General features: G+C 46.4%; 2 protein-coding genes across 2 annotated transcripts; both read right to left on the bottom strand.

Annotated features, from left to right (window-relative positions):
• Window positions 1–38,357: 38,357 nt before the first annotated feature.
• LOC144806608 (uncharacterized) lies at window positions 38,358–43,545 on the bottom strand. Its single transcript, XM_078672937.1, has 2 exons — window positions 43,534–43,545; window positions 38,358–43,027 (listed from the first exon to the last, which is right to left on the bottom strand). Exons 1-2 carry the CDS (start codon window positions 43,543–43,545, stop codon window positions 42,137–42,139), a joined length of 903 nt encoding a protein of 300 aa, XP_078529063.1. The 3' UTR covers window positions 38,358–42,136.
• LOC144806599 (uncharacterized) lies at window positions 38,358–125,480 on the bottom strand. Its single transcript, XM_078672930.1, has 2 exons — window positions 125,415–125,480; window positions 38,358–45,605 (listed from the first exon to the last, which is right to left on the bottom strand). Exon 2 carries the CDS (start codon window positions 44,888–44,890, stop codon window positions 43,547–43,549), a length of 1,344 nt encoding a protein of 447 aa, XP_078529056.1. The 5' UTR covers window positions 44,891–45,605; window positions 125,415–125,480; the 3' UTR covers window positions 38,358–43,546.
• Window positions 125,481–144,179: the final 18,699 nt, after the last annotated feature.

The raw sequence follows: 144,179 nt of genomic DNA, 5'->3' as shown, positions 1-144,179 counted from the left end.
CAAACTATCCCAATGCATTTCGGCATTTAAATCATGCCTTCTTCTGGGGACATGTTCTGTTAACAAAGAGAAAATGTAATTGTACTCTAAGTATTGAATGGGTAAAAAGGCTGGTCAAATATACTGGACGACGTAGTGAAGCAATCGTGCAGTTTAAGGTTAATATGACAGTGAAGTCAGTGAAATTGAAGGGCCCTGCACACATTTGTTTTCAGAAGTTGCTGTCACGGAGAGCTACTACAGAGATACTGAGCACATGAGCTGCGCTGAATTAAGTTCGCTAGAAGAAACCAAGAGAACCTGTTAACTAAATAGATGAATTCAGTCTAAAAATAAAGTTACATTGGCACAACTAAGCTGAATAGCTTAGACAATTGTGACAAATGAGGCCTCTGTCTTTACAACAATGGAATAAGACACCTGCAATGTATTCGCATGTCTTGCAAAAAAAAAAGAAGCTTTGCCACACACGCTAGTTACATGATGAAAGAGAGCGTACGACGGGAACGTCGTACCACACATAAATCAAGGACAATTTGCAATTAAATAATTTTTTACTTTTTAAAGAGCGCTACAAATTGAAGATATTTTCCTTTCTTATTCTTATCAACGAAGCCACTCCAGTAAGCAAAAACATAGCCGGGACTGCATAGAAGAGGGTTTCGCTGTGAATAAGCAGCACAACCTTTTACTATTTAGTACAAACAACTCAGGTCACACACTGGCACTGAAAGTATTAGAAACGGCAGCACTGGCAGCGCGCTAGCGCTATTAATAAAATGTAAAGTACACTTCAAAGAAAACTGATACCTCTCAAGGAGCAGCAATTGTACGGGCCGGACCTCACCACAATGACTACCTCCGACAATCAACTCTCTCCCGCTGCTTTGCACCACATCGTGGTTTGCATTTCTCTGCTGCTTTCTTGTCCACCTCCCCCTTCAGGGGCTCACTCACAAAACAAGGAAAGAAGCAGGTTGTAGTCACAATAAAGTCATGAGACAGAACCATCAGGTGTGACCCACACATGGGTCTCTCACTTAGTGGATTGGGTCTGAGGACAGAGGGGGTATTTCACCCACACATGGGTCTCTCACTTAGTGGATTGGGTCTGAGGACAGAGGGGGTATTTCACCCACACATGGGTCTCTCACTTAGTGGATGGGGTCTGAGGACGGAGGGGGTATTTCACCCACACAGGGGTCATTCACTCAGTGGATGGGGTCTGAGGACAGAGGGGGTATTTCACCCAAACATGGGTCTCTCACTTAGTGGATGGGGTCTGAGGACGGAGGGGGTATTTCACCCACACAGGGGTCTCTCACTCAGTGGATGGGGTCTGAGGACGGAGGGGGTATTTCACCCACACAGGGGTCTCTCACTCAGTGGATGGGGTCTGATGGAGAGGGTATTTCACCCACACAGGGGTCTCTCACTCAGTGGAGGGGGTCTGAGGACATTGGGGGTATTTCACCCACAGAGGGGTCTCTCACTCAGTGGAAGGGTCTGAGGATGGAGGGGGTATTTCACCCACGCAGGGGTCTATCACTCAGTGGATGGGGTCTGTTGGAGGGGGTATTTCACCCACACAGAGGTCTCTCACTCAGTGGACGGGGTCTGAGGATGGAGGGGATATTTCACCCACACAGGGGTCTCTCACTCAGTGGATGGGGTCTGGTGGAGGGGGTATTTCACCCACAATGGGGTCTCTCTCTCAGTGGATGGGGTCTGATGGAGGGGGTATTTCACCCACACAGGGGTCTCTCACGCAGTGCATGGGGTCTGAGGATGGAGGAGGTATTTCACCCGCACAGGAGTCTCTCACTCAGTGGATGGGGTCTGGTGGAGGGGGTATTTCACCCACAATGGGGTCTCTCTCTCAGTGGATGGGGTCTGATGGACGGAGGGGGTATTTCACCCACACAGGGGTGTCTCACTCAGTGGATGGAGTCTGAGGACGGAGGGGGTATTTCACCCACACAGGGGTTTCTCACTCAGTGGATGGGTCTGATGGAGAGGGTATTTCACCCACACAGGGGTCTCTCACTCAGTGGATGGGGTCTGAGGACAGAGGGGGTATTTCACCCACACAGGGGTCTCTCACTCAGTGGATGGGGTCTGATGGAGAGGGTATTTCACCCACAGAGGGGTTTCTCACTCAGTGGATGGGGTCTGAGGACAGAGGGGGTATTTCACCCACAGAGGGGTCTCTCACTCAGTGGATGGGGTCTGAGGATGGAGGGGGTATTTCACCCACACAGGGGTTTCTCACTCAGTGGATGGGTTCTGAGGACAGAGGGGGTATTTCACCCACACAGGGGTCTCTCACTCAGTGGATGGGGTCTGATGGAGAGGGTATTTCACCCACACAGGGGTCTCTCACTCAGTGGATGGGATCTGAGGATGGAGGGGGTATTTCACCCACACAGGGGTCTCTCACTCAGTGGATGGGGTCTGATGGAGGGGGTATTTCACCCACACAGGGGTCTCTCACTCAGTGGAGGGGGTCTGAGGACGGAGGGGGTATTTCACCCACACATGGGTCTCTCACTCAGTGGATGGGGTCTGAGGACGGAGGAGGTGTTTCACCCAGACAGGGGTCTCTCACTCAGTGGATGGGGTCTGAAGACGGAGGGGGTATTTCACCCACAGCTGTCTCTCACTCAGTGGATGGGGTCTGAGGACTGAGGGGGTATTTCACCCACACAGGGGTCTCTCACTCAGTGGAAGGGGTCTGAGGATGGAGGGGGTATTTCACCCACACAGGGGTCTCTCACTCAGTGGAGGGGGTCTGAGGACGGAGGGGGTATTTCACACACACAGGGGTCTCTCACTCAGTGGATGGGGTCTGATGGGGGGTGTTTCACCCACACAGGGGTCTCCCACTCAGTGGATGGGGTCTGATGGAGGGGGTATTTCCCACAGGGGTCTCTCACTCAGTGGATGGGGTCTGATGGAGGGGGTATTTCACCCACAGGGGTCTCTCACTCAGTGGATGGGGTGTGATGGAGGAGGTATTTCACCCACAGGGGTCTCTCGCTCAGTGGATGGGGTGTGATGGAGGGGGTATTTCACCCACAGGGGTCTCTCACTCAGTGGATGGGGTCTGATGGACGGGGTATTTTACCCACACAGGGGCCTCTCACTCAGTGCTTGGGGTCTGAGGACGGAGGGGGAATTTCACACACACAGGGGTCTCTCCCTCAATGGATGGGGTCTGATGGAGGGGGTATTTTACCCACACAGGGATCTCTCACTCAGTGCATGGGGTCTTAGGACGGAGGGGGTATGTCACCCACACAGGGGTCTCTCACTCAGTGCATGGGGTCTGAGGACAGAGGGGATATTTCACCCACACAGCGGTCTCTCACTCAGTGGAGGGAGGTCTGAGGACGGAGGGAGTATTTCACCCACACAGGGGTCTCTCACTCAGTGGAGGGGGTCTGATGGAGGGGGTATTTCACTCACACAGGGGTCTCTCACTCAGTGGAGGGGGTGTGAGGACGGAGGGAGTATTTCACCCACACAGGGGTCTCTCACTCAGTGCATGGGGTCTGAGGATGGAGGGGGTGTTTCACCCACACAGGGGTCTCTCACTCAGTGGAGGGGGTGTGAGGACGGAGGGAGTATTTCACCCACACAGGGGTCTCTCACTCAGTGCATGGGGTCTGAGGACAGAGGGTTTGTTTTCACCCACACAGGGGTCTCTCACTCAGTGGATCGGGTCTGAGGACGGAGAGGGCATTTCACCCACACAGGGGTCTCTCACTCAGTGCATGGGGTCTGAGGACGGAGGGTGTGTTTCACCCACACAGGGGCCTCTCACTCAGTGGATGGGGTCTGAGGACGGAGAGGGAATTTCACCCACACAGCGGTCTCTCACTCAGTGAATGGGGTCTGAGGACGGAGTGGGTATTTCACCCACACAGGGGTCTCTCACTCAGTGCATGGGGTATGAGGACAGAGGGGGTATTTCACCCACACAGGGGTCTCTCACTCAGTGCATGGGGTCTGAGGACAGAGGGTGTGTTTCACCCACACAGGGGTCTCTCACTCAGTGGATCGGGTCTGAGGACGGAGAGGGTATTTCACCCACACAGGGGTCTCTCACTCAGTGCATGGGGTCTGAGGACGGAGGGTGTGTTTCACCCACACAGGGGCCTCTCACTCAGTGGATGGGGTCTGAGGATGGAGGGGGTGTTTCACCCACACAGGGGTCTCTCACTCAGTGGATGGGGTCTGAGGATGGAGGGAGTATTTCACCCACACAGGGGTCTCTCACTCAGTGGATCGGGTCTGAGGACGGAGAGGGTATTTCACCCACACAGGGGTCTCTCACTCAGTGGTTGGGGTCTGAGGATGGAGGGAGTATTTCACCCACACAGGGGTCTCTCACTCAGTAGATGGGGTCTGAGGACCGAGGGTGTTAGACCTGGCACCTTGGCGTGAGTCTCCCTTCCACTTTTTGCTGATGTGCCTCAGAGGTTTTGCTGGTATTCGATGCTCAGGGCACTGCGCCACGGCCAATCCGTGCCGCAGTGCAAGTGCTCCCAATGTAAAGTGTATCCGTAATTGATTTCCACGATTGGCTTATTCGGTTTACTGTCAGTCCCCAGTAACGTGCACGAGGAGTGCCGGGGCTTGTAGATACAAATGCCGCTATTGGGCTTGCAGCGCTGGTTGCTCCACCCACAGAAGCGGCCTTGTAACATGTGTCTCGGGTCCGCCATTGCAGACACTGCGTACAGTCTGGTACTGTCACGCTGACTGTGCAAGTGCCCACACTTGCCAGTCCCTAAACCTTCCCTAACCTTCATATCAGTCACCCCTATGGTAGGCCTACGGACAGGGTGCATTGTAAGCGTAAGGTAGGACAAGCCTAGTGTGTGGCATGTCCTAGTAGTGAATTACCGCCCTTTTCGTTCTTCACTATTGGAGGGCTGCCTGTTCTCTTAGGCCAAGATGGGCTGCCGAAATTATTACACGCTATAGTCCCGGCAGGCTCAGGGAACACGGAGGCACGGCGAGTTTAGTATGCTTGAACTCAGAATAATAAAATACTTCCTTTAGTAAGGTTTATTTTAATATCCTGTGTTTGCAAATGCTACTTTTAGAAAGTTAGCATTTGCTCGCCTAACTATTTCAGCCCGCCTCTGCCAGGATGTGTATCTGCTGTCTGGGATTGTGTGAGTGACAGGGCTGGGAGATTCCCGGGGACAGTCGGGGTTACCAGGTGGTGAATGGGGTGCTTACACCAGGATGGGTGGGCGGAGTAGTCCTTGACTCTGAATAGGGTTGTGCTCCACCACCACAATGCTGGCTCCACCTCCTACGGAGCATCTGATGTCTCTGCCCTGCACCCTGAAAGAAGACGGCAGCTTCCTGTAAACAGAGTACTCCAAAACCGGGTTGAACTAGGCTCAGGCCCCCTGGCCTACAAAGACAAAAGAAATGCAGTATAAATATAGGAGCTCCGCTCCTTACAAAACAGATCCAGTTTTGACCACAATGAACCTCTGCCTGACTAGAAGGACCAAGAGAAGCTGAAGGACGGAAACCAGTCTGCATCCTGAAAGACTGGCCTGCAGTGGTCCCTTGCTGAGAACGGAGAGGAAAAGACCAGAGAGGACTTTGTAGACTTGTGCCTGAAACGATCTCCAAGGGATTGATCGAGAGCTTGCCCCCTGACCGGAACCCCAGGACCATTGGGTTCCATTCTGCCTGTGCCCGTCTGCTGTTGGGCCTTAAGTTCTTATTCCCTCGCTGGAGTTGTGACTCGGGTGCCTTCGCCCCTCCTAAGGTCGTGACAGCTCGGAGCCTGGTCGCCCCGCCGCAGAGAGCCCCGCTCATCCCTGAGTCGCTCTTCGCTTCAGTGCTGGGCCGCCCGCTCTACTGTCACCTCGCCTGCTACGGAGCACGTTGTGCGCCTCTCATCTTCTCCCGCCCGAATCTGCACGGAGCGCATCTGATAGCCTCGGACGGTCCGTATGTCGTAACGTACCCGACTGTCTCGCTTTGCCCTCCTGTATACCAAGGCTCGTGCCGCACCTCAAGAAAGGCCTCCCCGCACAGAGGTACTGGAAGCCTGGTGCTGCATCCGTCTGCCCGAGAACGCGACGCCCCTCACAGATCCACAGGTACGACTTGGCATGCTAAGAAGTAGTACGCCCCGCAGGCCTGAACGGCGCCTCGCCCCGTGAGCTGCATCAGACCCCGGATCGCCACAACCCTCCACAGTCCTGCTCATCCGCCTCGCACCTCAAGGGGGCTCCGAGCCGGAGAGATCCTCTGGAGAACCGTCGGGCTTGTCCCGGGCCCGCCCTCACAAGTACCTGCGCCTGAAACGCCTCGGACATCCACGAGCAAGGTACACTTGAACTCTGTCTCGAGTTCATATCGGATCCAGGGTCCGCAACGTTCTGTTTTCCCTGTCATCGTACCTTGCTGAACAACGAGCATTTAAAGAACAATTGCCTATTTAAATCTGGTTGCCCTCAAATCGCTAAACGTTATATGGTCTTGTGATAACTCTGCATCTGAAGTATTTTTTATATACAGTCTACGTATTTTTGATACAACTTAAACAACTGGTGTCCATTTGTGGTGGGTCAGTGGGTTTACTGTATGTGATCATAAATGCTTAACTAACTATCGCCCTGAAGATTAGCCTTGTCTGCTCGCGCCACGCAACCTAGAGGGTGAGCAGGGGTTATTCGAAGGAGTAGTTCCCTTGCCCACACTAGAGTAGGAGGCCTCTGCTTGTCGCAAGTGCATACCTGTGCCAACCAGAGACCTCCGATTCTAACAGAGGGGGTATTTCATCCACACAGGGGTCTCTCATTAAGTTTATGGGGTCTGAGGATTGATGGGGTGTTTCACCCACACAGGGGTCTCTCACTCAGTGGAGGGGGTCTGAGGGCAGAGGGAGTATTTCACCCACACAGGGGTCTCTCACTCAGTGGATGGGGTCTGAAGACAGAGGGGGTATTTCACCCATACAGGGGCCTCTCACTCAGTGGATGGGGTCTAAGGACGGAGGGGGTATTTCACCCACCCAGACAATCTTGGCTCCTTTATCTCACTCTTAATTCCACCTCGTGGCTGTTTAATCCACCCCCAGACACTCTCAGCTCCTTTATCTCACTCTTGATTCCACCTCGTGGCTCTTCAATCCACCGCCAGCCACTCTCGGCTCCTTTATCTCACTCTTGATTCCACCTCATGGCTCTTTAATCCACCACCAGCCACTCTCGGCTCCTTTATCTCACTCTTGATTCCACCTCACGGCTCTTTAATCCACGCCCAGACACTCTCGGCTCCTTTATCTCACTCTTGATCCCACCTCATGGCTCTTTAATCCACGCCCAGACACTCTTGGCTCCTTTATCTCACTCCTGTAGGTCCCTACTTTCGGCTTTTGTCACTTTTTTCATCTTTCTCTTCCTCTTTCTTCCCGCTCATGTGTTTTTCACTCCCTTGTTATGGGTAAAAGTCTGATGAGGTAAATTAAGTGCCGGCCCTCAAAAACGAGAGTGCAGATGGGCCCCTCCTGCGACCACCGGCTCAAATTAAGCTTTAATCAACAACTTACCCCTTCTTTGATAAATTAAAGAATTTAGGACCATCGGGCCGGGTGGGGAAAAAAAAAAACAGACAGGAAGGAGAAGAATGAAAAGAAAGAAAACACAAAAAAGAGAATGCTAGAGGAAGAGAATACGCGTGAGTCACTCCATGACCACATCTCCTCGACCCGCCACTGTGGACTTCTGATACTGCGAATGTCTGCGTCTTAGCTGTTGCTTCTTGCTCAAACGCTATGGTGGTCTCATGATCCTACGGGTGGTCTGGCTCATGGTGGTCTCATGATCCTACGGGTGGTCTGGCTCATGGTGGTCTCATGATCCTACGGGTGGTCTGGCTCATGGTGGTCTCATGATCCTACGGGTGGTCTGGCTCATGGTGGTCTCATGATCCTACGGGTGGTCAGGCTCTTTCTTTCTTCCAAACATCTTGTGTTAGTGTAAATGTGGCCAAAGAATGGGATCTCTTCTTTTTCTAGTTCATGCTTGACTGGATTCAGTCGATCCAACGCCGTCCTGCTGCAGGTCTCTCCTCCTCCGTCGGTAAGTCAAGAGACTCTGGGCCTCATTTATGCAGGACTGTGTCACTCTCCTCATCCGTCTACGCCCCACTTAATAGAGCATTAGAGAAAGGAACAAATCGGGGCACCTGCCCATATTCTTGATCAGGAATGCTGTCGCTGACTCAGCGGTCATATGGAAGCGAGAGTGGCACTCTCTTTACGTGGCTTCAGTGCACCCAGTGCTTCCTTACTTACACATTAACTGAGGAGCAGGTGGCAAGCAAGACGATCAGTGGCCTTTCCACCACGGTTCCAGACTGTTCTTCCTCTGAAAATTCTTGATCATTACATAATCGCTGGGCTGTATGCAGTGCCCGGGCCCATCTGGTACTGGTCGCAATGTGACATGCAGCTGTTGGTGAAGAGAACGGAGATCTTTCGACAACTCATATAAATAATCTAGAAGCAAGTGATACTCTATCTCAGAAAATAATGCTTGGGTCTTGGAATGCCCCAGATATTAGCAGGGCGCTCGAAAAGCACTTCATAGGGCGACAATCCTACTCGGGAATGTGTAGTTGCTCTAGTAGATAACAGGGCTAGGGGAAGCGCATCTGCCCATTGCAATCTTGTACTTTCTTGAATCTTTGCCAGTTTCAGTTTGAGAGTACCATTGTACTTTTCAACCAGGCTTGCTGTCTGGGGGTGGTTCGCTGCATGAAACATCTGTGTAATCTGTAAACCCTTGCACTCCAACGGAAGTCACTTTAATGCTAAAGTGATTGAATATCACTTTAGCATTAAAGTGACTTCCGTTATCACTCCAGATCACGCGGGGCAATCCGTAGCGCGGGAAGTATTCCTTTAAAAGGGCCTTCGCCACAGCTGTATTCTCTTTAGTAAGGTAGGCCTCGATCCATTTACTGATTGAGCAGACCACCACTAATACGTACTTCAAATTATTGACTCGTTCCATTTCAATATAATCCATTTGAAGGTCCTCAAATGGGAAGGAAGGTGGGGCAAAGTTACCAGTGGGCGTAGGAATGCCTTTTCATGAATTGTGCTTCAAACAAATAATACAAGTCTTCACTAGGTGCTGAGCTACCTTGCTAATATTATCATTTTGCCATATAGGGTCTAACAATTTACATATTCCGTTACTGCTAATATGTGCTGGACCATGGGCCATTGTAACTACAGGAAGCGCATAGGAAGTAACCATCGCTGCTTTCCTGACAGATCAATGCAACGCTCATTTTCGTCCAATCGGCCTGTCCCCTCCTCCCATACTGCCAATTTGTCTACAGTAGCCCCACCTTGAATTTCTCTGACATTGTCCAGTGTATCCTCAAACATGACATTATCCGGAATCAACCTAGCGGGACCAACTACAATCACCGGAGTCATTTTGATCTTGCTGCATCCTTGGCAACTTGGTCCACAAACGCATTGCCCCTCCCCACATCATCTGTAATGGGTTTGTAAGCACTACACTTTATTATTGCTAACTTATCAGGGAGCGCCAAACCGGACAGCAATCTTTGTATCAATGGGGTATTCTGTATCCACTGTCTATGCGATGTTAGGAAACCTCTCTCCGCCCAGAGGCGCCCAAAGTTACGGGCCACCCCAAAGGCGTACTGGCTGTCTGTATAAACATTAACAGCCAGTTCCTCACTCAGCTCACAAGCCCTTAAAAGCGCAACTAATTCTGCAGCTTGGGCCGATTGGTGTGGGATGCAGGATGTCTCAACTACGGAATGCAGTGTCGCGATTGCATAGGCTGCAGTAGTGGTACCATCTGGCAGCTTGAAGCACGAGCCATCAACATACAGTTCCCCTTGGGGTACAGATAAGGGAACGTCAGTCAGGTCTACCCATCCCTTTGTTTCCTCCTCAGTCTGAAACAAACAATCATGGACGTCATTGTCCTTTTCTTCCAACAGGAGAGGTAGTAACGTGGCTGGGTTCAAAGTAGTAATATGCTGTGTAAACAAAGTCAATTCATATCCACTAAGACGTGCACTAGTAAGGTGCTGCCTCTTTGTCTTATTCAAAAGTGTATCCACAGCATGAGGTACCATTACTGTGAGATCAGTATCAATAACGAGCCCTACCGATTGTCTGATAGAAACTGCAGCAGCCGCGGTAGCTCTCAGGCAGCTCAGGAGTGCTCTGGCAACATTATCCAACATGGCTGACAAATAAGTACAGTGTCTCTGCTTACCACCGAAACCCTGTGTTAACACAGAAAGAGTGCAACCATCCGTCTCACGGACATAGAGCACAAAGGGCTTTTGATAATCAGGGGTGCCAAGCACAGGAGCAGAGCAAAGCTCAGCTTTTATTATGTTCAAAAGCATGCTGACATTCAGGTGTTCAAGGCAGGGGTTCATGCACATCCTTGGTGGTCAGGTAAAGAAGGGGTTCGTTAGTAAGGAATAATTTGGGATTCAATGGCGATAATATGATGTTATCCCTATAAACGTGCATACCTTACGTTGCGTCCTAGGAACAGCCATACTGTGAATAGCAGCAATACGTTCAGTTGTTAGTCTGTGACCCTCTGTCAACAGTAGGTAACCTAAGTAGGTGACCTCCTGTCGACAATACTGAAATTTTGAAAGGGACACCTTGTGTCCGTGGCATGCCAAATAGTGCAATAATTTAACCGTGGCCTCTTTGCAGCCCTCCTCAGTGTCTGATGCTATGAGGAGGTCATCAACATACTGGAACAAAACATTACTAGAAGCAAATTCCAGTGTATACAATTGGGCTTTTAAAGCATGACTATAAATACTAGGGCTTTCTGTATAGCCCTGTGGAGCACGACATAATCTAAAACTTTGACCAGCTATAGCAAAGCTGAAAAGCGACCTGCTGTCTGGATGTATTTGGATGCTGAAAAAAGCATTCTTTAATTCGATAACAGAAAATGATTTTGCCAAGTGGGGAATCATTGTCAATATTGCAGTTGGAACCACAGGATACTGAGGGATCACAATGTTATTAACCTCTCTCAGGTCAATCACAAAGCGGGACGTATCTGATTGGACACCAGAAGAGTCCGAAGGGGCCTTTTTAAGAATGGGAAGAATATGGCTAATGCATACATTAGACACTGTCTCTTCCACTACTCCAGTCTTAATCAAATCCTGTATAATTTGCAATAGGGCCTTTTCTCCTGATTGGGAAATCTTATACTGGGGAATACGGGGCAGTTTTACATTATCCTTCATATTGATAGACACTGGTGGGATCTGGAGCAGCCCCACATCTGTGTCTCCTGTGGCCCACAGCGTATGTGGGACACCGTCAAATTCTATTAAGAGGGGCGCACCTTGTGAAAGACATTGTTTTGTAGGGGCCATCTAGGCCCAACTGTCATAAAGATGCCGCCTGGAGAGCAAGACATTGCTGCGTGCAACCTTTTTAACAGATCCAGTCCCATTACATTTTCACCACCATTCATTGTCAATAAAAATGGTGAGTCAAGAGTAAAAGGACCGACAGTCACAGCAAGCAGTTTCGAAATGGGGCTGACAACTGGCACACCTGAAAACCAAACTTAAACATTATTTTGCCCAGACAGAGACCAGTGTACGGGAAACAGATCTATTCATAGCCCCCGTATCAATCAAACATTTCTCCATGGTGCCCTGCAAATCAGCCGTGATATAAGGTCCGCACTGATCGACAGGCACCGGAACTGGTCCCTTGCCCTGTCGTTGGCTGTCCTAGTTGTGAGACAGCCCCGTCACCTCATCCATGTCGTAGTCCTCATTATAGTACTGTCTGCTCTGAGGGGCATCAAAATAATTCCCACTCTGTCTATATCCTGAAGCATTCTCTGACTGCATCTGTTACCGGCCTCCACCTCCTCCTCCTCCTCTTCCTCGAAACCCACGGCCTCCCGGTGCTGCGTTGTTCTGCCACAATTCCAGGCACTCATTCCGCCAATGCCCATCTTTTTTACAGTACGCACACTGGTTGTACCCAACGGGTGAGCCGGAACCACCACCTCTACCAGCCCTGTGACTGTTTGAGTGAGGTGGTCTCTGGACTAGCCCCTAACCCCTACCTCGCAATCTGCTGCAGCAACACCCTTGTCTTCAAATCCTTTGTCTTTTTCTCCACTTTCTCCTTATCCTCATTGTCTCTATGGAGCATATTATCAAGACATTAAATATACTATCAAATCCATAAACACCCCCTCAAACCTAGTAAAGTAATCTGATATGTTCTCATCCTTTTTCTGATGACATGCAGTCAACTTTTTCCATTCCACCTTCCTCAGCGGGATAAGGGAGTGCATGTACGTTATGATCCTGCCGGCAATGCCATCAACTCTGTTTTTGACTTGTCACCGGGCTTGCACTTCTTGTCCCACACCTTTATTTCGTCCCATGTCCCCCCCAGGTCCAGCGCATGATCCTGCGTATGTACCTGTCGCCAGGTATCGACCAGTACCAACAGTCTAAAAAATAACTCTGTCAGCTAACGTCATTATTGTGGAGGAGGCTAGGATCAGGCAACCGGCTCTTTAAAGATAGGACCTCATTCCTCTTCGAAGGAGTATATATCCATTGTTATTGAAATCAAGCGTCCACCCACTGTCTAATTACTGTGTTCTTGGAATCACTCAGCTCGGGTACTTCGGGATGATATGGGATGAACTTCCCTCATAGGGTGCAGCGTCCCTACTGTTGGAACCTCTGGAGGCAGCCGCTCTCGATAACTTACTAATATCCTCACATTACTAAAAACTTCACCTGGGGCCATAGCAGTAGCATACACCCTGTCCCGTATGTCATAAATAGCTTGTGGTGCGACACCCCTGTAACATTGTTCTCAAAATGCTATCAATATGGTCGGCATGTGCTTAAGAGCAAGTTGCTGCAAAAATGGCTCATAATCTTTCATCACGCTCCACATGTCTTCCACAGTATAAATCACATTCCGACCCCGCAGGGCCACTTGATTCGCCACCATCGTCTTTACATCAGTACCGACAGCAGAACGCAACAACACCTTCTCTATACGATGGCGTGCTGCTGTCCAATCCCCCTCAAACAATCCACGCACAGGCGTATCCACATTCGGCAATGTATGGGGTGTCACATTCAAAGAAGAAAGAGCAGATGCAAAGACAGGTACCATGGCATGAGGGGATAGCACTATGGGGTTGAAAGGGATAGTAGTGGCTGAGGCAGCATCATCAGACAAGATAGTAGGCAAAACAAGAGAACCGACCACTCCCGCCCTTCCCCCGTGATAAGGCTGATGCAACAGAGCTAGGTAGAGGGGAGACAGAGGGGTCAGACCCAGAGGCTGCGGACGAAGATGTCTGGACTATTGGATATATCTGTTCAGGGGCATAAGGGCTGGCGGACAAGAATCCAATACTTCTTCAAGAAAATCGTCCTTTTCTTCCATAGTAACATAACATTTTTCGGTCTGCAATCGAAACTTCCTGTCGGCACATTCTATTCCTTACTTTATCTTCCCTCTCTCATATGCCACTACTTTCTGCGTAATTGTTTGTGACTGTCACTTCCTTTCCTCCTTTTCTGCTCTCATACGCTTTTGTTTTGCTTCCTTCTGCCACACTCTTACCAAATCAAACATTGACTGCCTGCTTTTCTTAGCGAACAATCAAATCCAGGGTTCGCCTTCTCAGGATCCCAGCTGGTGACCACTAGCCACGGATCTGCCCGATCTGAAGGGCAGGGCAGCTGCGAGAACCAAGCTCGCTCTTCAGATGTGGGGCCACAATCCGCCCAACCGACCAGACACCACCCTAGCCCCTGCCACCAGCTGATGGGTGAGGGGGCCACAAATTTGTGGGGTCCTGTTCGGCCACCAACTGAAGGACAGGGCCACTAAGGGCTACGCGGGTTATATACACAACCACCTACTATGCCTTCCCAAAGGAAGAGTCGGTCAGACAGTGGAGAATACAAAAATACTTTATTAACATATCTCTGCAGAGTGAGCCCAGTCTGACCCACACCCTGTGGTGTTCGCCAAGGGACTGACCCCTAAAGGTCAGTAATGCACAATTATCCCTCCAAGAAACCCCCAACCACGCCCACAATAGAAAACTAACAGCTCAGGCTGAACAGGGAACAATGCGGGCACAGTAGGATGAGCTAACACCTCGCCAGATGGGCACACTATCAGGGGTTCAAGGCCATGGTGCTGGGTCTCAGCATCTCCTTAACGTGGGAGCAGACACCTCCCTACAGATAAACATTACACACAGAATGGCTTATTCATTAGTACATCAGAAAGCGGCCTTGGAAAGGCAGGCAGAAAATAATAACGAAATGCAGTATTCTGCTGAGGCAAGCAACGTGAACATTTTGCGGCCTACTTCGGGCCTAGTTAAAGCAACCTAATAGGAACTGCAAATGCAAATGAAGTCACAAGTATACATAGGGGCCTACTCATTACTCAGATAGCTAAGTGGGTTGTACAACATGAAATGCGAATTGTATCTATTTAGCCACGCAATGCTAACCTAACATACTTATGACATCATGTGACAGGAAGCATTACGCAAATAGGGATTTTGAGACTAAAAGGACCAGTAGCCTGTTCCCTAAACACCCTGGGTTGCACCCTGGACTTCAATATCGTGTCACAACACGCACATTCAGCACATTAACGCACCAACCTCTCTACATGTACATCCATGGCAGCCCACCAATATGCTTCCCTGATCCTTTGTCTTGGCAATGCCCATGTGCGAGGTGTGAGCACTCTTTACTATCTTATCCCTTACTTCAAGGGGTGCAACTAACTTACTACCACGCATGAGGAGACCATTCTCTACCGTCAGATCTTCCCTAACTCGCCAAAAGCCTTCGAGGACCTCTTCACAGTCCTTCTTCTCACACCAGCCTCCTGTGACCATGGTTAGGACTTTCCGCAAGTCTAAATTGATCATGTGATGTTCCCTCCACTCTCTCTCGGAAATCAACCCTTCAATAATCACACACACATTAATTTCTTCCTCCAGTTCTTCACCTCTAAACCAGTCAACATCATCTGTCGTTTCACACTCCACACCCCCGAGCCTTGACAGACAGTCTGCCAGAACTGTAGCGCCACAAACCACTTCCGTATCCCACGGGAGACAAAGTCAATGCCTTTCTTGGAGAAGACCTCCCTAAGAGGTTTGTAGTCAGTAAGAATTCTGAATCTTTTCCCCCACAAAACCTTTCTCAGCGTGGCACCGTCCAGAAAACTCCCAGCACTTCTATTTCCACAACAGAACAGTTGTATTCAGCCTCCCTCAAGGGCCTTGAGACGAAAAGAATCATTTTATCCTCCATATCAACCTTCTGTAAAAGAACTGCTCCTAACTCCTTTGAGCTGGCATCAATCATGAGATAAGATACCTTTGTGGGGTCAAAACTTCCTAGACAAGGTGTTTCAATCAGATGTTTCTTAATGCACTCAAACGCTTCCTCACAGCCCTTGGACCAAACAAAGGAGCTTCCCTTCTGAAGGAGAGACCTCAAACAAGAGGTTTTCCCTGCAAAGTTCAGAACAAATTTGTGATAAAATTCAGCCATGCCCAGAAACTTTACAAACTCTTCTTTGTTTAAAGGGGTGCGCAAATTACAAAGGGTGTTTTCCAATGAGTCTTTGGGTTTGATGCCTGCAGCCGACACAAAATGCCCTAGGTACTTTAATTCTTTGACATCAAATTTGCACTGGTCAGACCTAAGGGTGAGATCAGCATCACGTAACTTCTTCAATACTGACCTCAGCCTCCCATCATGCTCCTCAAGATCCACACCAAAGATGAGCACATCATCTTGGTACATTTTGACACCCTGAAGGCCTCCAAGAATGCCCTCCATCGCCCTCTGAAAAACTGAAGCTGCAGAAATTAGTCCGAAAGGCATTCTTAGAAATCTAAAGGTACCAAAGGGTGTTACACAAGAGGTACGGTCCTGGGAAGAGGAGTGAATGTTCTGACTGTTCTGAAGAGGAATGAAGACATCCACGACACCTTTGACGCTGTCAGCACCCCGGCAACAGCCCACACCCCCGCTCCCATGACCACCACCCGTATCAACCGCCTGCGCGCCTAGACAACATCAACGACAACGACACCATCAAGATCATGAACACAGTCCACTCCGGATCCCCGGAAGACCCCTGGCCACACCACATCTACAACAAAGCCAGCAGCACCATCGCACCCCACCTCCGGAAAACCATCAATATCTCCTTCAAGACAGCGACCTTCCCGGAGAGCTGGAGGCACGCAGAGATCAACGCCTTACTAAAGAAACCGAAGGCGGACCCCAAGGACCTCATGAACTTCCAGCCCATCTCCCTGCTCCCGTTCCCAGAGAAGGTCATAGAAAAGGCTGTCAACATACAACTGACCAGCTTCCTTGGAGAGAACAACATCCTGGACCCATCCCAGTCAGGGTTCTGCAGCAACCACAGCACTGAAACTGCCCTGATCGCCGCCACTGACGACATCAGGAACATGCTCGACAACGGAGAAACCGCGGCCCTCATCCTCATGGACCTGTCAGCCGCCTTCGACACAGTCTGCCACCGCACACTAAGAGCACACCTCCGCAATACTGGAATCCAAGAGAAGGCCCTGGACTGGACCGCCTCCTTCCTCTCCGGGACAACCCAGAGCGTCAGCCTCCCCCCTTCCACTCCGAAGTCACCGAGATCATCTGCGGCGAACCCCAAGGCTCATCTCTCAGCCCAACATTGATCAACGTCTACATGGCACCACTCGTCCACGTCGCCTAAACATCATCTCCTACGCCGACGACACCCAGCTGATCCTCTCGCTCTGTGGAAAATTAAATTTTGCCATGTTCTGTGTCCCTACGTGTTCCCCATCTTATGTTATATGTGCATGATTAATATGCATATGTATTCCCTATGATCGATTAAAGACGCAATTACAGCTGTGTCCATCTCTAGTATGCCAGTTCCTAGTTTTCGTGAATACAACGAGCATCAGGCCTATGTAAAGTTATGTTGCCACGTTTCACAGTGTGCACGTTATTTCATTGTAAAAATCCCCGTTTCTAGGCCTCAAAAGGGCCCGGACTCAGATTCAGCTCCTGTCTCCTGAACCCTCTCCGAGGAGCGATACAGCCCCCACCTGTATCCCTGACCCTTCACTTACTTCCTGCCTCACAGTGCCCGGCTCGGCCTGGCTCTGCCTGTCAGTCTGCCAAGAGTATGTTATGATTCTAGTTATCAGTCCAGCTCTCCTTCTCTGCATTCCTAAGCTACTGAATCGCATCAATAGTTTCAGTCATCGTCTAGCCTTTACGTCTCCATGTAAGAGAAATACTGTATTAATGGTCATTTAATATTCCTCAACACACACTACATGTAGAATTATGCATGCACCAGTCTTAGTGTCTGTTAGCCTTTGCCCTGATAACTTTTGGATTCTATCAACATGTTCTCTAAACATCAGATACTAGATAGTGTTTAGGTACATGTCGCTCTGACTCTCCAGACTTTTGTCTCTCCTTCTAGCTCAGAAGTCATAGCCCCCAGCTTCTCCTAGTAACACGTCATTGCCAGCTTGCGCGCACCACTAGGTTAGAGGTCCCGGCTCCTTAGGTAGCCCCCTCCATGTTTCCGCCCCATTTATGACATATTCCGTTACGTTTACATCACATGTCTATGTATACGCCCTGTTCACGCCTCTTGTTACACCTACTTTCTGCCTTATCTTTCGCGACTGCTACAGGCCCTGCCCACTGCTACGCCTATTGTATTGAACATCATGTATTTTGTTTAAGTATATATACTTGTGCACTGTTATTAAAAGTTACCATTCCTTTGTCCCTGCCCCAGGCAGCGCTGCCATCCTATTCCCGTGCAGGTTGTCCTGTTCCTGTCCTTTATGCTGTATTAAACCTGCAAACTCCAGCTACCTCGAATCTTGACTCTTATTTATTGAGCTATCCGTTATTGTATATCTAGTCAAAAATAGAGGTATTATTTATTTATTACCACATAATGGCGCCCGAATAGGGACTTGCCCTTTCCCCACGCGCCGGAGAAGCCACGCAAGCCCACTGATCCTCTGCAGCCGTGACGGAACCATACCGTGCACGTGCAGATATTTCTGCTTCAAGTATCCCTCAGGCCCACGGAGGAGACGGAGGTTGCGGTCCAGCATCCAGACGAGGCGGTGGAGGAACGCGGCGAGTCCCGACCAGAGCCCAAGCCGAGAGTCCAAGGTCCGAGGTATCCAGAGGCCCACCCGTAACAGAAGTCCGAAGTTCGTCCGTCCGTCGTCGTAGCAGTCCAGTCCAGTCCGAGGCCTTCCGTTCTTGCTGCCCGGTTAGTACCGTTGCTGGGGTAGTATCTAGACAGGGTCAATTGCATTGTCTCTGGTCCGTGGGTTTGGGTACACAGATCCAACACGAAGTGTCCACTTAGGTGGATGCGGGTCCTGACGTGTCTCTTTATGAGACCTGTAAGTTTTGTACTGTTTTAGCAGTGCATCTAGTTTCTGTTCTAGCCTGTTTTGTTCTCGAGAAATTCATGTATTCTGTTTTCAGTATTCCAGGTAGTATTTTGTCCGAACTGTTATCCTAAATGTCATTCATGTATTTCAATGTCGTGGTATGAAAGTGGTGTTTCTTCAGTAATTATCGTGTTCATTGTGTATTGTATTGTGTCTAGACTCCAGCCCAGTCATGCCATTGTTTTCCAAGTTACGTCAGTTAACAACTAGAAAAGGTCTGTTAGAAGAAGCAGTTCCTGTCCCGCCTAGGGACAGTCCAGGTCATTTTATGTATCAAAAGCATGGCATAAGTGCCATATTATATCTAGACTTATGGGTCGAGTACACTAAGGAATTAGAAGAGAAATATAGATGGCCTGTATCAGGCACATGGGATGCCGAGTGCATCATGCGAGTAGAAGAAGTATTATGGAAAAAGAAAGCCAGACAGTCACAGAAAGATGCCATCGAGTTATGGCGCAAAGAATCTCATAAAAGAACCGAAAAAGAAATCAGAAAGTCAGAATTAAGTAGAGAATCCTCAGAAAGAGCCCAAGAAAGGGAATTAATCGAAATAGGTGAACGAGTTAAAACCGAACAGTCAGACAGACAGAGGAATGCCCTTATTAAGGGTATGTACCCTCTTCTTGCCGAGGGCTTGCCAAAAGCAACCCCGGAGGCATCCAGTAATTTTCCGCCACCCTTAGTTCCGACCAAGCTACGTCACAAACCGACCGCAGCTGATATTTTTCTCTCGTCCTATTTGGACGACACAGTCCCAGAATATGCAAATCCTGTTCCGCCAGCTCCTGTAAATAATGTAAATCCTGCTCCTCCAGTCACCTGTTACAGCATCTGTTACGGTACCCCCGGTCCAGCCTACATTACAAGTACCCGCTACACTGGTCACTCTGCCAGCACGAAGAGTATCAGTCGACGATTCCAGTTTAGGGGCTGCGGGAGGAGGTCCTCCGGGTACCCCGCCGCCACACAAACGTGTAACGTCAGTCGAGTTACATGAACGTGCGTTACAGCGCACGCCCAAACATCAGTCTGTTGCAGATATCAGACGAGCTCTTACCGAATGCCGTTATGATCCGGTCCCAGGTGATGATAGTATGGTTATATATTCATTACGTGTAAGACGGGTGACCGAGTATTTGGACACCCTACTAAATATGAAAGAAGATCTAGACAGAATATATCGTTTCATCCGTACAGGGGATGATCCAGAAAGTATTGGTGAAGTCATGTCTCTCAGGAAAGCTGAGATCCAGTTCATGTTATTAAAGTTTCTGATCAATTGTTTAATACGGGAACAAGATTCCCCGACTAAAGATCCGACCGAAATGAAAGTCCTGACAAGGTGGAGTGATAATATAGCCGAGGGTAAGCACAAGACACTCAATAGTATAGAGAGTATGTACAAGAAAATACGTAAAGAAATAATAAGGTTACACGAACAACGCAAAGAAGCTCTAGGAAGCGAGAAAGAAAATGACTCTTCTACTGAAGAGGTGGAAGACGAGAATACCGCCAGAATAGCGTATGTAGGTAAATCTAGATTTCCAGACCGACATTTACGCCTAGAACACAAGAAAACTGTTCCTCTTCCAGCACCAGAACAAGGTTCTCTAGAGCAAGTATTTCAAGCTACCGATCACATTCTGAAATCACGAATCGGTTATAGTGAACTTAGTACCATGCATGAACAAGAACTAGCCCGATCAGCAGTCCGATGGATTACTGATTCTACCACTTTTCCAGACGAAATAGTGGCACAAATGTTTCTGAAACTGCCCCCAGCCGAGCAGCGACTGGTGGGTATGTATATGATCCAGCACCTCATTACGCTGTATGAGGGTCAACATTCTGATCCAGGTCCGTTACATGATATCCTGAACGAGTTACTCCAGTATAAATGGAGAGGTCTAGGTACCGACTTAATTAGTATCATTCTAGAACAGCGCCACAAATATAGAACGTTTCTGAACCCGCATTTTGTTGACGTCTCACCCCCAGAAAGTAAACCCTTTTACATAGACAGACAGCATCCGTTACGAGAAGTACACCCAGTTAGGACAGCGGGTGGTGAAATGCAACGAGTATTTGTTTACACCCCGATTACAAAGATGGAACTCTTAGAGATGAAAAAGTTAATTCCCTGTCACGACAAAGATCCAGCAGGGTTCCACCGTGAATTAAAAGACATGCTCCGTATGGGAGAATACACGTATCCTGATATTATTAAAATGTTAAAAGTCCTGTTGCCTGCGGGCATATACGAAAAACTCAAGGAAAAGGATTGGGAGGTGGGAGAGAAAAAGATCGATTGGACAGCTCTAGAAGCTGAAGATAAGATACGAGTACCAGGTACCGGTCTTGGAGACAAATGTAAAGAACTACCAGAATTATTGATACAAGTTTTGCCTAGATTATTAGCCACTAAAAAGGAAGACTGGGATGCAATCTCAGCCTGTAAACAGAAACAAGACGAAGACACTAGTGATTTTTATTCTAGATTTGAGAAATGTTTTATAATAAACAGTGGTTTAAAGACGAGTAGCGAGTCATACCCTCATCTTTTTGTTACTAAATTAGTCGAGAATTCAAGTCCACAAGTTAAGAATCGAGTTTTGAAGGTCGAAAGTACATGGCAAGCTAGTACCCCGTCACAGATGTTACAGATGCTCCAGTATCACCAGAATAGAATCAGAGAAGAGCAAGAACACGAGAGAAGACGTATGAAAGACACGAAAATGAAAGTACTAGTTGCACAATCTGTTCCACAAGACAGTCAGAAGAGGGGTCCGAATCAAGCCAGTCATCCTGCAGCTCCCGTTAAAGGGACCTGCAATTATTGTAAACAGCCAGGTCATTTTATAAACGAGTGTGCAGTTCTGAAACACAACATAGCCACTGGTAAGACTAAAGAAAGACCACGTCCGCCTAGACAAGAACAAGTTTCACAGACTTCTCAGTCACCACAGAATACACCACAGACAGTTACAGCACCGCAGCCTATAGCTGCAACACAGCATGTTACACAGCAGATGTACCAGTATGCACAGTCCGAGTATCCAGAGTATCAAGCGTATTCATGAAACAGCCTAGAGAGGGAGGTAGGCTTGCCTCTCATCGAGATTCCTGTAGATCAAGAGGGTCCCTATGTTCACAGTCAAGTATTAGGGAAAGACAGAAAGTTTTTGATTGATACAGGGGCAAGTAGGACGACTATTAGTCATGACGAGGTTCCAGGGGCTCCGCTCTCAGGCTCTAGAAATGTTTCCCTTGGATTTTCAGGAAAGCCAATAGTTAACGAGATTTCCAAACCAGTTACTCTAGAAGTAGGTCCATTGTCCCGAACTACTGATCTATTACTTACTAAGTCATGTCCAGAAAATTTGTTAGGCATTAAGACATTGAAAGAATTAGGTGCAGTTATTTGTTGTTCCCCAGAGGGAATACGTTTGTTTTTACGTGACTTCAAGGGTCACTATGTTTTACGAGATTTTGATCCAAGATTGTCTAATGTTCCGCAGCATCTATGGGCGCAAGGTCCAACTGATGTTGGTTTTATGCAAATCACACCCCATCGTGTGACTCTCAAGCAAGGTGTAGTGTTACCACGAATCAGACAGTACAGATTGCCACCTGAGGCTGTAGCAGCCTTATCCAAAATTATTGACGAGCTCATTGCTCAAGGAGTAGTTGCAGAAACTGACTCCAATGTATGTAATTCTCCTATCATTCCAGTCATGAAACGTACTGATCCAAATGCACCCCCAGTATATCGATTAGTGATTGACCTTCGAGAACTCAATAAATGTATCATTCCCCAGTACCCAGTTGTTCCAGATATCTCATCCCTATTGACAGCTATTGACCCTGAGGCAATATTCTTTACCGTAATCGACCTCAAGAATGCATTTTTCAGTGTTCCGATTCATCCAGACAGCCAGTACCTTTTCGGTTTTTGTTTAAATGGAAGGAGCTATAAATTCACACGAGCTCCTCAAGGTTTCACAGAAAGTCCTAGTATTTACAGTCAAGCACTTAAGAGACAACTAGACAATATTCACATGCCAACTGACACTGCCCTGCTCCAATATGTCGATGATCTACTGATCACAGCCCGTTCTGAACGTGCTTGCGAGCGAGCATCACTTACAGTTCTGTACTTCCTAGCCGAGATGGGGCACAAGGTGTCCCCTTCAAAGCTTCAATTCTGTGTCCAGCAAGTGATCTACTTAGGCCACTTACTGTCCAAGTGGGGTAGGCAGTTGACACCCGACCGTATCCAGTTAATAGCGAGTCTTCCTCAGCCCAAGACCCAGAAGGAGGTACGTGCTTTTATCGGCCTTACTTCTTATTGCCGACAATGGATTCCTCAGTATGCATTTCTAGCCAAACCACTGATACAGTTAACGACACAGGAGGCAGCCGTATCGACTGTCCTCCCTTGGACCCAGGAACATACACTTAGTTTTAATGAGTTGAAGAAAGCTTTATGCCAAGCACCTGTTTTAGCAACACCGAACTACAGTAAGCCTTTTACACTTTTTGTCACAGAACGTGATGGTACTGCATTATCTGTTCTCACCCAAGATCAAGCAGGACAATACAAGCCCTGTGCTTATTTTTCGAGCACATTAGATCCAGTAGCCCAGGCTCTGCCTGCGTGCCTCAAGTCAGTTGCAGCCACAACACTAGCTATCAGACAAAGTGATTCCATAGTGTTAGGACATTCCCTGACAGTACAAGTTCCACACTCCGTGGAAGTTCTTTTAAACCGAACACAGACTCAGCACTTGACTATTGCACGTTTGACAGGTTATGAACTGACACTGTTCCAGCCACACATAGAAATCAGACGCTGCAACGTTCTAAATCCTGCTACACTGTTACCGTCAGTTACTTCAAATCCTGCCACACATGACTGTGTGGAAGTAGTTAACACCATGACAAAGCCAAGACAAGACCTGACAGATATTCCATTACCAGATCCCGACCTGACACTTTATGTGGATGGTTCATGTATGAGAACAAGTACAGGAGAACTAGTAGCCGCGTATGCAGTGACTACTGAGACTGAAGTTATAGAGACACACCGTATTGACACCCTGTCTGCTCAAGCAGCAGAGCTAGTCGCTCTGACACAAGCCTGCATACATGCCAAGAACCTGAAAGTTAATATTTACACAGATTCACGCTACGCATTCGGAGTCGTACACGACTTTGGAGTGCTCTGGCAGGAGAGAGGTTTCATGACTTCTCATGGAACCAAGATTCAGCATGGGTTCCTTATTCAAGCTCTGTTAGACGCAATACATTTACCGACATCTATCGCTATCATGAAGTGCAAAGCACATACGAAAGTCACTGACATTATTTCTCAAGGTAATGATCTAGCAGATCGAACAGCCAAGCTTACAGCACAGACACCAGACATACCAGTTAACAAGACACCGACATCCACTCTAGAACAGACTACTTGTATGACAGTCAAGGACCCTACTCAAGATGTCATAGATATCCAGTTACATGCTACTCCCGAAGAAATTAAGAAATGGTCCGAACAAGGAGGGGTCCAGACAGATCAGGGATGGTTGACGAAGGGAAAGGCCACATGGTTTCTCCCCGACTCTATGGTTCAAGTCATTATCAATACCGCACATAGTCCTGCACATTTAGGAGAAAAACCCATGATAGACAGTATCCAGAACATTTGGTCCAACAAGCATTTACGAGCTGCAGCCAAGCAGAAAGTCCGTACCTGTATGATATGTTGTCAGTTCAATCCAGGTAAAAGTGTTCCGGTGGAACAAGGTGGATTCCAGCCTCCTGACCACCCTTTTGAAGTCCTCCAGATGGATTATATTCAGATGGAGCGATGTCGAGGTTTCAAGTATGTCCTTGTAGTTGTATGCGCTTTGTCCAGGTGGACAGAAGCATATCCAGTCCCAGATTATACAGCCGCGACCACTGCCAAGCAGTTGGTTCGTGAATTTTTCCCCCGTTATGGACTCCCTAGGGTCGTGTACTCAGATAACGGCCAGCCATTCTCATCCGAACTTATGAAGCACGTTTCCCTTTTACTAGGGTACCAGTGGAAGTTTCATTGTGTACGCCATCCTGAAGCAGCAGGTCTCGTAGAGAGACATAATCAAACCTTGAAAATCCGTATTGCCAAAGTCTGTCAAGAAAAAGGTGTAGACTGGTTAGTTGCCCTGCCAGTCGCTCTATTTTATATGCGCATGGTCGCACATTCCAGATCAGGTCTGTCCCCTTATGAGGTCGTATTCGGCCGCCCCCCGAATATGTGGGGTACACCCAGACCCCGAAGTATTACCGATGTTTCCAGTAATATGCTGACAGATTACCTAGCTTCCTTGATGTCTGCCCTACACTCTTGTCGTTCACAGGTCGCCACCGCATTTCCAGACAATACCGAGGTGAAACCGCATGAAATCGTTCCAGGAAGTCTAGTGCTTGTCCGGAATTTCGATCGTTCAAGTCCGCTGGAGCCTCGCTGGAAGGAACCGAAGTTAGTCCTTTTGACCACCCGCACTGCCGTCAAGTTGGAAGGCCGGAAGGGGTGGGTGCACCTGTCGCATGTCAAGAAATTTCACGGACTCCGACTAAAAACTGTTTCCAAGAACATTTCCAAGGATTGTCAAGATTTTAAAGACTGCCAAGATACTATTATCAAGGACTGTCCCGCTATTGACTCTGATTCAAAGGATTCCCTGTTAGAGAAAACTCCACAGCAGGAGTATAAAAGTAAGCTCCGGTCTAGTAAAATAAGTCAGCCAGTTTAATTGTCTAAGTCCCCCTGGGTGAAACGGTTAGACAGGTATCTGACATGTATGAGATAGACCCCCATAGTGAGAGAGTTAGTCAAAACTCTATCCGATGTATCGTTTTTCTAAGTTTTATATTGTTTTTGAGTTTAATGATTACCTGTACAAGTTATGCATTTCATTTATGTTTTCCAATTTCTCATGTAAATAAGTATTCTAATGCTACAGTAGAGCACACGTTTAGTGATCTGCCTCCTCATGAACTATCTTATCGTCTTGCTATGCGCAACAATACATTTATCCGTATGTTACATTATTCACACCAGACCAGCAATGCCACTAATTGTTGGGTGTGTGGTCGACTCCCCCCTTTCCAGACACCGAAGGGAGTTCTGCCACTGTTTCCTTATCCGTTTTCAAATAATGGTTCATGTGGAGCCTGGTCCATGTTAACGTCATCTTCAAATGATATGTCCCTTCTGAACAGTACATGTTTTCCAGACAAGCAAGGTCTTCCCCACAGAACAGGGTTAGATCTAGAAAATGAAGTTTATAATTTGGGTAATTATTCTTCGAATTTCATGGTTCTGAATGTTCAGTCTGATCCTACTCCAGACTTACCTGCTATTTCAGTACTACCAGTCAAAGGCGAATTATGTGTCCGAAATAATGGTTCCGCACATGTAGGACATAGTGATTGTACTACTATTGTCAAGTATAGTGACAGTGGGAAATCTATTTTCAAAGCTTCACGTCATTCTTATTTTGTTTGTGGTCAGACCGCATATGTTCGTCTGCCCCTCGATTGGGATGGAACATGTTACATTGCCTTCCTACTGCCACCAGTTTTCCTAGCCCCATCCGATTATCATAGAAACACACATCTAGTACACATTAGACATAGAAGGGAGATTGAGTCCCCGATTGTCGATCAAACTGAAACTGCTCTAGAACAGTATACAGATTTCAATAAAGGATTCTTCTTTTTTATAGGACCTATCCAGAATAGTAAGTTAATCCGTAGGTTAACAAGAACCCTTGAAGCAGTAGTGAATGAGACTGCCTCTGCCCTAGGTAACTTAACCGAAGAGCAATCTGCTATGAGATTTGTCGTGCTCCAAAATCGTCTCGTTCTTGACGTCATACTGGCCGATAGAGGAGGAGCATGTAGAGTCATCGGATCTAGTTGCTGCATTTTCATTCCTAATAACGCGCCGTCTGTTTATTCAGCTATAACCAGACTTCATAAAATCGCCCATCAGTTACACCAGAATCCAGGCACCTGGACATGGTCCGGTTGGTTTTGGAGTATAATTTCTGCCTGGGGATGGAAAGTATTGTCATTTCTAGGTATTGCAGTAGCGATCATATTCAGTTGCTGCCTCTGTTTACAATGTGGCCCTGCGATTTGCGGCATTTGTGCTACATCCTGTATTCCAAGTCCTAGTCCTAAGTCCCGTTCCAAGACAATTCGAGACGAGCAAATGATACTGTATGAAATGATAGATGGTATCATGAATATTGATGTTTCCTGATGGAAACGTAGTGACAAGGAGGGAATGTGGAAAATTAAATTTTGCCATGTTCTGTGTCCCTACGTGTTCCCCATCTTATGTTATATGTGCATGATTAATATGCATATGTATTCCCTATGATCGATTAAAGACGCAATTACAGCTGTGTCCATCTCTAGTATGCCAGTTCCTAGTTTTCGTGAATACAACGAGCATCAGGCCTATGTAAAGTTATGTTGCCGCGTTTCACAGTGTGCACGTTATTTCATTGTAAAAATCCCCGTTTCTAGGCCTCAAAAGGGCCCGGACTCAGATTCAGCTCCTGTCTCCTGAACCCTCTCCGAGGAGCGATACAGCCCCCACCTGTATCCCTGACCCTTCACTTACTTCCTGCCTCACAGTGCCCGGCTCGGCCTGGCTCTGCCTGTCAGTCTGCCAAGAGTATGTTATGATTCTAGTTATCAGTCCAGCTCTCCTTCTCTGCATTCCTAAGCTACTGAATCGCATCAATAGTTTCAGTCATCGTCTAGCCTTTACGTCTCCATGTAAGAGAAATACTGTATTAATGGTCATTTAATATTCCTCAACACACACTACATGTAGAATTATGCATGCACCAGTCTTAGTGTCTGTTAGCCTTTGCCCTGATAACTTTTGGATTCTATCAACATGTTCTCTAAACATCAGATACTAGATAGTGTTTAGGTACATGTCGCTCTGACTCTCCAGACTTTCGTCTCTCCTTCTAGCTCAGAAGTCATAGCCCCCAGCTTCTCCTAGTAACACGTCATTGCCAGCTTGCGCGCACCACTAGGTTAGAGGTCCCGGCTCCTTAGGTAGCCCCCTCCATGTTTCCGCCCCATTTATGACATATTCCGTTACGTTTACATCACATGTCTATGTATACGCCCTGTTCACGCCTCTTGTTACACCTACTTTCTGCCTTATCTTTCGCGACTGCTACAGGCCCTGCCCACTGCTACGCCTATTGTATTGAACATCATGTATTTTGTTTAAGTATATATACTTGTGCACTGTTATTAAAAGTTACCATTCCTTTGTCCCTGCCCCAGGCAGCGCTGCCATCCTATTCCTGTGCAGGTTGTCCTGTTCCTGTCCTTTATGCTGTATTAAACCTGCAAACTCCAGCTACCTCGAATCTTGACTCTTATTTATTGAGCTATCCGTTATTGTATATCTAGTCAAAAATAGAGGTATTATTTATTTATTTACCACAGCTCACCAAGGACCCCCACATCCCCCAAACCAACCTCCACGAAGGAATGAAGGCCATCGCCGACTGGATGAGGAACAGCCGACTGAAGCTGAACTCGGACAATACGTAGGTCCTCATCCTCGGCTCCACCCCCTCGGCTTGGACAACTCCTGTGGCCGACGGCACTAGGAGCATCCCCTACACCCACCAACCACGCACAAAACCTAGGGGTCATCCTTGACTCCACACTCTCCATGACAAAGCAGGTCAACGCCGTCTCCTCCTCCTGCTTCAACACTTTCCGCATGCTTCGCAGAATCTTCAAGTGGATCCCCACCGAAACTAGAAGGATGGTCACCCAGGCCTTCATCAGCAGCAGACTGGACTACGGCAACGCACTTTACCCAGGAGCCCCAGCCAAACTCCTGAAATGACTTCAATGCATCCAGAACGCCTCAGCATGCCTGATCCTCGACATCTCCCGTCGCCACATCACACCCCACCTGAAAGACCTGCACTGGCTCCTCATCAACAAGAGGATAACCTTCAAGCTCCTCACCCACGCACACAAGGCCCTCCACGGCACCGGACCAGCGTACCTCAACAGACGACTCAGCCTTTAAAATCCCGCCCGCCAGCTCCGCTCCGCAGACCACGCCCTCACCACCGTCCCCTGCATTTGAAGAATGACCGCCGATGGCAGATCATTCTCCCAACTCGCCACCAAGATGTGGAACACCCTCCCCATCCGCCTACGGCAGACCGAAGACCTTCTAAACTTCAGGAGACTCCTCAACAGTAGCAGCACATCCCCCCCTAGCGCCTTGAGACCCTCACGGGTATGTACTGCACTTTACAAATGCTATGATTGATTGATTGATTGAAGCCCGGCCTGGTGATAGGCGGAGGTCAAATCCAAGGATGAAAAATGCCTTGCCCCCTCAAGAGAATCCAGCATTTTAGTTATGTTGGGTAAAGGGTAATGATCAACAATAACTGCTTTGTTGAGCTCCCTCGAGCCGACACAGAGCCTGGCTTCCCCATTGGCTTGCGGGCCATAATAACAGGAGGGACCCACTCCGTTGCTTCAACTTCTTGAATGATGCACTTGGCTAAGAGATTGTCTAATTCAACTTTCATGCACTCCCTTACTAACAGAGGTGCATTCCTAACCTTAGCAGTTTTTGGAACAGCATTAGATTTGACCTTTATCCGATGTACATAGCTTTTGAGACACACCCAGCTCACCAGCAAAGACCTCAGGGAATTCCTTGATCCAGTTTCGATTAGCATTACTAACAACCCCAACTGGTGGTAATTCTTTTACGCAGACAGATCTCATTGTGATCAAGGCAGATATGTAGATCATGCTGATGGAACCAACTTATGAGCGAATCCCCTTTCATCAAGACATAGATTTTAACAGGCATGGCTCTCCCTTTTAAGTCAATCATGCCCCAGAAATAACCCAGCAACTCAATAGTCACCCCACCTTAACCTATCAGTCTAATGTCTGGCTTCAACAGGGTGACTTTGGCCAGCAAATTACGCTCATAAAATGTTTTTGGGACTAGAGTTATCTTCGCCCCAGAGTCGAACAGCATGCTCATTGGAGCATCATTGATCAAAACTCGCTCCTGAGGGCCATCACTAGCATTCCCTGTGACTGGGAGAATATTGATTCCTTCCAATTCTTCTTCATAAAGTTCAACTTCCATGACTTTTTTATGCTTGTTGCCCGTTCTGCAGCTTTTTGAGACGTGACCTTTTCTCTCACTAGTTTTTCACATGGCCTTCCAGCCTGGGCGGTCTTTAAAGTTGGCCATATGGCCAGGGTTGCCACACCTGAAGTACTTCACTTGAAATTTTTTGGTGTTAAAGGGTTTTGAAGTGGTGCTCAATTTGGGTTCAACAAATCTACCCACCAGCACCTTGACATCAATGTTCTCCTTTTTTCACCTGAACTGTCTTTGCGTATAATATCAACACACGCTCTTGAATGCTAGTGACTTTTAGCTATGGTCAGCACTTCTTAAAGCGAGGGCTTTTCTTTTTGCCACAGGGCGTCTCTCGTTTTGTCGAGGACGCATCCCAACATGAACTGATATCTTAACCGCTCCTCTAAGCTGCACCAAAATTGCACGTGGAAGCCAATTTGCGCAAGGTAGTCATGTACTGTTTGACTGACTCATCCTGCCTTTGCATCCTTCTCCCAAAAAGATATGGTTCAAGGACAGTACTCACTTTGGGGAGGTGGTGCAAGTCCAACTTTTTGAAGCAGATCTCGTATTCATTGAGAGTGGCAGAGTCACTCTCAGAGAGTTCAGGAAGGTGTTCAAAGAATTCTTGTCCCTCAGAGCCCAAACAATGCATTAACAATGAGGCTTTCCTCTCGGCGCTTAAGGAAATGCCACAGACACGAGCATAATGTGTGAAAACCTTCTTTCACTTCAGCCACGAGAGAGAAGGAACTCCTGGAGATGTCAACAAGAAGGGAGGGGCAGTGACATTATGTATGATGTACGTACTATGTTTTTTTTTAATACTTTTTATTTTCAAAATAAAGAAAGATCATAATCACCACAGCACAAGCACGTATTAGCATATTATCATTAGCAATAGTACATTTCCAGGAAGACACATGGATTAAATAGTTTGACGTTTCAATAAGCATCATGAAAGTAGGTCCAGTTCATACATTCTTCTATACATTAATCAATTAGCTCGTCAACAGTCCTGATCATGGGGGGTTCACAGATGTACTCATTTCATTTAGCCCATACAGCAACCCATTTCCTCGGACAGCCTCTAGACATGTATACCGTCTTTTCCTGCACCATATTCCAGTCCATATCTTTCTGCCAGGCCCCCAGTGTTGGTGGTGTGGCCGCACCCCATAGTCTTGCGATGTTTCTTTTTGCTATTGCCAGACCCAGTGTGGCCCATATTTTGCCCTTTGCAGGGAGGTCAGAGGGTTCCCAGATGTTAAGGAGGCACCTCTTCACTTCAGGCTGCAATTCCACCCCACACATCTCTCATACAATCAAGCACCTGTGCCCAGTAAACTTGCACCTCCCGGCATTCCCACCATATGTGTAGAAAGGTTCCCACCTCCCCACACCGTCTTCGGCAGATTCCGTCATCGCTGCGGCCCATCAGGACCAGCCGGTACCAGAAATATACACTATGTGTAGGACTTTTAATTGAATGAGTCGCAACTTGGCTGGTATTGCTATCTCTTTTGGGGACGCTAGCGCCTCGCGCCATTCTTCGTCATCAATTTTCAGTCCGTCTGCCTCCCACTTCTCTTTAAGGGCCCACAGTGGGTCAGGGGTATGGTTAATGAGTTTTTTGTATGTGAGCGATATGGCCTTTTCCGGGAGGTGGCCATCTAGCAGTCTGTCCTCTAGTGGCGAGGACTCTGGGAGCTGTGTCCCAGGAGGAATATTGGCCTGTAGTTCATGACGGACTTGCATGTATTGGAAGTGTTCTGTCTGAGCCAGATCATACGTGCGTTGAAGGGTGTCAAATGTGAGCACTCCCGCGGGGCCCCATAAGTCCTTGACCCGAGAAATGCCTATTAAGTCCCAGTTCCTAAAGCCCTTCGTGCGGCTAAGGGTGCCTAGCCTCTCAGAGGCCCACAGTGGGGTTACCTGGGTAAGTTTGCCCACCCAGCCCAGTTTCTTCTGAACTATGTGCCACAGCTGGACAGAGTGATTGGTTGGCCCCGTCAATCGGTACCTTCCCTGTCTGGAGTAAAGAGCCGCCTCGAAGTTACCCCCTGGAAGGAGCCATTTGTCCATCTCGTACCCAGGGTCATTACCTGCACAGTATGTCCTCTGATTGATGGCCGATAGATGCGCCGCCCAGTAATATTTCCTGATGTCAGTTAATGCTATCCCCCATCAAACCAGCCCAGAGTTAGCTTCTGGAGGGAGATGCGGGGCGTACCCGCCCAGAGAAGGTCCCTTTGGTTTGCCTCAAAGCGGCAAAGTATTTATTCGGGACTAGGTCCGGGTGATTCTGGAGGACATAAAGGAATCTTGGCAGCGCCATCATTTTAAATAGGGCGGCCCGGCCTAGTAGCGATAGTGGGAGGTTCTTCCAGACCGCTACGTCTCTTTGGAGCTGCCGCAGGGGAGGCAAACGGTTTCGCTCGTACCGTGCAGCACGGTCTTTGGATATGTAAATGCCTAGGTATGTGAACACGTTGCTGGCTATTGGATCGGGCAATCGGCAGGTGCGGGGGGGGTCTGCACAAAACATAAATGAGAGATTTCCCCCAGTTAATAGTGTAACCGGAGTACTCCCCAAACCTCCGGAAAATGTCTAGTGCTGCCGCTAGGGACTCTTGTGGCTTCGTGAGGTACAGGAGGATGTCGTCCACATAAAGCGAGATCCTATCCTCCTAGCCGTCTGCCCATCATATCCCCTGCAGTGAGGGGGTCTGCCTCACCCACGCTGCCAATGGTTCAAGGGCCAAAGCAAATAGCAGGGGTGAGAGGGGGCATCCTTGTCGTGCCCCCCTCCCTAAACTGAAGGCCTCTGAAAGTTTGTTGTTGACTACGACCTGAGCTAACGGACCTGCATAAAGGAGCTATACCCAGCTAATGAAGCTAGGGCCAAACCCCAACTTTCGAAGTACTGTCATCATGTACGGCCACTCTAGGGTATCGAAAGCCATGGCCGCATCTAATGACACCACCACTGCCTCTCTGCGTAGCCAGTGGCAGCAGCCCAGCACCCCATGGAGGCATCATAGATTCAACGCTGTATTGCGGTGAGGCATAAAGCCCGATTGGTCTGGGTGCACCAGTGTAGGGAGGACCAGTCTGATCCTGTTGCCCAAAACCTTGGCCAGGAGTTTTGGTTCCATGTTGAGCAATGATATCGGCCTATAGGAGGCACAGAACTCTTTAGGCTTCCCCACCTTGGGGATTGCCAGGATTGTGGCTATCCGGTGGTCATGGGGCAGACTACCTAGCTTCCTACTTTCCTCGAACATCTGCTTGAGGTGCTCACTCAGGCCGTTTGGTTTGAGCTTATAGAGCTCCACAGGTAGCCCATGGGGCCCTAGGGCCTTCCCAGGGCGAAGTTCATTGTTGGCCTTCACTATTTCTTCCAACACCAGGGGTGCTTCTAGAGTCTCTTTTTCGTCCTCGGAGAGGGAGGAGGAGGAAAATGTCCTCCAAGAAGGCCGCCGAATCACTTTCCGTCATTGCGGATCTCCGAGCATAAACTTGTTGATAGTATGACGCAAACTCCCTGACTATATCTTGCGGGTCCGTTAGAACCGTTCCCGTAGCCGTCTGCAACTCAGCGACCACCTTCTGAGCATGTTGCTTCCTGTCCAATCACACTATAAGTTTGCCCGCCTTATCTCCTTGATCATAGAGCCTCCCTTCTCTGTCCCTCGCCAATGTCCTGGCTGCGTCTGTAGCAAGGTCCCTGTACTCTGTGGCCTTCAATTGGAGCTGGTGTATCGTGTCTAGGCTCCCAGTGCAGTGCGCAGTGTCCTCAAGGGTATGCAACTCAGACTCCAGAGTCTGCAGTTGTGTCTCATGTTCCTTGTGGCGTCCCGCTATTGCTGAGAGTGCTTCTCCCCTTACCACCGTCTTGAAGGCCTCCCATAGGACCACCCCTGAGTCCACAGACCCCGAGTTTTCATCAAAGTAGCGATCGATCACCTGGATATCGTTCTTCTGTATAGCTTCACCCTTCAATTGCCACGAGGCAATGGGAGCGACACAGCTAACCTGCCGGTCGCCTAGCGTAAGATGCACCCAGAGAGGGGAGTGATCCGAGATGCCCCTTGCCAGGTACGTGACTTCACGTATCGTCATGTCCTGGTGCATTGGTGCCAGGAGGTAATCTAGGCGCGAAAAAGTGTGGTGTGGACCTGACAAGAAAGTGTACTGTTTTTGTGTTGGGTGCAGGAGGCGCCATAGATCGACCAGTCCGAACGCCTCCCGGAGATTGGGGAGCCACCGCTGCCCCACCCGATATCTCTCGCCGGTTGCCTGTCTATCTGCCCCGAGACCACCGCGTTGAAGTCACCACCCAGCAGCAGGAGGCCTTCCGGGAGGGACAGTACGAGCACTCCCAGGTCACTATAGGATTGTGTCTGGAGGCCTGGAGGGATGTAGACCGACACTAGGGTGAGTCTACGGCCCTCCAATTTCCCAGAAATAGCCACAAAGCGCCTCATGGGATCTACCTCCACCACCATGGGAAAGGTGCATCACACCAAAACACCTACCCCTCGAGACCCCGAAGTGAAACCGGCATGTGCCGCTAGTGTGTATCCCCATCTGTTTAGTGCCTGGCATGTGTTCCCCCTCAGGTGCATCTCCTGCATTAAGACTACGTCTGGCAAGTGTTTCTTCACAAACTGCAGCACGATACACCGTTTGAGTTTGTCCCCCATACCATTGACGTTCCAGCTAATTAGTTTAAGACTCCTATCCCACTTCATAGCCATGGACCATGTAGCTAACCAGTGCTCTCCTGTGTGTCCTATGTTGCTGTTTCAGAATATGTGCCCTGCCGTGGTGTGCTGCTAACAACCTCGCCCCTCCCCCTCCAATGTGCAACCGTCCCTGTCTCTCCCCCTTCACTCTCGTCCCTCCCCCCCAACAAATGCAACCCCCCCAACCCTGCTTCCCTGCTCCGTAGGTCTCGAACTACCCACATCCCCAATTAGCAGAGCGCCTTTCGCCCGTTACCCAACCTGGAATCTGGAGAATAATAAAACAGAAAAACAACCCCCTTTTCCCAACAGATGAACCTTGTGCAAGTTGGGTGTGTGCCGGCTCCAGCTCCAGCCGCCACCCATGCCCACCCCGTAAACTGTAACAGTGTACCATGAAAAACCTACACTCCATGTATCTAAAGAGTCATTCATTTTCAGTCTGCATTACACTCCTTTGGACGAGAAGGCAGCCCCTCGCGGGGTCACTTGGGTCACGGAGTTGGAAAAGAGAGGGGGGATCTTCAGCAAAGCCTCCAACAATAGCACGGCCCTCCTCCCCGTATCATACAACATCGTCTCTCCCTCCCCCCCAACCAGACGTCCTTCAAAAAATCATGACCCACACCCAAACCACAAACCCTCGGTACATTACAGTAAGCAGAGGTCCACAGTTGCGTGTCCGTCGCCCTCAATGTTCAGTCGCCCCTCGAAGCGTCCCCCAATGAGGACTTGCAGACCTCGACCTCCACGAGCGCTGACTCTGTCCATCAACATCCGACCTGCCGGCTCAGACTATGGCAACGCAGCCTGTGCGTCTCTCCAACTCCCACCTCTGGCCTGATCCCAAGCCGTCGACATCTTCCGGTCAATCCAGTCCTGCACGTCCGCAGCCGAGGTAAAGAATAAAGATTTGCCTCCAGCAAGAACCTTGAGCTTGGCAGGAAAAAACATCATGTATTTGATGCCTCTCTCCCTCAGCGCTGCCTTCACGCCTACAAAGGAGCGCCTCTCTCATTGTACCTGAAGGGTAAAGTCCGGAAAAAAACGAATCGTGGCGTTGTCGTAGAGGAGGTGCCCGGCCTGTCTAGCTGCTTGCAAGATGGCATCTCTATCCCTATAGTTCAGGATTTTTGCAATAATTGTCCTGGGCGGCGCCCCTGGTTTGGGTTTAGGGATAGGTGCACAGTGCGCCCTTTCCACGGTGAATATGTTGGAGAGGCGTTTAGGCTTCAAGTGATTGAGGATCAGGTCTTTCAGGAAAAGTTCCACACTGGGCCCCTCCAAATCCTCCGGTACGCCTACGACGCGTATATTGCTTCTGCGGGCCCTCCCTTCTTGGTCTTCCAGCCGCAATGCCACTTGGCAGTGTTGGTGCACTAGGTCGTTGACACGTTGTTCCAGTGCCTTGGTTGACGTCTGTAGCACCTTGATGTCGGCCTCATTGGCTTTCGTCTTCTCCGATGTTTTCCCGAGGTCGACCCGGAGATTTACTTCGATGGAGACCTTGTCAATTTTCGCCTCTAAGTTGGCGCCAAGTGACTGTATGGCTGCCATGATGGAGGCCAGCGATGGTTCTTTCGCGCCTGATTGGTCACCTGCAGCGTTCTTCGCTTGTGGCGTCCCCATCTGGACCTTGTATTTGTCCAGTTTGTTTGATTGCGTCGCTGTATTGTATTTGGGCCTCATGTTGGCTATAATCCCACGCGGTCAGTCTGTGGCACGCAACACGCCCCGGTCCATCCAAGAATGGCATCTGCAGCCACTGTTGATATTCCGCATGCCCCTAGGGTTACCGCAGCTCAGGCCTTCAAATCACCAGGCAGGCCTCCACTCCACCGGTCCAGGCCCAAGGCTGTGAAGCGCTCCCGCCGCTATGCTCTTCGCCGCACCCCAGCAGGGGCACGTTTCGCTGCCGCACACAGCCCTGTCCCGCTAGCCGCAGCTCCGTCTCGTGTATGCAGGCTGCAGGCGTCCCTTCTCCGCAGCCCGCCTCTTGTGCAGCCCGGGGTGATGTTGCACGTTATCTGCCCCCACACATGTGATGGTCACCCTTGCCTTCCGGGAGAGGGTTCACTCATGGGGGCCAACTCACCGCCGCGGCCTCTCCGTCCCGCCTTCTCGATTCTCCTGCAGTCTGTCTCCTCTACTGTCTTTGAACCGGGACCCACGCAGCCCCGGTTGCTTTCCTGAGGTGTCCTCCGGTCCGCCTCCAAACCTTCCCAACCACTGGTGCCTGCAGCCAGCCTCGACGTAGGACAGCGTGTGGTAGTCCCAAACTGGCGGCGCTACACTTTTGGGCCACACGATGCAGACCAGATGGCTCCCCTCAGGCCGAGTCGAGCTCCGTAACCGCCCAACTAGGCCGCCGAGCCGGGCCCTTGCCTGAAACCTCAGGCCACTCGCTTCAGCGCTTCCCGCCGGCAGCCGGCCCCGGACCACAGGGACGTAACTTGGCTTCCGCTGCAGGCAGCGCGGCCGGAGACGGATCAGTCGGTGCCCCTTCCTAGCGCCGATTCAGCGCCGCATGTGGAGTGTAGGATTCTCCGGATATTGAGCGGATTTATGCGGGATGAAGGCTCGGCTCCATGGAGCTCCCGAGTCAGGCGGCCATCTTCGCTGGCACCCGCCACGCCCCACGTACTATGTTTTGACCTAGTTACTACTTAAGGGTGAACTTCAGTGATCTGCTTACAGTGCGCAATATCCACAAACCTTATTAAATGTGCGCATCAGCGAAACTGCGTGCAACTTCAGCAATTAAAATTTAGGCCAATGCGCACAATCCCAGAAACTGTATTTGCTGTGCCATCAGCGGAACCATCAGCCCGATTACTGATGGCACATACTTATACAGGGAGGAGTCACTTTAGTCTGGTGCTCAATTACAAGTGTAAATGTGAGTCGGGTGGTGCCTGATAACTGAAAGGCACACATTTGTTTACATACAATTTCATATATGTCTGATTTATTAGTCCTATTACAGCGCCTTCTACCTTGAGAAGGCCTGTCCTAGACTAGTGTGAGGACAAAACCCATGCCGACAAATGAGCGACCTGAAGTGTAATACTGAGAAAAAGTAGCCTGGAGGAATGCTGCAAATTAAAGTAAATGAAAAAGAATTAATAAAGAACTACATAACAACAGTTGTGTGACCTGGAAGCCAATTGTTTCTCAATTTAGTCCTAGTTTGTGATTACCTTACAGTGTTCACATTATCATCCGCACTAGAAGAGATGGGAGCCTGGGGTGTCTGGTCACAGAAGCTCATTTACATACAAAGGCGTGACAGCCTGTTCACAACGCACAGCACAACTTGTTTACGTAAAGTGCTAGTACACAGAACAGGTTAAAGTCTTGTGTCTCTTTTTTTCATTTTCTTTAATATATCCTGCACCTTGCTCTGTTCTTCTCTTTCTCTCATTTCAATTCATCATGAATTATTCAAATTCACTATTGCTTTATCAGCAGGGCAAAAGTCGGAGGGTAGCCACAGTTTGAAGGGGTCCCCCCACTATCATCTAGAAACGGGACTCAGTTCCACTTAGCTCCTTAGCCTGCAACTGGTAATTGTTACTTTGTGCCCCAGCACTGCAGACACAGGCCTCTGAGTGTTTGTGTGAGTGGCGCAAGAGAGGAACAGAGAACTTAACAAAATTAGACCTTCTATTGCTTAATACATTGTAAATGTGAAACACTTTGGGGTTTAGGGGCTGGATAAAGAATAACGTCATGAAACAAGCACAAATTAAAAGCACATTTTATTTACACTTTCAGTCATTTCCGAGTTTAGTTACAAACTAATAGTGGGCAAAACACATGATGTAAAAAACTGAAACCAAAAACTTATTTTTACATTATTTTATGTTTCTTGTTTATTGTTTTTAAAACAGGCCGTCAACCTTTCACGTGAAAATTATTATAAGGGTCTGACATCATTTCTTGTGCTGTCACTACATGTGACGTCACTGTGATTTGCATATGATAATGGGCTCCTTCACTATTTTCCTTACTTGTGCCCTGTTCATTGGCATGACATGGTCTATAGGTATTAAAAATAATTATTAAACTCATAGGTGTTCAGCCCATTTCTCTGGTGATGTCACACATTGGCATGTATTCAGCTGCTTCTTCTATTTTTAGATGAGAACAAATAACGTACTGTTCCCCCTCCTTCCAATTCGTTCTTTTTCTCCCCCTTTCTTTGTCACTCTCACTCTCTTTATCTCTCCCCCTCTCTATCTCCCACACACTCCTGTTAGCTTTAGCTTCATGAATGTCACTGCCAATTCTGGCATTCATACGACAAATCCTTCAGAACATTTGAGGACAAGGGACAATCAATTGTGGAAGATGAGTTGCTGGGAGTGCAACTGATTATCCTGTCACATATATGCTTTTGATGTGGGATTTCGCTATTTCACCACATTCTTCAGAGTCTACTGCTTACAATGGCTCAATTCTGGTACAAAGTAGAGTTTGGCAAGTCTCAAAATGAATAGGGAGAGCCAAGTCGGAGAGGAGCCACGGGTCCCACTTAGTAAGCAGGCGCAAGGCACGAGCTGATCCATCAACTGATAACAGTGTGTAAAAGATGCAGCAAACGTTACTTAAAAACAAGGTATATGCTCTTTTATATCTAAAAATAGTTTTTTTCTTGAACATCTGTGCTTCGCTTTATTTCATTACATATACTGCAGTTGCATTTGTTAATAGTAGTACATGCATTTTACCAATGAAGCTTCCATCTCCAGAGCCCTGACAACATGTCCACTCTGGGTGTGTTGGGTTTATAGGTTTTATCACTAATCCGACAAGTTAGCTGAAAATACCACTGTTAGTCCCAGTATTGTTCAGTGTTGCTTTTACAGGTAGTGTGGTCAGGGGCGATTGAATATTTTCCTTTGTATCTCTTCTTCTCCAAATAAAAATCAACAATGTTTCTTTTCTTTTAATCCACATTGTGCTTGTCTCCCACTGTGTATCCTGGTACATCATGTCACTTTGCTATGTGTACGAAAGTGAACAATCACTGGAAACAAACACTTTTATAATTCTGCAAATACTGTTATCTGATTTTCTTCTTTACTGCTATTCGGGTCTTTTATCATCTGGTATTTCAATGTCCTACATAATTTGAATTTTATCTTTTTCCATAATTCATTCCTCTCACAATAACTGCACTGTTTTGCTCTTTTCTATGTCTTCAGAAGGGTCAATATTATTTTTGATGTTCTTAAGTTCTTTCCGGAATCTCTGCATCTCTAGGATTATTTCCATGTGATTTAAATGAAGGAGTGTATTCACTGAGGGCTGTGTGGGATCGAAAATTGATAAAAGCCCTTCTCACTTTCAGTGCCCTTCTATGTTTTCCCCCTGTGTGTTCACTGATGACTTTGTAGCTCTAATCGTCGACAAACGTTCTTCCCACATTCATTGCACTTGAGTGGCTTTCCGCCTGTGTGTGTTTGTTGATGTTTTCGTAGCATTGATAACTGACTAAAGCTCTTCAAACATTCACAGCAATCATATAGTTTTTTCCCTGTGTGTATTCGCTAATGTGTTTGTAGGTCTGATAATTGACTAAAGCTCTTCCCACATTCATTGCACTTGAATGGTTTTTCTCCAGTGTGAGTTCGCTGATGATACCTTAATACTGAAGAGAAGCGAAAACTGCTGTCACATTCACCGCAATGATAGGGTTTTTCTCCCCTGTGTGTCCGCTGAGTTGTTTGGAGGTTTGATAATCGACTAAAGCTCTTCACACAATCACTGCAGTTGAATCGTTTTTTCCCTGTGTTCACTGATGATTTTGTAGGTGTGATGACTTTGCACTTGAGAGGCTTTCCTCCTGTGTGTGTTTGTTGATGTTTTCATGAGTTAAAAACTGACTAAAGCTCTTCAAACATTCCCAGCAATCAATGAGTTATTTTATCTACATAATTAAGTTTGGGAAACCATCTTTTTTTTAATTATACACAACGATGAAAACTGAAGAAACACACAGAATTTTCAAATGAAATTGAAATAGGTATTGTTACTGTTTCTGTAAAAGTTCAATGCTATCCCTTGCACAGACATCGTGGGTGTTTTCATATTCCCTTTTCTAAAATCTCACTTCTATCTATTCTTGTAAGGCAAAATAGGGTCCCTTATATCAGATTGCATGCATCACCTGGAATGTGGTATAATAGTTCAAAATGATGCAATTGTCTCCATGATCTATAATATCTGATTACTAACTACTACATGTAAATACCACTTTTTATATTGGAATTTTCACTCTTCTTCTTTTTCTTCTTCCTTATCACCCCTTCCCCCTACCTTTTCTGACATATACACATATGTTACTTAGTTATATTCTTCTCTAAGGAACCTCTGAACTTAGTTTAGAAGCTCTGCCTTGGTATTTTAATCCAATCAAAAAATGAAAAAATGTTCTTTAAAAATCTGCAATTTGAAGACTCCCCTTGCGCCACTTATTCCTCTGCACTCTTTGGTTTCTTTACTTCTGCTCTCTTGGGGTCACTCAAACTACAGAGAAATCTTTTGATAAAATACACCTTATTTTTATTTACAGCCTTGAGAAAGCCCTGGCACCACTCGCCACACAGGGAGAAACACGTGTCGGCTGTTTGTGTTCAATCTTGAATCAATAAAGGACTTGTTTGGAAAAACTTTAATAAAAATGGAATGAATTTTTTACGTCTGAACGGCACTGTGCACCCAAAGAAAAAGGATTTAGCCTCAAATTAATACATCTACAGAACCGGAAGACATACTCATACTTTCCTCAAAACTTTGCAATTTTGAAGCTCATAGGATCCAGAGCTTTCAGTATGATTTCCTTGCCTCTATAAAAATTGTGAAAACAGATATAGGCCTGGAATCCTTGGACCTATTGTTTTTGTTGAAAATTTAAATTACGGATTATCCAGGACCATATCATAAGATATCAAATGATTAGCCTACATCAATAAATCGACATTTGCCAGAAAACAAAGCATTGGTGCATAAAAAGATCCTAATCCAAAATGTCCACCTATACAATTCGACGCGAAAGACGAAACAATAGATTAGAAGAAGCATTTGACCCCTCGGGCGCTGCCATTAGCAAAACATCGAGCTCAACTAATTTATTATCAGCTAAAAGTACATTTCAAGCATTGGAGAAAGTAGCCAAAAAAGAAACCTCCAAATGGTGGGAAGGAGCATCACTCAAAAAATATCTGGAACACAATCTTATCCCTCGTGGATTACGAATTCTTATCTTTCCTCCTGAAAAATTACTACTTTGGGAAGAAAATCTACGAAGTCTCCAATAACATGCTAAGACAGCTAAAAGATATAGCGCAAGAAGAATTTGAAAAAAACAAATCAGAGGTTGATACTTTATCCAAACGAATTGAGGAAGCAAATTGGGGTGATATTACAATGAAAAACTATGATATCCTGAACAAAATCTTGGATGAATATGAAGAGGACATAATCCAAAGGAAAAATCGCAAATTTAGACAAGTTTTTCAACCGTGTGTTCGCTGATGTCTTTGAAGGTGTGATAACTGACTAAAGCACTTTGCACATTTACTGCACTTGAATGGCTTTTCCCCTGTGTGTATTCGCTGATGTGTTTGAAGGTTTGATAAGTGAGTAAAGCACTTTGCATATTCACTGCACTTGAATGGTTTTTCCCCTGTGTGTGTTCGCTGATGATACCTTAATGCTGAAGAGTCACGAAAACTACTGTCACATTCACTACAATGATAAGGTTTTTCCCCCGTGTGTGTTCGCTGATGATTTTTTCGGGCTGATATCTGACTAAAGCTCTTCCCACATTCACTGCACTTGAATGGTTTTTCCCCCATGTGTGTTCGATTATGACGTTTTCGGTCTGATATCTGACTGAAGCTTTTCCCACATTCATTGCACTTGAATGGTTTTTCCCCTGTGTGTATTCGCTGATGTTTTTGAAGCTTTGATAAGGGAGTAAAGCACTTTGCACATTCACTGCACTTGAATGGTTTTTCCCATGTGTGTGTTCGCTGATGATACCTTAATGTTGAAGAGTCGCGAAAACTACTGTCACATTCACTACAATGATAAGGTTTTTCTCCCGTGTGTGTTCGCTGAGGACGTTTCCGGTCTGATATCTGACTAAAGCTCTTCCCACATTCATTGCACGTGAATGGTTTTTCCCCTATGTGTATTCGCTGATAATTTTGGAGGTTTGATAAGTGTCTAAAGCACTTTGCACATTCACTGCACTTGAATGGTTTTTCTACTGTGTGTGTTCGCTGGTGATACCTTAATGCTGAAGAGCTGCAAAAACTACTGTCATATTCACTACAATGATAGGGTTTTTCCCCCGTGTGTGTTCGCTGCTGACCTTTTAGGTCTGATAACTGACTAAAGCTCTTTACATATTAATTGCACTTGAAAGGTTTTTCCCCTCTGTGTGTTCGCTTATGTCTTTGATGTTGTGATAACCGACTAAAGCACTTTGCACATTCACTGCACTTGAATGGTTTTTTCCCCCATGTGTGTTCGATTATGGCATTGAAGGTGTGATAACAGACTAAAGCACTTTGCACATTTACTGCACTTGAATGTTTTTTCCCCTGTGTGTGTTCGCTGATGTTTTTGAAGGTGTGATAACTGACTAAAGCACTTTGCACATTCACTGCACTTGAACGGTTTTTCCCCCGTGTGTGTTCGTTGATGTGTTTGAAGGTGTGATAACAGACTAAAGCACTTTGCACATTCACTGCACTTGAACGGTTTTCCCCCGTGTGTGTTCGCTGATGTCTTCCAAGGTGTGATAACTGACTAAAGCACTTTGCACATTTACTGCACTTGAATGTTTTTTTCCCTGTGTGTGTTCCCTGATGATACCTTAATGCTGAAGAGTCGTGAAAACTACTGTCACATTCATTTCAATTATAAGGTTTTTTCCCCGTGTGTGTTCGCTGATGACGTTTTCGGTCTGATATCCGACTAAAGCTCTTCCCGCATTCATTACACTTGAATGGTTTTTCCCCTGTGTGTATTCGCTGATGATCTTGAAGGTTTGATAAGTAACTAAAGCACTTTGCACATTCACTGCACTTGAATGGTTTTTCCCCTGTGTGTGTTCGCTGATGACACCTTAATGCTGAAGATTCGCGAAAACTACTGTCACATTCACTACAATGATAAGGTTTTTCCCCCGTGTGTGTTCGCTGATGATTTTTTCGGGCTGATATCTGGCTAAAGCTCTTCCCACATTCACTGCACTTGAATGGTTTTTCCCCCGTGTGTATTCGATTATGACTTTTTCGTTCTGATATTTGACTAAAGGTCTTCCCACATTCATTGCACTTGAATGGTTTTACCCCTGTGTGTATTCGCTGATGTTTTTGAAGGTTTGATAATTGACTAAAGCACTTTGCACATTCACTGCACTTGAATGGTTTTTCCCCTGTGTGTGTTCGCTGATGAACCCTTAATGCTGAAGAGTTGCGAAAACTACTGTCACATTCACTACAATGATAAGGTTTTTCCCCCGTGTGTGTTCGCTGATGACGTTTTCGGTCTGACACCTGACTAAAGCTCTTCCCACATTCATTGCATTTGAATGGTTTTTCCCCTGTGTGTATTCGCTGATGGTTTTGAAGGTGTGATAACTGACTAAAGCACTTTGCACATTCACTGCACTTGAACGGTTTTTCCCCCGTGTGTGTTCGTTGATGTGTTTGAAGGTGTGATAACAGACTAAAGCACTTTGCACATTCACTGCACTTGAATGGTTTTTCCTCTGTGTGTATTAGCTGATGTCTTTTAAGTTTTGATAACTGACTAAAGCACTTTGTACATTTACTGCACTTGAATGGTTTTTCCCCTGTGTGTATTCGCTGATGTGTTTGAAGGTGTGATAAGTGATTAAAGCACTTTGCACATTCACTGCACTTGAATGGTTTTTCCCCCGTGTGTATTCGCTGATGTTGTTGGAGGTTTGATAAGTGACTAAAGCACTTTGCACATTCACTGCAATGATATGGCTTTTCCCTCGTGTGTGTATGCTGATGTATCTGTTGGACTGATAACTGACCAAAGCTCTTTACACATTCACTGCATTTGAATGTTTTTTCTCCTGTGTAGGTTTGCTGATGAAGCTTGCATAGTGATGACAAACTAAAGCTCTTTTTGTATGTGTATGATTCTTCTTTCTTGGTTAGTGTCTGTGGGTCGGGTATATATTTGTCTATATCCCATGACTGCATTTCCTGATGGGCCGACATGTCTGATAAAGCACTTGGCTTTTTCTCACACACTTATGTGTGTAGTATTTTCCACGTTTGAATTCTGTTTTAACAATAAAATGCAATAGCCACCAAATATTTGCCACACTCCTAATATGTAGAAGGTATCTTTGTAGGCGATTGTGCCTTTAGATTGGATTATGGCAATGCACGCTTGCGTGTAAAGATGTATCTTCCTTCTGGCCGGTGCAAATCGGGACAGTCTGTTGTATTGTAGATATAAGAACTCCTCTTTCCTTTACTTGTCAGTTGTCTGGCTCCGTTCTGTTGTGCTCTTCTCTGGTTACTGTGGTTCGGCCAGAAGGAGTTTAGAATTCACCTAGAGCACGGAATGATGGCTTATAATCATCTTAGAAAACAGAGCACTGCGGTAATCACATCATACCGCTCCCATGATCAAAGCTGGTGTTGGACACTTGTTTATACAGGAGGCGGTTTGTTATTGTTGTTGCCTTAATTTTAGTAAGGTCATTTCTTCGTCTTGTGGCGTGGAGGTGCAAAGCTCAGACTCTTACAATCACTGAACTGCCCTTGATGCTTCATCCGGGATCTGTCAGTTTGTGTGCAGGTTCCTCTGTCCCCGACTGCGCTGATGTTTTCCTGAATACTGGACCTCATTATTTCTGCTATTATTGAAGAGTTACAGCCTTCGCTTCATTTTTGATGGTCATTTCACACATTCAAGGCTTGTTTTCTGTTGGATGTAAAGATATTTAAAATTACTAAATGGAAACATAATGGAATGAGAATTCACAATGTTTAACTAGTTGTAAAAGACACTCCACACAATGCAGCGCTGCCCTCCCCCCGCGAGGCTACGCTGCGTGGCGCGACAGGAAGGAAACAGGAGAGCACCATATTTTCAGAGATATGGCTCTCTCCTTTCCTTTCCCTTGCACCAGCACTGATTACAGAGGGCCTGCGCCATGCACACACCTTAGCACCAGAGCACTAGGGTGTGTGAGTCTGTGAGTCCAGCATGGGTTTTGTACAGGAAGGACACCCTTCCTGTACAAATTACTATGCCTCGACACGAGGGAAAGCTTATACCATTTTGCATACGTGTTGCACAGTGCAGCACACATGCAAAGTCAGAAAAGGAAGAAGAAATAAAAGCATTTCTCCTTCCTTGCACCTAGTTTTGTGGTTGCACGAGAACACCCATGCACCAACCTTGGCAGGCCCCCATGGCACAAAGTAATAGCAAACAATGCTATGCGCAGTCTTACATTACTTTAACGTTATTTCCAGTGCTAAACAAGTTTAGCGCTGGAAAGTAAATTAGGAAAATAAGATTTTGCGCCATTTTGTGCCTCTTTTGTGACGCAAACACAGTGCAAAATCTTAGTAAAGCTCCCCCTTCTTCTTTATCGCTTTTGAAACTTTGCAAGGAATATTTCATCATACACAGATATTTAACTAAATGTTCTGTTGATCAGGTGACATTTTATTAATGTCTGGAAAAGAGGTGATTTACCAATGTTTACAGAGTAACTGAGCAAAGTAAGGGCACTCACGGAGCACCCAAGTGCTTGAGGTATAGCTTAAGATAGACGCATATGGTCAAGATTTCATTTAAACAACAGTAGAGTATAGAAAAAGAGATGGATCAGGCTGGGCTGTAAAATTTCCAGTAACTCTTTACGAAGTATACAACAAAAGTAACTCCATTTACACACTTTTTCTCATTCTTTCCGATTTACTTAAGATCATCTCAAATACCAACTCCTGTCTTTACCTCGCTGTTCATAAGTCACCTTTGGCACATTCAACAGCTCCCTTGGTTCAAGCATTTCTGGTTTCTACTAACCTGGAAGATTGGAACATTATTGTGAGTTGAGGGGTGTTTCCTATCGCCATAACATCTGTCCATCTCCCTGAAACTAGTGTAGCTTACAGCACCCGTTTCTGGCCCTGAAAGACAACTTTAAAAAGCAAGTCTTTAGTTCTTCCTAAGTTAGATAAAGTTCTGTAAGATGCAGCTCCTTCTTTTGTGTAAAACAGAGCGAGGGGTTCACTGTAAGGCCCGTCCTTTACATTATAAGCGCAGATATGGCAAACAAACGTTGAGTCATATAATTTAATATTCAACGATATCAGTCATTTACTACTTGTAGAGAATCCATGACAACCAATAATTTACCTGACATATCACCACAGCAGATGTGTGCCTATTACTCTTTTTACCCCCTTTTCCAACATTTCCAACATTACCCCCTTTTCCAACATTACATGGCATGGTGGAGAAGTGTGGCTCACTGGTTAGAGGAGGCAAACCTGGAAGCAGAGGTCAGCCTGGGACCAGGGTTCAATTCCCGGCTCGGCGGGGTCTTGAGTCCTAAAATGTCCATGGACTCGACAATTCTCGCTCCGGTGCCTACTCGATTCACGGGTTCACACTCTGCGACTCTGGGCAATAGCTTGCTTAATCTCCATAAGGACCCCTCGCGGCGGGATGCCTGGCTTTCACCTTGCGGATACCCTGCCGGGGTTATCTCACAGGGGAATACCAGGACGGGTTCCCTAAGCAAGCGCTTAAAAACCGCTTGGTGATTTGCGCTATATAAATTCCTGTACATTTACATTTACATCTGGCATGATGTTGTCCTTTTGGGACCCAGGATGCCATTTGTGACCGGATGGGCATTTTGAAGAGTGAGAGGAGGTGTCAGTTATCCACAGGTGATGCTGCATTTATACCTTTCCATATTTCTCATATTCAAGTTTACCTAATTTCCTGTCCTTCGGCCCCCCTACTGCTCTCTGGCTGCACACTCACTCTGTGGGGTTCATCAGAAGTCAGATAACTGCCTCATACTCACAAGGCCATGGATTTCACTTCTTCTACAGCACTTATTGCAGACAAAGGGCCTAGTTAGGAGTTTGTCCAACAGATTATTGCCTCACGACTAGGGGTGGGTGAAGAATTCAGCTCTGCCGGCAGACCTCGCAAAGTTTTGCCCAAGAGTGCGGAGTTGGTCCAAAAAACTCCATGCAGAACAGAATTATTTTCTCAAGCGGTTCGCCACCGGTAAGGTGGTGAGCGCTTGTGAGAAAATATAACACGATAGACCTCCTCTTGGCGAGATTTCTCATTGCGGGAGGTCACGGCAGGTCGCGACCACTCAAGTGTTAAAATCTGCCATTCTCGTTGATGAAGCTGCCTTTCGATTAGAATATCAATTAGAGCGGCAGAAAGCAGCATCGCCCTCTGAAACGACGCGTAGTGCTGTTCTTGCTGATTTTACAGTGGGGGTTAAACTCCTGGCATTAAAAATCAGTGAGAGCAGTGCAACTTAACAAACTCTGCCACTAGCAGAAGTCTGCAGAATGCGGTGGAGTTTCCCTGGCACTTTGTGGAGTTCCGCTGAGTAAAACTTTGCAAACTAGACCAAGGCATTATCAAAGCGTGACAGATATCCTGTCTGCCTTATTATAATTGCCACAGGATGTAATGCATTTTTAATGGGTCGGGCAGGATACCTGTCACATTTGTGATGGAATAAACAATCAGCTGAAATCTAAATCAGGCCTCTGGTGTACATTGCGTCCAGTCTGGCTAGCTGGGCTTCAAGGATCTTGTGGTTTGTGGGTCTCTCACTACTTTGAGGTCACCACCAGGCAGACCTTCCGTCAACTGTGCCCTGTGCAGATCTTCATTCCAGGCAGAAAATCCGTCAGCTGCGCCTTGTATGGATCTTCCTTTCTTGACAGGTGTTCTCTCTACTGTGCCCTGTGCAGATCTTCATTCCAGGCTGGACTTCTATCAGCGGTGCCCTGTGCAGATCTCTTCTGTCAGCTGCGCCTTGAGCGGATCTTTCTTCCAGGCAGGACCTCTGTCAGCTGCACCTTGGGCGGATCTTCCTTCAAGGCGGGACCTCTGCCAGCTGTGCCCTGTGCAGATCTTCCTTCCAGGCGGGGGCTTCTGTCAACTGTGCCTTGTGCAGATCTTCCTTTCTAGACAGGACTTCTGTCAGATGTGCCCTGTGCAGATCTTGCTTCTAGACAGGACGTGTGCAAATCTTTCTTCCAGGCAGGACTTCTGTCAGCTGTGCCCTGTGCAGACCTTCATTCCAGGCGGGGGCTTCTATCAGCTGCACCTTTTACAGATTTTCCTTCCAGACGGGGGCTTCTGTCAGCTGTGCCTTGTGCAGATCTTCCTTCCAGGCAGGGACTTCTGTCAGCTACACCCTGTGCAGATCTTCCTTCCAGGCAGGGCTTCTGACAGCTGTGCAATGTGCAGATCTTCCTTCCAGGGTGGACTTCTGTCAGCTGTGCCTTGTGCAGATCTTCCTTCCAGGGTGGACTTCTGTCAGCTGTGCCTTGTGCAGATCTTCCTTCCAGGCAGGGCTTTGTTCCTCAATGATCAGTTCAAAGGTCAGGAGAGGTAGAACTGGTCCAGGTCATCTTCTTTATTGCAGTTCAACTGGTCAAGCCACAGAGGTCGATCTCTGAGATGAAGGAGAGTCTGGATTTTCTGAGCTCCGTAGAGCATTGAGACAGTTCTACCGCATCCAGCACACACTACAAGACTCCAAGAGTCAACGCTACCAGTGCTGCTCCAAGGTTTGATTCACCCACTGTATCTGAACATCCCCTGGCAAATTCCAACTAGAGAATAAACATCCTGCCTGCACCAGCAGAGTGCAGAAAGCTTTTCAAGCACCTCGACGTAAATGGACTTTCTCTATCTGTCGTAACTGAAGATGTTAATCCTTGGTAACATCTATCCGCTATGGACAAGGTCCTCCATTTTGCTATCAGAATGTAACTCCTCCTGCGCAGACCCAAACCCTCTAGTCCGTAGTGCATGAAGCTGGGTGGTTCTCACCCAAAAGAGGGCCCTCCACAAATTGCTGACATTTTCTTACACCCACTGGACAGCCGTGGCAACACACAGACCAACTACACCCCCTCAGGGATCACCAGTCCATCTGCCAGGATCAAAACTCAGATCTTTCAACCTTCTCTGTTACCGTCTTTGGAACGGCCTGTCTCTGGGATTCGTGGAAGCTCCACACCCAGTGAGCTCAGAGTTGCCTTGTAAAACCATCTCATGAGAGTGGGAGAAAAGAACATTAAGTGACACGCACTGCACAGACGTGTATATAAATCTACCATTATCATTCCATGACCCATTGTCCTACTGCTGATGTTTTGACATGGATGTTTTGCCGGCTATCACAGCAGCTTCTTCATTTAAAATCTTACTCATCAGTTAGTTTTCCATCATACCTACTTACCTATGTACTGTTTCTGACCCTACAACATCTCTGGCAGACATGCTGTGCTGTCTGTTGCTTCATAAATGGGAAGTAGATTGCTACTGCTGTAGCGTAGTTCCTATATTCCCTATAGGCACTGTGCATTGGAATAATATATCCTATACAATAGACGTAGGACTGAGGTCAACTAGGTCTCTATCGAATATACTAAACTTAATACTGAGTGCCAGCTAGCTCAGAGGTCACTAGAAACTTTCTCGAATTCACAAGAAGGGATTCGTTTCTGACAACCGCATAAACATGACAACTTTGTTTTCTAAGAATAAGAAACATATCTCTAGAGTGGCGGAAACAATAGATACATATTTCATTCAGTCAATCGTGCATGCTTCGTTTCAACAGAGTTTGTAGAGAAATAGAAAGACTGGCATTTTCAATAAAAAGGTTTTTTGAACAGTCTTCTTTCTCATACAAGAGAAGTGAACTGCTACTAATGTTAAGCAGACTGCAAAGTATAATGCGTACAGTGAGAATAGTATTATAAAATAATACTGTAAGAGAATTGTATGGTTTCGAAGCCATTTAAAAATACATACATAAATACACAGGCTAAAATACTCAACTGGTGCTTCTCAAATACGCCTACTTCGATGTACCTAACCTAAGTCTAGTACGAGGGAAGAAGTAAGTATTGTGTAGCATAGGTTTCGTTTTCTTTGCCAAGAATCTATCCAAGATTTCTCTAGGTTCTAATCAGCTCCATACCTTAGTTAGAATGAAGGAGGTCTGGTATCTCTGTCTCGGGAATCGATTTCCCTACACCCCGCAAGGGGAGCTTGGAAACACTGGAGCTGGATTCTCGGCAGGAGAAGAGATAGCTTCCTAATCAGTGCGTCAGCTGGAGGGTCGGCCTCCGTCGGCACTTGCTGTAGCGAGCTCCGTCGGGCAAGTAGATAGTCGAACTGCTCCGAACCACTGTGTCTCGCTAGAGCAAGTGGAGGTATATTTACACCTTGAAGGTGTCTAGGAATGCCATAGTTTGACATAAGTCGGGCATAATAACGTCAGGAAAGAACCCCTAGGGAATAGTTGTTCTTTGCAAAGTACATGAGTTCTTGAACAAATCAATATTCGAAAAGGGGAAGTTCCCTAACTGCTTCAGCCAATTTTCGAAGAAATCGTTGTGATGTTTGGTATGGGTAGAAGTAGCCATGAATGTATTTGGTCTGCATGGGGTATGTCTAAATAAGGACTTGATTTCTATGCCTATATAAGGGCAATGCAAATTGTACCTATATAAGTGCATGAATCAGGAAAATTCACTTGGAGCCTAAAACGCCACACAACACCCACTCCACTTTATTATGTATGACATTACTAAGTTATAATCACATAAAAACATATCTAAACATGATGCGTTAAAACCCACCCAAAATACATAAAAATGCATTGGCTGTACATGAAAAAGAGCATTTGTGCTGTATGCATTTCAAAGCAATGTTTCATTCAAAAGCATACATTTTTGACATTTGAAAATGCTATCCGAATTAATCACGAATATACATTTATGAAATGGCTCTTCAATACAGAAAAAAAGTCGAGCAGGTTATATGAACTGTTTGTATGAGGACAAGGTCAATTATTGTCTCTTGGAAGTCTATCAAAGAAATCTAGTTCTCTATGAATAGTTTTACTTTAAGCAGATTACTTGGTGCCCAAAATTTAAAAATATGAATTTGGAAAACCAAAAATTAATCATAGGAAAAATAGAGTCCCAAAGTTAGAACTTTGTTTGAAAAATGAAGGTCGAATTCAGAGTCTCTCAGAACACTGCGTGCCAAATCAAAAGTCAGTGTTAGGGCTTGGAGAAAACATCAAGTCTTCTAAGTCTGTAAAGAATTTGTCTACCATCGTAGGTGAAAGTTGGATTACCGCACATTTCAAAGTAGATGTGCGTCTGTTGTTCCTCGTACCTCACCATTAGCATGTTGCATCTGTGAGATCTCAATGAATGCCGTCATCAGGATTGGTAGCCGCTGGAGACAACACAGTACATGAGCCGTTACTGGTCCAAGCAAAGTATCAACTTCCATTGGCATGACTGATGGGAGTGTCAGACAGATGTCTAGCACGCATTCCTCTCCACATAGCAGGCATCATAGAACAGGTTAGATGCAATCTTGCCATATTGGTCTGAATGCTAGAATGCTAGAAACCATGTGGTATTCAATTCTCTTAAACAAGTTAACCTCAAAATTTAGATTATGCGCTCATGACACCTCATCGCCAGAAGAGTGTTCTCCAAGGTGATCTGGGCGTCGTTGGTGAGTTGGCTTGCCATATCGGAGCAGAAGGAGCAAAAATAGTATCCCTGCTGCGAGCCCCAAAACGAGAGGCAGTCTGCCAAACACCGAGTGCACGAAGTTTGGAAATATACCTAGGACTGCTTGAAAAGGTGCTAACAGTCCCGAAAAAACGGTCTTAAATACATGTACAATACCACTCATATCAGACATGTTTAAGATATGACCTAACATTTCCGAGAAATGTTTAGGGCAGTTCGTTGTTAAAAGGGCATGTATCTCTGCAGAAGTCCTTACAACTTGCAGATCATACATCTTTTTGGCAGAGGTCAGTGGCACCGTTTTCTGTAAAAGAATGGCTTTCAGTCTGCTTAAAGTATCAATTCGTTTAGAAGAGATGTTCAGTGAAGGCCATAATGGCGACTCCCCGTCTGTCTTTGTTTTAGGAAACAATACTTGCATACAGCAAGTGACCCTGGCTGACACAGTTACGAGATAGGCTATTCCTGGCAACATGCCGCAGCAGCTGTGATCATTCAACACAATATAACTTCCATTAGACAGTTGCTTAAAAATTGGATCAATCACCGCAGCTGGTGAACCTTGCAGGAGGTAGGATAAGTTATTTGTGGAACCATCGCAGGCCCTGTGTAAATTAATATCCCGACACATGAGTGAACCGCTTAGTGCATTTTCCCAATTTGTATCACTAAGAAACACTACTTTACCCCCACTCCAACATCTGTGTGTATAAGGTAAATCCCAGGATGTCTTGATGTATTCTTTACTCAACCTTACATATAGGCCTGCTGGTATATGTTTTAAGCAATACTGAAAATGGAAAATCGTCATAGGCAGAGTGATTGTACCATGTTTTATCCATTCTGTCGCTGGTTTCTCAGAAACAGTTAATGGCAATCTTTCCAGTTTTTCAATGCTCAGCACCGTATACTCTGCTCCCCTCTGTGCCAGTGTGATTTATTTATCTGTAAGGTCAAATTCAGAAAACAATGACGTGGTGTTGATTAAACTCCAAGGCATATAGCCTGAACGAAGGTTTTGCAATGTCCAGCCCAAAAGCATGATAGAACACAATTGTGATTGACCATGTTGTAACATGACCAAGTCCTGTTCCATTATGTCTATGGCAAAGGATAGTATGCAGTCCAAAGAATATAAACTGGGATGACAGAGTCATTAACCCATTGTCAACTACAGGGAGAGATTTCTCTGAGATAATACGATCAATTTCTCATATACGTTCTGCTGTCTCTGCTTGCGTAATCTTCCATGCTACATTATAGGCAGCTGTGAGGAGTGGGGTTGGGGGGGGGGGAATGAGAAACGTCACGAATAGAAGTCTGTGTACAACCGTTTTATTCGGTATGACAGTACTTAGTAGGTCTCATGGGTGTATACAAGGGGATGTCCAACAAGGCACACAACACGAGAGTCCCGGGCTCCCTCCTCTGATGATTTTCCGGTGGCTTCAATTCCCGTCTTGGCTTTACCAGGGCTGGTCGCTGGTCCAGACGTAGGCTCGAGGAAAGGAAAAGAGACAGCCGCGTTAGTGGCTGGGAACGATATGTAACGAGTGGGAGGGGGGTAGGGGAGTGAGGGATCACCAGGGTGCTACCACCATTTATATCAGGCTTTCAGTATCGGCGGAAAACAGTGCACGGAGCGTGTGACCACCCTCAGGCTACCCCGTCCCACCCCGTGATTTAAACAAGCCCTGAAAGCGCCCTCGTACCTTGTGGAGCCACACTTCTCCCCTGGAAGTGTGGCAGGGCGGCTCGTAGTATCGTTGGCCTCCTGGCTTGTTGAGTCTCGGCTCCACGGGTCCCAGTAGCGGTTCTTCGGTACTTCCTCCTTCTTCGTCCTTGGCGTTCTCCTTCTGCGTCGGTTGGCTTCCGAGAGGTTCCGCGCCGACAACCAGAGACGGGGCTTCCTTAAACGCCCCCTGCACGTCTGATTGGTCCGCTGCAGATGACGTTTGTTCACCTGATTGGCCGACTGTGGGGAATGCCGGTGAACACACCCCCAGCGTCACGGTAGGCAGATGCAGTGACGGGGAAACCCAGGAAACGTCCAAAGGGTCCTGCGGACGGGGTGGAAAGGAAGAAACGTTAGCAGGTACACCCCGTCCGTCCGAGTCAGGGAGCTCGTCCGGGTCAGGGAGCTCGACCCCGGGACACATCCCACCCCCACGATTGACCCAATCGGGGGAAAGAGGGTAACGGGAGAGAAAGTCAACATTCCCCTGCAGAGAACCCTTCCGGTGACGGACCTCAAACTGGAAGGGCTGCAGAGCCAAGAACCAACGCAGGACTCGGTCATTATTCCCTTTGTTACGGTGGAGCCAGGTCAAAGGAGCATGGTCCGTGTACAACACAAATGGCCTCCCCTCGAGATAGTACCTCAGTTTTTCCATTCCCCAACGGACAGCCAGGCATTCCTTTTCGATCGTAGAATACGCCTGCTCCCTTGGAAACAACTTTCGGCTGATAAAGAGCACAGGCCTCTCAGCCCCTTGGACATCCACCTGAGAAAGAACAGCTCCGATGCCAACCCCTGAAGCGTCCGTCTGCAGAATGAACGGTTTAAGGAAATCAGGGGAAATGAGAACAGGGGAAGAAGTCAGAGCATCCTTTAAAGCCTGGAAAGCAGAGGTGTGAATGACAGAGGGGGCCGGAAGCGAAGAGGACTTCACATTTTTACCGAGGAGATCAGTGAGAGGACCGGCCAGACTAGAAAACTGAGCAATGAACCGGCGGTAATAACCCACCAACCCCAAGAAGGCCCTGAGCTCTTTTTTTGTAGAAGGGTAGGGTAACGCCTTGATGGCTTTGAGTTTCTCGGTCTGGGGTTTAATCTGACCGTCCCCTAGAAAGTAACCTAGATACTTGACCTGTGGAAAAGCAAATCGAGATTTTTTTGCATTGATGTGCAGATTGGCATCCTTCAAACTAGACAGTATGTTCCCAAGGTGTATCAAGTGGTCGTCCCATGTCTTGCTAAACACTACAATGTCGTCTAAATAAGCCGACGCATATTGTAAATGAGGTGCCAGTAGCGTATCCATGACTCTCTGAAACGTTGCTGGCGCCCCATGCAACCCAAAGGGAAGTACCGTAAAGTGGTAATGACCAGAAGGGGTGGAGAAGGCCGTCTTTTCCCTATCTTTAGGTGCAAGGGGTATCTGCCAATATCCCTTGGTGAGGTCTATGGTGGTGATATAACGGGCCTCACCAAGACGTTCCAGGAGTTCATCGACCCTAGGTAAGGGATAGGCATCTTGTTTAGACACCCTGTTAACGGCCCTGAAGTCTATACAAAAGCGGATGCTACCGTCAGGCTTCGGTACCAACACCACTGGGGAGCACCAGTTACTGTGGGAAGGGACTACGATCCCGGATTTTAACATGCTTTGTACCTCGGCCTGGAACGCCAGGTGTCTTGCCTCTGGGATCCGGTAGGGTTTTTGCTTTACGACAGTGTTTGGAAGTGTAGGTATACAGTGTTCCGCTAAGTGTGTACGGCCCGGTTGGTCCGAGAACACTTCTGAACAAGACAAAAGCAAGGACATGATTTCTTTTTGTTGTGTAGCAGGCAGATCAGGATTAATAGGGGCATCACCGACTGTATGGTTCGTATCGGATACAGAAGACACCACATTGACTGTCTGTGGGGGTTTCCCTAACCATTTTTTAGAAGGTTGATATGGTACATTTGAGTTTTGCCCCTTCTTAACTGTACCAAGTAAGTAGTGCGTCCTATTTTCCTCACAATTTTGAAGGGTCCTTGCCACTCCTTCTTCATTTTATGTGTAGAGGAGGGTAATAAAATCAGAACCCAATCGTCGACATCCAATACCCTCCATTTTGTACCTCGATCATACAGGGTTTTCTGTTTGGTTTGGGCTATGGCTAAATGGTCGTGGGCAAGCGTTCTAAGTTTATGTAACCTGGTCTGCAGCTGTCGGGTATAATCTAATAGGGCCTCAGCTTCCTGTGCTCCCTCAGCTTCCCAACTATCTTTAGTTATTTCAAGAAGTGTTCTAGGGGGTCTTCCGAACAGTAGCTCAAATGGAGAGGTTCCTAGACTAGACTGTTTCTGACTACGGAGTACAAAGAGGGCAAGAGATAGTAACTGATCCCAGTTCTTTCCATCACCAGACAGGAGTTTTTTTAACGTTAGCTTGAGGGAGCCGTTGTATCGCTCAACCAACCCGTCTGTCTGGGGGTGATACACAGATGTTTTGATGTGTTTGATGTTCAATTGCACACAGACCTGTTGCATCAAACGGGAAACAAATGGGGTGCCCTGATCAGTGACAATCTCCCTTGGAAAATCCATACGAGAGAACACCTCCACTAACCTCTGGGCTATCGCTGCTGAGGTAGCTGCCTTAAGAGGAAACACCTTAGGATATCGGGTGGCGTAATCAACCAACACAAGAGCGTACTGGTGTCCTCGTGATGACTTCGGCAAAGGGCCGATTAAGTCCATACCTATACGATCAAATGGGACTCCTATGATAGGCATGGGGACCAAAGGTACAGGAGGAGGAGTGTAGGGGTTCCGTTTCTGGCATATTCTACATTCCTGACAGTATTTCTGGACTTGGGCGTAAATTCCTGGCCAAAAGAAATGTCGTAATATGGACTGTCCCGTTTTTTCCACCCCAGAGTGACCGGCTAACAGATGAGCATGTCCAAAAAACAATATCTGGTCACGAAAGTCATTCGGGACCAACAGTTGGGGCTCGGCGTCAGCTTTAGCGAGCCGATAGAGCAGGCCATTTTTCTCAACGAATGTAGGATAACATTTAGTGGATGGATCTTGTCCATTTCGTGCGAGCTGCCATGCATTGGTGAGACTTGCATCATTCAATTGGGCAGTCCGGAAATGGGTGTCCCTGGCCCAGGGTTCTGCTGCTAACAAAGTATCACGGGGAAGGGACAAGTGTTGGAGAGTATCTAACAACAGAGTTGTAAAGGAAGGATTATCTGTCCCTATGATTATGGGTTCTGGTAGTCCAGACATAACCCCTACGGTGGCTTCCATGCCTTTCCCTGAGGGAGTGTACAATGTGACTCTGGCTACGGGATACTCCTTAACATCCCCATGGACGCAACGAATGTTGACCTGTTTCCCCGGAATGAGCGAGTTTTTATCTACTAGCTCCTCTCTTATAACTGAGTGTTTACAGCCGGAATCCAACAATGCCCTTATACTAGTACCGTTCAGAGAGACTCGTACATAGAAAGTGGTTCCCGTTTCTTGGGCATACAGGATGGACCTGGGGGCATAGCTCACGTCCATGGGTTTGTCTTCTTTTTCTTTTTTTTTCTACAGAATCAAGCAATATGACCCCACTCTCAGCAGTCATAACATTGGGGTGCAGAGTTTGGCAGTTCAGGGCGTTGGAACCGCACCTGTGGTGGTTCTGGTACTGGTTTTTGAATTTTTTTTCGGGTTTGAGGGGTGGTAAAGTCTTGGTAGGTTTATCAGGTTCTCTCATATAGGGCTTACCCTGAGCCCGGCGTAACAAGTCGCCATTTCTATGGCATGCTCCAGTGTTAAGCCTGCATGTTGTTTAAGCCATCTCTGAGTGCTATAGAGGAGGGCTTCGATGAACTGTTCAAGATACACTTTGTTCATAATGGCATCGATGTTACCTTCATGGGGTTTTAGCCATAAGTCAGCAGATTCCTTCAACTTGAAAAACAAAGTCTTGGGTAGATCCCCGGGAGACCCTTTTTCCTGACGGAAGCGTAGTCGATGGGTTTCCTCATCTACCCCCAACCTATCAAGGATATACTGTTTCACCACTGCATAAGCGGTGGTTCCGTCTCGGTTTACTGTCTGGTACGCTGCCTGGGCCTCACCAATCAATAAGGGCGCCAAATAAAAAGGCCACCTCTCCCCAGGCCAGGAACTGGCTCTCGCTGCTCTCTCAAAATTCAAGAAGAAAGCAAGGGGATCCTCTCCTGGACTGAATTTCTGTAGAGGAACCACAGTGCCTGGGGGTGGGGCGGTAGCCCTTCCTTGACCTAACACGGTCATTAGTTGCGTTTGTCCTTCTGCCAGTTTTAGTATGTTTTCCGACTGGCTCTGGATGGCCTGGGAAAATGCAGTCCGGTCTGCTTCCATTTGGGTTAATATGGTTTCCATTCTGTAGCGGATGGCGTGGTTCCCTGAAGGATCCGAGTCACGGCACCACTTGTGAGGAGTGGGGTTGGGGGGGGAATGAGAAACGTCACGAATAGAAGTCTGTGTACAACCGTTTTATTTGGTATGACAGTACTTAGTAGGTCTCATGGGTGTATACAAGGGGATGTCCAACAAGGCACACAACACGAGAGTCCCGGGCTCCCTCCTCTGATGATTTTCCGGTGGCTTCAATTCCCGTCTTGGCTTTACCAGGGCTGGTCGCTGGTCCAGACGTAGGCTCGAGGAAAGGAAAAGAGACAGCCGTGTTAGTGGCTGGGAACGATATGTAACGAGTGGGAGGGGGGTAGGGGAGTGAGGGATCACCAGGGTGCTACCACCATTTATATCAGGCTTTCAGTATCGGCGGAAAACAGTGCACGGAGCGTGTGACCACCCTCAGGCTACCCCGTCCCACCCCGTGATTTAAACAAGCCCTGAAAGCACCCTCGTACCTTGTGGAGCCACACTTCTCCCCTGGAAGTGTGGCAGGGCGGCTCGTAGTATCGTTGGCCTCCTGGCTTGTTGAGTCTCGGCTCCACGGGTCCCAGTAGCGGTTCTTCGGTACTTCCTCCTTCTTCGTCCTTGGCGTTCTCCTCCTGCGTCGGTTGGCTTCCGAGAGGTTCCGCGCCGACAACCAGAGACGGGGCTTCCTTAAACGCCCCCTGCACGTCTGATTGGTCCGCTGCAGATGACGTTTGTTCACCTGATTGGCCGACTGTGGGGAATGCCGGTGAACACACCCCCAGCGTCACGGAAGGCAGATGCAGTGACGGGGAAACCCAGGAAACGTCCAAAGGGTCCTGTGGACGGGGTGGAAAGGAAGAAACGTTAGCAGGTACACCCCGTCCGTCCGAGTCAGGGAGCTCGTCCGAGTCAGGGAGCTCGACCCCGGGACAGCAGCATAGATACCGGCGTATATGAAATGTTTATGATGCAGTTTCGTAGGTCCTTGTAAGAAGTCCCTTATATCAACGCCATCTTTAAGTAAAGATAAGTGTTGTTTTACTTCCTTTAGTGTAGATTTCTGTAGCCACTCAAGGCGCAGTTTCCCCACACTGTATGATGTTACTATCCCTGGATGTTGTCTCTGGATATATCTTGGATCTGGCCTAGTGAATGTGAACCCTTGTGTCTTTTTCAGGAATCTATCTTGATAGTTGTTTGTGTCTGTGGGCCAGATTAACCATTGTTTTCCAAGAAGGATCTGTTCTGTTTTGAAGAAAAATAGTTTGTACATCGACCCCCCCTTCTGTAGTGTTTTTACTATTTACTATCAGGTGTCGGTGTAGGTATGGACGGATTGTTTAAATCTTTTATCTTGGCTACCCCAAGACAATATGTCTGTTGAACAGTGTCATTCAAAACATTATTTGCTGAGTATTAGTCAGCATACTTTTCATTCCTGTCTTATTAACATTTTTAAAGTAAAATGTTTCTGGATTTGAAACTTTAAAACCTGAAAAGTACGGACACTTGTTATAAAATGTCTTTGAGCTACTCTTTGGTGGCGTAGGACAATTTTCCCATTGGTTATAAGCTAATACATTTCTAGGATTTGCAGATTTATGTAAGAAATGATGACCAGAGTGATTGTTACAATACATTTGTTTGTAATCCGATGAACCTTCTAAGTATTCATGATTCGTAAATTTTGCAGACCTTTCAAAGTCTGACATCATATTATTAACAGTCTCAAAGTCCCAATCATCAGAAAAGGTACTAGATGAAACAAAGTCACTTAAGGAAACCTTGAATTGGTGTAGAATCTTCAACAGCTCTGCAGGACCAAGCATGTCATAATCAGTTCTGTCCCAAGCTATACCACCTGGTATAGGAAAGGCTGTGATGTTCACTAATGACAAGTCTCTTTGTTCACGATGAGATGATTTGTGTGGTTTGAGGAGTAAGTGGATGTTCTTACTTACTGTGTCCTTTTTAACATATCTTCCAGTTATTACTATTCCCAAGGTAAATACAAGAGTCAAACAAAGTAGAAGAAACAGTACACCCAACACAATCCAAAGTTCAATCCATGGTGAAACCAGATAAGTCTTTTCCAATTGATGCAAAAGGTCTGTTGCTCGTTCTTTAAAAGTTCTCTTTACTGGCGTTGTTTCAGGTTCACTGGGATCGTCGGAAAACGTATCAAAGTTAATGAAATAGCCTGAGGCAGTTCTGTCAATTGTCGGAATTGCATCAGTATTCGTGGAAATCGCTGGAACCCCTTGCTCACTTGTCATATTTGTATAGTCAGATGCTATTTCATTGTAGACAGGTGTTTCTTGACAAACTGTTTTTTGGGTCTCAAGAGGTAAAAGTTCCATTGCTTTATTGCATAGTCCTTTTTTTCGCTCTGCAGATTTCTCAAAGGTGATGAGTCTCTCAGTTTGAACTTCTTGGATAGTGGCCAGATTCGGGCATCTGCTACATCTTTGGAGTCCACATGGCCTACTACTTATGATCGGCCACATGATGTGGTTTGCCCAGGTTGATGGACACAAACCTGTTCTCCTTTTTAACAGCAAGGGGCGTTAGTAAAACTGTTCTTGATCCGTGGACTGCTAGGACAGGTACTGGTTGTCTGTAAGAAGGCCCAAATTCCTTCTTGTCTGTGATCTTTTCTCTGACTAGATCCCCAATCTTTGGAATCCAAGCCAGCCTTACTGGGATGGGTGGTTTCTCTTCAGTGGCCGTTGGCTTCAGTAACACGTTGCTTTGGCTTTTCCTTATTTCATTTAAGTCCTGCAAAACCGCTAAACGATCTTTGATATTAAAGGGTTTTTGTTCTACCACTGAAGTGTGACAATCGAGGTCCTCAACAATCATTCTAGTTCCAAAAGGGATTTCATATGGAGTGATTCCCCCTAGAGAACTTCTTGACAGATTGTTAAGACTACGTCGGACACCTATTAGATGTTTGACCCACCGTCACCCGAGCCTAATACCCTAGCTGTTATAGATTGCTTTATGTCCCGGTTTTTTCTTTCCACTACCAAAATTCCCTCAGGGTGGAATGGACTAGAATACAGCAATGCAACGCCCAGATTGGCCATGGCCTCCTTGTAAACTTTTGAGCTAAAGGCAGAACCCTGGTCAGAATGTAGCGTGCCGACTGCGTATGTGCCAATAAAGACTCGCAAATCTTTCATAACAGATTGAGTGTCAGCCGAGCGCTGAGACCACATCCAAATGAATCTGTCCTAATAGTTGTGGGACCGCATTCGTCCATTGGGAAGTCTGCATGTAGATAGTCTAATGCTGTCTAACAATGGTGTCTGTACTGGGCTGGCTACACTGTAGTCAGGTATCTGGCGGCGATCTCTGCTGCGATCTCTGTTGCAGTTTTGGCAGTTAATTACAAACGTGTGAATATGACCATTCATCCCTGGCCACCAGTACCTCTCTTTTAATTCTAGTATAGATTCAAAGATCCCCTGATGTATCAGACCCTCTCCCAAATGTGCTTTGTGTAACACGACAACCTGCTGAATCTCTTGAAACACAGGATGAGTTTGTCTGGAAGTGTATTTAACTGGTTCGTCTTTTTCCTCCAAAACAGATCCCAAAGATTCAAGGTCAACCAATCCCTGTCCTTCCCCTTGTCTATCACTCTGGGAGTTGCTCAAGGCTCCTCCCTCTCTCCCACCCTATTCAACCTTTTCATGGAACCCCTCACTGATCTTCTCAAGCCTCTCCAAGATACACTTCCACATGAATGCTGACGAACCCAAATTTACATCAAAATTCACTCTCTGGAAGACATCAAATCACTCAACTCCACACTACAAAAAACCCAAATCTGGCTGTCCGAAAACCACTTGAAACTTAACTCCCTCAAAACAGAATTCCTTATAATCGCTCCCCCCAAAAAAACTCAAACTATCACAGACTGGATGGAGCACCTAACAGCTCATAGTCGACTCAGCAAAATCTCTAGGGGTAACGCTGGTCAATAACCTCAAGATGCTGAAACACATAAGCGCCTCAACAAAGGGAGCCAACTTCCACCTAAAGACCCAGTGAAAACTAAAGCCCTATCTGCCCGCCTTCGATTTCAAAACAGGAGTTCAAGCATTAGTTATCCCCCGCTTGGAATATGGAGCAGTAACCTTATACGGACTCCCAAGGTCACCGACAGCCCCGCTAAGAGCCACGATCAACTCTGCTGCGAGACTCATCACAGGTTCAGAGAGAAACGCCCACATATCCCCAGACCTGAGAGTCCTAAACTGGCTACCGTTTGAAGCCAGAATTCATTTAAAAATCACTTGTATGACACACAAGGCTCTCTACCACAATGCCCCACAATACCTAGCTCAGAAACTGGTGCTCTCAGCGGGCCGCAGAGCTTCCAGGAGTGCCAAGACTCTTCTCATACAACCTCAACGATTAGCCAAGAAAAAAACATATAACCGGTCCTTTTCCGGTATGGCTTCAAGGATATGGAACGCTCTGCCTAGTGAAACTAGAATGAACCCTTCCTCTGCTTCCTTCAAAAGAGAAGTGAAAGCTATCCTCATGGCTCAATCCACGTGAACTCTATGTTCTATTCACTATACTATATTACTTGCTTCTCTTCGCTTATATTCGTCCTGTTTATCTTTGCTGTTTTGCACTAGCCTCGCACTGCCTTCTCTTGATCTAGATGTATGTATTACTTACTTATTTCGTGGTTCACTATATCGTAATATATGCTGTATATATTTCTACTTGTCATGTAAAGCACTCTGATACTCGCAAGAGTCTTGTTCGCGCTATATAAAACCTTAAAAATAAAATAAATAAATAAAAGCTACTCTACGTTTCTTGTTTGGAATTACTCTATCCCCCTGTGACGGGGCACTTGAACTAGGAGAACCCATGCAGAACAACGCCCCGGAGTGGTGGTCCGCCACTCCCCTCTCACCTTGCCCGTTGTCCCCACAGCTGCCAGAGAACTCGTGGAGGGAGGAACAGGACGGCTGCGGGACAGCATCAGACTCGGGACCGGGCTCCTTTGAGTGGAACGACGAGGAAGGTGCAGCCCCGCCCCTCTACAGCGGAGGGACGTCAAAAGGCGGAAGTGTTTCTGCAACGACGGACGGTGTTTCCCTGGAGGACGAAGACGGTGTGGCGAGGAGAAGAAGCAATGCGAGGGAGTATCCGGAGGAAGAGGACGAGGAGCAGACGAGCCCAGCTGATATCATCAAGCCTGGAGGCCAACGTCTCTGTGCATCGCCCCGCCACGTTCCTGAGGGAGGAGCGTGGCTTAACAAGGTACGGGGCAGAGTTGCGGGGTGGGTGGGACGGAGGAGTCTCCCTACCGAGTAAGCCGCTGTCTAAAGTGTAAATATTATCCCCTGTGCCCCTCCCTTCACGAGCACTGAGAGCACTGCGTTACGTTGGGAAAACCCTCACCGGCACTTGGTTTCCTGCACTCCCCGGCCCCTACGATAATTATACTGGTCATCCCAGTAACCGTTACCTTCTCCTTTTGCTTTCTGGGTATTGTGGTCCCTTCGCCCGAAGAGGAAGACAACAGCTACAGCCACGGTGGGTCGACCCGACCGGAGACCAGAGTAGCCAAAGGTCCTCCTCAGAGTCAGCGGGAACATCGGAGTAGGACAACGGAAGTACCCTGACCACCCCTTGACCTGTACTGTTATCCTCTATACGGACCCCGCGGTCCTTCTAGGGCGTGACTATTCACCTTGATCCAAGACTGTAGCCCCCCTTCCCCCTCCTAAGGACACGGAGAAAGCCCTGTTTGTTATGCAGAGGAAGACCTACATCCCAATAAAACCCTCTTTGAAATCCCTGATTAAGGATCCAATCTTTGTGTTCACCCCTAGCCCTGTAGTCTCTTCAGGGCAGTTCCCAGCCGAGCAACCCCCCCTGGGACAACTGGTGTCAGAAGTGGGATTAGACACATCAACCATCTGCCGCCCCGAGATGGAAGCCCTCATTGACCACATCATTAAAGGCCAGGAGAAATTGGAGTGGGCAGTACAGCAACAGATACAGACCGCCCAAGCAGACAGGGACCTGTTTAAAACCACCATTACCGCCCAACTCGAAGGCCTTAGGAATGTGCCGCCTCCCACACCGGTCATCACAGGAGAGGTACGACAAATCGCCCCTCATCACGCAGGTGTGGCCCTACAAAAGTATATATCAGGAGAGGATCCCGACGCCTTCCTCCTCAATTTTGAGAGGGCGGCCCGGGCTATGGGATGGCCCGAAGAAAAATTGCCTTTTTTCTTAGCTCCTCTCCTCACTGGCGAGGCCCAATCGGCCTATCAAGCTGCGAACCCCCTAGGGAACACCGCCTATAAGACAATTAAGGAAGTTATCCTTGATCATTTGGGCCTAGATCAGGAGGCCTATCGAGTGAAATTTAGGAAGGAGCGGGGAGCACCGGGAGAGAACCCGAAGACCCTCTTCTTCAGACTAAGAATGGCTGCCGATAAATGGTTAAGACCGGATGTGTGCAGCAAGGAGGAAATACTGAACAAGGTATACTTGGAGCAGTTTATGGAGGCCCTGCCTTACGCCACCCAGCGTTGGTTACGTCAGCATGCCAGTCTCGACGTTAACCAAGCCATTGCGATGGCCTCTCATTATGCCCGAGCCCAGCCCCGGACGATAGTATGGGATACCGAAAAAAACGACAAATCACATAAACAGACAATCACTGGGAAGCTGGAGAAGAAACCCAAGAGTGGGACTGAAGTTATTCGGTCCCGACCAACAGGGATGACGTCCCCCATGTCCAGGGGCCCCCAATGTTTCGAATGCGGGGAGTGGGGCCACATAGCCAGGATGTGTCCCCGGAAAAAACCCCCCGAAGAGCCCATGGAGGTCGGCTACCTCCCAAGGACAGTGCTGTATTCGGCGGAACTGGGTAGCACATTCTATGTGAGTATGAAGCTTAACGGACTCATGGTAAAGGCCCTCCTAGATTCAGGGTGCCGACAGTCGGTGATCCAGGAACGCTTTGTTAAACCAGAACAGGTTTCCCTTCCTGCCACAGTGTACATCCGCTGTGTACACGGCGATTTGAAGCCTTATCCTGTAGCAGATCTAACCTTGTATTTGCCCCATAGAGAACCTTGCCAGGTTAGGGTGGGGGTGGTGGATTCCTTACCCGAGGATATGATTCTGGGGACTGATAACCCTGAATTCCTTTAACTTTTTAGGGAAACCCTGTCCCCCTCCACCTCTGCGAAAGTCGACACCCCATCCACCTACCTGTCCCCCGAACCATGGGTGATAGATAAGAGTTTCTGCTTCGCCCAGGGAGAAGACAGAACCTTATATAACGCGTGGGAAAGTGCCCAGTCTAGTGAAGGAGCCAGTGCCCCGACAAATCCCAGGTTCTTGATCAGAAAGGAATTGCTGTATCGTCAAGCGCAGTGTGACGGGGATCTCCAATTGTTGGTTCCAAAGTCCTTCAGAGAACAGGTCCTGTTCTTTGCCCATGCACATCTAACAGCTGGTCATGCGGGCAAAGAGAAAACCACGGATGTCATTCTCCGTCATTTCTTTTGGCCGGGGATATACAAGGATGTTCAGGACTATTGTGCCAAATGCGACATATGCCAAAAGAGAAACACCCAAAGACCTAGTGCCGCCCCTCTACACCGGATGCCGATAATAGGAACACCCTTCGAAAGGGTCGGCATGGACCTCATAGGACACCTACCTAAGACACCCCGAGGACACCTGTACGCATTGGTGGTCGTCGATTACGCCACTAGGTTTGTGGAAGCATTCCCCTTACGTACCACCACGACTGCAGCCATTGCTGAGAAGTTTGTTGAATTGTTCTCTAGGGTAGGTTTTCCTAAAGAAGTCCTCACCGACCAAGGAACCCCCTTCACATCCAAGTTAATGAAGGAGGTATGCCGCCTCTTAAACATCAAACATCTGAAGACTTCAGTATACCACCCTCAGACGGATGGTCTGGTCGAACGCTACAATCAAACCCTTAAGATGACCCTGAAGAAGATGTTGAGTGCCGAAGGACCCTCCTGGGACAGGTTGTTACCCCTGGCCCGTTTTGTAATCCGTTCACAAAAGCAGAGCAGCCTAGGCTGTTCGTCATTCGAACTATTGTATGGCCGCCTTCCCAGGTCACTGTTAGAAATGACCAAAGAAATGTGGGAGACAGAGGAAGAACAGGACAAGAAAGGGATGCTGGAGTATACGACCCAGCTGAGAAACAAGCTAGGGAAACTCCGGGATTTGGCCCACTCCTCGTTGGACCACCAACAAGTGAGGTACAAACAGACCTACGACAAAGGGAAGAGGTTACGCAGGATCGCTGTAGGGAAGTGGGCTCTCGTCCTTCTACCCGCCATCAGTAACAGTTCCAAGAGTGAATGGCAAGGCCCTTATCAAGTTATCGAAGCCATAGGGCAAACCACCTACCGATTAAGGCTAACCGCAAAGAAAACACAAACCTACCACATTAACTTGCTAAAAGAGTGGTTGGGACCACCCCCACAAGATGGCCACCTAGTCGTCCCGGCAGCATCTTCCCAGTCCTCGTTAAAGCAACTAGTGGTGAATGCAGAGTTAACCCAGGAACAGAAACAAGAGTTGCAGGGCATACTGGCCCCCTTCTCTGATGTGTTCTCGGATACCCCCGGGAGAACAGGTTTGGTAGAACACAGGATTGAAACCTTACCCGGGAAGATAGTGAAACAACGTCCCTACAGAATACCGGCGGCCCGAAGAGAAGCAGTGAGAAAAGAAGTCACCGAGATGCTACAATTGGGGGTGATACGTCCGTCCCAGAGTCCCTGGTCCTCCCCGATCGTTATGATCCCCAAACCAGACGGATCGAAGAGATTCTGCATGGATTTCAGAGCGCTAAACGCGGTGTCCCACTTCGATACCTACCCTATTCCCCGGGTAGACGAGTTGGTGGAGAAGATAGGAGACGCCCGTTATATCACCACCATAGACCTCACGAAGGGGTATTGGCAGGTGCCTCTTCGTGAGGAGGACAAGAAGAAGACCGCCTTTGTTACTGATGACGGCTCGTACGAATTCACCGTCCTCCCGTTTGGCCTTCATGGAGCCCCCGCCACCTTTCAGCGTCTCTAGAACCAGGTACTGCGGCCGTATACCTCCTTCAGCTCAGCTTATCTGGATGATATCGTCATCTACAGCAAGGAATGGAACGAACATTTAAGACATCTGCAGATCATCCTCACAGCCTTGCGGAGAGCAGGTCTACATATTAATGCAAAAAAATCAAGAGCAGCCTTCACGAAGGTCAACTACCTGGGATATGTTTTGGGCGACGGTGCCATAGCTCCCCAAAATGGAAAGGTTAGAGCAATAGAGAAGGTGCCCTTCCCTGCCAGTAAAAGAGACTTGAGGGCATTTCTAGGGCTGGTAGGATACTACCACAGGTTCATTCCTAAGTTTGCCGAGACAGCTGCCCCCCTGACAGATCTCCAACGAAAGGACACCCAGCTCAAACATTTCACACATCCTTCCCCTGAGACGGTAGAAGCCTTTCAAGCTTTAAAGGGTTTTTTGACCACAGCCCCGGTCCTGCTATCTCCTGACTACAAGAAAACCTTTATACTGGCTACAGACGCCTCTAATGCGGGGATAGGGGCGGTGTTATCCCAGATAGGGGAGGATGGGACTGAACACCCGGTACTGTTTGTGAGTAGGAAATTGTTTCCCAGGGAGTGCCGATACTCCACCATTGAGAAATAGGCCCTAGCCATCAAGTGGGCCATCGATAAGCTAAAATACTATCTAGACGGTACTCAGTTTATACTCCATACGGACCATGCCCCTTTGAAATGGATCCACCAGAACAGTAGCCAGAACCCTAGAGTGCTTCGGTGGTTCCTGCCGTTACAACCCTACTCCTTCTCTGTGCAGCATCGCAAAAGTAAAGACAATGGGAACGCGGACTTCCTGTCCCGAGTCTTTCCTCTCCCCGATCGGGAGATGCCAGGGGGGGAGGTATGTGACGGGGCACTTGAACTAGGAGAACCCATGCAGAACAATGCCCCGGAGTGGTGGTCCGCCACTCCCCTCTCACCTTGCCCGTTGTCCCCACAGCTGCCAGAGAACTCGTGGAGGGAGGAACAGGACGGCTGCGGGACAGCATCAGACTCGGGACCGGGCTCCTTTAAGTGGAACGACGAGGAAGGTGCAGCCCCGCCCCTCTACAGCGGAGGGACGTCAAAAGGCGGAAGTGTTTCTGCAACGACGGACGGCGTTTCCCTGGAGGACGAAGACGGTGTGGCGAGGAGAAGAAGCAACGCGAGGGAGTATCCGGAGGAAGAGGACGAGGAGCAGACGAGCCCAGCTGATATCATCAAGCCAGGAGGCCAACGTCTCTGTGCATCGCCCCGCCACGTTCCCGAGGGAGGAGCGTGGCTTAACAAGGTACGGGGCAGAGTTGCGGGGTGGGTGGGACGGAGGAGTCTCCCTACCGAGTAAGCCGCTGTCTAAAGTGTAAATATTATCCCCTGTGCCCCTCCCTTCACGAGCACTGAGAGCACTGCGTTACATTGGGAAAACCCTCACCGGCACTTGGTTTCCTGCACTCCCCGGCCCCTACGATAATTATACTGGTCATCCCAGTAACCGTTACCTTCTCCTTTTGCTTTCTGGGTATTGTGGTCCCTTCGCCCGAAGAGGAAGACAACAGCTACAGCCACGGTGGGTCAACCCGACCGGAGACCGGAGTAGCCAAAGGTCCTCCTCAGAGTCAGCGGGAACATCGGAGTAGGACAACGGAAGTACCCTGACCACCCCTTGACCTGTACTGTTATCCTCTATACGGACCCCGCGGTCCTTCTAGGGCGTGACTATTCACCTTGATCCAAGACTGCAGCCCCCCTTCCCCCTCCTAAGGACACGGAGAAAGCCCTGTTTGTTATGCAGAGGAAGACCTACATCCCAATAAAACCCTCTTTGAAATCCCTGATTAAGGATCCAATCTTTGTGTTCACCCCTAGCCCTGTAGTCTCTTCAGGGCAGTTCCCAGCCGAGCAACCCCCCCTGGGACACCCCCACTCCAGGAATTCAAGCAAAAGGAACGGAGTTTGCATCAATTATGTATGAGTATTGGAGTGGATAGTTTTGAAGTAACACTGCACCATTGCCTTTGCTTTTGGCATTGACAGCTAGCATTATTTTGCAGTCTATTTTAGTTTTTGAACAAGTGATTGCAGCTACGGAAGCCATATGCACAGCTGCCTTCGCGGCTTCATCAGCTAATGAATTCCCTGCAACGTGAACAACATCACGTTGATGACTCAGTGTATGTATCACGTGAGTCTTTTGTAGTTCTTGTCGTAACTGAACTACCTGTTCCCAAACCAACTCATGCTTAATTGTGCCACCTTTTGCATCTTTGAAACCGTTTTGAACCCAGTTCTGCAAGTATTCATTGTAAGATTGGACGCAGTAATAGAAATCGCACACTATGAGTGTGGGGAATTCGCGATCAGTATTTTCAAGCAACATCTTGAATGCTTGTAGGTCAGCTAGCTGAGCTGTACAATCTCCAAGAGATTGAGTTTTAGTGTCCATAGGTCGGAATTTGCCATCTCTCCAGCGACCTTTAATGATCGTGCATGCAGCACTATAAGCTTGTTTACCCCCAATAGCGGGCTGTGCTGATCCGTCAGTATAAATGATACATTCATACTGTTCTAGAGGCAGAATATCAGTAGGCAGAGGGCATTCTTGTTCATATTGTAGAAATTCTTGTGTTTTTAAATAGGGGTCAAAAACGTATTCAACGTCTGTTGCAGCAAGAGAATTAACCCATTGTATCCATCTTGGATATAAGGCTTTAGCATTTGGAATGCTCGCCTTTGTTACTGCCTCTAAGGCAGGAACAGGAGTAACGACCATTATGCGCTTACCCTGTGCGAGGGCTCTCTCTTTTGCTACTGCAGTTTGAACCGCTGTCAGAATATTTTCTGTAGAAGTGAATTTCATTTCTGCTGTGTGTACAGATGTGATTTATAAGCTATTGGTACTTTTTCTCCTTCAAAGTTGCGTGCGTTTACGCGTGTTTGTACGTGTGTTATTGCCAACATGTCCATTTGGACTGAATGCAACATTTCTGTGTGTTTTTGAGTCCACTTAATTGTTTTAAAATCAGGTTTGATTAATTCGTAGAGAGGTTTAACCCTTTCTGCGTTATTTAGAATGTAAGTTCTTCCGAAATTTAGGAAACCTAGAATCGACTGTAAGTTTTTCAGCGTTTTTGGAGGTTGGAGCAGCACACATTTCTCTAGAAAGTTTGCTGCCAGGCTTTTGCCTTCACTTGATAACTCATATCCTAGAAAAAGGAGGTTTAAGGGGGCAATTCTCGATGTCTTGAAATTTATTTGTACCCTTCAGAGGCGCAGCCCAATATTATGGTGTTCACCCTGTTCAATTGCCTGTCCAAGTCATCGTCTGTAAGATAGATGTCATTGACATATGATAGAGCTTCGTCATCATATGTTTGTAGTAAAACTGTTACTCTGACTGAAAATAACCCTGGACTATTTTTTAATCCCTGTGGAAGACGACAGAAGTGACGCTGTGTCCCCATAATTGAGAAAGCGGTCAAGTACCTACTTTCTGGTGCAATGTTTTGACAGAAGAAACCGTTTGAAATATCTAATGTGGTTTTATATTTTTTACGCACAATGTTATTCATTAGCGCTTCACTGTGTGCATTTTATACTGCAAAAGTTTTACAGCAAGAGTTTAAATGTCTGTAATCCAAAACTAGACGATATGTATTATCTGGTTTGGAGACAGGAAACAAAGGATTGTTCATTGACGAGGTGCATGTTTAAATCACCCCTTGGTATTCAAGTTGATCTAAGATCTCCCTGACCATTTTTTTAGCTTCTTGCTTAACTGGATACTGCCTTTGTGCAGTTGGTTGATTTTTCAATTTAATTTTATGGTGAGGAGAATCCTCATCCCATCCTACGTGATTTTTGTATAATGCTGGAGCCTGGGCCACTTTCCATTTTCTGGCATATATATATTTTTTATGAATTGGAATATGGTTGGAGAAGGCTGGCATAATTATTTCTTCGCCATGTGGACACTCCCTGACAAATTTAGGTGGCCAGTCTTGTTCAGCTAGAAGAATGCCATAACCCTGAGAGAGCTTCTCCCAAAAGAGTGCTCTTATTTTTTTAGTTATGTCCCCCTCCATCCGGAGTGTTGCTGTCATGCCTGCACACGTAAACGTGGTTGGCAAAACTCCGAAATCGAGGGAAATGCGCATGCGCCAGACAACAGCGGCAATGGTTGGCAAAATCTCGACTTTCCGGAAGCGCTTTGCGTTCGTAGAGGTTCCTGTTTCCACTTCCGGGTCATGGTGGTGGCGTCCGAGGAGAGACGAGTGAGTTGTGTAGTGCGCTAAAGCTTGCTCTATTACGATGGTATCATGAGTACCGCGCTTTGCCTAAAAGCAGTCTTGCCCTGATTTCTCCCAGTAGTTCTGGGGATTTTTTGCTTGTTAAACTTAGACTCGTTCCGCATTTAGGAATAAGAGCGCAAGGAACGCGCTAAACTTTGAGTTCCTATTCTGATTAGTCTGGGAACATTCCTGTCTGTTACACTAAGCTCGCTCCGAGGTTAGGAGATATTTTTCTTTGGGACTACTAGTGGTTTGGCTGTTACTTTGTACTTAGTACTTTTAACGAGACAGCTTGGAGATACTATTTCCCTCTTTAGTTTGGGATTTAGATAATGGATGTATAGTTTTCAGAAGAGCAGTCTTGGTATACTGACGACAAGTATTATTAAGATACGCTAATTGAATTCCTGATTACCTTTGGACTCTTTAATTTTTATTAACATGGTGAGCATGTGATTTAACTTCAGTATAGCCATTCTCCTTTACTAGAGAGGATTAGATTTAATTTTCACATTCTCTTTTATAGAAGTTTCACTTCCTCACATCAAGTATTCATTGAGTAAACACATGTTATCTATGAAGGAGGAGAGACACTAATTACAGAAGGTATATATATATATATATAATCCAGAGAATATCATATAGAACATAGATAGGTAGGGTTGGATGTTAATTGTCTATTATTTTCTTTGTGCAGAGAACCTACTCCCTGAAGTACAGACATCCTCACCTCCTTGAAGAAAGAAGAATACTTGTTTCCCTATCTACCCTTGTTTTGTTTTCCCTCTTTCCCCCAGATCACCAGAATATGTGTCAGTCTTTAGTCTGGCGTGGATTGGTGATAGGGGGAAGTTGTGGAACTAACGTCTGACTCCGTGACACTCCTGAGACAACAAGGTGAGAGCACGACAGTTACTTCATATAACTTGTGTGGGACACTAGCCCTGGTAACGGCAGTTTCAACTTGATAGACTCAATCAAGTCCACTATCTCCAGATGATCCTTCAAGATCTTGCGAGCTATGGTGACTTCTGCTGCGCTGTCCAACATCGTTTGAGCCCATTCCCCGTTCTTGAGTTGTGTCCTCAAGATTCTCTGCATGTCTGATTTTTAGACCTGCAACCTTCTTTTTGGTGAATTGAGTTTTCTTATTTTTCTTAAAAGGTTGATTGTCTTTGGACTTTACGTGTTCTTCCTTTTGTTCTGACCAAACTCTTCTTTCGAATTTCTGTGATGAAGTCTGAAAAGTACGATAGGAGAGTGTATCAGTATCTTGCTATCTATCAGGGTTTCTCAAATTATCCCTAGTACGCCGTGATCACGTATCGCGGGAGTTCGCAATTGCGAACACGTAGATGCGGCGGGCAGCAACAATCTCGCACTCGTGAAATTACAAAATTAGCAATTCTGCACAAGAAATCCACCAGCAAGCAGCATAAACCTTCTGAAAATGATGATTTTTATCAGAATAACTCCTCAGGTTGACATTTGCCAGCACTTTTTTTTGCAAGGAGTCCATTTTGGGGGGGGGGGTGGGAGGAAGGAAGTGCCCCACAGTCTCCAACTTCCTGTTCCTGTCCAGCAGACTCCTCCCAGTGCTTTCTTCATGTGCTGGTCACTTTCATTCGGATCTTGACCTGGAAGGATTCCTTTTTGTGGATGCTGCTGGATATTTGGATTTGAGGCCTTTTTGACTTTCTTTGGATCACTTTTGGATTAGAAATTTCACAAGTAAGTTTGTTTGGGGCATTACAGTTGCTGCAACTACAAGTTTGGAATTTTCGATTTTTGGGCTGTTGTTGGGGCCTTTTGCCCATGGGTAGTGAGTGGTGCATGGACTGAGTCTTTCTGTGGGGTCTCTTTAATGTAAACATCATGGATGGCATGGGATTGTGCTGATTTTTGTGTGTTTTTCGAATTTTTGGGGTGTTCATGGGGACAGGCCATGTGGGTGGGGGCCATTTTGAGTGCTGGTACAGGCAGGCCCTGGCCATGTGCTGGGAGGCAAGGGGCCATTTTGAATGCAGGCAGTGTTCTCAGGCCTGCACCCATTTTGCCTAGCTTTCATCCATTATGCCCAGGGGTAGTGAGTGGTGCATGGGCCTAGTCTTTCTGTGGGGTGTCTTGAATTTAAACATCATGGAGGGCATGGGTTTGTGCTGATTTCTGTGTGTTTTTCGATTTTTTTGGCTGTTATTGGGGCCTTTTGCCCAGGGGTAGTGAGTGGTGCATGGGCCTAGTCTTTCTGTGGGGTGTCTTGAATTTAAACATCATGGAGGGCATGGGTTTGTGCTGATTTCTGTGTGTTTTTCGATTTTTTTGGCTGTTATTGGGGCCTTTTGCCCAGGGGTAGTGAGTGGTGCATGGGCCTAGTCTTTCTGTGGGGTGTCTTGAATTTAAACATCATGGAGGGCATGGGATTGTGCTGATTTCTGTGTGTTTTTCGATTTTTTTGGCTGTTATTGGGGCCTTTTGCCCAGGGGTAGTGAGTGGTGCATGGGCCTAGACTTTCTGTGGGGTGTCTTGAATTTAAACATCATGGAGGGCATGGATGGCATGGGATTGTGCTGATTTTTGTGTGTTTTTCGATTTTTTGGGGTGTTCATGGGGACAGGCCATGTGGGTGGGGGCCATTTTGAGTGCTGGTACAGGCAGGCCCTGGCCATGTGCTGGGAGGCAAGGGGCCATTTTGAATGCAGGCAGTGTTCTCAGGCCTGCACCCATTTTGCCTACCTTTCATCCATTATGCCCAGGGGTAGTGAGTGGTGCATGGGCCTAGTCTTTCTGCGGGGTGTCTTGAATTTAAACATCATGGAGGGCATGGGATTGTGCTGATTTCTGTGTGTTTTTTTTATTTTTTTGGCTGCTATTGGGGCCTTTTGCCCAGGGGTAGTGAGTGGTGCATGGGCCTAGTCTTTCTGTGGGGTGTCTTGAATTTAAACATCATGGAGGGCATGGATGGCATGGGACTGTGCTGATTTTTGTGTGTTTTTCGATTTTTTGGGGTGTTCATGGAGACTGGCCATGTGGGTGGGGGCCATTTTGAGTGCTGGTACAGGCAGGCCCTGGCCATGTGCTGGGAGGCAAGGGGCCATTTTGAATGCAGGCAGTGTTCTCAGGCCTGCCCCCATTTTGCCTACCTTTCATCCATTATGCCCACGGGTAGTGAGTGGTGCATGGGCCTAGTCTTTCTATGGAGTGTCTTGAATTTAAACATCATGGAGGGCATGGAATTGTGCTGATTTTTGTGTGTTTTTCGATTTTTTTGGCTGCTATTGGGGCCTTTTGCCCAGGGGTAGTGAGTGGGGCATGGGCCTAGTCTTTCTGTGGGGTGTCTTGAATTTAAACATCATGGAGGGCATGGATGGCATGGGATTGTGCTGATTTCTGTGTGTTTTTCGATTTTTTGGGTTGTATAACTGAACTGATGTTCCTCTGTCTTCCATTGCTTTTAGGTGCACAAGACTCAAGAGAACCACCAGTGCCAGGAAGAAGTGCCTGCAGCGGTGTGTGTGTGCAGCATAACGTCACGCGACGTCACGTCTGGCCACAGACAACTCTGCAACTCGTGCAACTGCGGCCTGCTGTTCTGACCTCAGAAGAAGAAGGCCCCAAAAAAAGTTCCCCGTAGCTCCTCTAGCAAGAAAGTTGCCAGTAAGGAGCAGAAGAAGCAAGTTACCAAGGAGACTGGTGTGCCGCCCGCCACATTTTTTGGGAATACAAAAAAAAGTACGCCTGCAGCAGCGGGATCTGCTGGGGACCAAGCTGGGAGTAGCACCCCCGCTCCATTGGGCTCAGTGCCACCACCACCACCACGCCAACTTAAGTCCAAGCCCTTGAGTGCTGCAGAGGCAGCCAGTCTACTTCTTCAATCACCATCGACCAGTGATGTTGGCTCATCGCAAGAAAGTAGCAGCAATGTCCCTCAATCAACACAGGTTGTTGTAACTCATCTGACGAGTGTTGAACAACCACAGCCGCAACAACAACCACATGTGCAAGTACAAGCCCAAGTACATGTGGAAGGAGAGGCAGCGCAAGGAGATGCGCAAGCAGAGGTGCATGGAGGGGCACAAGTGCCCACAACCACAATAGTTGTTCCTCCCGAAGTAGGGGCAAATCAGGAAATTGACATTCAAGCCGAGGTACCATTTGAGGAAGTCACTCCTGATCATTCATTGTCTTCTACATCCCTAGCAAGGAAAAGATCAAGGATGGTGTCTACATCTTCTTCAAGCCCACCTCCTTCTGATGATATGGATCAAACTTGGGAACCACTGCCGTCTAAGAGTGAGGCACACCATGATCTGACAAAGTTAGCTAAGCGTAAAAGGAAGGTCCCCGAAAGTCTCAAAGTTATGGAGTGTGATGACGCTCAACAAGAAGTGGCGTATACTCCTGCTGATGAAGACTCTCACGATGACGACGCAGTCATCATACACGTCACTCCAGCCTCAGCGGGCATGCAGCAAACAGACATTTTGACCCTAGCCCCAAAAGCTGCTGAGCGTGATGATGTTGTCGACGAGGAGGCAATGGAAACACCACCATCATTGGAGTTAACTAGTACACCACCTACCGCTTCCATATTTCTTTCTCGCCAGAAGGGACCTCCATCCACCTCGACCTCAATTAGTGGTGGTGCAAGTGCACAACGTAGTAAAGTTCGGCAACACACATCCTCCCCTTCATCTGGCATTAGCAGCATGACCACCACCAGTATCGCCTCCTCCGGCCCCCACAGATATTTCAAGTCCGCAGTTTGGGACTTCTTTAGTGTTTGTCCAAAAAAGGAAAACATAGCCATTTGTAGCATTTGTAAGCTTGCAGTTAGTCGTGGTAAGTTAGATACCAACTATGGTACCGGAGGCCAGAGAGGTCATCTTGAGAGACAGCACACTGTCCAATGGTTTGCGCACCTAAAGGAGATCAAGGAAGCCCGAATTGGAAGTCAACAAACTGTAAACGTTGATGTTTCATCTGATGATGACGAGGAGGAAGAAGCGTCAAACACTTCACTTACACCCAGTACCCCTGTCAGCAGCACAACCCCTGTGAGCCGCACTAAGAGGGTGGGAGAGAGTGAGACACCAATGCGAAAAATTTAATCATCACCGAGCGTAACTGGGTCGAAGAAGTCATCATCATCCCGTAAAATGGTCCAGGCCAACATTAGAACCATGTTGTTTTCAGAAGCGCCATTTGAACGCAACCACCCACTGGCGCGTCTGTATAACACTAAGCTGGCTAAAATGCTAGCTCTGGACCTTCTCCCTTTTTCTTTTGTGGAAGGGGTTGGTTTTCTTGAATTAGTGGCAACGCTCTGCCCTAAATGGAAGGTTCCTAACCGGTTCTACTTTGCCAGAGTTGCGGTTCCAGCACTACATGCAGATGTGCTGGAGGCGATTGGGGCAGCTTTGAAGAAGAGTGCTGTTCACACTTTACATCTGACAACAGACGTGTGGACCAGTGGCGCAGGCACTGATTACATGTGCATCACTGCACACTGGGTCTCTTTTTCAGGAGTTACAGCAAAGCTAAGGGCAGGTGTTGACACGGACAACGTTTTTAAAGCTGCTCGGAAACATGCAACACTAGCCATGTTTGGCATGGAGTCAAGTCATACAGCGGAAAACATTTTGCAGGAGTTTAACACAAAGGTCTTTCAATGGCTGTCCCCCAAAAAATGCAAGATTGGTTATGTTTCCACGGATAATGGCGCCAATGTAGTAAAGGCCATGGATAAGGGTGACTATTTCAGAGTGCCGTGTTTGGCGCACTGTATAAACCTGGTTGTTAAAAAATTCTCGACTGAAGAAAGTCCAGCGTGCGAGTTACTGACCACCTGCCGAAGAATGTGCACACATTTCAGCCATTCTTTTAAGGCCCGGAAGCATCTGAGGCGCCTGCTACATGAACGTCGACTGCCAGTGAAAGCACTCATCCAGGAGGTGGCAACACGTTGGAACTCAACCTTCTACATGCTTGAGCGTCTGTATGAGCAGTATACAGTACTCGATCAGTATTTCCTTACACTGGGTACAGCTGTGAAGGACCTGAGGTTCAATGCGGAGCAATGGGAGCTAGTTAAAAGCCTGACAGACATGCTTCGTCATTTTGAGGTCTTCACGCGTGCAGTCAGCAGGGAGGACTGTAGTTTGGGAAAAGCTTTCCCATTGTTGAGCATGCTATAGCACCAACTGAAGGCTGTGTCTTCTACGTTTCGAAAAGATGAAGAAAAGCAAGAAGCTTTTGATTTGGCGGAGAAATTATTACAGCGCCTACTTTGCAATGAACGTATTCAAAAGATCCACACAGAACAGCATTACATTTGTGCTACTATTCTGTATCCACGCTACAAAAAGGCACTGGCAGGCAGAGCATTGTTTGCTTTTGGTGACGAAGAAGTTTCAAAGTACAAACGTTGGCTAGCTCTGTCAGCCATGAGGTTTGAAAGAGAACGGCAGCAAATTGAAGGAAAAGGCAGTACATCAGCATCAGCAGGCCATCGGCAGTCCAAAGAATCCACTTCTGCACCTGTGGCTGTGGCAGAAGAGACCTCTCAGCCGTTAAAGACACCAGCAACCGGATCATCTGCACCAGACACAACAGTAACATTGTGTGAAGAAGACGATTGGCTAACTCAGCTTGGGTTTGCTTCTGAAAAGGGCCCAGCAAAAAGAAAGCAAAGTGGAGGAACCCAGCAGAACCTTGAGTCGATGGTGCAGGACTATCTGAATGACTCAACAGAGGTCTATGTTGATGATGACCCATTGGCGTATTGGCATGGGAAAAGAGAATTGTGGCCAGAGCTCACCGACCTGGCTATAAATTACTTGTCTTGCCCACCCGCAAGCATGTCTTCTGAACGTGTTTTCAGTGCTGCTGGCGGCATTGTAACTTGCAAAAGGACCCGCCTCTCGCCCAAAAATGTGGAGAGGTTAACAATGATCAAGATGAATCAGCACCTCATACCACCAGATTACAAAGTACAAGAATACACGACAGAAGAAGACGAGGAGGACACCAACTTAGATGAGGGAATTTCTTCTCTGTTAGGTGACCTACCCCCGCCTGAATTCGCAGAGTCAAGTCAAGTCAAGTCAATAAATTTATATAGCGCGCTACATACCCAGAGGGTCTCAAGGCGCTTGAAGAAGGGTGGGGAATTACTTGTCGAATATCCAGGTTTTAAGTTGCTTTCTGAATGCTAGGTGGTTCTGAGTGAGGCGAAGGTGAATGGGAAGTGAGTTCCAGGTTTTAGCCGCCAGGTAGGAGAAGGATCTTCCTCCCATGGTGGTTTTGTTGATGCGGGGAACAGCAGCAAGGGCTTGGTTGGAAGAGCGTAGCTGGCGGGAGGGGGTGTAGAAGGAAAGTCGTGTGTTGAGGCATTCGGGTCCAAGTTCGTAAAGTGCTTTGTGAGCGTGGGTTAGGAGGCGGAATGTTATCCTCTTATTGACGGGGAGCCAGTGGAGGTTTTTCAGGTGACCAGAAATGTGGTCTTTACGCGGGATGTCTAGTATGAGTCTGGCTGATGCGTTCTGGATGCGTTGGAGTTTTTTCTGAAGTTTTGCGGTGGTACCGGCGTATAGGGTGTTTCCCTAGTCCAGGCGGCTTGTAACCAGTGCGTGGGTGACCGTTTTTCTAGTTTCGGTGGGGATCCAGCGAAATGTTTTTTGGAGCATGCGAAGAATGTTGAAGCAAGATGAAGAGACGGCGGTGGCTTGTTTGGTCATCGAGAGTGAGGAGTCCAGGATGACGCCCAGGTTCCGTGCGTGGTCCGTCGGGATGGGTGCTTTTCCAAGGGCCTCTGGCCACCAAGAGTCATCCCAGGCGGAGGGGGAGGTGCCTAAGATAAGGACTTCTGTTTTGTCTGAATTCAGTTTCAGGCGGCTGTGCTTCATCCACTCGGCTACTTCTTTCATACCTTCATGTAGGTTGGTTTTGGCGGTGTTAGGGTCTTTGGTGAGTGAAAGGATCAGTTGAGTGTCATCAGCGTAGGAGATGATGTTGAGGTTGTGTTGGCGTGCGATGGCCGCGAGGGGGCTCATGTATATGTTGAAGAGGGTGGGGCTGAGTGAAGATCCTTGTGGCACGCCGCAAATGACTTCAGTGGCCTCCGACTTGAATGGTGGGAGGCGGACTCTCTGAGTTCTTCCGGAAAGGAACGAGGTGATCCATTCCAGTGCTTTTCCTTGGATTCCGATGTTTCTGAGGCGTTGTAACAAGGTGCTATGACAGACTGTGTCGAAGGCTGCGGAGAGGTCGAGGAGGATGAGGGCGACTGTGTCTCCATTGTCCAGTAGAGTTCGAATGTCGTCTGTTGCTGCGATGAGTGCGGTCTCAGTGCTGTGTTTGGCTCGGAAGCCGGATTGTGAGGAGTCGAGGGATTTGTTGGTTTCGAGGAAGGCGGCAAGCTGGTTGTTGACAGCTTTCTCTATGACTTTGGCCGGGAATGGAAGGAGCGATATGGGGCGGTAGTTTTTGAGTTCGGTGGGGTCAGCTGTGGGTTTTTTCAGAAGGGCGCTGAGTTCGGCGTGTTTCCAGCTTTCCGGGAAGGTGGCGGAGTTGAGGGAGCAGTTGATGACGTCTCGGAGGTGAGGTGCAATGATGGAGTCTGCTTTGTTGAAGATGTGGTGAGGGCATGGGTCTGTGGGGGAGCCTGAGTGGATGGAGTTCATCAGGCGGATGGTGTCCTCAGTGGAGATTGCGTTCCAGTCATTAAGGATGTTCAAGGGGGGTGAAGGTACGGCAGAAGGTTGGGTGGGTTGGTCTCCGAGTTGGTTGTCGAAGCTGTTGTGGATGTCTGCGATTTTGTCGTGAAAGAACGAAGCTAGGGAGTCGCAAAGGGTTTGAGAGGGAGTGATGTCGTTGGAGTTGGCAGTGGGGTTGGTAAACTCTTTGACGATGTTGAATAATTCCTTGCTGTTGTGGGCGTTGTTGTCTAGTCGGACTTTGAATGCGGCTTTCTTGGCAGTCCGGATCAGTTGGTGGTGTATGCGGGTTGCGTTTTTGAAGGCGTCCCTGGTGCTGGTGTTTGGGTCTTTTTTCCAGGCCTTCTCAAGGGAGCGACAGAGTTTCTTGGATTTCTTAAGATCATCGTTGAACCAGGGGGCGTTTTTGCTGCCTAGTTTGATTTGACGTTTTTTCAAAGGTGCTAGGTTGTCGGCGCTGTTGGATAGCCATTGAGTGAGGTTAATGGCTGCTTGGTTGGGGATCGATGAGTGGGCAGGGGGGTTTTGAAGAAGCGATGAGGAGAGTTGGTCGATGGTGATTTTGTTCCAGTTTCTTCGCAGAGTAGGTTGAGGATGGTTGTGGGTTGTGGTCTTTTTGTAGACAAAGTGAACGCAGCTGTGGTCCGTCCAATGGAGAGCTGTGGTGCGACTGAAGGAGATATGTTTGCTGGAGGTGAAGATAGGGTCGAGTGTGTGACCTGCGTAGTGTGTGGGGGTATTAACAAGTTGTTTGAGTCCGAGGTTGGCGAGATTGTCCAGAAGGGTGGTGGTGTTGCTGTCGTTGCTCTTTTCCAGGTGAAAATTGAGGTCTCCCAATAGAATGTAGTCCTCGGAGAGGAGGGCGTGTGGGGTGATAAAGTCAGTGATGTCTTCACTGAATTGTGCACGGGGTCCTGGTGGCCTGTAGAGGAGGGTGCCTCTGAGTGTGGTCTTGGGGTCGGTGTGGATCTGGAAGTGAAGGTGTTCGGCGCTAGCGAGGTTGACGTCCGAGCTGGTTGAGATGCGGATGGAATTCTTATGGATGATAGCGATGCCTCCTCCTGTTTGGTAGGTGCGGTCTTTTCGGATGATCTTGTAGCCTTCCGGGATGGCAATGGTGATGTCTGGGGCTGAGGAGGCGTTCATCCATGTTTCTGTTAGGAAGACGACGTCCGGAGAGATGGTGTCTAGTAGATTCCAAAGGTCGATGGCGTGTCTGTGGACCGAGCGGGTGTTGAGCAGGATGCATTTTAGGTGGTTGGTGTCAGATCTCTGTTTGGTGTTAGTGGATGAGGAGTTGGTCTTGGTGCCGTCATACTTGCAGGAGTTGCATGTGAAGGGTCCATGGGTGTGTCCAGGTGCGGCTTGGGCGCAGTTGGGGAGTCGGCCGGGGTTTAGGGCTAAGAGGGTGGAGGCGTCGTATGTAATGCGGGTGGGGTGGGTGGTGCGGGGGCCAGGGGGTCTGGCACTGGGCGCGGTCTTGGCGCGGACGGGCGTAGACGGGCTTACCTTTGGCGCACCTTCGGCGCGACTGGGGCGCGATCGCTGCGCATAAACGCTGCGAGGAAAGTCAGCTGTCATAAATGATAAGTGGAGGGGGAGGGGCGAGGGAGGGTCAGCTGGGAAGGCGGGAGCAGGGTGGATACCAGGGCAGGGCGACACAACAACAACAACAGCAAAATGGCCGGCGGCCTTCCCCGGAGCAAGCAGATGTCCTTAAGCAGCAAAAATGAAAGAGTGTCTAAGCACTACACAAAGCAGGGCGCAATAAGGTGAAATAAATGCAAAGCAGGCGTCAATATCACTCGTCAGTTTCACAAGGAGCAAAGTGCTACGATACCAATCAGGTCAGGGAGCAGCGTGGGGGAGCGACCTCGTCTGCAGAGAGCAGGGACGGTCACAGCGCCATATGGGCAGATCAGCGCAGGTACTGTTCGTGGGAGGGAGGGTCAGCTGGGAAGGCGGGAGAGGGGTAGATACCAGGGCAGGGCGACACAACAACAGCAACAGCAAAATGGCCGGCGGCCTTCCCCAGAGCAAGCAGATGTCCTTAAGCAGCAAAAATGAAAGAGTGTCTAAGCACTACACAAAGCAGGGCGCAATAAGGTGAAATAAATGCAAAGCAGGCGTCAATATCACTTGTCAGTTTCACAAGGAGCAAAGCGCTACGATACCAATCAGGTCAGGGAGCAGCGTGGGGGAGCGACCTCGTCTGCAGAGAGCAGGGACGGTCACAGCGCGATATGGGCAGATCAGCGCAGGTACTGTTCGTGGGAGGGAGGGTCAGCTGGGAAGGCGGGAGAGGGGTAGATACCAGGGCAGGGCGACACAACAACAACAACAGCAAAATGGCCGGCGGCCTTCCCCAGAGCAAGCAGATGTCCTTAAGCAGCAAAAATGAAAGAGTGTCTAAGCACTACACAAAGCAGGGCGCAATAAGGTGAAATAAATGCAAAGCAGGCGTCAATATCACTCGTCAGTTTCACAAGGAGCAAAGCGCTACGATACCAATCAGGTCAGGGAGCAGCGTGGGGGAGCGACCTCGTCTGCAGAGAGCAGGGACGGTCACCAGAGTATGAGGACGAACTCTGCTTCCCTGACACCGAGCCCTGAAAATGAGCCAATGAATCAATAACTTTCTTTTTCGTCCTTATTCACTTTTATTCCTGTGTGTATGTCTTTCTTTGTTTTGCAAAGTCAATATAAATAAAAACTTTAATCACCTAATCACAAAAACAAGCCCATCAGCAGAACTGTCTTCACTTATTTGCTTATTGATTTGAAGGTGCCGCAGTTTGCATTCCTCAGGTTCACAAGTTCACAAGAACATGCTCCTCTATCCTCCCCCTCCAGACTCCTATTTCCCTCAAAGCAGAGGGCTGGATTACGCCCAATGAAGAAAGACTCTGCACTTGTGGGGGTGTTCTACTTCTTTGCGGGTGAGTTGACAGCTCTGGGGCCATTGCTGGGAAGGTCTAATACCGGATAAAACTGGTTTGGACCAAATCGGAGGCGAAAACTTTTTTGTGTTTTTGCTGACTTGCTTGTCTTTGAGGTGCTCTTTGGGGGGGTTCCTGGTGTTTGTGGGTGGGTTTGGGGGTCTGGGAGCACTGCTGGCACAGTCTAATTTTGATTGCATTTGCTTTTCAGGAAATCCATGGTGGAAAACGGGAGTTGGGGCATAGGTGCACAGCGCGTTTGGACAGAAGGCCGAAAAATATTGTAAGCATGAGATTTCCCATTTTTGCTTTTTGGCTGTTTGGGGGTGTTGTGCTTTTTTGCGGGTGGGTTGGCGGGCCTTGGGCCATTGCTGGGAAGCTCTAATACCGGATAAAACTGGTTTGGACCAAATCCATGAGGAAAAAGTTTTTGCTTTTTCTGACATTTCGGTCACTTTAGCGTTTTCGGGGGCCTGTTTGGGGGCTTCCTGGTGTTTGTGGGTGGGTTTCGGGGTCTGGGAGCACTGCTGGGTAGGGATAGTTTTGATAGCAAGAGGTTTGAAGAAAATCCATGGTGGCAGAGGGGAGTTAGGGCCTAGCTGCAGAGCGCGCGCGGAGTGATTTTGGAAATTGCACAGAAAATGACTAAGTGCCCATTTTTGTACTTTTGCTTTTTGGCTGTTTGGGGGTCTTCTACTTGTTTTCGCCTGGGTTGACGGCTCTGGGGCCATTGCTGGGAAGCTCTAATACCGGATAAAACTGTTTTGGACCAAATCGGGAGGCAAATTTTTTTTGCGTTTTTGCTGACTTGCTTGTCTTAGAGGTGCTCTTTGGGGGGGTTCCTGGTGTTTGTGGGTGGGTTTCGGGGTCTGGGAGCACTGCTGGCACAGTCTAATTTTGATTGCATTTGCTTTTCAGGAAATCCATGGTGGAAAACGGGAGTTATGGCATAGCTGCACAGCGCGTTTGGAGTTTGGACAGAAGGCCGAAAAATATTGTAAGCATGAGATTTCCCATTTTTGCTTTTTGGCTGTTTGGGGGTGTTGTGCTTTTTTGCGGGTGGGTTGGCGGGTCTTGGGGCATTGCTGGGAAGGTCTAATACCGGATAAAACTGGTTTGGAAAAAAATCCATGCGGAAAAGCCTTTTGGCACTTTTTGTAACTTAGGGCTCGTTAGGGTTAGCAGTATTTGTATTGCATGTGTTTGGGCGGGGGGCTGTTTGTGGGGGGGTTTGCCAGTCTTGGAGCGATGCTGGGTATGGATACTTTTGCTTGCTTGCAAGTGGTTTGAATACAATCCACTGTGGTAAGGGGATTTGGGCCTACTTTTACTTTCAAAGTACGTTTTATCACCAGTTTTCTACTAGGCCTCGTTTTTTGAGATCTGATTGGGGGTCTTCTACATTTTTGCGACTGGCTTTAGTAAGGGTCTGGGTGGGAGCACTGCTGGGAAGGTCTAATTTTGTTCTAAAACACAGTTTACAGTACACCTAGCTTGAGGGGAAAGATCCGCTAAATTAATTTGCCCATACTTATTTATCCTTCAAAAGGAGACTCAGACAGAGTACGCACTTTCAAAAATATTGTACAGTCTATTAGGAAACTCAAAGTGTGACTTTTTGCACTACACAGCGTACATACCTTATATTTATTTGTCGGTGGTGTTCTGATATCACTTCCTGTTTTTCCATCAATAATTACAGGTCGGGAAAATTGTCTACATCTCCCGTGGCAGGCCCCGTAAGTGGGGTTGGATATGGAACCAGTGGAACGCATTCCGCGGGGACATTTGTGAACCCCCCTTCGATGATCCCCCCGATACTCCTTGTTCCCCTTGACTGTCCACCCCAGCTCTCTCATGTACAGCTCTACTGATGCTTTGGATGGCTCTGGGTTCCCGCTTTGTCCCTCCCTCCCTTTTTCGTTTCTATCCTGAATCATCTCCTGTTTCCCGTACTGTTTCCTGACCGCTTTTTCCTGCAACATGCGAAACGACCATAGTGATCGGAGTGCAGCCTTGTTTCTTTCATTGTTTTGATGTTATAAAATGAAACCATTCATATCCTGTCGTTTGGAACTTAACGATTTTCTTACCATGGCTGCCGGACCCCTGGTTGTCGGCTGATGAGCTGTGTATTATGATATATCTTGTGATGTTTGTCTGGCCGGCCCAGAGGGTTGTAGGCAAGAATTTGTATTTCCCTAACTTTGCAAATAAAGGTTTAAAAAAAAAAAATAATAAAAATAATTACAGGTCGGGTTTCAGTCTGTGCAATGGGAAAAAAGGATGAAGTCAGGCTTCACATTAGCGAGCCGCAATTCAGCATCCGCCAGGCAGGCAGTGGACAGGGTGTCTTCTGGTCACCAACATTGATGGACGGAGCGTCAGATGGAATGGAGGAGTCCCGCTAATAAGAGGAATGGTTTGATGCATGCAACTTACCAAATTCAACAGGACAACTACAACAACATACAGATACAGTATCCGTTCTTTTCTAATTATCTTTAAAGTAATGTGTTATTGCTGTGAACGTCTATGAGTGTGAGTCTGCATTTCTTGGATCTTTGCTTTTAAATTCATCCCTACAGCCATTCTATAGGTTTTACTTCTGCTATTTTTTAAACCTAATTTAATGTAAGAAGTGTTTCTCTGAGTGCAGTGATAGGCAGGTGAAAACGCTGCAGCCCTGTACTGTCGCATTCTGTCATTCATGGTTGTCGAAAGTACTACTTATTTTTCAGTAACCATGCATGCAGTAGTGCATGCACTTCCTTTATGTCACTTAAAAGATTTATGGTTAGCTTTGTACCCAAAGATTTCTTTATCTTCAATTATTGTTTGTTCATGCTGTGCTTTTTTTGTCTTCTCTCAACAAAACGTTCCCAAAATCCCCCATTCCCATCCATTTTCCAAACCCTAACCCTCTTCCCCCGGGCTGTGTGGTTTTGATTGATGTGTGACTAAATGACAGCAATAATTCCACACACTTGCTGGGGAGGATAAGGTCATAGCAACAGGCTGGTGAAGGAATCCGAGGATATATTCTATTCTTACTCAGCTTGACACTCAGTCACTATTGGCAAATGAAAGCAGATTTTCATGTGCGCCATCAACTTGATTGGTCATCAAGAACATCCTCCTCCTAGACGTGGCAAATTATTACGCTGCTGTGTCCTTCACCTTCGGTACTATTTCTTGTAGTAGTAGCCAATGTCAAAGAAATTCAACGCAAGTACTAGTTATACTTACAATACTTTACCATTTGTTAGGCTACATTGTGGCACTGTTCTAGTGTACTGTCAGCTGCTATATTCTCTATTGTACCGTTGTAATGCTACGGTAAGGACAAACAAGGTTTCATTTTCTTTTTTTTCAGATGCTGCAACTGCCACTGTGTAACACCACTAGTACCACCGCAATGATGACATTTCATCCGCCCAGGATTGCCAACCTTAATCACCATTTGCCGTGCAGCCAGCCCTGTGCCTAGCCCTATTTCCAAACACAAATTACAGGTAAGATAAGCGCTTGGGGGGAGGAAGTATAATGGAGTATTAGGAGAGACGAGAGACTGACGCTAGTACTAGTAAAGTCCTAGGACTATTGTTTGAATTCAGTTCACTTACTCTGTGAGAGGCACTTAGTTTTGAAAACATTTGGGCAATTAATTACACAACTTGAATCAAGATGCCACTTAAGTTACAGGAAAACAAAATTACTGTTAAACCCCCACCCACCAGCCTCAAAAGCAGTAAAAAAAACACATATGCTAAGATAAAGTTTAAAGTATATTTATATCCCTGACAAAAAAATCTCCCAAAAGACCCAACCCACCCCCACTCCCTAACCCCAACGAATGTCCGTGAAAAGTCCAAAAAAGTGAAAAAACCAAACTCTCAATTCCCACCACCCAGAAGTCTTTAAAAAAGAGGCAAGGGACAGTCTCTCCTCCTACTGCTGGCTGCTGCTGTTGACTTTCCGGGCCAGGTCGGAATGCTCCTTGCGGAGTTTCTCGAGCAGGGTTTTTGTGTTGAGCAGCTCCTGCTCGAGGTAGGAAACCCTAAGGGAAAGGCGGTGCATCCGTTTTTTGCAACTGCTGTGGGGGGCAGCTGATTTTTTTGCTGCTCGGCAGTGGCGGGTGGCTGTGGCAGCGGTACCCCGGCTCCGTACCACTGGAGACCTTCTGCGCTGACTGGGTGACCCAGGGAGCGCGGAGGAGGATGCAGCTGTGCCGGTAGATGTTGTTGTAGACTGCGTGACCCCTCCTCCTGGGCCACCAGCCGCCGATATTCAGCCACAATGGCCTCCAGCCTCCGTTGCCGGGCCCGTCTAGCCAGCTCCTTCCGGGTTGGTTTGGAAGGAGCATCTATATGAAGAAAGAAAGACATAGTCTGTAACCAATGCTCTTTAAGATTAAGACAAAATGATTCAGCAGAAAGTTGTGTCACAGTAGAACTAGCAACTTGCAAGCGCAGTACATAACTATTGTGGCCAGTATCTATCTAACCTCCCACTTCTTCATCCTTGTTCTAACATTAGTGGGAGTTTAAGGAATCAATTCTACGAGCACTATGGACTCACTCCATTAGAGTCGACTATGACAGTACACCAGTCTTATTCTTCTTCTTCTCTCTTGTTTAGCAAAATTGGTACGTTAACTTCTGCAAGCCGGCATAATGCCAGCGCAGTCAACTTCCACCCGAGAAAAACAGACGCCCGCCATGATGAGTGAGACAGACTTGCGTTACTGTACCAGTCCAGTACATGCAGGTGGTGATGCTCTTACTTTTCTATTACGGGTGGCACTGAGAATACTCTATTACAAGGGATACTGCTTAATTAATTTAACTTTCACCCTACAGTGCCAATGAATACTAGAAAAGGAAAATGAAGAAGATAAATAATCTGATTATCTATCACTGCACATGGTATGTATTTGCTTACATATGGGATGACTTTAGGTGCTTTGTTTTTTATTGAGTGAACAGTGATACATCCACACATGAATGACCGAGTTCTACTAAACTTATTAACAGAGGTAGTGAGTGGCCATCGTAATAGCCGGATATATGCTGTGCTTGCAATACAAACTACTGCTACTATTCATGGTAGTATTCGGACAAAATTACAACTTCTTTTCCTTGCCTTTCCTACACTGGGACGGACGTGGGGGTGCGGTGTTACATGCTCTTCAAAGTAACACTTAGTTCATCCAGTGACCGTCTACTCTCTCTAGATACACATATGCTATCTAAGAGTCAGATAGTACCATGATCCAGGCATCCATCCATTCAAACTATGGGGCAGATTAGGATTGCGGATTTCCCGCATCCTCCGGGCCGGCAGAGTCCACCTCCGGCCCGGAGGATGCGAGAAATCCGCAGCGGACTGAAAAAGACCCTCCGCCAGATTAGGATGGCTGGGGGATCGTTTTTCAGTCCGCAGCTTTTCCGCCGCGGTCGCCTCCCGTCAGCGGCGGAAAAGCACTAACATGGCTGGCGGTGTCTATCAGACACCGCCAGCCATATTAGGATGTCTGGAGGAACATGCCTTTACACGGCGGCATTTCTGACGTGCAAAGGCATACGGATTTTTGTTTGGGGGCCCGTTGCGGGCCCCCAGAGGTGAAGGGGGGGTGGGGGTGCACATGGGGGGTACCTATGGTACCCCCCTGCATTTGCCTGCACAAAGCGTCAGGCATTGCGCAGTGCCTGCCGCTTTGTGCAGGCAAATGCACAACTTACATTTTTATCATTGCGGCGGGTGCTGCTTCAAGCAGCACCCGTCGCAATGATAAAAATACAGGATGTGACCGCCAGGGTGGCGGTCACATCCTAATTACCACGGAGGGACCACCGCTGCCCCTGCGGATGGTCCCTCCTACTCTATGGTGGCGGACGGACTCAGGTCCGTCCACCATCATAATAGGCCCCTAAATGTCAATCATTCTTCTTCATGTCTCTCATCTGGACAAACCTTACGTTTTCTCACGGGGAGCAGCACACTATGCAGTCTGCAATCTCAATAAGTAGGGAATATAAGAGCTTACCACTGCCCGCCACTACCGTGGCAACCCGCACAGCAGTTTGGTCCGGCACTTGCACCGCCTCCTCCCCTGAGCTTTCCTCCTCCACCTCCGCGCTGGGCCCAGTACCAGATGTTCCACCTACAAAGTACATTTAAGAATGTTAGATGTCATAGACATACACCACTCACTAGTATTATGTCTAGGAATGAAGAAATGTGAATACAGTAACCAATGTAATAATTTGTGACTGTCTACTCTAAAGTAAAAATGTCCCTTTTTCCAGGGAAGGGTGTTGTCTTGCTGCATTTTTTGGCACAACTGATGAATGCTTGCTTTTTAACACGCACCATTTTCCTCATAACAGACAGAAGCTTCACTTCTAAGAACAAATCATTAGGACGAAGGGACCAATGATTCAGCACCAAAAAGAAAAATGAAAGTTCAAACCAGGTGAGGGCTCGGCTCGCCCACAATAAATGTGTGAAATAAAAAATGACTAAGCTCTTTTCCATTTTTAATCAACCGTTTATGTTTTATGACAAGCTTGATTTTAATAAATATTTTTACTTTTAATAAAGCTTTAAAACTTAAATAGACTCTGTGGTTTTTGGTCATGAGTGAATGAGCAAAAGGTTTTGCAATTTGCAAGCATGAGTCCGTGCCTCGGACACTTCTGGACTCTGACTCCGTACCCTTGTCCTGCGTTGGATAATCATCATTGGGGATCAATCATCGATGAATTTGGGAGCTAAATGACTCTGCCACACTATCTAGTCAGTAAGGAGATTGGGGGTTCTTCAAAGTCTGATATCACTGAGGTATGTGGAAAGAAAGTCTACCTGCGCCTATTAGAATTGATAAACAATGCACTATTTAGTGTCCATAGTTCTGTTTGTGCAGATTTGTCCCTGCAACAGTAGTAGAATGGATTGTCCTCCGATCCAAACCAAAAGTAAAGTAGTATCTTATTATTTCTTGGTGGTCATTGACAGTTTATTGTTGGGAATTGTCAAAGCATAAACATTTAGAAGACTTGGAAAGACATTATGGACAATCCCAGAGGACTGCACTCAGTGCATAGAGCTATTGCTGACTAGAATGGGAGTTTCGTTTTACACCTTTTGCCAAATGTGCAATCTTAGTTAGCTACACAGACAGACTAATAAGAATAATCTAGTAGTAATACCACAGGGAGTCATAGTCGAGGCAGGATAAGAATTTAGATACAGTCTACAAGAAGATCAAAGACGATTTAGAAAAAAATTAATGAGGAACGCTAGGAAAAAATAGGTACTCTATATTAAAATTAAAACTTACCGGGGCCAGCAAAGGAGCCCTCGCCTGACCGATCCTGGCCTTGTTCAGCAGCAGCAGCAGCCTCCTCCAATGCCCTCTTGCCCCTGGGGGGAGATGATGTACAACATGAAAGAAAGAAAGACCAGAAAACATGGATGATATTTGTCAACCAAATCAAACATTTCAAAAGAACAATAACAAAATATTTTGGCGAAATAGCAAATGGACAAGTATTCCACAGGATATATTGACCTATCTCATGTGGGCTACTACGATATTAGTATTGCTTGATTTGCGGACCGTGGACTTGGAAAGTTATGTAACTCACTAAACAAACTACTAAAAAGGTTCGCCTAGGAATGGCAGGCAGCAGTCCGCAGCACGCGAAGTGACAGACAAAGTCCATCGTGATTGCAGATCAGCGACAGCACTAAAAAGTTTCCTACTACATTAACCAGTCATTAAAATACTCAAACTATCAATCCACCACCACTATTTCTTCTTATTGCCAGGTGTACAAAGGAAGGACTGGACTTGAGTCTGTAGGGGCTGATTTAGAAGCCCCTTGCGGCTCTTTTGCTCCATTGTTGCGTGACTTTTGTGACGCAGCGGCAGAACAAAAGAGGCGCCATGGTGCGGCGTATATTAACAACGTGACGCATATGGGAGATGCATCACGTTGTAAAGCCCTGCGCCATCAGGGGGCGTTCCGGCGCAAGGGAGGGCGTTCCTGCACAGGAACGCATCCTAAAAGTGGCTGAGGGAAATCTACAAGATTTCAATCAGTCACTTTGAGGACAATGATGCGTGACTCAAACCCTGTGCCTGCTTGAAGTAGACGTACGGCTTGACGCAGCATTGGGGAGATAGGGCACCCCAGAGCATTGCTGGAGCTGCGCCATCGTTGCGACGCAACTCCAGCAATGCGCCGCCTTTACGGCACAGAAGCGTAACGCTTCGGTGACGTTTTGGGCCCATGGTGCGCCGCATTGTAAATACGGTACAAAAGGGGGTGGTGATGGACGGAGCATCTGAACCAATCAAACACTCACACCCAGTCAAAAGATCCGGGTTTGATCCATCACCGTTCTTTAGCCCACTCTGCCACCCCAGTTCAGACATGGCTATATGCAAATCAGTCTGACCCTGTGCCTCATGGGAACAGTCCAGCCCGAACTGCCAAGCCATGCCTTCCCTGGACCGGAAACAAGCTTCCAAGGACCGGTTTCTGGCATTACAGCCGTCTTCAGCCCAGCTTGCTTGAATCCAGTGGCAAAGTGAGAAAGGGACTCACGTCTGAGCATACCCTGCCACACTTATGGTGGCCAAAAGCGGTACAAAAGGGGGGGGTGATGGACGGAGCATCTGAACCAATCAAACACTCACACCCAGTCAAAAGATCTGGGTTTGATCCATCACCGTTCTTTAGCCCACTCTGCCACCCCAGTTCAGACATGGCTATATGCAAATCAGTCTGACCCTGTGCCTCATGGGAACAGTCCAGCCCGAACTGCCAAGCCATGCGTTCCCTGGACCGGAAACAAGCTTCAAAGGACCGGTTTCTGGCATTACAGCCGTCTTCAGCCCAGCTTGCTTGAATCCAGTGGCAAAGTGAGCAAGGGACTCACGTCTGAGCATACCCTGCCACACTTATGGTGGCCAAAAGCGGTACAAAAGGGGGTGGTGATGGACAGAGCATCTGAACTAATCAAACACTCACACCCAGTCAATAGATCTGGGTTTGATCCATCACCGTTCTTTAGCCCACTCTCCCACCCCAGTTCAGACATGGCTATATGCAAATCAGTCTGACCCTGTGCCTCATGGGAACAGTCCAGCCCGAACTGCCAAGCCATGCCTTCCCTGGACCGGAAACAAGCTTCCAAGGACCGGTTTCTGGCATTACAGCCGTCTTCAGCCCAGCTTGCTTGAATCCAGTGGCAAAGTGAGCAAGGGACTCACGTCTGAGCATACCCTGCCACACTTATGGTGGCCAAAAGCGGTACAAAAGGGGGTGGTGATGGACGGAGCATCTGAACCAATCAAACACTCACACCCAGTCAAAAGATCTGGGTTTGATCCATCACCGTTCTTTAGCCCACTCTGCCACCCCAGTTCAGACACGGCTATATGCAAATCAGTCTGACCCTGTGCCTCATGGGAACAGTCCAACCCGAACTGCCAAGCCATGCCTTCCCTGGACCGGAAACAAGCTTCCAAGGACCGGTTTCTGGCATTACAGCCGTCTTCAGCCCAGCTTGCTTGAATCCAGTGGCAAAGTGAGCAAGGGACTCACGTCTGAGCATACCCTGCCACACTTATGGTGGCCAAAAGCGGTACAAAAGGGGATGGTGATGGACGGAGCATCTGAACCAATCAAACACTCACACCCAGTCAAAAGATCTGGGTTTGATCCATCACTGTTCTTTAGCCCACTCTGCCACCCCAGTTCAGACATGGCTATATGCAAATCAGTCTGACCCTGTGCCTCATGGGAACAGTCCAGCCCGAACTGCCAAGCCATGCCTTCCCTGGACGGAAACAAGCTTCCAAGGACCGGTTTCTGGCATTAAAGCCGTCTTCAGCCCAGCTTGCTTGAATCCAGTGGCAAAGTGAGCAAGGGACTCACGTCTGAGCATACCCTGCCATACTTATGGTGGCCAAAAGCGGTACAAAAGGGGGTGGTGATGGACGGAGCATCTGAACCAATCAAACACTCACACCCAGTCAAAAGATCTGGGTTTGATCCATAACCGTTCTTTAGCCCACTCTGCCACCCCAGTTCAGACATGGCTATATGCAAATCAGTCTGACCCTGTGCCTCATGGGAACAGTCCAGCCCGAACTGCCAAGCCATGCCTTCCCTGGACCAGAAACAAGCTTCCAAGGACCGGTTTCTGGCATTACAGCCGTCTTCAGCCCAGCTTGCTTGAATCCAGTGGCAAAGTGAGCAAGGGACTCACGTCTGAGCATACCCTGCCACACTTATAGTGGCCAAAAGCGGTACAAAAGGGGGTGGTGATGGACGGAGCATCTGAACCAACCAAACACTCACACCCAGTCAAAAGATCTGGGTTTGATCCATCACCGTTCTTTAGCCCACTCTGCCACCCCAGTTCAGACATGGCTATATGCAAATCAGTCTGACCCTGTGCCTCATGGGAACAGTCCAGCCCGAACTGCCAAGCCATGCCTTCCCTGGACCGGAAACAAGCTTCCAAGGACCGGTTTCTGGCATTACAGCCGTCTTCAGCCCAGCTTGCTTGAATCCAGTGGCAAAGTGAGCAAGGGACTCACGCCTGAGCATACCCTGCCACACTTATGGTGGCCAAAAGCGGTACAAAAGGGGGTGGTGATGGACGGAGCATCTGAACCAATCAAACACTCACACCCAGTCAAAAGATCTGGGTTTGATCCATCACCGTTCTTTAGCCCACTCTGCCACCCCAGTTCAGACATGGCTATATGCAAATCAGTCTGACCCTGTGCCTCATGGGAACAGTCCAGCCCGAACTGCCAAGCCATGCCTTCCCTGGACCGGAAACAAGCTTCCAAGGACCGGTTTCTGGCATTACAGCCGTCTTCAGCCCAGCTTGCTTGAATCCAGTGGCAAAGTGAGCAAGGGACTCACGTCTGAGCATACCCTGCCACACTTATGGTGGCCAAAAGCGGTACAAAAGGGGGTGGTGATAGACGGAGCATCTGAACCAATCAAACACTCACACCCAGTCAAAAGATCTGGGTTTGATCCATCACCGTTCTTTAGCCCACTCTGCCACCCCAGTTCAGACATGGCTATATGCAAATCAGTCTGACCCTGTGCCTCATGGGAACAGTCCAGCCCGAACTGCCAAGCCATGCCTTCCCTGGACCGGAAACAAGCTTCCAAGGACCGGTTTCTGGCATTACAGCCATCTTCAGCCCAGCTTGCTTGAATCCAGTGGCAAAGTGAGCTACTTTGCAGGGATGCGCCGGTAATTAAAAATCTGACCCTTACTGTCTAGCATTACGCAGTTCTTTAAACTACACTCATGCATAATTTCACAGGCCAATGAAATGAACACAAAATCGAAAACAAATAAGCATAGTAGCAGCGCTACTGAGAAGGAGAGCAGTGCACCTGAAATGCACAGAAGATTTTGAAATATAATTTACCTACAATGTAATCAGCAGCATTATTGCTCTTGGTAAAAAACAAAAATTTGCAAGATAATAACACACAGAGCAGGAGAAAACAGAGTAGTAAAGAAATAGCTACTACTACTCACCAAGCCCGGGGATCTCAAGGCCGAGCAGGTCGAGCAGATTGCATTCCTGGTCCAGGAGATCCGTCCAACGGTGGGTGGCCTGGTTGTAGGTGCGCCGGACCCGAGAGTGTTGGTACATGGCCCGGCACACCTTCTCCCACCGCTTCCGGCGCTCCCGGATCCCGTACCCGCTAGCGATCTTGCCGCCTGCCATGATGGTCCTGGGGAGGCGGCGCTGAACATAAAACACTAGTGCGGCCACCTCCTCCGTGCTGAAGATCTCCCGGGCTGTGACCTGCTCCCCCCTCAAACGCCCGCACGGGGTGTAGGCACGGGGTGCGAGACCCTTCCCCTTCTAAGGATGCTTCCCGGCTCCCTTTACCATGGTCTGGGCAGAAATGAAGCTAAATAATAAAGAAGAAATAGAATAGGGAAGAAGAAAGGAAAAGAGTTTTAAAAAGTAGTTTAAAATTAACCAAAAGTAGCAGAAAACACAAAAATATAGAGCTAGAAAAATAAAGGGATAGATAATAAGTAAAATAGATTAAAAAAAACTTCAAACAAGCAAAGGATGGCAGAGATTCAGAGAGGATACAGAAAGCATGCCCAGAACCATAGCAATGAATGAGAAACAAGATGGTCGTGCCCGTTCACGACCGCGTGGGTAAGTTCGCGCGAGAATTTCCTCGCGATCACATGCGAAATTGTACTAGCGAGCCGCACACTTTGCGAGATTACACATCGCGCTCGGAAACGGAAATAAGTCATGCAAACAAGATGGCCGCGCCCGTGAACTACCATGAGGGTAACTTTGCACCGTTGCGCTACAAAACGCACAAAACCTTGCGAACTAACACACCACAAAAAAACAAATCGCTTATTCGCACGAATTCGCGGCTTCCGAATTCGATCTCGCACAAATTCGCGCCCCGCGAAATTGCAGAAAAACGAGTTTTGCAAAACTGAAAGCACTCAGCAGGTGCAAAAGTTCAAACTCATCATTAGTAACCATTCCCTGTAGTGCTTCCTGAGGGGCCCCTCCAGAGTTCAGTTGCCTACTTGCAACCATTCTATGACCCTGCTCTGACCCTCACAGCAGGCTCATAGAATAGCTACAAGTAGGCCACAAAGGTCCTGGGGAAAAAAATTGCACTGCAACAGAAAGCAAATTACAGATAAGGAAGCAGGTGCCAGACTGGAAGTTTAAATTCAGTGACACATTAATAAATCAACCCCAAATTAATTCATGTCAGTTGAAGCAGGGCAGGTGTGCTTGCTTTCCCCCCCCCATAATCTACAGGTGGCAGTGATGTACCAGAGGGTGGCATCATGGGTGAACCAGAGGGTGGCAGTGGTGAAACAGAGGGTGCTGCTGTGAACCTGTGATGATGAACCAGACATAGAAACAACATAGTCGCGACCGATGCGAGCTGACAAGTAAGTTCGCAATTGTGAACTGGTACAAAACCCTTGCGAACTGGCAGAAACCCTTGCGAACACAAAAAAAAAAATCCGCAAATTCGCGAGAGTTCGCGGATTTTCCGGATTGCGAAATTCGCGAATACACAAATTCGCGAACGCCAGATTCGCAAAATTCGCCCATGCTTTCCAGGACTTTCAGTCAGTTGGGGTTTCACTGGTTTACCACCCAAACTGTCTCTACCTAGTTCTTCATAGGATTTTTCAATTATTCTGGCCAGTTCTTGTGGTTGCTCTTTTACATCAAATTCCCTTAACTTTTGGCGGATCGCCATGGATGCTGCTTCAGCTTTAATATTAGCTAATATTATTGTTGAGACCTGTTTGAAATCTTTGGTTAATTTCATACCTAAATTTAAAGCAGGGTCTGCCCCGTATTCATTTTGATTCTGTTTCAGGACGTCTGGTATTACCGCCATAGACGGAAACACCATGTGTTTAGTGTAGATTGCAGCAAAGACTGTACCCCAAGTGTCACAGTCCTCCATGTGCGGTGCGATCCCCATTGGTAAACATATTGTTAGAATTCTGTGTTTCTCATGAGGTGTACTATCAGGAAATACCACCTCTATTTGAGTAATCTTTTGAGCTATCTAGAATGGAATTTGTTCCCTTTTTGCAGGTAATTTACCAATGACTGGTTGTATAGTCTGTGGTGTAATTTTATTTGTGTTCCCCTGATGAGGGGTGTGTTGAGGAATCCTTATAGGAGGTTGGATTGTTAGAGTCAGCATGACATATTCAACCAATTGTCTATGGATTTTGATTAGTTCTTTTAGTTGAACTAATAGTTGTGCACCTGACATTTCCTCAATGGCAGGATGTGGTGTATAGCTGGATAATACCGGCCATGTTGCTCCTGGTCTACCTAGTGGACCGAGCCTGGTAATGTGATTTATATGTTTTAGGGCGCCTTTAAACCAGAGCGCATGCTCTTGGTAAGTTACTTGAATTTCAATATCATCGAAAGGAACGTATTCTGTTGGAGGTTCCTCTTCTTTGTAGAAGTGAAACACATGTGATACTGGATTGCTTCAGGGAAGATCATCCATGAATAGAATACCTCTGTCTGACGATATTCGTATGCCTCAATTACAAAAATGACCCTACCACCTCTTGATGATAGGCCATTTGTTATAAGTTTTATAGTGATCGCTTTCCTTAAACTTTCTGGGATGATTATAGCATCATCGTCGGCTTCATAAAAGCCTGTTACGTCAAAAGCTGCTGGCTTTACTGCAGCTCCACCGGTAGCGGTGTTGTCGCCGTTAACTGACATTTTTGTTGACTGAAAGTTTGCAGAGCAAGTTTCAAGGAAACAAAGATACGGTGCACAATATTTTGGAAGACTGTATCCTTCAACATTGAACAAGCCAAAAACTAATACATATGATTTTTTCGTACTACTCCGTTATGGCGAATATTGTATCCTTTTACCCACTCCAGACGTCTATTGGAGTATTTTACGGAAAAAAGGGGGTCTCTGAAAAAAGTACAACTGAGTTACTTTAGTATCGAGCGTTAAATTAGTGCCTTACCAAATATTGGGTGCCAGGTAGAGTAGTTCCTATATTCTCAATAGGCTCTGCGCATTGGAATCATATATCCTATAGATTAGATGTAGGACTACGGTCGACTTAGTCTCTATCGAATATATTAAACTTCATAGTGAGTGCCAGCTAGCTCAGAGGTCACTAGAAACTTTCTCGAATTCACAAGAAGGGATTAGTTTCTGACAACCGCATAAACATGACAACTTTGTTTCCCAAGAATAAGAAATATATCTCTAGAGTCGCGGAAACAATAGATAAGTATTTCACTCAGTCAATCGTGCATGCTTCGTTTCAACAGAGTTTGTTGAGAAAAAGAGAGACAGGCGTTTTCAATAAAAAGGTTTATTGAACAGTTTTCTTTCTCATACAAGAAAAGTAAATTGCTACAATCGTTAAACATACTGCAAAGTATAATGCGTACATCGAGAATAGTATTATAAAATAATACTGTAAGAGCATTGTATGGTTTCTAAGCCATATACAATATATACATAAATACACAGGCTAAAATACTCAACTGGTGCTTCTAGAATACCAATACCCAGATGTACCTAACCTAAGTCTAGTACGAGGGAAGAAGTAAGTATTGAGTAGAATAGGTTTAGATTTCTTTGCCAAGAATCTATCCAAGAATTCTCTAGGTTCTAATCAGCTCCATACCTTAGTTAGAATGAAGGAGGTCTGGTATCTCTGTCTTGGGACTCGATTTCCCAACACCCTGCAAGGGGAGCTTGGTAACACTGGAGCTGGATTCTCGGCAGGAGAAGAGACAGCTTCCTGATCAATGCGTCAGCTGGAGGGTCGTCTTCCTGCGGCACTTGCTGTAGCGAGCTCCGTCGGGCAAGTAGATAGTCGAACTGCTCCGAAACACCGTGTCTTGCTAGAGCAAGTGGAGGTATATTTATACCTTGAAGGTGTCTAGTAATGCCATAGTTTGACCTAAAGTCGGGCATAATAACATCAGGAAAGAACCCCTAGGGAATAGTTGTTCTTTGCAAAGTACATGAGTTCTTGAACAAATCAATTTTCGAGCAAGGGGAAGTTCCCTAACAGCTTAAGCCGATTTTCCAAGAAATTGTCGTGACATTTGGTACGGGTGGAAGTAGCAATGCCTGTATTTGGTCTGCATGGGATATGTCTAAATAAGGACTTGATTTCTATGCCTATGTAAGGGCCGTGTGAATCGTACCTATATAAGGGCATGAATCGGGAAAATTCACTCGGAGCCTAAAGGGCCACACATCACTGCAGGAAGAGGGCAGTGTCCTTGCAGTCAGATGCACTTGATTGGGATAAAAGGTACCATGTTTGTTAGAAAAGCTGCAACTATTAGAATAATAACATACCAAAAGCAGCACATATAATGCAATAACAGACCAGGTACTAGAAAAATGTGACGCAAACAATGCAATAACACAGGGCCGGCGTTGTGACAACCTGACGCAAACAATGCAATAACACAGACCAGGCACTAGAAGAATCTAATGCAAACAATGCAATACAACAGGATGGGCACTAGACGTAAACAATGCAATAACACAGGCCGTGCACTAGATGCAAACAACACAATAACACGGGCCAGGCACCAAGAGAATATGATGATAACAATGCAATAACCCTGGCCAATCACTATGAGAATCTGATGCGAACAATGCAATGACACAGGCCAGGCACTAGAAGAATCTGATGCAAACAATGCAATAACTCAGGCCAGGCACTAGAAGAATCTGATGCAAACAATGTAATAACACAGAACAGGCACTAGAAGAATTAGATGCAAACAATGCAATAACACCGCCCAGGCACTAGAAGAATCTGATGCAAACAATGCAACAACACAGGCCAGGCACTAGAAGAATCTGATGCAAACAATGTAATAACACGGGCCAGGCACCAGGAGAATTTGATGCAAATAATGTAATAACACAGAACAGGCACTAGAACAATCTGATGCAAACAATGCAATAACACAGGCCAGGCACTGGGAGAATCTGATGCAAACAATGCAATAACACAGACCAGGCACTAGAAGAATCTGATGCAAACAATGCACTAACACAGGCCAGGCACTGGAAGAATCTGATGTAAACAATGCAATAACACAGGTCAGGCACTAGGAGAATCTGATGCAAACAATACAATAACACATGCCATGCACTAGAAGAATCTGATTCAAACAATGCAATAACACAGGCCAGGCACTAGAAGAATCTGATGCAAACAATGCAATAACACAGACCAGGCACTAGAAGAATCTGATGCAAACAATGCAATAACACAGGCCAGGCACTGGGAGAATCCGATGCAAACAATGCAATAACACAGACCAGGCACTAGAAGAATCTGATGCAAACAATGCGCTTACACAGGCCACGCACTGGGAGAATCTGACGCAAACAATGCAATAAAACAGAACAGGAACTATGAGAATCTGGTGCAAACAGTGCAATTACACAGACCAGGTACTAGGAGAATCTGATGCAAACAATGCAATAACATGGGCCAGGCACTAAGGTTGAAGCAAATACTGCAAAAACATGGGAAAGGGACTAGAAGAATCTAGTGGACACAATGAAATATCACAGGCCAGGCACTAGGAGAATCTGATGCAAACAATGCAATAACACGGGCCAAGCACTAGGAAAATCTGACACAAACAATGCAATAACACGCTGATGTGTTTTCTTATATGTGATACTATAATACTGTCATATAATGATTGCTCTTGATGTCATGGATGTAGGCGCTTTGCTCTGTGCTTTCTATCTTTTTGTATTACACACAATCTCAAAATAAAGTTTAAAAAAAAAAACCAATGCAATAACACAGTCCAAGCAGTAGGAGAATCTGACAAAAACAATGCAATAACACGGGCCAGGCACCAAGAGAATCTAATGCAAACAATGGAATAACATGGGCGAGGCACCAAGAGAATCTGATGCAAACAATGGAATAACACGGGCCAGGCACCAAGAGAATCTAATGCAAACAATGCAATAACACAGGTCAAGCACTATGAGAATCTGATGCAAACAGTGCAATAACACAGATCAGGTACTAGGAGAATCTGATGCAAACAATGCAATAACACGGACCAGGCTCTTGGATTGAAGTAAATAATGCAATAACACTGGCCAAGCAGTAGGAGAATCTGACACAAACAATGCAATAACACGGGCCAGGCACTAGAAGAATCTGATGCAAACAATGCAATAACACAGGCCAGGCACTAGAGGAATCTGATGCAAACAATGCAATAACACGGCCCAGGCACTAGAAGAATCTGATGCAAACAATGCAACAATACAGGCCAGGCACTAGAAGAATCTGATGCAAACAATGTAATAACACGGACCAGGCACCAGGAGAATTTGAAGCAAACAATGTAATAACACAGAACAGGCACTAGAAGAATCTGATGCAAACAATGCAATAACACAGGCCAGGCACTGGGAGAATCTGATGCAAACAATGTAATAACACAGACCAGGCACTAGAAGAATCTGATGCAAACAATGCAATAACACAGGCCAGGCACTGGAAGAATCTGATGTAAACAATGCAATAACACAGGTCAGGCACTTGGATTGAAGCAAATAATGCAATAAAACAGGCCAGGCACCAGAATTGATGCAAACAATGCAATAACACACACCAGGCACCAGAAGAATCTGGTGTAAACAATGCAAAACCAGAGGCCAGGAACCAAGAGAATCTGATGCAAACATTACAATAACAGGGGCCAGGCACTAGGGTTGAAGCAAATAATGCACTAACACGGGCCAAGCAGTAGGAGAATCTGACAAAAACAATGCAATAACATGGGCCAGGCACCAAGGGAATCTGATGCAAACAATGGAATAACACGGGCCAGGCACCAAGAGAATCTGATGCAAACAATGGAATAACACGGGCCAGGCACCAAGAGAATCTAATGCAAACAATGCAATAACACAGGTCAAGCACTATGAGAATCTGATGCAAACAGTGCAATAACACAGATCAGGTACTAGAAGAATCTGATGCAAATAATGCAATAACACAGACCAGGCTCTTGGATTGAAGTAAATAATGCAATAACACAGGCCAAGCAGTAGGAGAATCTGACAAAAACAATGCAATAACACAGGCCAGGCACCAAGAGAATCTGATGCACACAATGCAATAACACGGCCCAGGCACTAGAAGAATCTGATGCAAACAATGCAACAACACAGGCCAGGCACTAGAAGAATCTGATTCAAACAATGTAATAACATGGGCCAGGCACCAGGAGAATTTGATGCAAACAATGTAATAACACAGAACAGGCACTAGAAGAATCTGATGCAAACAATGCAATAACACAGGCCAGGCACTGGGAGAATCTGATGCAAACAATGCAATAACACAGACCAGGCACTAGAAGAATCTGATGCAAACAATGCAATAACACAGGTCAGGCACTAGAAGAATCTGATGTAAATAATGCAATAACACAGGTCAGGCACTTGGATTGAAGCAAATAATGCAATAAAACAGGCCAGGCACCAGAATTGATGCAAACAATGCAATAACATGGGACAGGCACCAAGAGAATCTGATGCAAACAATGGAATAACATGGGACAGGCACCAAGAGAATCTGATGCAAACAATGGAATAACATGGGACAGGCACCAAGAGAATCTGATGCAAACAATGCAATAACACATGTCAAGCACTATGAGAATCTGATGCAAACAGTGCAATAACACAGATCAGGTACTAGGAGAATCTGATGCAAACAATGCAATAACACGGACCAGGCTCTTGGATTGAAGTAAATGATGCAATAACACTGGCCAAGCAGTAGGAGAATCTGACACAAACAATGCAATAACACGGGCCAAGCTCTAGAAGAATCTGATGCAAACAATGCAATAACACAGGCCAGGCACTAGAAGAATCTGATGCAAACAATGCAATAACACAGAACAGGCACTAGAAGAATCTGATGCACACAATGCAATAACACGGCCCAGGCACTAGAAGAATCTGATGCAAACAATGCAACAACACAGGCCAAGCACTAGAAGAATCTGATTCAAACAGTGTAATAACACGGGCCAGGCACCAGGAGAATTTGATGCAAACAATGTAATAACACAGAACAGGCACTAGAAGAATCTGATGCAAACAATGCAATAACACAGGCCAGGCACTGGGAGAATCTGATGCAAACAATGCAATAACACAGACCAGGCACTAGAAGAATCTGATGCAAACAATGCAATAACACAGGTCAGGCACTAGAAGAATCTGATGTAAATAATGCAATAACACAGGTCAGGCACTTGGATTGAAGCAAATAATGCAATAAAACAGGCCAGGCACCAGAATTGATGCAAACAATGCAATAACACAGACCAGGCACTAGAAGAATCTGATGCAAACAATGCAATAACACAGGCCAGGCACCAAGAGAATCTGATGCAAACATTACAATAACAGGGGCCAGGCACTAGGGTTGAAGCAAATAATGCACTAACACGGGCCAAGCAGTAGGAGAATCTGGCAAAAACAATGCAATAACATGGGCCAGGCACCAAGGGAATCTGATGCAAACAATGGAATAACACGGGCCAGGCAGCAAGAGAATCTGATGCAAACAATGGAATAACACGGGCCAGGCACGGCCAGGCACCAAGAGAATCTAATGAAAACAATGCAATAACACAGGTCAAGCACTATGAGAATCTGATGCAAACAGAGCAATAACACAGATCAGGTACTAGGAGAATCTGATGCAAACAATGCAATAACACGGACCAGGCTCTTGGATTGAAGTAAATAATGCAATAAAACTGGCCAAGCAGTAGGAGAGTCAGACACAAACAATGCAAAAACACGGGCCAGGCACTAGAAGAATCTGATGCAAACAATGCAATAACACAGGCCAGGCACTAGAAGAATCTGATGCAAACAATGCAATAACACAGAACGAGCACTGGAAGAATCTGATGCAAACAATGCAATAACACGGCCCAGGCACTAGAAGAATCTGATGCAAACAATGCAATAACACAGGCCAGGAACTAGAAGAATCTGATGCAAACAATGTAATAACACGGGCCAGGCACCAGGAGAATTTGATGCAAACAATGTAATAACACAGAACAGGCACTAGAACAATCTGATGCAAACAATGCAATAACACAGGACAGGCACTGGGAGAATCTGATGCAAACAATGCAATTACCCAGACCAGGCACTAGAAGAATCTGATGCAAACAATGCACTAACACAGGCCAGACACTAGAAGAATCTGATGCAAACAATGCAATAACACAGGCCAGGCACTAGAAGAATCTGATGCAAACAATGCAATAATACTGGCCAGGCACTAGAAGAATCTGATGCAAACAATGCAATAACACAGGCCAGACACTAGAAGAATCTGATGTAAACAATGCAATAACACAGGCCAGGCACTAGGAGAATCTGATGCAAACAATACAATAACACAGGCCAGGCACTAGAAGAATCTGATTCAAACAATGCAATAACAAAGGCCAGGCACTAGAAGAATCTGATGCAAAAAATGCAATAACACAGACCAGGCACTAGAATAATCTGATGCAAACAATGCAATAACACTGGCCAGGCACTGGGAGAATCTGATGCAAACAATGCAATAACACAGGCAAGGCACTAGAAGAATCTGATGCAAAAAATGCAATAACACAGGCCATGCACTAGAAGAATCTGATGCAAAAAATGCAATAACACAGACCAGGCACTAGAAGAATCTGGTGCAAACAATGTGCTTACACAGGCCAGGCACTGGGAGAATCTGACGCAAACAATGCAATAACACAGAACAGGCACTATGAGAATCTGATGCAAACAGTGCAATAACACAGACCAGGTACTAGGATAATCTGACGCAAACAATGCAATAACATGGGCCAGGCACAAAGGTTGAAGCAAATACTGCAAAAACATGGGAAAGGGACTAGAAGAATCTGGTGGACACAATGCAATATCACAGGGCAGGCACTAAGGGAATCTGATGCAAACAATGCAATAACACGGGTCAAGCACTAGGAACATCTGACACAAACAATGCAATAACACAGGCCAGGCACTTGGATTGAAGCAAATAATGCAATAAAACAGGCCAGGCACCAGAATTGATGCAAACAATGCAATAACACACACCAGACACCAGAAGAATCTGGTGTAAACAATGCAATAACACAGGTCAGGCACCAAGAGAATCTGATGCAAACAATACAATAACACGGGCCAGGCACCAAGAGAAACTAATGCAAACATTACAATAACACGGGCCAGGCACTAGGGTTGAAGCAAATAATGCACTAACACGGGCCAAGCAGTAGGAGAATCTGACAAAAACAATGGAATAACACGGGCCAGGCACCAAGAGAATCTGATGCAAACAATGGAATAACAAGGGCCAGGCACCAAGAGAATCTAATGCAAACAATGCAATAACACAGGTCAAGCACTATGAGAATCTGATGCAAACAGTGCAATAACACAGATCAGGTACTAGGAGAATCTGATGCAAACAATGCAATAACACGGACCAGGCTCTTGGATTGAAGTAAATAATGCAATAACACTGGCCAAGCAGTAGGAGAATCTGACACAAACAATGCAATAACCCGGTCCAGGCACTTGGATTGAAGCAAACAATGCAATAACACGGGCCAACCACTATGAAAATCTGACACAAACAATGCAATAACACAGGCCACGCACTAGAAGAATATGATGCAAACAATGCAATAACACGGGCCAGGCACTTGGATTGAAGCAAATAATGCAATAACCCGGGCCAAGCAGTAGGAAAATCTGACACAAACAATGCAATAACACAGGCCAGGCACCAAGACAATCTGATGCAAAAAATGCAATAACATGGGCCAAACACTATGAGAATCTGATGCAAACAATGCAATAACATGAACCAGGCACTTGGATTGAAGCAAATAATGCATTAACACAGGCGAGGCACTAGGAGAATCTGATGCAAACAATGCAATAACACATGCCAGGCACTCGGAGAATCTGGCACAAACAATGCAATAACACAGGCCAGGCACAGGAAGAATCTGACTTAAGCAATGCAATAACACAGGCCAGGCGCTGGGAGAATCTGATGCAATCAATGCAATAACACAGGCCAGGCTCTTGGATTGAAGTAAATAATGCAATAACACAGGCCAAGCAGTAGGAGAATCTGACAAAAACAATGCAATAACACAGGCCAGGCACCAAGAGAATCTGATGCAAACAATGGAATAACATGGGACAGCCACCAAGAGAATCTGATGCAAACAATGGAATAACACGGGCCAGGCACCAAGAGAATCTAATGCAAACAATGCAATAACACAGATCAGGTACTAGGAGAATCTGATGCAAACAATGCAATAACACGGACCAGGCTCTTGGATTGAAGTAAATGATGCAATAACACTGGCCAAGCAGTAGGAGAATCTGACACAAACAATGCAATAACACGGGCCAAGCTCTAGAAGAATCTGATGCAAACAATGCAATAACACAGGCCAGGCACTAGAAGAATCTGATGCAAACAATGCAATAACACAGAACAGGCACTAGAAGAATCTGATGCACACAATGCAATAACACGGCCCAGGCACTAGAAGAATCTGATGCAAACAATGCAACAACACAGGCCAGGCACTAGAAGAATCTGATTCAAACAATGTAATAACACGGGCCAGGCACCAGGAGAATTTGATGCAAACAATGTAATAACACAGAACAGGCACTAGAAGAATCTGATGCAAACAATGCAATAACACAGGCCAGGCACTGGGAGAATCTGATGCAAACAATGCAATAACACAGACCAGGCACTAGAAGAATCTGATGCAAACAATGCAATAACACAGGTCAGGCACTAGAAGAATCTGATGTAAATAATGCAATAAAACAGGCCAGGCACCAGAATTGATGCAAACAATGCAATAACACACACCAGGCACCAGAATAATCTGGTGTAAACAATGCAATAACACAGACCAGGCACTAGAAGAATCTGATGCAAACAATGCAATAACACAGGCCAGGCACCAAGAGAATCTGATGCAAACATTACAATAACAGGGGCCAGGCACTAGGGTTGAAGCAAATAATGCACTAACACGGGCCAAGCAGTAGGAGAATCTGGCAAAAACAATGCAATAACATGGGCCAGGCACCAAGGGAATCTGATGCAAACAATGGAATAACACGGGCCAGGCACCAAGAGAATCTGATGCAAACAATGGAATAACACGGGCCAGGCACGGCCAGGCACCAAGAGAATCTAATGCAAACAATGCACTAACACAGGTCAAGCACTATGAGAATCTGATGCAAACAGTGCAATAACACAGATCAGGTACTAGGAGAATCTGATGCAAACAATGCAATAACACGGACCAGGCTCTTGGATTGAAGTAAATAATGCAATAACACTGGCCAAGCAGTAGGAGAGTCAGACACAGACAAAGCAAAAACACGGGCCAGGCACTAGAAGAATCTGATGCAAACAATGCAATAACACAGGCCAGGCACTAGAAGAATCTGATGCAAACAATGCAATAACACAGAACGAGCACTAGAAGAATCTGATGCAAACAATGCAATAACACGGCCCAGGCACTAGAAGAATCTGATGCAAACAATGCAATAACACAGGCCAGGAACTAGAAGAATCTGATGCAAACAATGCAATAACACGGGCCAGGCACTGGGAGAATCTGATGCAAACAATGCAATAACACAGGCCAGGAACTAGAACAATCTGATGCAAACAATGCAATAACACAGGACAGGCACTGGGAGAATCTGATGCAAACAATGCAATAACCCAGACCAGGCACTAGAAGAATCTGATGCAAACAATGCACTAACACAGGCCAGACACTAGAAGAATCTGATGCAAACAATGCAATAACACAGGCCAGGCACTAGGAGAATCTGATGCAAACAATACAATAACACAGGCCAGGCACTAGAAGAATCTGATTCAAACAATGCAATAACACAGGCCAGGCACTAGAAGAATCTGATGCAAAAAATGCAATAACACAGACCAGGCACTAGAATAATCTGATGCAAACAATGCAATAACACAGGCCAGGCACTGGGAGAATCTGATGCAAACAATGCAATAACACAGACCAGGCACTAGAAGAATCTGATGCAAACAATGCAATAACACAGGTCAGGCACTAGAAGAATCTGATGTAAATAATGCAATAACACAGGTCAGGCACTTGGATTGAAGCAAATAATGCAATAAAACAGGCCAGGCACCAGAATTGATGCAAACAATGCAATAACACAGACCAGGCACTAGAAGAATCTGATGCAAACAATGCAATAACACAGGCCAGGCACCAAGAGAATCTGATGCAAACATTACAATAACAGGGGCCAGGCACTAGGGTTGAAGCAAATAATGCACTAACACGGGCCAAGCAGTAGGAGAATCTGGCAAAAACAATGCAATAACATGGGCCAGGCACCAAGGGAATCTGATGCAAACAATGGAATAACACGGGCCAGGCAGCAAGAGAATCTGATGCAAACAATGGAATAACACGGGCCAGGCACGGCCAGGCACCAAGAGAATCTAATGAAAACAATGCAATAACACAGGTCAAGCACTATGAGAATCTGATGCAAACAGAGCAATAACACAGATCAGGTACTAGGAGAATCTGATGCAAACAATGCAATAACACGGACCAGGCTCTTGGATTGAAGTAAATAATGCAATAAAACTGGCCAAGCAGTAGGAGAGTCAGACACAAACAATGCAAAAACACGGGCCAGGCACTAGAAGAATCTGATGCAAACAATGCAATAACACAGGCCAGGCACTAGAAGAATCTGATGCAAACAATGCAATAACACAGAACGAGCACTGGAAGAATCTGATGCAAACAATGCAATAACACGGCCCAGGCACTAGAAGAATCTGATGCAAACAATGCAATAACACAGGCCAGGAACTAGAAGAATCTGATGCAAACAATGTAATAACACGGGCCAGGCACCAGGAGAATTTGATGCAAACAATGTAATAACACAGAACAGGCACTAGAACAATCTGATGCAAACAATGCAATAACACAGGACAGGCACTGGGAGAATCTGATGCAAACAATGCAATTACCCAGACCAGGCACTAGAAGAATCTGATGCAAACAATGCACTAACACAGGCCAGACACTAGAAGAATCTGATGCAAACAATGCAATAACACAGGCCAGGCACTAGAAGAATCTGATGCAAACAATGCAATAATACTGGCCAGGCACTAGAAGAATCTGATGCAAACAATGCAATAACACAGGCCAGACACTAGAAGAATCTGATGTAAACAATGCAATAACACAGGCCAGGCACTAGGAGAATCTGATGCAAACAATACAATAACACAGGCCAGGCACTAGAAGAATCTGATTCAAACAATGCAATAACAAAGGCCAGGCACTAGAAGAATCTGATGCAAAAAATGCAATAACACAGACCAGGCACTAGAATAATCTGATGCAAACAATGCAATAACACTGGCCAGGCACTGGGAGAATCTGATGCAAACAATGCAATAACACAGGCAAGGCACTAGAAGAATCTGATGCAAAAAATGCAATAACACAGGCCATGCACTAGAAGAATCTGATGCAAAAAATGCAATAACACAGACCAGGCACTAGAAGAATCTGGTGCAAACAATGTGCTTACACAGGCCAGGCACTGGGAGAATCTGACGCAAACAATGCAATAACACAGAACAGGCACTATGAGAATCTGATGCAAACAGTGCAATAACACAGACCAGGTACTAGGATAATCTGACGCAAACAATGCAATAACATGGGCCAGGCACAAAGGTTGAAGCAAATACTGCAAAAACATGGGAAAGGGACTAGAAGAATCTGGTGGACACAATGCAATATCACAGGGCAGGCACTAAGGGAATCTGATGCAAACAATGCAATAACACGGGTCAAGCACTAGGAACATCTGACACAAACAATGCAATAACACAGGCCAGGCACTTGGATTGAAGCAAATAATGCAATAAAACAGGCCAGGCACCAGAATTGATGCAAACAATGCAATAACACACACCAGACACCAGAAGAATCTGGTGTAAACAATGCAATAACACAGGTCAGGCACCAAGAGAATCTGATGCAAACAATACAATAACACGGGCCAGGCACCAAGAGAAACTAATGCAAACATTACAATAACACGGGCCAGGCACTAGGGTTGAAGCAAATAATGCACTAACACGGGCCAAGCAGTAGGAGAATCTGACAAAAACAATGGAATAACACGGGCCAGGCACCAAGAGAATCTGATGCAAACAATGGAATAACAAGGGCCAGGCACCAAGAGAATCTAATGCAAACAATGCAATAACACAGGTCAAGCACTATGAGAATCTGATGCAAACAGTGCAATAACACAGATCAGGTACTAGGAGAATCTGATGCAAACAATGCAATAACACGGACCAGGCTCTTGGATTGAAGTAAATAATGCAATAACACTGGCCAAGCAGTAGGAGAATCTGACACAAACAATGCAATAACCCGGTCCAGGCACTTGGATTGAAGCAAACAATGCAATAACACGGGCCAACCACTATGAAAATCTGACACAAACAATGCAATAACACAGGCCACGCACTAGAAGAATATGATGCAAACAATGCAATAACACGGGCCAGGCACTTGGATTGAAGCAAATAATGCAATAACCCGGGCCAAGCAGTAGGAAAATCTGACACAAACAATGCAATAACACAGGCCAGGCACCAAGACAATCTGATGCAAAAAATGCAATAACATGGGCCAAACACTATGAGAATCTGATGCAAACAATGCAATAACATGAACCAGGCACTTGGATTGAAGCAAATAATGCATTAACACAGGCGAGGCACTAGGAGAATCTGATGCAAACAATGCAATAACACATGCCAGGCACTCGGAGAATCTGGCACAAACAATGCAATAACACAGGCCAGGCACAGGAAGAATCTGACTTAAGCAATGCAATAACACAGGCCAGGCGCTGGGAGAATCTGATGCAATCAATGCAATAACACAGGCCAGGCTCTTGGATTGAAGTAAATAATGCAATAACACAGGCCAAGCAGTAGGAGAATCTGACAAAAACAATGCAATAACACAGGCCAGGCACCAAGAGAATCTGATGCAAACAATGGAATAACATGGGACAGCCACCAAGAGAATCTGATGCAAACAATGGAATAACACGGGCCAGGCACCAAGAGAATCTAATGCAAACAATGCAATAACACAGATCAGGTACTAGGAGAATCTGATGCAAACAATGCAATAACACGGACCAGGCTCTTGGATTGAAGTAAATGATGCAATAACACTGGCCAAGCAGTAGGAGAATCTGACACAAACAATGCAATAACACGGGCCAAGCTCTAGAAGAATCTGATGCAAACAATGCAATAACACAGGCCAGGCACTAGAAGAATCTGATGCAAACAATGCAATAACACAGAACAGGCACTAGAAGAATCTGATGCACACAATGCAATAACACGGCCCAGGCACTAGAAGAATCTGATGCAAACAATGCAACAACACAGGCCAGGCACTAGAAGAATCTGATTCAAACAATGTAATAACACGGGCCAGGCACCAGGAGAATTTGATGCAAACAATGTAATAACACAGAACAGGCACTAGAAGAATCTGATGCAAACAATGCAATAACACAGGCCAGGCACTGGGAGAATCTGATGCAAACAATGCAATAACACAGACCAGGCACTAGAAGAATCTGATGCAAACAATGCAATAACACAGGTCAGGCACTAGAAGAATCTGATGTAAATAATGCAATAAAACAGGCCAGGCACCAGAATTGATGCAAACAATGCAATAACACACACCAGGCACCAGAATAATCTGGTGTAAACAATGCAATAACACAGACCAGGCACTAGAAGAATCTGATGCAAACAATGCAATAACACAGGCCAGGCACCAAGAGAATCTGATGCAAACATTACAATAACAGGGGCCAGGCACTAGGGTTGAAGCAAATAATGCACTAACACGGGCCAAGCAGTAGGAGAATCTGGCAAAAACAATGCAATAACATGGGCCAGGCACCAAGGGAATCTGATGCAAACAATGGAATAACACGGGCCAGGCACCAAGAGAATCTGATGCAAACAATGGAATAACACGGGCCAGGCACGGCCAGGCACCAAGAGAATCTAATGCAAACAATGCACTAACACAGGTCAAGCACTATGAGAATCTGATGCAAACAGTGCAATAACACAGATCAGGTACTAGGAGAATCTGATGCAAACAATGCAATAACACGGACCAGGCTCTTGGATTGAAGTAAATAATGCAATAACACTGGCCAAGCAGTAGGAGAGTCAGACACAGACAAAGCAAAAACACGGGCCAGGCACTAGAAGAATCTGATGCAAACAATGCAATAACACAGGCCAGGCACTAGAAGAATCTGATGCAAACAATGCAATAACACAGAACGAGCACTAGAAGAATCTGATGCAAACAATGCAATAACACGGCCCAGGCACTAGAAGAATCTGATGCAAACAATGCAATAACACAGGCCAGGAACTAGAAGAATCTGATGCAAACAATGCAATAACACGGGCCAGGCACTGGGAGAATCTGATGCAAACAATGCAATAACACAGGCCAGGAACTAGAACAATCTGATGCAAACAATGCAATAACACAGGACAGGCACTGGGAGAATCTGATGCAAACAATGCAATAACCCAGACCAGGCACTAGAAGAATCTGATGCAAACAATGCACTAACACAGGCCAGACACTAGAAGAATCTGATGCAAACAATGCAATAACACAGGCCAGGCACTAGGAGAATCTGATGCAAACAATACAATAACACAGGCCAGGCACTAGAAGAATCTGATTCAAACAATGCAATAACACAGGCCAGGCACTAGAAGAATCTGATGCAAAAAATGCAATAACACAGACCAGGCACTAGAATAATCTGATGCAAACAATGCAATAACACTGGCCAGGCACTGGGAGAATCTGATGCAAACAATGCAATAACACAGGCCAGGCACTAGAAGAATCTGATGCAAAAAACTGCAATAACACAGGCCATGCACTAGAAGAATCTGATGCAAAAAATGCAATAACACAGACCAGGCACTAGAAGAATCTGGTGCAAACAATGCGCTTACACAGGCCAGGCACTGGGAGAATCTGACGCAAACAATGCAATAACACAGAACAGGCACTATGAGAATATGATGCAAACAGTGCAATAACACAGACCAGGTACTAGGATAATCTGACGCAAACAATGCAATAACATGGGCCAGGCACAAAGGTTGAAGCAAATACTGCAAAAACATGGGAAAGGGACTAGAAGAATCTGTTGGACACAATGCAATATCACAGGGCAGGCACTAAGGGAATCTGATGCAAACAATGCAATAACACGGGCCAAGCACTAGGAACATCTGACACAAACAATGCAATAACACAGGCCAGGCACTTGGATTGAAGCAAATAATGCAATAAAACAGGCCAGGCACCAGAATTGATGCAAACAATGCAATAACACACACCAGACACCAGAAGAATCTGGTGTAAACAATGCAATAACACAGGTCAGGCACCAAGAGAATCTGATGCAAACAATACAATAACACGGGCCAGGCACCAAGAGAAACTAATGCTAACATTACAATAACACGGGCCAGGCACTAGGGTTGAAGCAAATAATGCACTAACACGGGCCAAGCAGTAGGAGAATCTGACAAAAACAATGGAATAACACGGGCCAGGCACCAAGAGAATCTGATGCAAACAATGGAATAAGAAGGGCCAGGCACCAAGAGAATCTAATGCAAACAATGCAATAACACAGGTCAAGCACTATGAGAATCTGATGCAAACAGTGCAATAACACAGATCAGGTACTAGGAGAATCTGATGCAAACAATGCAATAACACGGACCAGGCTCTTGGATTGAAGTAAATAATGCAATAACACTGGCCAAGCAGTAGGAGAATCTGACACAAACAATGCAATAACACGGGCCAGGCACTTGGATTGAAGCAAATAATGCAATAACACGGGCCAACCACTATGAAAATCTGACACAAACAATGCAATAACACAGGCCAGGCACGAGGAGAATCTGATGCAAACAGTGCAATAACATGGGCCACGCACTAGAAGAATATGATGCAAACAATGCAATAACACGGGCCAGGCACTTGGATTGAAGCAAATAATGCAATAACCCGGGCCAAGCAGTAGGAAAATCTGACACAAACAATGCAATAACACAGGCCAGGCACCAAGACAATCTGATGCAAAAAATGCAATAACATGGGCCAAACACTATGAGAATCTGATGCAAACAATGCAATAACATGAACCAGGCACTTGGATTGAAGCAAATAATGCATTAACACAGGCGAGGCACTAGGAGAATCTGATGCAAACAATGCAATAACACATGCCAGGCACTCGGAGAATCTGGCACAAACAATGCAATAACACAGGCCAGGCACAGGAAGAATCTGACTTAAGCAATGCAATAACACAGGCCAGGCGCTGGGAGAATCTGATGCAATCAATGCAATAACACAGGCCAGGCACTAGAAGAATCTGATGTAAACAATGCAATAACACAGGCCAGGCATTGGGAGAATCTGATGCAATCAATGCAATAACACAGGCCAGGCACTATGAGAAGCTGACACAAACAATGCAATAACACAGGCCAGGCACTCGGAGAATCGGATGCAAACAATGGAATAATATGAGTCAGGGACTAGGAGAATCTGACAAAAACAATGCCATAACATGGGCCAGGCACCAGCGTTGAAGCAAATAATGCAATAACACGGGCCAGGCACCAAGAGAATCTGATGCAAACAATGCAATAACACGGGCCAACCACTATGAGAATCTAATGCAAACAATGCAATAACACGGGCTAACCACTATGAGAATCTGATGCAAACAATGCAACAACATGGACCAGGCACGAGGAGACTCTGAAGCAAACAATGCAAAAACACAGGCCAAGCACTATGAGAATCTGATGCAAACAATGTAATAACACAGGCCAGGCACTAGGAGAATTTGATGCAAACAATGCAATAACACAGGCCAGGCACTAGAAGAATCTGTTGCAAACAATGCAATAACACAAGCCAGGCACGAGGAGAATCTGATACAAACAATGCAATAACACAGGCCAGGCACTAGTTGAATCTAATGCAAACAATGCAATAACACTTGCCAGGCGCTAGGAGAATCTGATGCAGGTGAGCATGTAATACCTGGCGGGATCTAGTGTACTGTGTGGACAAGAGGGTGGGAGGGCAAAGACTAGTTTCATATGGATTGAAGCATGGGCAAAATGAGCAATATTTTAAGGAAGTATTTACCATATAGTAAATCATGCAGAGTCAGTTTTTTTTGTGCCAGGTACGGGATATTACGTACCAAGGGGTGTCACAGATATTATAAATTTTCCTACAAGGGTCATCTGCTTTACAAAGAATTTCAATATGAGGAGCGACTGTAAAAAGCAGCGACGGGACATGCAGTGAGAGGAGAGAATGCAGAGTATCACTAACGTTATGGAACAGCACACAACTTTAGAGGCTACTTAGATACAGGGAGACACCTGAAATGGGTTCTGCACCTCACTTGAATCCAGAACACGAAAGCGCCTTTACACACAGACCAAACATCATAGGAGGGGCCGAGGGGCGACATGACCTCTAATCCCGGCGTTACCACTTTACCTAAAGATGCTGGAAATAGACACCAAATGTTATTTCTCGACAGGGCCACTATACAGGTCCTTATTCTGGGATTGTAGTCCCTCGGCCTCCCCCTCACAATCACCACCACCCCACGTGCGGTTTACTGCACTAGGAAACTGTGCAACCAGGAGACTTCGTGTTTAACCCTGTCCTACAATTTGTGAAATAGTGAGCTTCAGGAATCACTAAGTAAATTTGTGCCTCTCCCCCCCCATTTATGTCCAAGATCGGAGGTATTTACAACCATCCTAAAGTTGTGAGTAAAACTGTGCTTTTAAAAATGGGCCCAGACTGTGGTGATGCGTCTTTAAGTAAAGATTCCTTCCAGCGGCTCCTGGAATGTTGTTGTTGATGCGTTGCCAGCAGTGTTCCCGGCAGTTACGTTCCTGGTGCAGTTGGATGAGTGGTGAATAAATCTTACCCTTAGCCTACCGATGACACGAGAGTTTGATTACCACATAGACATTGCCTCTGGTGGGGGGGAGGGGTACACAGCACCCACTCTCATGGACTATTTACCAGAATGTAACGTGGCCAAGTAATAATCTTAGGAAAAAGTAGTTCTGTGTTCATCAGACTTAAACTGTTTAGTACTAGGCAAATCCTACTCTTTCTGTGCCTCTGTCCCCTTATCTGACAATGTATGTACCTCGAAGGAGGCAGGATGGAAGAAATAAACATGAAAGGCACGATCCCAGCTCAAACCACCAGCATGGATTTCATTCACTCGTTCAGAGCTGCTTAACTGCAGTTCTCCGCACTTCATATCAGCATCTCTAAAGGCAAACACTGTCGAAGCAAAGGCAGGGGGAGAGCCCTATGACCCTTTAGAGCCTAGGCCGCTCACTAGAAAACGACGACGAAGGACAGGACAGGACAGGACTCTAACAGGATAAACTGATCGAACTCAAATATGAGGTCAACGTATTATTTATCGCCTTAATGGTGCAAAAGTCACTCAGGAATGAAATTAATACTATTCAAATAATCAATGTTCGATTTACAATAGAGGCATTGATGTGCTGCAATAAAATAAATCGGCAGCAACAATAGCTATTCTCACAACAAAGTGTACTTATTTCAAGTTTGGTTTGCATATTTTACAAGAAGGGGATAAAACGATAACTGATAGACAATATTATAAATCTTACCGACTTGCCTTATAAAGGTTACTGGTACTTTTAGAGTCAATCATTTTTATTGAGCAGTATAACATCCCATAACACAGCTCAGCTGCCTATATCCGCTGGCCGGCAGAGCAAATTCTACTAGCATTAAACACAGCGTTCGGGCCTACACCCCAGAGGACGACCCCGCGAAGAAGAATGCAATGCCATGATGAGCCGCCAGTACCATTACAAATCTACTGCAATTAAGTATAGAAACAGGAACAACAAAGACAAAAGAAACCCCCTCCCTCCACCCCCACCCCCACACCTCTCCCCCACTACCTACCACCCTCCTCCGCATCAGTCTTATCTACCTCCTCATACTCTGCGCCACCACCACACCCTCCCCCAGCACCGCTCAGACCACTCAAATCCCCTTGGCAGGACCCGAGGCTCCAAAGGAATAAGTTGAAGAATCTGCAAATACTTTGGACACGTTACCTCCTGCAAATCCCTGGATAGGAGATGCAGGAATGGGTCCCACAATTCCGCATATTCTGCCCCCCTTCCTGCCATACACAGTGATAGCTGCTCCTAGCTAGAAGATGCCACAGCCGTTGGACCCAGTCCCTCGGGTCAGGAGAATCAGGAGACCCCTAATGCGCAAGGATGACTAAGCACACTGCCAGCAAGGCCAAAGCAATCGGTCTACCCCTCAGCGAGCGCAAGGGATACGATTTCACATGTGGGAGCCCTAGTAGCACATGTTTAGGAGCTCGAGGGAACGTGATACGAAATGCATCATTCAGGTCATCAAGGACCGCCTTCCACTACCGCTCTAGTTTCGGGCAGTGCCACAAAAGGTGTGGCAAGGTGCCCGGGGAACCACACCCCCTCCAACACAGGCCTGAGTGTTTCTGATCCCAAGTCTTAATGCGAGCTGGAGTATAATACCAATAGGTAACTGCCTTATAGGCTGACTCTGTACCTGCTACATTGGCGGTGATGTGCTGCGCACGGTAGAGCAACGGCTCCCACTCCTTACGTGACAGCGGACTCCCCAGCTCCGTCTCCCAACGAACCTGCGCTTTTGTACGTGAAGCTTTGGGGTGCGCTATGATCATAGCATACAAATCAGATATAAGTTTGAGATCATCTTTCTTGCAGACCACCCACCTTTCGAAGGCTGTCAGGGGACGGGACATAGCAGCAATGTTAGGAGGCTGAGTAACCCAATGCGCTACCTGCGTATAAGGAAATGCATCGGACTCTAAAAGAGAGAAATAGTCTCGGCGAAGCAGGGGGAACGGGATTAGGCCATCAAGATCAAAGAGGGAGCCCACTCTCTTGCAACCCTCCTCCCTCCAGCGCTGAAAGATCGGGGAAGCACAGCCCGGTGGGAAGTCTGGATTATCTACGATGGGCGTCATAGGGGACGGAAGTAGTCCAACCCTTACGCTGCGCCAGTTGGTCCCATACCTTCAAAGTCGGCGATGTCACAGGGGAAGAGTAGAGACCCCACACTCTATGTTTCCGAGGAAGCCACAGCTCGCGCCAAATATTGCACCCCGCCACCGTCTGGTCCATGAAGTTCCAGTTTTCCTGGACCATGGCCTATTACATTCAAGGATGTACCGCAGGCAGGCTGCCTGAAAGTACGCATTCAGCTAGGGGAAACGCATCCCACCGCTGGCCTTAGCGGCTGTAATCAGTGATAAAGGAAGCCGTCGGCATTTATGATTCAACAAAAACTTATTAATATGCCCTTGTAGCTTCTGGATGGAACCCGGCGGAGGACTCAGTGGGAGCATCTGAAAGAGGTATAAGATGCGCAGGAGTACTATCATTTTAACTGCCGCCAGTCTTCTGAACCAAGCCAGGTGAAGACGGGACCAGTCGGACAGGGATTTAGCTGTCTGGTCCACTAACAGCTTGTAGTTAGTGGAAGCTGTCTGTGCTATTGTAGGGGCAAGGCGGATTCCCAGGTACGGGATGTCCGAGTGAACGCACTGGAAGGCAAAGTCCTTCTGCAGTTCCAGTACATCAGCTGCCGCGACCGACACATTAAGTATCTGCGCTTTGGAGAAATTAACTTTAAATCCCGCTACTCTACAAAATTCGTGCAGTTCTGCCAACAGGTGCCGCAAGGAAGAGTGGGATTGCGTAAGCGAAAGAATCACGTCATCCGCGTACAAACTGATTTTATGTATATCTGCACCAAACTGAATCCCTGCAACGCCCCCGTTGAATAGCACCCGCTGAGCAAAGGGCTCCATATAGAGCGCAAAAAGCAGCCGGGACAAGGGGTACCCCTGCCTCGTCCCTCTAGTGATAGGGAAAAGAGCAGACTTGCACCCATTTACTCGAACCGCCGCCTTCGGAGCCGCATACAGGCAACGAACCCATCGCACAAAGTTATCCCTCAGGCCGAAGGCTTTCAATACAGCAAACAGATATGTCCAATCGACGCGATCGAAGGCTTTCTCCGCGTCTATGGATAAAAAGAGGGCCTGCGCACGAGAATGTTGAATTAAATCCATGAGTTGCAGAAGTCTCTTAGTGTTGCCCCCCCCTGTCGCGTCGGAATAAAACCCGCTTGGTCCGGATCTATGATGCCGTCCATCAACTGGCTGATGTGTAAGATGCTGGTGAAGAGCATGGCGTCAATGTTAAGGAGCGAGATCGGAAGATATGATCCACACTCTGCGGGGTCCTTCCCGGGGTGGGAATGACTGTGATAGCAGCCTCCGCCATGGAGGGGGTCACTTCCCCCACCTCTAGAAAGGAATTAAAAAGGTGTGTTAAAAAGGGAGCCCGCTCCACACAAAACGTCTTATAAAAAACAGCCGAATAGCCATCTGGCCCCGGAGATTTGGCCAACTTCAGCTGCGCAATTGCAGAGATGACTTCCTCGATACGTTTTAAGAAGTTGAGAGTGTGATCTCCACGTAGGATTGGATTTATTTGCCAGGATTAATATCCGTTTTTTCAGCTCGTGATATGAAGGACAAGAATCTTTCTGTTTGTAGAAAAATTACTTTATTTTAATTCATACGATGAGGACAGCCGACACGTGTTTCGCCCCCTCTTGGCGATTTGCGCCGGGGCTTTCTCAAGGCTAGATGAGTTAATTCACGTCGAAAATTCCTGTTACAGAAATATGTGCGTTATCCGTGGTATAAAATTACAATTCTTCAGTGATAAAACAATTCTTTTTAGGCTAATGCCTACAGTCCTAAGGTCCTCCCAGCATGGCGATTCCTCGTTCGTGTCCTTCCTCGATACGTATCTCACCATCCAAAGCCTCTGCCGAGACCTGAAGGAGCGGCGTAATGCTGCTAGATGCCAAATAAGCCACTACTCGCTTGGGGTCCCCTTGATATAAGGATTGGTAAAACCGCTGGAAGGAGTCCACAATAAGCGAGTTGGTAGTCTGCTCCACTGATTGAGAGTCCCTGATGGATTGGATGGCTGACTGCTGCGCCCGAGCCCTCAACCTGTGCACCAACATCCGACCCCCCTTGCCCCCCGTAAGATAAAACTTGTGACGAAAGTGCAAAAGGGCATACTCCGCTCGATCTAGGTCAAGGTGTTTTAGCATGCGTCTCTTCGTCTCTAACTCCCTCCATACGCATGGAGCCTCTGTCCTCTTATGTATCGCCTCCAGTTCACCCACCTCCTTCTCCAGTGCAGTGCATTTCTTCCTACGCATCCGACCATAAGTCGCAGACAGCGCAAGAAACTCTCCCCGGACCACTAGCTTGAGAGCTTCCCAAACAGACTCCAGGGCCATACCATCTCCATCATTGGTGGCGAAGTACTGGGTGATAACTTCCCTAATGCGAGTGACTGCCGACTCCGAATGGAAGAGAGAATCTCGGAGACGCCAGCCAGACGATGGCGGCCACTGCCCACTACCGGTAAGCTGAACAGAAATAAGGACGTGGTCTGACAAAGAGCGCGGGGTGATAGTTGCCGCGGACAGGTGGGGGAAGAGAGAGGTCGTAGCCAAAAAGTGATCTAAGCGCGCATAAATAAGCGCGCATAAGTTTTATGAGCTGAGGAGTAATATGTATAATCGCGTTCTAGGGGGTGGTGAGCGCGCCACACATCATGCAGCCCCCTGTCGTGCAACCATTGTCTCCCCCCTGCGAAAGGGCCCCGCTTGGTGCAAGCGCACAGGTCCAGATTTTGTTCCGTCAGGCGGTGAACGTCTTGTTGAAGCTGGTGGATCTCCTCAGCAGCGCCCAAGTCGTGTTCCTCCAGAGTCACCACTCTCTCCCCTATAGCATCGACGTCTCGGCGCATCTCCCAGACATCTGAGGAGAGCTGGAAGCGGAGGTCCAAGATGTCCTCCTTAATGGCGGCAAAGAGCTCCATCATGAAGGCCTTAGTCGTCGGCGCGTCCGCATCAGCAGGCTGCGCAGCTTGGTGTTAGGGATGCGAGGCGGTCGGACCCACCATCTTCTGCTGTAGATCTTTCGGGCGTTTATCCTTCTTGCCCCTAACCGCCGACAAAGTGATGTTGATAAGGGCCCCATGAGGCACCAACAGGCTCCCGCTACAAGTGCACCTCTCCGCTCAGTCCAGGCCCAGGTAACCGCCGGAAAGCGCCGCCCGCCGCCGCACGGGTCGATGACGCACTTTCCTCTCACCAGCAATCTCCTCTCCTAGGCAGCAACCACGGGTGGAGTGGGCCCCTACACCACCAACTGCAGAGGACTAGATTCCATCAGGGCCGCCACCTGCACACATCCCGGCCGCTCCAGCCATCGCGGCCCTCCACCACCGACAGCCCCACGTGCTCCCCAAAGACCTCGCAGGCAGTAGCAGTTAGGCCAAGACACCCCAAGGTCCTCCTAGGCACCACTCCAGGTAGGCCGCCGTCTCTCCCGGGCTCTCCACACCCAGGCTCTCACGTCAGTATCTGGGTGTCCAGTAAGTCTCTCCCCTTCACTGTGCCTGGCCGCCATCTCACCCCATCTACTACCCCTGAGAGGGGCCCCTCAATGAAGCGCCAGTGCCAGGGGACGTCAGGGAATGCCAGAGTGCGCCGCCCGCCGAAATGCTGGCCGAAAGGAGGCCGCACACCAGCCCAGGCGGTCACGCTCTTCAGATTACAATGGGGAAGGGCCCCCCCCACTGCGCCACCCTCCGATCCGCGGGTCGGGATGAAGCGCCACTGGTCTACTCAGCAACAGGCCCCATGAGGTCTGGAGAGCTGCCAAGACTTGGGGGGCCACACTCACTCACTGCCGATGCCGGGGTCCACCACCCAGAGCCCCCGCAGGGGCCCCACGCCACCCGCCAACCCGCAGACCGAGTCCCGGGCCTCAGGCCGACCGCCCACTCGCTCTTCACCTCTGGGCCGCAACTGGGGAGCTCGACCGCTGCCTGTATCGCGGGAGCTCCCCGCCTCTTCAATCACCTCTGGGCCGACCTCCACTCCGCCGGGAGACGCCGCCCCGAGCTCTGCAACAGTCACTGCTTCCCCTGCACCTCTCTCAAGCCCCGGATCCAGGGGCAGCCGCTCTCCAAACTCCGCAGCGCAGACCATGCGGCGAGCCGGGCCCAGGGGGAGTCCGGGCCGCTCCACGCCGATCGGCGAAATGCCCACACCAGGAGCAAAAAGGGGGTTACCACCGGGATCGGGACTGCACCGAGGCCCTGATGCGCCCCTTCAATGGCGTGGATGGGCACCAGGTAGGGCGCTGCACTACGCTGAAAGTTGGGCGGTGTCGGAGGGCCTGGGAAAGACGTCGTAGTCCGCCGCCATCTTAGCCACGCCCCCCCTACTGGTACTTTTAGATCAACACAAAGTTTAAGGAAAAGCAGAAATAACAAGTTAGACAGTGCATCCGCAATGACGGACAATAAGCCCTTATTAATAGTGACCACAAAACCACCGTCTCCAAGTAGGAGAGCCTAATTACAAAACACCGGCTAATACGGTGAACTACTACAGTGCGTGCATCAAACTGTGACTATGACATTGGTCTATCAAAACATTTGAATTCTGCGTTTGTTCTTCTCGTTAGGTCTTGATCCTGGAAGATATAGGCTGATGGGTTTCGGGCTTGTTCTTTATGCACGCTTCAGGACTTCGCAAACAAATGTCACCCAAACATCGCACCTTGTTGAGGAGGCCCTTGGGGTGAGAGTTGGTCACTTAAAATGTAGCGCCACGATAAAAGAACTGTTTGAAGAAGCACAGGGGTTACCAGCTTCTCAAAGGGCATGTCCTCTGTTTAGATAGCTGTCCAGAGGGCCAGAGACCTGGGTGGGGCCATCAATGTAAGCAATGGCCCGGAGCCGCCATGGCTAATTTGTAACTCCTGGGTCACTTTGCTTGTGTGGTTGCGGCAAAGAATCGAAGCATGCTGATATGGTTCGGTGGGGTTGTGAACACTATCCACAAACTGGCATGTGGACACTCACTTCAGGATCCTTGCTGCCTGGCAGCTCCTGCCACCCAACGGGCAGGACTTTTATAGCTGAGATGTGTGCGCTCTGCCAGGCTGTTCCAGTTGTGCTGGCATCACCGAGCTGCACTAGATGAGTGCAGACAATGGAGCAGACCACCAGAGGGCGCGACAAACCAGGAGGTTCATGGTGACAAAGAGTAATTCTTTTTAAGATTACTGTGAGGGTGTTACCAGTACTATTTGAATGCAGTATTTTCATGGAAACCTTAAAAAAAGGTTAACACTAGCTACAGTATGATTGCAGTTAGTAAAAATGCAACATCTGATAGCACAGTAAGAATTTACAAGTTTTTTCTTTTTGCAAATTATGCTCGACTGATCTTATACTCTGTACAGCCCGTGCTATAATTTGTATAGCCTATTTTATATTTTGTTTAATTCTTTCTTTAAACTATTGGCTTTCTTATTCAAAGTGCTGTCTCTCACGGGCAGACGTCACAGCATTGTAAAAATATATAAGTCACTATTCCCTAGTGCACCAACCAGGATTCAAATTAGCGACCCTCCACTTTGAGACAAAGACATCAGAAATTATGACACTAACCTTAGTGCCCCAGGCGATCTGAATGTCGTCTGAGTTGAGCCCATTTACGTAAACGCAGGCCATAGGCTGTGTGTCCAGCAGCTTCATACGTAATCTCAAACTCCCTGACATACCAAGCCGCCTAAACGTCTCGATCAGAAAAGGCTACTCCAGGGAGTCAAACGTCTTATCGGCATCAGCTGACTTCATGTTTGGGTTTACCTGATGCAGCACTGCAAATACTGCGAATACCGTCCGTAGATCAACTGCTGTGGATTTAAGAGGGACAAATCCCAACTCTACAGGGGAGACTATTTTCTCTAGTAGGAAGGATAGTCGAGTCGCATCACCTCAGGCAGGAATTTATTATCACTGTTACGCAGTGGCAGAGGGCAATAAGATGTACACTTACAGGGTCTTTCCCAGGCTTAGGGGGCACTGATATGACTGCATCACTTATAGACGCCAGTGACACACCGCCCTTCAATGCCTCGGTATAGACCTATGGATAGGCCGCACCTCCACTGCACCCCCAGCCCAGGACAGGCCTCAACTTCTCTGTACCCCCTGAACAGGTCTCACCTCCTCAGCACAGTACAGGCCTCACCTCTTCTGCACCCCCTGGACAGGTGTCAGGGTGCAGGAAAAAGGAATTAAAGCTCTTCTTTGACTCGCAGTATCTGCCATTGAACCGGCATTGCAAAGATCACCCGCTCGCAAAAAGGTCGCGGGTGATTATAGCGCCGAACTGGGCATTTTCCCCTGTACTACCAACAGGGAGGACCGCGGTGGAAGTTGACGGTCTAGTCCTGAGTTCCTGGACACGGGCGTAAGGTCTAGACCAGCTGTGAAGTGCGCCAGTTGATTTTAGAACCAAAGCACTTCACCAATGAATTTTCAGAGATTAGTCACATTCTTTCTGTAGTCTAGTTAGATAGAAATAGTGCAATTTTGTGCCAGGCTTAGGCGCAGGTTAGAGCTCTTCGGTGCGTCGGTTAGTTAGTTCGGTAATTTAGAACTAGAGAGAAATACCAATTTAAAGTAAATAGGAAAACAGAAATATAAAGAGAAGAATTAATACTTACCCATTGAATACTTCAGTTCCTGATTTCTTCGTTGCTTGGTTGACGGCGGAAGCTCCTGAAGGTTCCCTAGGGAGAAAAAAGAAGAATTCAAATAAGAAAGTAAGGCAGAGAGTGATTGAACGAATGAGTGAAAAAGAATAAATTAACTCACAGGGTGAAAGGATGCTAAAATGTTGTTTTTAATGCAGGTTACCAAAGAATAAATTACTTATATTAAAGAATAGAAGAGGAGCAAATGCCATAGGCACTCTGGGTAAGGAAACATATATATATATATATATATATATATATATATATATGTATTTATTTATTTAATGCGATTTTATATAGCGCGAACATTACCCGAAGGTGTCAGAGCGCTTTACAGAAAAAACTGCAAACGTACAAGTTGCAAGTCACTCAAGGAAGAGATACAAATGGATATACTCCTAGAGTCACATAGGAATGGTAGAGAGTACAAAGGTCTACTGCATATACTAGTGATTAGAGTTATCTCTATATACATAGGGAAGGGATACGAGTGGATATACTCTAAGAGTCACATAGGAATGGTAGAGAGTACAAAGGTCTACGCATATACTAGTGATTAGAGTTATCTCTATATACATAGGGAAGGGATACGACTGGATATACTCCTAGAGTCAAATAGGAATGTATTGTAAAGATGCAATACACAGGAAACTGCTTAGTAGAGGTTTATTAGCCCAACAGGGAGGCAAGTCATCAACATCCAAGACCTGGAGTACAACTGACTAGGCATATGAAATTCCGAGATGACATGGCTGCATTCTCAAGAAAGAATGCACATAATTAAAGACATAGATACAACACATCTCCCTTTTAATAATAATGAAATAATAAACAAACAGGAAATAGAAAGGGAAAAAAGAACAATAAACAAAAGACTTGAGAGAGAAAGAAATTATTTAGAATAGTAATCTTGGAGATACAAAGGAGGTCTCCTAATTCTAGAGTTCGTTCCACGTAAAAAAGGTACACTCATCTTGAGGAGATGAAGGGCATGGGCAAACCACTGGAACAGATTTCACAATTTATTTACCAGGGGCTGATCTCACAGGAGCAGCAGGTTCCATAATACCATTACCCCCTCCACACACTTTGACAAACGTGACATGCTCCAGACATCTCCCCCCGCAAGCATAACTACATTCTTCATAACTTTCGCAATCCGCCTTGGTCCAAAGAACTTTGACTCACCCTATGGGGACCAGACACCCTTCTTGACAAAAACAAGATCACCTACTTTCCAAAAAGGGTCTTTCGCACCCTTCAATACATCATATCTGCGCTTGTATCCATCCTGATAATTTCTTAACTTGGAATTGTTGAGTATAGCGCCTCTATCTTTAACAGACAACCACAAAGGATTGAGTTTTGAACCAGCAACTCTACCCTTGAGTTTCTCGAACGGTGAAATACCAGTCACACTATTGGGAGTGTTCCTGTGCGCCCACAGTTTTTCTCTGAGAATGGGTTTCAAGGGAAGTCTTCTCTCCAAGGCAGTCTGGGCACACGCTCTGATCAATCTATTCATGCTTTCTACTAAACCATTCGCCTGTGGAGAATAGAGGGCAGTCCTATGATGGGTGATAGATAGATCCTTAAGAAAATCAGACATTTCCTGAGAGGTGAACTGGACACCATTATCAGAAACTAAAATGTCCGGAACCCCTTCACAGGTAAAAGCATCCTTTAAGAACTCAATAACATTCCTACTTAAAACAGGTCCCATGCATGAAGCTGACAACCACTTAGAGGTGTAATCTACAAGGACGACAACGAACCTTTCAGAGGGTCCAAGGTTCACAAAAGGTCCAATAATATCAACCGCAATCTTGGACCAAGGACGTTCAGGAATGGCAACAGGAGAAAGAGGTGCGGTGTTCACTTTTCTTGATTTGTCATTACCAGCACAAATGTGGCAATCTTTGACAACAATTTTAACTTCACGGTCCAACTCCGGCCACCAATAGGATTCTCTAACTCTTGCTTTGGTGAGGCTACGACCTGATGTCCCTCGTGAGCTAGGTTGATTATCTTTTCTCTCATACCAAAAGGGGGAATTAGTCTGTCGCCTCTAAACAATTCACCCTGAACAATGTTCAACTCGTCTCTTACATTCCAATAGCCTTTAGCAGGATCAGGAACTTCTTTCAAAACAGGCCAACCATTGACCGTTGCTTCCAAAATAAAATTTCTAGCTGGATCATCAGGAAAACAACCTTTCCACTCTACTTCATTTAAAGCAGACTCTCTCACCCATGAAACAGTGGAAGAATCTGGATCATACGTGACTAACTTATTAACAGGCAACCTAGAAAGGAAATCAGCGGGAACATTCTTGGGACCAGGTAAATACTCAACACAGAAATTGTATTCCATGAGTCCTTCAACCCATCTCTTAATTCTGGGAGTTGTACATTCGACATTCCTACAAGAGAATAGCTGCACAAGGGGTTTGTGGTCAGATCTTACCACAAAAGGTAAACCCCACAAATAGAATCTGAAATGTTTGATGGCCCAAAAACAAGCTAAAGCTTCGCGCTCAATGACCGAATATCGCTCCTCTGCGCCCTTTAAGGAGCGGGATGCGAAACCAATAACTTTTTCCGAACCATCCACAAGCTGTGCCAACACAGCCCCCAAACCCCGTAAGCTGGCATCTGTGGATAAGATGGTTTTCTTGTGCACATCAAAGTGCCCCAAGGTTGGCATCTTGGCAATCTCAGACTTGACCGTATCGAAGGCAATAGAACACTCTTTGTTCCAATCAAAAACAGCACCATTCTTGAGGAGAAGTCTGATAGGTTGCATAACACTAGCAAAATTAGGAATACATTTGGAATAATACTCCGATAACCCATTAAAAGACTTTATGTGATCTTTGTTAGAAGGAGGTTGAGCTTGAAGAATGGCCTCTGCAAGGTCAATTTTAGGACTGATGCCTTCGCCAGATATATTGTGTCCCAAATAAGACACAGATCTAACCCTAAATTTGTATTTCTCTTGTTTCAAAGTCAAACCAGCATCTTTGAGTCTGGACAAAACAGCAAAAAGGATAACATCATGTCTGCTAACGTCAACACCGTGGACCAAAATGTCATCCTGGAAAAAGAGGACACAATCAATACCTGAAAGGACATTTTTCATGATTCTCTGGAAACAGGCAGCAGCGCTGGCTAAACCGAAAGGCATCCTGATGAATCTGTATGCACCTATAGGAGTTACAAAGGAAGTCAAATGTCTTGACTCCTCGTGCAAAAGAACCTGGTGGTAAGCTGCTGACAAATCCATAATGCTAAACAAAGTAGCACCACCTAACTTGGTCAAAATCTCATTGATATTAGGCAAAGGCTGCCTGTCAACCCAAATTGAACTGTTTAGACTCCTGAGGTCCACACACATCCTAATTTTGGTACCTTTGTTCTTAGGCACCAAAACAATTGGCGCAAGCCATTCTGAGGATTCTATCTCCTCAACAACACCAAGTTTCAATAACCTGTCAATCTCAACTTGTAGAGGTTTTAACATGAGATTGGGCACTTTCCGAACCTTATGTACTACAGGCTTAGCATTACTTTTCAAAATTATTCTGTGTTTGAATCCTGTGAATAAGCCTAGATCTTCAGTAAAAACTTCGGGAAATTTCTCAGTAATGTCTGAAAAATTCCCCACATCAGATACTAACATAACCTGTTCGGGTGCATTAGGATTCAACGTAATCCCTAGATTCCTTTGATGACGCCATCCAAGGAGATTATCTCCTCTTTTTGCAATATAAACCTTACCGACAGTTTCCCTGCCTTTGAATGCAATGGTTTGGATGGAATATCCTAATACCTCTATCTTCTGTTTGGCATACCCCACAGGATTGATATCAGAGGCTATAAGCTTAATTTTGTCACCGTCAAAATTTGCAAACCAAAACTTGTCACTGATAAGGGTAAACAGAGAACCAGAGTCAGCTAACACAGGAACAACTTTGTTGGCAATTTGAATGTCACAAGAGGGCATAAATACTACATCATCATCAACTTGACTCACACCATTAATAACATCATTCGTAATGCAATGAATGGAATCTTGGGGATAAGTTTCATCATCATCGATACAATTAACTTTGTTACCCTTACACATCCTCGCATAGTGACCCTTCCTCCCACAATTTCTACAAACAGTACTTTTAGCAAAACAATTTCGGATAATTCGGTCCATGTTTCTCACTACCACACCTGGGACATCTGAACTTATTCCCTCTATTAAAACTATTACCACTATAGTTTGGTTTAGAATTTTCAATTTTAAACGTGGTTTTCTCTTGTTTGAGAGAAGTTTTACTAACAACAGCAACACTACACTCTGGTTGAAGAATTTGTCGATTCTCATGACCGACACTGGAAACAGGATCATTTTGAGAAGGACCCTTCCTGATTTCCTTGACCCAGGTAGAGGTATGTTCAACACTCTCAACAATAAGTATGGCCTCTTTTAAATTGGGATTTTTAGACAGTAACTTCTCTTGTATTTTGAGGTCATTAGTGCAACGAACAAGCTGATCACGAATGAGGGAGTCAGTCAAAAGTTCAAATTCACAAGTTTGTGCAAGGGATTTGAGTGCTGCAACGTAGTTCCCAACTCTCTCACCTTTAGCTTGGACACGCATGAAAAATTTGTGTCTCTCCATAACCACGTTAATGCATGCGCCAAAATGATTTTTAAGAAGAAGTACACTCATTTCATACACATCCGAAGGTTCACCAGCTCCCCTGCCGATAGGTATCAGATCTAGACTGTCATAAATATTTCTTCCCTCGATACCAAGATTGTTTAGTAAAACAGCCTGTTTCCTGACAGCAGAAAACTTCTCTCCACCAATTGCAAGTAAGTAAGAGTCAAAAATAGGTTTCCATTTCTTCCATGGTAAAATGGGTTCTCCTTGCTCACTCAAAAACTGGGGAGGTTGATTCATTCCATTAGTCCTTTTTGGGTTCTGCTAGGGGGGAGCTTTGGGGCCAGGAGGAGCTTGTCGTTAAATTTTTGCTGTCTTTACATCAGGCAGGCAAATCAGTAGCTACGGCCCAGAGGCATCGGGCCGCCATTTCCTTTATGGCAAGGGCTCATGGGATCCAGGACCCGACAGCGTCTTTCGTAGTCCAGAAAGCGCTACGGGGGTGGCAACGCCTGGAGGGTCGCAAAGCAGATGAGAGGCGCCCGATAGGTCTGGATAGGTTGGCCCTGTTATTTTCCGTACTCCCGGCAACGTGTTCATCACAGTATGAGACAGTGTTATTCCGAGCCGCTTTTGCGCTAGCATTCCATGGGGCTATGCGGGTAAGCGAACTAGTGGCGAGGAACAAGCGGGATACGATGGGGAGATTGTGCCAAGAGCACGTTCAGGTCAAGGGGGAGACAATGACTGTCTCGTTTGTCAGGTCCAAAACCGATCAGGGTGCGTTTGGGGACTGCATAATCATACAGAGGATTCCCGGGTCCCCCATGTGCCCTGTGGTTTGCGTAGAGGAATATTTAGCGCAGAGAGTGGCATCATGGGGGGGGACCTTTTTGAGACACGCTGACACCACCCCACTGACAAGGTTTCAGTTCCAGCGGGTGCTTACGATGTCGATTTCGGCCGCGGGCTTGAACCCCGGCGAGTTTGGGACCCATTCTTTTCGGATAGGGGCTGCTACAGAGGCTACAGCCAGGGGTCTGAGTGTAGAAGAAGTAAAACGTGTAGGGCGTTGGTCTTCGAACTGTTATAAAAGGTATGTGCGGTTGCACATGTTATGAAGCTGTAATGATGTACTCACGCTTCTTGTTTTGTTTGGTTTTCAGTTGCGCAAGCCTACGAGGCGGGGCGGACTGTGCAGTCGACCCGACACATGGGGACCAGCGGTCAGACATCACCGGCTGGGAAAAAGGAGGTGTGGGTCGTGGGCCACTCATACGTGAGGCGTGCCGCGGACGTATTCAAAGCAGGTGACATGATTCACGTGGCTGGGGAATACGGGTACAGTGTGTCCTTCTACGGAAAGGGCGGGCTCTGTATTGACCAGTTTCAGACCTTTTTCGAGGATTTGTTAGGGCGGACAAGGTCACCGCCGTCTATAATCATAGTTCATCTTGGGGGCAACGATTTGGTGGCCACTGGTAGACGACTTCTTCTTGAGGCAATGCTTTCCACAGTAAGTTGGTTGGCAAGGAGAGTTCCAGGGTGCACAATTGCATGGTCCCACATGATCCCACGAAAAGTGTGGCGGGGGGCTATTTCTGTTTCTGCTCTGAATCATTCAGTAAGGAAAATAAATAACAAAGTGAGTAGATTGTTTCGTTCAAGTACTCTGCATTCTGTCTCGCATGGTTGTATCAGAGGGGACAGTATGTATTTGGGGGACGGTGTTCATTTGTCCCGGGTGGGGAATGAGTTACTCATAGGAGACCTCATAGCTTGGTTAAAAAATTTATAACATGACCTTTAGGCAGGAGTTGTTGTGGGGGGTCCGGATAGCCGGTCAACTATCCGGCCTGTGGCGGTAAGGTCATGATCGGTGAGCAGTAATTGGAAGATCCCTATGGGGGGGCGTCACCCATTACGGATGGGAGCGCTCGGGGGAGGTGGCCATTGGCCCCTCAACGGGGAGGCGGTCCCGTCTAAGGATAGGCCGCCGGAAGGAAAGGAAAGGTGGTCAAGGCCCCTTCCTGGATAGGAGGGGCTACGGGCCCTCCTGGGGAATTTCCCGGGGCCAGGACATCTGCGACGGCAGATGGGTAAGTTGTGTGGGGTTCGGGAGGGGGTTTACGCTACCTCTTAGACACCTCACACGAGTCCTCGGACGACCGTTAATTGGCGTCGAGTTCATTGGGGCCCCCGTCAAGTCCAAGGGAAATTGGTAGATGCACTTGAGGTACGCCTCTGTGCGGTTGGTCCTCTCACAAGTGAGGGTTGTATTTCTGGTTTAGGGATCTGACACCGGTTACGACCTTGCCGTTGGCCCTTAACGTTAGGATGTACAATTTCAAGTCAAATGTTTTGTAGGATGTTGGATCGGCTAGGAGAATCTTTGTATTAGAGATCTGTTAAGGTTAGCCAAACATCGTAATGTGGAAATGAAATTGTACATAATATGAAACTGTTATTTTAATGTTTTGATTTTGTTTCATATTTTAATAAATACGGCCGGGAGGGTCACTCCCTCCCGCCTTCCAAAAGTTCAGAACCGTTTCGGTTTCCCATCCTTGGGGATTGTGTCGAGAGGGGGTGGCGGGTATCTCAGCCATATGGAAAGGGGCGACCATTCGGTCCCCCCGAACGTATGGTGGAGTACCACGATCCCCCCGGGAAGCCATCTTGGGCGGGAGGCGAGTCTCGGCTGGTATGCCCGAAGCGGCGTAGCCGGGGCGCGCCTTTTTCCGCCCTGGAGTGGGTTGTCCTAGACACTGACGCACTCGGCCACGCCCTCGGTGGCGGGCGGGGCGGGTTGACGCCCGCCCCGAAGACGGATAAAAGAAGCAACAAGCCAAGAAAACATCCTCTCGTTCCTGTGCTCTGAAGCTGCACCTCCCCACTGCACGTGAGCTCAAGACGGAACGAAGAGCCAATTTTGACCCACCCACCAGCCCCTGAGGACAGCTAGTTGTTTTGAAATAAAGTTTTGATGTGGTAACTCTATTTTCTTACAGGTTGTGACGATTGTCGTGATAATTTTTTGAGTATGCAATAAAGAGGGTCACTTTCAGTATGTTGTGCAAATAAAGGATTTTGCAGTGGTGTTGATCAGTAATCATGCCTTTAATAGGCTATAATTGTTTCGTGATTTAGTAATTTAGGTAAATTTGTCGTATTTATTGTCGGGCGGTAAGGTCATGATCGGTGAGCAGTAATTGGAAGATCCCTATGGGGGGGCGTCACCCATTACGGATGGGAGCGCTCGGGGGAGGTGGCCATTGGCCCCTCAACGGGGAGGCGGTCCCGTCTAAGGATAGGCCGCCGGAAGGAAAGGAAAGGTGGTCAAGGCCCCTTCCTGGATAGGAGGGGCTACGGGCCCTCCTGGGGAATTTCCCGGGGCCAGGACATCTGCGACGGCAGATGGGTAAGTTGTGTGGGGTTCGGGAGGGGGTTTACGCTACCTCTTAGACACCTCACACGAGTCCTCGGACGACCGTTAAATGGCGTCGAGTTCATTGGGGCCCCCGTCAAGTCCAAGGGAAATTGGTAGATGCACTTGAGGTACGCCTCTGTGCGGTTGGTCCTCTCACAAGTGAGGGTTGTATTTCTGGTTTAGGGATCTGACACCGGTTACGACCTTGCCGTTGGCCCTTAACGTTAGGATGTACAATTTCAAGTCAAATGTTTTGTAGGATGTTGGATCGGCTAGGAGAATCTTTGTATTAGAGATCTGTTAAGGTTAGCCAAACATCGTAATGTGGAAATGAAATTGTACATAATATGAAACTGTTATTTTAATGTTTTGATTTTGTTTCATATTTTAATAAATACGGCCGGGAGGGTCACTCCCTCCCGCCTTCCAAAAGTTCAGAACCGTTTCGGTTTCCCATCCTTGGGGATTGTGTCGAGAGGGGGTGGCGGGTATCTCAGCCATATGATCATAACAGCAAGTTGCAACATGCACAATTAAATAGAAAAGAGGAAGAACAACCAAGCCCCTTTTGTGAGAATAATAAACAGCACCCTATGGAAAGCAGACAAGTAGCCTCTAGAAATTGGGACTCAGGGCAATCTGGGACCTTCTTTTCAAACATTTGCAACTGACATTAGAGGCACTAAAGTACCAGTCGAATAAACTGGAGGTGCAAATACAACTTCTCGATGTCATAACATCTTTAGTAGTGGGAATTCACCATAAGCTAGCCACATTAAAGAACCTAGTAATATTGGCTCAGGCACAACCAGTAGCACCATATCCAGATTGTAATTGTGCACAGTTGATTAATACATTGGCTGAAATTCCAGAAATATTAAATACAATAATCAAGGATTTAAGAGGACATTTACAAATTAATGGAAATAAAGATTATTCGATTGAGGATGTAGCACAAAAAAATAACTACAAGCAACAATTTAATCCTTCAAAATAACATGGTTTTAATGGACAAAAAGAAGGAGGAGGTAGAAGAAGAGAAATCAGCTTCTCTCGTAACATCCCCAGTACCCCAAATGTCAAAAAGACAGAGGAAAAAACAACGGAGAGCGAGGAATAAGGTTAATTTCTTTATCTCCTCTAAAAGCAGTAATAGAAAATTGATCACAGAATTTAAACGAAGATATTAAAGCAACTCAGAACCAGCCTGATAAAGTTACAGAAGTAAGAAACCACTTTTCCCTTTGTTCAATAAAAACACGCCTGAAGATAACATCGTAGACGTAAGTAACGCCATTAATGATCTAACAGACCGACCTAAAATATAAAAACTTGAAGACCAATACCAAATTGTCAAGCTAGAAGTTGATGGAAATAAAATGATGGCAAAACTGGAATTATTGCAAAAAGGAAATAATAAAGCTAATATTAAGGGTACTATGACTGATCAAGATAATTTGGGCGCACCGGAAAATAAGTGGAAAATCGAGGTACCGCAGAAGCAGGTTATTGATGGAAGCAAGAATCATTAGACGTTGGAAAGTTTAATTAAGAGTCAACAACCAACCATACTAAGGACTTGGAACCAAAAGTTAGAAAACCAAACCGGAAAATCCCAAGACCTGGTATTGACAAATTTTTTTCTGCAAAATAAAATTGGTACAAATCAAGCACTTGAAAGTAAAAACGAGATACATAAAGGAGAGATACAATTAATTTTTAAACCAAAATACCAGTCAGGGGCAAGCATGATAACTTGAACTGGGGTAATATCCTTAAACATTGTGAGCTAATTCCCTCATTTGAAGGAATTAGAAGAGAAGATATAGAAGCAATTGATTTTTTTACCCAATTAAGTCGATAACCAATAACTGACATTTATTTCCCCCCAAAAATTAGAGGGTCAATGTAAAGGGTCAGACAACAAGCAGATATATTCAATACTTAAAAATCCTATTGGTAGAACTATTGGCCAAGGTTCTATATTCACTACGGAAAATAAAAGAGAAGTAGTGGAGGAACTACAATTGAGTGGCTGACAGCAGACCTACATGGAGCAAACCAAGATTGACAAAATCAATCTACCGGTGTCCAGGAAGAGGTATCTAATTGAAGAGAAAGGATAGATCTATGCTATTGGAATATAAAAGGCACATAATCAAAGTCTCAAAATTAGCATCTGACTACACCATCGTGCAATTTTAAAATTACTTTTCTCCAGGAGACCTGCGCCTCCTATCCTTTTAAATTAGAAGGCTTTATGGTCTATTACAAACCTGCTAAGAAAGTAAATAAATATGGTACGGCCTGTGGGGTATGGCAACCTTTATTTCATAGAAATAAAAGTTGAAAGTGAGTTAGTGGTTCTCAATATTTGCAACTGTCTAATAGTCCAGTTAAAAACTGGACAAAATCGCTTTTATTAATAAACATATATATTCACCCTGATCCTAATTTGAGGAAAACATTGGCTAGTAATTTAATGGCTATATTACAACAGCAATTTTAAAAAGATATGCAACCTGAGATTATTATTTCAGGTGACTACAATATGAATTTGCTGTGGTCATATGTTAGAAATAAATTAATACAACAACAGGATTATCTATGGGTGATCCCTAACCATCCAACAATTCAAGACTCTAAGGCACCAAAAGCGGTAATTGGAGAGAACTTATTAAAAGATCTGTAATTATTGGGTCTAAGGATTCTAAATGGACGATTCCCACAAGATTATTCAGTAGTATCCCTCAATCTATTTTAGAAGATGTAATCTTTCCGGATTGCAGAAGCAAATGGGAGTGACCATAGTCAACATATAATTGAGCTAAAACTAAACTGTTTAAGACATGAAAATTATGTGATTATTCAAGGTGACATAACTACAATAAATTAGAAGAGATGGTTGAACATTGTTTTGAAGATGTCACTCTCCATGCAATTGAAAAGTGGACCCTTTTTACAAATAATTAATGACAAACTACACTCAAAAAGAAAGAAACAAGATAAAATGTCACAGGTACTCGTATAACTTTCCTTTGAAGGCCGTCTACTAAAAAGTGAGCATAATAGAATATCAAGCATGGTAAAGAAGTGGCCAGACAATCAAGATTGTGGTGGATAATTAAAGAAAATGTAGTACAGATGTGAGAAAACTAATTTGGGAAAAGAAATCATAAGTAAATGAGGCCCTTAGAGCAAAAGCCCTATATACTAGCAAAAAGAACAATAGAAGAGAATTTTGGAAAATGATTAACAACTTGAATAGAGTTAGTAGTACAACAACATCCTCTATATTAACTGAATCTGGTTGGATTAAGTTTTTACAATTTCATTTGAATTGCAATCCAGATATGGAGTTTAACTGAGGTCCAGATAATACAATATGAGTGACGGATAATAAGGAAAATGAATTGCATACAACTGAAGACCAAGTATGTAAGCTTATGTGTTAATAGAGATTTGATGGAGCCCCTGGTCCCAATGGGATCCCAGCCACAGTCTATAAAGAAAATGTGCCTATCTGGGCAGATTACCCAACAAGTATTTTTAACCAAGCATTGCAAACATCGATCATTCCAGAATCACCGATCTATAAAAGCATAGAGTGGGAACAACCAACAAACTATCAATTAATAATGTTGCAAGTAATGGAAAGCCAAACTCTTTGAAGGAATCCTCCTGTCAGAATTAATAGAATGGGCAACGAAAATGCAGATAATTCCACCAAATCAACCGGGGTTCATGCACGGACAAGGTACAACAACCAATATTTTAATACTTGCAATCCTAATTGAAAAATACAAACTCAGGAAACAACCGCAGTACTTATGTTTCATGGGTTTTAAATCCGCTTTTGACTGTTGAAAATTAGAGAAACAAGGTATCGGCCCGGGCCTCTTAAAAGCATTTCAATTACTATATAATGAGACCAGGACTGGGGTTTGATTAGTTAAAGGCACAGAATTATCTAGAAAAATTCAAACATCTCAGGGTTTAAAACAAGGGTGCGTACTTGCACCCCATCTAATTTATTTTTATCAGATTTAACAGAAGTGTTAGATAACAAGATCACTCATCCAGCTAAATTGCCAGATAGACAAATTTCAAATCTGTTATATGCTGATGACTTTATTTTATTAAGTCAAACAAAAATAAGATCATAATGTCTAATAAACAAAATATCAAAATACTCTATGGAGAACAGGATGGTAATAAATGAAGTTAAAACGAAAGTAATGGAAGTTAATAACAAGGCATTGAAATGCAATAAATATAAATGGTTTTTACAAAATTGACAATTAGAACAAGTGAAAACCTATAAATACCTGGGTTCTTGTTCGACGATAAGGGCTCATTTTGTCTACATAAAGCAGAGTTGATAAAGAGAATTAACTCCCTACTAATGGCATTTCGTACATTGCAGAGTTCCTTGGTGGGGTCTTGTTATCGCCCACTGTTAAAAGTAATAAATGCAAAAATGCTGCCCAGTCTGCCCTACTGCAGCAAGGACCCTAGACCTTTAAATAATGCTATTACCAAAGTTTTAACATTTTTGTTTCAGCTCCCCACCAATGCATCAACTGCACAAATAAGATTGGAATTTGGCATACCCAACCAGCAAATTGTAAGGATGGGTCAATATCAATTGAAAAAAGTTTTATTCGACTGCGCTAGTGATAAAAGCATTACAGATAAAAAGAATTAAAAAAAATTATATTACAAAAGTAAAATTTGGTTAAGACGTTAATACAAAAGTGCAATCAAAACCATCGTTATGTTACACATAGTGTAAACCGAGTTAAGAGACAATATTCAAAAACAACAATCAAAAGGCAATCTAAAACACCTTGACGAGCGTGGTATATCCTCCAATAGCTGCTTTGCGCAGTCACATACCTGCACAGTGGTGGTTGGTTACCACATGATCTTATTCCACATCAACAAAAAAGCTCTATCCCTGCCTCCTGTTCAAGATCCCCCCAAATGGTCCAGAAACCTCTCCCAGATCCCCCTGGACATCATGGAAAAAAGTCTAAAGTTGATCCTACCCAGCGGCAAGGATCTTTCCACAAATAACCTCACCTCACTATACAACATAAATATGGTATCCCTGCTGGACCAACTAGCACCTCTGAAAATGAAAAAAAAATGAGCCATCCCGTCCTGATCCTGGTTCTGACATCAACGATGAAAGGAGACAAATAAGGACCTCAGAAAGACGTTGGAGGAGCATGCCCACTACTTCCCACCACAATCAACTCAGATCTATCAGGAAGAAATATAACAGTCATATCAAGAACAAAAAATCTGTATATTTCACCTCTGCACTGGATTGCACAAAAAAAGACCCAAGGAGCTCTTTAAGATCATCAGACAACAAACCTCCAAACCTGATACGTCCCTGGGTCAAGCTTCCAAAGAACGGTGCGACAACTTCGCCACCTTCTTCAATGACAGGATCTCCAAGATCGTGCGCTCACGAGACATTACCTGCTCCTCCCCTCACCTTACCAGCCCTCCCACTCCCACCCCCACCACCAAATCCTGGTCACTCTTCCAACCCATTCTAGAGGAAGAGATAGTCACATTTATTTCCACCTCCAAACCTTCATCTCACACCCTAGACCCTCTCCTGGCTCAACTCACCAAAAAATTGAAACTCTCGCTTGCTCCACTCTGGTGCAGGATTATAAACAGCTCCCTAAAAACCGGAATCGTTCCAGATTGTCTGAAAGTGTGTCAAGTCACCCCACTGCTAAAAAAACCAGGCCTGGACATAAATGACCTAGACAACTTCAGACCTGACTCCAACCTTCCTCATCTTTCCAAAATCCTGGAAAGATGCGTACTCCAACAATTAACTCAAAACCTGGACAATACCAACCTCCTCGACTCCCATCAGTCGGGTTTCAGGAAAGGATGCAGCACTGAAACCGCAATCCTCAACTTAATTGATGATATTCACAAATCACTGGACTCAGACCAATGCTGCCTCCTTATTCTCCTAGACCTATCAGCAGCATTCAATACAGTTGACCACAAACTTCTCCTCAAAGCTCTCGAAGAAAGGGCTGGTTTAAATGAGGTAATCCTTAAATGGTTCTCCTCATTCCTTCTCAACCGCTCCCAGAAAATCTAAATCAGAAGCTTCGAACCCAACCTGCAACCAGTCTTGAGGAGAGTCCCCCAAGGATCAGTGCTCTCCCCCTACTCTTTAACATTTACATGGAACCCCTCGCCGCCTTACTCAGGAAAGCTAACATCCCTTTTCACCTATATGCTGACGACACCCAAATCTACCTGGAAATCTCCTCTGCCAAAGACATGCAAAGACTCAATGAAACACTAAGAGATGCGCAACGGCTATCAAGCAACCATTTAAAACTGAACCCGGACAAAACCGAACTACTCCTCATCTCGAACAAAGAAGAGAACCCTCAAGTGGTTGAGTGGCTAAAGGAGATCGATGCGCTCAACGGGAACCTCTCCCTGGCCGATTCTGTCAAATCGTTAGGCATCACGCTAGACTCAAAACTGGACATGACCAAACACATTAAGATTTCGGCTAAGAGCGCCTTCCTTAATCTGAAGCTACTAAACAAAATAAAACCTTTTTATTCCACCCAACAACCTTAAACCAGCCACTCAAGCATTGGTGCTGTCAAGACTGGACTATGGAAATGCAGTCCTCTCTGGAATTGCAAAAAACACACCTTGCTCCGCTAAAAACAACCCTCAATACGGCTGCCAGAATGGTAACGGGATAAAAGAAATTTGACCACATCTCTCCTGCTCTCAAAGAACTCAACTGGCTACCCATAGAAATGCGGGTGAACTTCAGAACGGCCTGCCTCACCCACAAACCCCTCCACACAGACAAACCCCAATATCTGGCGTCTAAACTCAAAAAAGCAGGTCAGAACAGGAACCTCAGAACCGCCAATACCTTACTGCTTAACACGCTAAAACCTAGGGAAAAAAAAGCGGCCAGATCCTTCGTCGGCAATGCGCCCAAAATATGGAACTCTATCCCCCCCACATCAGAACTATTCCCTCCTTTGCTAAATTCAAAAGTCAGCTCAAAATCCTTTTCCTCGATTGATCTCCAGCGATCAGATAGGATCTATCAGAGTGCTGAAAATGACACTTTACCACTATTATCTGTGGGATAACAAGTCCTTGTAATGGACCCACTCAACATCTTCTTCACTACGACTCCCAACCGGACTGTCTCACTGTTTTGCTATTTGTTCTGCTCCCTTTTGCTCGCTTTATTGACATATGTTATTCTCACGCATGTTTTTCTATGCAATTGCTGTGAAGCGCTCCGATACCCTCCGGTCAGGCTAGCGCTATACAAAACTTCATAAATAAATAAAATAAAATCTTAAACATTATCCAGCCTTGATTTAATTGGAATGTCTGTGCCACATCCACCTAAGTTATTTGGGCACCAAAATTGCATACCTGGGAGATGGATTAGTGCAGAAGATTCACAGGGCTACCTCATACCCATGTTCTTACAAAGCTGGGTCAGCCAAGCTTTACGCGGTCCGGCAAAGGCAGGACAGGCAAAAAGCACATGCGCGTATGACTCTGCATGTTTGGTTCAAGCAAGACATTTGTTGTCTCCAGTGGGAGACCATTTGGATGTAAAAAACTTCAGGGGCAGACTGCCTGATCTAAATTGGAAGTAAAGTTTTCGATCCAAAGGTTTTTGCATAGTATCCCAGTATGGCTTAAGTATTGGGAATGGTTAATCTGGAGGAAAAGCCCAGAGAGAGAAGTCTGGTCATAGCACCTAACCTCATCTTGTGCAACCATGTCCCAATACATTTCTTTGAGGCTACTTTTTGTCAGAAACATTTCGTGGAAGGTGAGTCCCACAGGTGTGATAGGCCCATTATGTTGAGCAGGCTTCTCAAATCACATAACCAGACAATTTTGTGAAAGCGATCCAGGTTGACTAAGTCCCTTAGGTCCTTTGCGTACACTGCCAATTCCTGCGTGCACCATATTCTGCACCAGAATAAAATTGGCCGTAATCTGGCGAAATCCGCCAGGTAATTCCTGACTAAGCACTTCCTTAGAGGGAGGTGAGTGTACTCTGAGGCAGACTAATGATTGCACGTAGGAGTGCATTCTCGGCTGTTGATAGCTGGGTCAAGTTATCTAGGCCCCACAGCTCAGCCCCGTACAGGACTGAGCTCAGTTCTTTGGTGCTATAGATACCGGACATAAGGGCTTTGTCAGGGAAGTTTTAAATTATTTTCTAATAATATCTACTATCTGCCGATGCTTTAACGCCATGACCTCAATGTGTGGCTTCCACCTCATATCCTTTTGCAGTTTGATGCCCAGATAGACAAAAGCATCAACCTACTCCAGGGGTAGCCCATCCATCATCATTTTCCCTCTAAATGATCTGTGCTGGTTAAATGCCATGAACTTTGTCTTCGCAGTATTGATTACTAAGAACCTTCAGATGGCAAAACTCTTCAAAACGTGTGAGGGCACGCTGCAATCCACCCGATGTTTTGGAGACTATCAGCAAACATTAAAATGGGAATTTTTCTTCCAGCTAGGGGGCCGTCCTCCGCACCGAACGGGTTAATTATTTTCTTAGTTAAATATGACACCGAAAGTTACAGGATTTGTCTCTGGTAAATATATAGCCATTCATATTTAATATTTCTCCATAAAGCAATAATATATTTTGCACTATCCCCCAAATATCTGATAGATTAATTTAATTGACAATACTTGTGCTGAATCAATGAAAGTCTCAAACTTATATTGTGTATCATTAATTATTGCATTATGTCTCAGCCTACGATTAGAGTAGATAATTATACCTTTTTTTAATGTACGCATTTATTGTCAGGATAATGTCCTCAGTCTTCTGACGAACACAGCATTATTATCAAGTCTTTATTTCTGAACAACAAGGACAGCATTATGACTATAAGTCACAGTAGTGGAGGAGTAATGCTGTCTTTAATAAGATTGAAGAATAAAAAGCTCTTTTTATTCTTCAATTTTTGTCATATAAATTCAATGAATGTGATATGGTGATGTTTTTAAAGTATGTGATGATTTGTGATTAACTGTCGATGTAACCTTATGGTATTTGACTTATAAAGTGCTGTTTTAAGTATTACTTCAAAAACTTTTCTTTGAAATTTTAACATATGTTTGTATGAAGAGGAATCTTCACGTTTTAGAACAAAAATAAAAGATTGTGAACGTTCACTTTTAGTGTGGAAATCTAATTCTACTTATATGGTTTACTTACCTTGTTCTTGAGTGGTGTAGATGAATAATGTGCATGATTGAATAGAATCTAATTGAATAACGCAATTCGCATTTGTCATAATATACACCCAGGGATTTCCCTTTGACTAAGTTGTCACTGTACCCTGTTCCCTGGTGTTAGTGGGGTACTCTCTCTTGAGTTTACTTGATACCAAAGGAACCCTTAGACCAGTGGTGAGAACGCGCGCCGAAGCAAAGTGTTTCTTATAGGCATGTATTTCCTGCGCTTGACACCATAGCCTGGCTATCTCCCCTAGGGACAGGCAGTCTCCAAGGACTGTGCTTTCTGTGGCTCTGCTCTCTTATGGTAAAAGGCCAAAGCAGTAACAACCCAGTCAGTATGTGTCCATGCAAGAGTACAGATTCAGAGGAGACAGGAAAGCACAGGATCGGAGCTATGACTGACCACCCAAAAAGCCCTGTTCGCCCTGATCTGGAGAGAACCCCATTGTGCCAAGCATTAATTTTCAACAAAGAGCCATGCGCACTGTCAACAGACTGCCTTGATATGGTTAAAACTATGGTCTAGAACTGAGCCGAACCTAAACCAAATTATTCTAGATGGCTGCATGAAGCTAGATAGAGCCGCAGATATTCCCTGGTTAAGCTATGTTTCTCAGCAGCTTTCAGCAGTAGGACAACCAGAGCTATTTAATCAACCAAGAAAGCTGCACCTCATAGAGGTGAAAGTTATAAAAACTCAATTCTTAAGTAGGAGAAATCTGGATAGGAAAGCACATGAACTTAAGAAATCTACATGCAGACATTTTATTATTATAAGTCCTGGGATTCTCGATGAACCTTTTTGGTATTTTTTTAATAATTTGCATCATCGTTTTCTTTTATCTAGATTTAGATTTAATTTTATCCATTGGTTCCTTACTGTACCTAAAGGTGTCACAAAGCCAGGAACCTTATAGCCATGTGCATGTGACACTTTCTGACCAAGATCTGTTGCACTTTATGGTCTTCTGTTGCTTTTATACTGAGCTGCGAGCAAAATATATTCTACCACTATTAAGAAATTGCTATTTTGCACAAGTAAGACCATTATTTGTAAGTTTTATATCAGGGGCTATACGTAAAAGAAAAAACATGACAATAGCAATGACTTCACTCTGTTTGGAAATGTTTTTATTATATGGATGAATTTATTTGTGCCCTTAACCACATTCGTACCGCAGTTATACATTTTATCTGTTTGTGTCCTTTTTGGTGAAATGTACTTTTATGACCAGAACGTGGCCGAATAAAGTTTTTATTGAACTGAACTGAACTGCCTGCTAAAGGGACTATAAGTCCCTGGAGACCGGTTGTCTGCTGGGGC

Source organism: Lissotriton helveticus (assembly GCF_964261635.1).
Source record: "Lissotriton helveticus chromosome 1_1 unlocalized genomic scaffold, aLisHel1.1 SUPER_1_unloc_9, whole genome shotgun sequence".
NCBI lineage: Eukaryota > Metazoa > Chordata > Amphibia > Caudata > Salamandridae > Lissotriton > Lissotriton helveticus.
This window is presented reverse-complemented; position numbering and strand designations above follow the sequence as displayed.

Excerpts from the sequence above, each read along its gene's own strand:
- LOC144806599 (XM_078672930.1), bottom strand. The coding sequence starts at position 44,890 with ATGTCGGCCCATCAGGAAATGCAGTCATGGGATATAGACAAATATATA.